This window comes from Harmonia axyridis, chromosome 5, assembly GCF_914767665.1.
Source record: "Harmonia axyridis chromosome 5, icHarAxyr1.1, whole genome shotgun sequence".
Lineage (NCBI taxonomy): Eukaryota > Metazoa > Arthropoda > Insecta > Coleoptera > Coccinellidae > Harmonia > Harmonia axyridis.
Genome location: NC_059505.1, coordinates 35,377,302 through 35,521,480, shown reverse-complemented (window position 1 = coordinate 35,521,480; position 144,179 = coordinate 35,377,302). Strand labels below are relative to the sequence as shown.

Here is a 144,179-nt window from a genome sequence, read left to right as displayed (position 1 = left end):
AGAGGAAATGAGAAAATTTGAAGAGTTCCAAATGAAAAGATTGAAGGAGTTGCAAAGGATCAAAGGGATTATATTTCGTTTGATCAGTGTTGATGACTGTCAAGATATATAAATTGAAGACCATTTTACACAGTATTTTTTTTTTTCGTCTATGTTTCACAGGGTAGTATGATAGCAATGTCTGTATTTTTTTTTAGTGGTGGTTGGTGATGCCTATTGTATTTAAGAAGTTCAGGAGTAGATCATAATTGTGTTTAATAAATTATCATATTGCAATATATAGAGATTCATTGGGATAGAAAACGTTGAACATTAAGGTGATGAAGAGGTTTTTTATTTCAGAAGTAGTTTCTAAATTGAATAGCAAATGATGGATTTCATGGAACTTTTATTGTGGTGATTTACTCGATAAAATCAATTCTGTTTTCAATCTACAATCAACGAGTTGATCAGTCAATCAAAGTTTTATGAAAGTCGTCGTTAGAATTTGAATTTGAAAAGAGCTCATATTGATGAGATTCTAAAAATTATAGGATTACTATTGAAATTTAGGAATTTATACGGAGACATTGCGATTTCTTGGCGAACGACTAATAATTTGAATCAGAATGAGATTTCATTTGAATATGCAGAGACATCTTAACATAAAAGAAAGAACTGAGCTGGAAATATATAGAATACTATTTCAAAGTAGTATTCTATTTTGAATACAGTATTCTGTAACTGTTTTGCCCCATCTAGTTGCAGCTGGCGCAGTGTTTCCGTACAGTACTCTGTAATCATCTGGTGTCGCCATCTAGAAGCAGTGCACTCATCTACTAATATCGATTTCTTTTTCGATGTGGAGAAGAATACTATTTTTATTTCAAAAAGCAGTCTACAGAAATCTTCATTCGATTTCAAAGGTAGCTTTTCTCACCCCTTTTCATCATTGGGATTCCAGACAATATATTCACACTTTGGCAATAGGTGTCAATACAGTCGGTTTTATGACTCGAAGGGGTAGTTTTCCATTATTATTCGAACTATTTCGGTCTTTAGATTATTTATGTAATGAAAATGCCTACATAAAATGAATTTGAATGATATGAATAAGTATTATTTAATTAATACTTAAAGCATTAAGGAGAAATCCTATTAAATATTTTCTGTGAGAAATTATACAGACGAAATGAACAAAAAAACAGTGCAAAATTTCTTTTATACTTTATTATTTCTATCAGATCACAAAAAAAAATCTGTTTGAGTTTATTATATACCTAATGAAGGCTGCGAGGTTTGAATCGATCTCATGTGATAAAAAATTATAGCAATTGGTACCTATGTATATGATTTGGATTTCATGGTTTTCACATTTTTTTTTATATTCGGTTAGTTGATTATTCAGTATCTTCCTTTTTAAGCTGAACAATTCATGTTTCAGATTCACGAGCTGGAGGGATTTATGCCTTATAGCAATTAAATTTGATTTTTTCCGCAATAATAATAATAATAATATCAATTATAAACCCTTTTCAAATATTACAGTTGAAGTTTCGAAATGTTTAAAATCGAATTAAAATTAAAAAGAGGTCACTGAATTATGGATAGGCTTTTTCAATATTTTACATTTTTGAATAACTAACATTTTTAAGTGAACTTATTTCATATACATATAGATTAATATATATAGGGTAAGTAAGGTAGGTACAAGTTATTGACAATGGATCTTGGGAATTCTTGCAACAAATAGATACAGAAAGATTTTTAAGTGGCGAGTTGTGAACGCCAATTTCAACGTTCAACAACATTCCAACTTTATTGTATCGGTTTATTTTTAACACTTCTAGGATGGTTAGGTCTCAATATGTAGAATTTCGAAATTATGGTTTAACGCAGTTCCTAATTTCAAAAGCCCAATTTTATTGGTCTATCAAGCGTGATGTGGGAAAAATGCCGCGAGGAATAATATTTATATCATAGCATGAGCAATACCTACATAGTTTTGATATTCAGTAATCTATGAAGAAAACGCTACTTTCCATCGCAGTTGTAGGAAAAGTATGGTGTGCAACATGTGGAAAAAGTCCTTTTCCTACAACTGCTATGAAAAGTAGCGTATTCTTCACAGCTTACCCAATTTCAAAACTATGTATTGCTCATACTGTGGGAAATATTATTTCTCTAATTCTGTGGTTATTCCGTTCATTCTTCCACATCTTGTAGAACAAAATCGTGCGAGAATATATCAGTAACGCACAGTTTTCATGGTTATATTTTATTATTCTATGTTGGTACTCCGAACTTTCCGCCACGGCTTTATCTGTCAATTCATCAATTTGCCTTAAAGAAATCAGTTCTGCCAACCAACATTTTTCAATGCAAAAATCACTAAATTATATTTATGGAAATATTTCATTAATTTCAATGAAAATGCAATGAATTAGAGAAAATAATGTATAATACTCGTACAGAAGGCTCATTCTACCACTCGTTCATTCCAAAACTCGCCACTTCGTGGCTTGTTTTTGAATTTTGAACTCGTGGAAGAATATCAATGCCTTCTGCACTTGTATTATAAATAACTATTCTCACTGCACTTTGCCCACACCTCGCTTGGTAGACCAATGGAATTGGGCTTTTGAGTCGTTTCTATGGAAGCGCAATAAATTAGTACATACTGTCCACGAAGGCCATTTTGATTTGAATCAAGTCCATTACTTGAATTATTGAAATTTGTGCAGTTCTAGGGAAAGTATAGTGTGCAACATGTGGAGGAAGTCTTTTTCTCGCTCGTGTGTTCGCGAGAAAAGTTGGACTTTCCCAACTTGTTGCACAATATACTATTCTCACTCGTGTGTTTGAGTCACTTATCTTCTAGGCTTGTGCCACAAACTTTCACAATCGTGAGAAAAGTTGTAGATACTTTCCCCATTGTTGCACAATATACTAAGTTCCGCACAAAAAACAGTTTCTTTCATAGAAACGGATCAGAATACCAGTTTCACGTCGTTTGTCGTTTGAATTTGCTGCGAGAAAGTTGACATTCTCGAACAACTTAAGATAATGTTGGTATTCAGACGATCTAAAAAAAAAGATACTAAAACAAACCTACAATCGAAGACCCCCACTGTATATCCAATATGCAAGGATCGATAGCGACCACATAAAAAACAAACTGCATATATTATATCCACCTCCCTCTATACTTCCATATCAGGCCATTCAAAACCCCAAAAAAAAAATCTCCGATTTATGCTTCAAACACAACAATTACGTACGTAAACTTTCAAAAAAGCTCTTTCGTTAATGGAAAATGGCCGGATTATTCGGCGGGCTAATGTAATTTGTTCGTCTGTACATATATATACTAGGTATTCGCGTGACTTCCGTTTTTTCAAAGGCACGTGGAGCTTTATCATTTGTGGCTTTTATCTTCACGTTAATTATTTTTATGAATCCTCGCATACTCTTCGGTATTTTCGCACTCTGGGAAGAAACAAAAACATTTTCATACACTCGCGGAGCTTATCAATTTTATTCGTATATGTGCGTTGTGTTGGGAGGGATTGAGTTTTTTTATTTTTTATTTTGTCGGATGAGGGTTTTTGCGAGTGGATAATTGTATTTTTAGCTTTCGATTATGCAGAAAGGGTTCGGTTAATTTCCTCGGATACATTGAATATTATTTAAAAATATCAGATCATTAAAACTATTTTTTCCTACAACTGCAGCTATTAAAAGTAGTGTATTCTTCATAGCTTACTCAATTTCAAAACTATGTATTGCTCATACTGTGAGAAAGATTATTTCTCACGGCACTTTGCCCACACTTTGCTTGGTAGACCAATGGAATTGAGCTTTTGAGTCGTTTCTTTGGAAACGCAATAAATTAGCACATACTTTCAACGAAGGCCATTTTGATTTGAATCAAGTCCATTACTTGAAATATTGAAATTTGTGCAGTTGTAGGAAAAGCCTATAGTGTGCAACATGTGGAGAAAGTCCTTTTCTCGCTCGTGTGTTTGCGGCACTCGCCTTTCAGGCCCGTGCCACAAACTTCCACACTCGCGAGAAAAGTTGAACTTTCCTCATTTGTTGCACAATATAGTATTCTCTATTTCAGTATCGTAATGAGTTCATTACAGCACTAAAAACAGTGCTCATTACAGCATTGTTTTAAGACATTTTTTTTCGTTTTGTGGTTGTCTACACTGACCTCCGATCCTATCAAATTTCAACACACGTTAATTATCAATATAATATAGGTAATTTGCTGATTTGCAACATTATTCGCAAGTTCTCTTAATTCTGGTGGTGTTAAATCGATTTCGTCAGGCATAATTCACGAATTTAATGCGTAATTATGAATTATTTGGAAATTCGAAACGTACGCTTCAAATTCAAATTCGATAATCATTCAATGTTCGTTACAGTTACAAAAACTACCAAGATACAATACAAAAGTCACTAGAATGTATAATCTTAATTTTTCATTGAATTTCGACAATATTTCACAAAACTTGACTGAAATAAAGAAAATATCGTCTAATACTCGTTCAGAAGGCAATTCCATCACTCATGTAGGAATGGGAGCCCATTCTCCAACTTCTTTTAGAATATATTTTTGCCCTAATTCTGTGGCTAATCCATTCATTCTGCCACAACTTTTAGAGAATATCTCAGATTCGCACAGATTTCATGGTTACATTTTATTATTATAATGTTGGTACTCTGAAATCTTCTGCCAAGATGTGTTAAATACTTGTGTATTCACTGATTATATTTCGTTTAAGACAATTCTGGGAACTCGGCTAGGCATGGGTCCCTTTTCTTCCTTAAGGTGGCGCTATACAAAGAATTGATAAATCAACGTCATCATTTCAAAATATTCATTTGGTCTGTCGAAAGTCGTTTCATGGAGGGTAGAAGGAAAGAGAATTATTTTTCCATTTCAAAAGACACCTGAATTGGTGGCGCTAGTGTAGCTAGGAAACGTCAAATAGTACTAATAGAGATCAAGTAAGAAGTAAATAATTATGTTCGCCTATTTGGGTTGGTTATACCCTCTAGCTAAACTATCGCCGCCAATTCAATTCAGTTCAATGAACATTTTCTCAATAGTTCTAACATAAGAGATTATTCTCCATATCTCTATACCCTCCATAAGTCGTTCAGCTGATTTCCATTTACCTCAAAACCATATTGGCAGAAAGACGACGTGAGCACCATAAGAAAAAATGCAGAAATCAAGTGAAAAGGGACCAATACCATCAAAGGCATCAAAATCCAAGAAGGCAGGTCCCTTAAAATTTTGAAATTTTTTCCCCAACATGAACTATCAAATTCAATTTGCTCTGTGGTAATCCTCAGAAATATCCAAATTATTATAAACATCCAGTTAGTAAGCTGTGATGAATAAATTAATTATAAGTTTTGGTACTTATTTAATACCCATTTTGTAGCGAAGATCTATAAAGATTCGATAAACTGATATAAGAATCACTAAAAAGTTCAACTATACAAGAACCTCCCCGTATCTCGAAAACAAAGCGTTTGCGGGCTAATGTTTATGTGACTTTCATTCTTAAAATTTACCAATGAATCTCTCATTTTCATTCGTAACTCCATTTTAGGAAAACCCAGTATAAGATAAGAACAATCGAAATGATAATATAAAAATATATTTTGAGTAACTTGTTTGGAAGTTCGTTATTAAAACCTATTTTTTTCACATTACGGATATGAGAAAACGTTGTTGTAAACATTTTTTTTTCTATAATCCCCCCCCCCAAGAAAAAAAAATCCAATATTGTATATTCAAATATACAAATTTGCATATTTAATCGAGAATCACTCAAACAAATATATTTCATTCAATATAATATGCGTCTCGTACATTTATAACGATCAACGTCACCTAACCATGTTGGGGGACATGTAAAAATTGCGTATACTCCCTCTATCTATGTTTATTACTATATGATCGTTATATAATTATGTGTTTCCGTAAGGAAAATTTGTTTAAATAAAAACAAAACTACTTCGTTAATTCATTACAGAATATCTGATCAAGACTTATTACAATAACAACATCTCTGTTGTTTATAACATCATCTTATCTCTAAGAATAATGGCATGATACCTCGTGATTTAAATATCAGCTATTTTGCAACTACATAAGCATTTCAATGTTTTGTGTCATTCAATGTTAAATACGTCGTGAGGTTAGAATATTAAGTAATTACATGTATAGACCATGACATGTAAGAACTGTTCTCCTTATCTAAAAACCGCACGGTCACCAATCAACTGGTGACCCCCAAGGCACGGTACTTGGCCCCGTTCACAATCCGCATAATCACCGACTTCCACAACAAAACGGCATGTCGTGATACGCCAAACCATGGTCAGAACCGAATAATCATTTCGTTTTTCCAGAATTGCCTCACCATCCCTTATCAGCCGGGGGTGGGGGGTGGCGGCAGCAGCGAGAGGGGCCCTGAAGGGTGGGGGGTAGCTACACGCGAACTGTTAATTTCAGTTGTCCGACAAAACGTTAATATCGGACCTCGGGTAGGCAGCGCCATTGGCGAGCGAGTGCTTTTAGCCTAATGAAATGATATTAAACGCACCAATCAGGAATAGCTTTAGATATAACTAGTGGACTGATTGCCGAGTTCGACCATATTTTCCGGGATCCCGGTACAACGAATCTATTAGGGAGGCTTTCAGAGCTCGTTTGCGTATTACCTATTCGTTTTAATTTGGAACATCGAGTCGATATCGTCGTACTCGGAATTTCGTATTGATATTTCTATATGGCGATTTGTATATCGAGGTTTTGGGTGGGGTGGTTTCTATGTAAGCTGTGATTTGACGTTTGTGCGCGTCGTTTTGGGGTTTTAGTTGGAGTTTTGTGAAATTTTAACCGTCGTACGTTAGACCAAACCATAAAGTATTAATTTTGAAGTCTTAACTTTGACAAGTAACTTAAAAAGTTGAGACATTTAATAAATATTTCTTGCTAATTTATTGTTCAAATTTTTTTTTCATTAAAACCCAATTTCGAACAAATTTTTCTTCTATTTAAATATGATTCTAATGCATCTGTCATTTTCTTCAAGGCCGTAACCTAAGACAGATATTGACGCTAACATGAATTAATGAAAACTGCGCATTCGCCATTTTGCAACACCAAGTTCTTTTGCGTGCTTTTTCTAGAGGAACATTTTGTTCAAATGTCTGTAATAGTTGAATTTTGCACTGCGACTTTTATAATAGTCAATTATATCAAACTATTGGGTTCAACTCAAATCAATCATGGTTAGGTTACAGGGCTATATCCATATGAATTATGTTTTCCCAATCGATTAAAAATACTGCGAAATTTGAAAATTAGGTGTAAAATAATGGAACGAATGTTCAAGAAAAATTTCGTGAGAATTATGGTGTGATAACAATTTGTTTTGTGAAATGTCGGTATTTCAGAATCTTTACGTTAGATTCCTCTAAAATTTTGTGTCTATACCTAGAGTTTATCCATCAAGTGAGTTATTCTAAATTTCAGCTTTGTAGCAATGTAGCTTCCGTATCAAAAAAAAAAAAATCAAGTTTTCTGATCTTATAACTGTCTAGACCACACGGGATATCTTTCAGAGCACAAACAGACTGATTTATTTGGAATTTTATCTTTTTTTTGCTGGGGGTTTCTAAGAAATTCCAGGATGCAAGAAGATACAAGAAGGATGGAATTTTCTTGAGATTTTCAGTTCATAATAAGAAGACTCATTTGATGTTACTGTAAATAGGTGTAAGCCTCAAAGTAATGAAAGGTGAAAATGACATATGCTCTCTCTATCTATGAAGACAGAGAGAATACGTTAGTTTCACTTTTCAGTTAGTGAATTTTTTCTCCCAACATGAGCTATCAAATTTGGCTCAGAGTAATAAACATAGATAGAGGGAGCATATGTCATTTTCAATGAGCAAATTTTGGCCCCAATATGAGCTATCAAATTTGACTTGAAGCGCGACGAAATGAAAACATATCAGTGATACAATATTTCACTCAATTCGCGAGTTTCATCACAAAGAATACACTTCTTATGTCCCATAGTGAAACAACGTTTGATATATACTCAAGATATATTGAAATAAGTACCTATCAGAAATTCAGAAAACAAACCTTCAAATGCGCCAAACGAAGTGAAACAACCGATGACACTAGGAGAACAAAAGTTGCCAATCATTGGATTTCAACAGGTAGATACAGAAAATAATAAATATTCAGGTTATTATAAGTTCGACAATGGACTAGTTTAGTGATGTTGATAATACTATATTTGACACGATAGAATTAAAATATAAAGCAAAATTGATAAATCAGTGAAAAAATTTGGAAAATTCATCAATAAATGACTGAGAAATAGATTATTTAAATTTACGTATTTTAGCGCGGAACGTCTTTGGTCTGTGACGTCACGGCACTTGCCTGTGATCGCTACACCATAATTTACGTTTAAATACTTAGCCGCGCCAAGGCTCTCGCGCCGTTTGTAGTTGTACAGTGTAGTTTTAACTCGAGTTTTGTTTTTATGTCACCATAATGGAAGAAGGCTTCGTTAAAGGACAAAGTGACAATTTGCCTAAAATAGATATATTCGCAGTGATGGAGTTTTTTTTCTTCAAATCCATCTTATGTCAGTGCTGAAATAAAAGGAGTTAAACTTTTCAAGTAAGTATCTACTTTTGAGTTTGCTTCATCATGGTTCAACTTATAACGATGATTTATTTAAAAAACGTTTCATAAACAGTTTGTAGTTGAGTACTGGTTGTTGAAGTTTATCAATGGCAAAACATATTTATGTGAGGAGTAAAAAGTAAAAAGAGAAAAAAGTAATTTATATGTATGTGTATAGTAAGTTATTTCAGCCATCGTGTAACGAACAAAACACGACACGAACGGCACAAGTGATTGTACACCAATGAATTCGTAAGCACTCTGCGAATACCAGTCGTCTAGTGTGTGACGTCACGCCACTTACACGTACTATGAAATTATTCTTCCAAGCGCAACTTCAAAGTCCCATAACTTTTTCATTTCTAGAGATATTTCAATGATTCTTCCACATTTTTGTTTCATTTTACTTAAATTTTTAGAATAAATTCTTAACAAAAAAATGAAAACTAGTCCATTAGGAAAAATATCGGATCTCATATAATCACTCAAATGACTATATTTCATTCAATATAATACACATTCCTAATGATTAAGTAAAATTGTTGATTTGAAAATAAGTATATCACAATCCGACAACGTAATCTAACTATGTTGGGGACATATGTAAAATTGCGTATACTCCCTCTATCTATGTTTATTGCTCTATGGTATAAACCTACTGCACATCGGGAAATGCCCTCTTTAGAACAACAAAAATTTTAATATTTCCTAATAGCAAACGATAAAAGTCGATGACAAATCGTATTTCCAGGAAAGCAAAAGAAAAACAACAACGATGCCAAAAGCGCATTACGCTTATTGTCCTCACGTGCCATCATTTAGTAATCGCGTCCAACAATTAAAAATATTATACCTCGGGTCAATTTCAATTAAACTAATTATCGGGCAGTTGTAAAGCAAGCATCACACGTAATCGCGCCGACCCTGTGTAATGAAAAACTGGAAAATTGCGTGTCGGCCGTGCGCGATAATCGCGCCGAGATAAAGAAGTTCCGAAGTACCCTTCGTAAAAATACCGTTTTGCGTGTTTCCAAATTGAAACCATCATCTAATTAACGCTTTATTGGAGTGGCGCTCTCTGTCTTTTTTCATTTAATTACCCACTCTGCCGGATAGAGAGGTTAATCGAAATGTTACGTTTGACGTTTCGTTTTGATAGATTCATTTTATAGTTCAGTAGTTTTTGATTGGGGGGGAGCACGCGTAGATGGCGCTGAGGAATACTTATGTGTACGGTGACTTAATGAACCACAGTGGCGACAAGCGTGGTCTCGTTTTTGATTGGCTGAGCCTAAATCTGGAAGCTTTTTGTTTACATTCTTCGGTTACCTGATTTTTGGGATTTATTCAAAATATAAGGCCCATTTTATTGAGTGGCTGGTAGTATTTTTCAGTTGAAAAGATTTGTTCTGTATACAATCAAATAAAGAGTGTTTTTTTTAAAGCTATAAAACTTCAAATTGCAATAGAACAACGATGGATTATTCGATTGACATGAATTTCATTTATCCGCAAGATAATCTTGTGGCATTACATTTTAAATATGATTTCTGGCATATGACCGCCACGGCTGGCTCGGATGTAGTCCAATCTGGACGTCCAATTTTCGATTACTTTTTCCAATATTTGTGGCCGTATATCGGCAATAAAACGGCGAATGTTGTCTTCCAAATGATCAAGGGTCTGTGGCTTATCCGCATAGACCAATGACTTTATATAGCCCCCCAGAAAGTAGTCTAGCGCTGTTAAATCACAAGATCTTGGAGGCCAATTCACAGGTCCAAAACGTGAAATTAGGCGGTCATCAAACGTGTCTTTCAATAAATTGATTGTGGCACGAGCTGTGTGACATGTTGCGCCATCTTGTTGGAACCACAGCTCCTGGACATCATTCATGGTTGTTCAATTCAGGAATAAAAAAGTTAGTAATCATGGTTCTATAACGATCACCATTGACTGTAACGTTCTGGCCATCATCTTTTTTGAAGAAGTACGGACCAATGATTCCACCAGCCCATAAAGCGCACCAGTGTAACGATGTTTCGACATACACTTGGGGATTAGCTTCACTTCAAATGCGGCAGTTCTGTTTGTTGACGTAGCCATTCAACCAGAAGTGCGCTTCATCGCTAAATAAAATAAAATGGACGTAGTGCGCGATACGTATTCCGAACATAACACAGAACCATTATTTTCGAAATAAAATGGCACTATTTGCAAGCGTTGTTCAGACGTGAGTCTATTCATGATGAATTGCCAAACCAAACTGAGAATAAATCACTTGACAGCTGTTAAATCGGTCGCTATCTCGAACAGTAATGCCAACTTAAAGTTATATATCTCGAAAAAAACACCATATCGGTACATTTTATTGGGTCCAATTGTAAAATATTGAGGAATTAAAATATGAATAATCAAGTAAAGACCAACTGACTAAAACGTCTGAAATTTCAAAATAGAGTCACCTATCAACACCTACTTAACAGTCAGTCACTTAGGCAGCATTCACCAAATTGGAATCACAATTCTCAAACACGCCGATGGTTAAATGCCCTTCCATATCCCAATCCCGACCAGCGGCGGGTTTTAACATCCCCCGAGGATCCACTATTACGAGCATTAACACCGTCTGTTGGGCACATCTGTTAATTTTTGCACCCCAACATCATTTCCCATCTACCATTATTACATGTAAGTGCGCGGACCTTCAAGCCCGGATTAAAACGTAGGGCCGGTGGGTGTAAAGAAATTTTGGGACGCCTAATTAAAATGTATACCGTGTTTTGACAAAATCAACTTTTACCCCTCCGTTGGGCAGGATGATTGAGCGAATTCTTAGTGCCTTTTGATGTTCCATCGGAGTCGTCTGTTGCGGATGGTGCTCCCATTAATTTTGGCTGTTTAAAAAATATGGGAGATAACAACGAGCGCGGGGTTGTTGCGGACGTTGACGCATAGGCACGGCAGGGCAGATGATGAAATGTTATTCTGGAAGATATGAGAGCATGAATTTTTGGAGGATTACGTGTATGGTTCTTCCACGATCTGGTTCGAAGTGAACTCAAAAACTGTGTAAATATTGTATTTCTATCTTGTGATTCCGGGAGTTCCACAAGGCAATTGTCTAGGGCTACTAATTTATTTTGATTGCACGCTCATATCATAATTGATCATAATTTTCAACGATAAGGATTATTGCATAATATTTCTCGAAAATTTGTATTAACTTTTGAAGAATTGACCGTTCTAACAGAAACTAACACATTATTTGTTGGGAGATAAAGAGCGGCTATTTTTTGTGGATGTAGACTCATAGGCACGGTCAGGCAGACGATAAAATATTATTCTGCAAGATATGAGAGCATGAATTTTTGGAGGATTACGTGTATGGTTCTTCCACGATCTGGTTGGAAGTGAACTCAAAAACTGTGTAAATATTGTATTTCTATTTTGTGACTCCGGGTGTTCCACAAGGCAATTGTCTAGGGCTACTAATTTATTTTGATTGCACGCTCATATCATAATTTGCAACGATTAGGATTATTGCATAATATTTCTCAAAAATTTTTATTAACTTTTGAACAACTGACCGTTCTAACAGAAACTAACACATTATTTGTTGGGAGATAAAGAGCGGCTATTTTTTGTGGATGTAAACTCATAGGCACGGTCGAGCAGATGATAAAATATTATCCTGCAAGATATGAGAGCATACATTTTTGAGAATTACTTGTATGTTTCTTTCACGATTTGCTTGAAAGTGAAATGAAAAAACTGTGTAAATACTGTAATTCGATTTTTTGAACCACAGAGTTTCACAAGGCAATTTTCTAGAGCCACTAATTTATTTTAATTCTACGTTCAATTCACTTTTGAATCATAATTTTCAACAGTAAGTATTTTCAAGCCTTATTGCATAATATGTTTCTAAAATCTTAATTAACTTTTGAAAAACGGGCCTTAACATAGGCGAATTGTCTATCGCTGGCACTACTTTCTCCCAACATTCGAGCAGCGTACGAATCTCGCGTTGAAAGAACTGCTCATCATTTGAAGCCATCAGCGAATCGATCAAATTTTTTACTTCTTCATAAGATCGGAAGTGCTGGTAAGTCAAGCTGTGTGCCATTGATCGAAACAAGTGATAGTTCGAGAAAGCAACGTCTGGAAAATACGGCGAGTGGGGAAGGACTTTCCATTTCCATATTTCCAAGGATGTCTTGACCACTATCGCAACATGGGGTCGTACATTGTTATGTTGTGAAATCACTTTATTTTGGCTCACGTGGTATTGCGGCCGTTTGTCTTTTAATGCTCGGCTCAAACGCATTAATTGTGTCTGATTACGATGGCCTGTGATTGTTTCAGTCCGTTTCAACAACTCAAAATACACTACGCCGCGCTGGTTCAACAGAGCATTACCTTGAAACCATGAATATTCGGTTTGACCGTCGACGTGGAAGTATGACCGGGATATCCCCATAATTTTTTGCGCTTGGGATTATCTTGATGAACCCATTTTTCGTCTCCAGTCACAATGCAAGTAGCTGTTCACCAGCAAATATACCCCGTTTAACATCTCTCGGCTTCAACTCGTACGGCACCCAATTTCCTTGTTTCTGAATCATTCCCGCGACTTTCAGACGTTTTGAAATGACTTATTGCATCATTCCCAATGATCCTGCCAATTCTTGTTGCGTTTGACACAACAATTGATCAAGTGATGCCTCCAATTCAGCATCTTCGAAACTCTTCTCGCTTCCACAGTTCTTGAAGCGTTGAAACCACTCTCAGCACGTTCTTTCTCTAATATCGGCCTCACCATCGGTATTTGAATGCATTCGATGAGCCTCAGCCGCAGATTTGTTCATATCAAATCAGAAAATTAAAAGCTCCCGCAAATGACGAGAATTTGGCTCGTAAACTGACATGTTTAATCGAGAATAACTTTATGATGTAGACACAAATCGACTAATATTTCGATGGCGTTATGCTTACAAATACTTAAGCTCATCATTATTTTATGACATCTATGATCTATTTATTTCGACTATCACTTACCGCTTAGCCATCTATTCCAAACAACTGAAGCAAAGTTGTACACCTAATAACAGAAACCAACACAACATTTATTGGTAAATCTGCATGGAGATCGATTGAAAAAGCTGTGTAGATACAGTATCTCGATTCATTGAACCAGGGAGTTCCACAAGGGACCTCTCTAGGGCCACTGATTTAGTTCAATTGCACGTTTAACTCAGTTTCATATCACAATTTACAATGGTCAAGATTGGGAAGCCTTATTTGAAGTATGTTATAACAATATGGATCTGAATTCTGTATTAATTTTTGAAGAACTGGTCATATTAACACAAACTATCAGGACATATGTTCGGAAATAACGCACTCGGTTATTGTGGATAGGCACATTAGGGCAAAAAAATAAAATGGTATTCTTTAAGATATGAAACCACTAATTTAGGAGATTAGAGTGTAAGTTCTGAAGTAGGTACCAAGTTTCTCTCACGATCTGGTTGAAAATAAACTGAAAAAAAAATTATTTTGATTCATTGAATCCGGGAGTTCCACAAGGCGATTTTCTAGGGCCACTAATTTATTCGAATAGCATGTTCAACTTATTTTCAATCACAATTTTCAACGTTATTGATTGGCGATTTGACTGTAGTCACTTATCCGTGGATTCGATTCATCTAAATCAAAATATTAAATCATTATAATGTGACCCCTCCAATATCCAATCAAATATCTGATAAAACAACAATCCTCAAAACAAGAAAATTGGTCGTCACCTAAACGGAACCCTCTAAATAACGCCAGAACAGCGGGGATATTTCCAAGGCACGTCACGCGAAAGTTTTGACATGAATTTACATAAAACAAATGACTGCGCTCGTCCATACGAAAAGTTGGCTAATATTTCAGTTTCTATATCTTCGCACCTACAAGGGAAAACATTTATTTCCCCGGGGATCGTCAGGAACAGAGTCGATATGACAACCTATCTCTTCGGATTTTTCCGTTTTTTGGAGCTAGACCTGTATCTTAATTTGAAACTGTCAATTCTGTTCGCACAAAGATAGACGACGTAGGAGAAATTGACAAATATTTAGGGGAAACACAGGTTGGTTAGTGAGATATACTGTTGTAGAAGGGCGGGTGGATTTGAAGGAGAAACCATAATGTATAATAGTTATTTATGCAATAAGAATAGAAAATTACTCCTTTTTGCCCACCCTTGCAAGTTCGTTTGTAATTTTTTTCCAATAACTTGTTTTTTCAAAATATAGAGATTTAAAGAAATTTTTTTAACGGATGGAAACAATCATTTCATTGTTTTTGTTTTGGTAGTCTCATTGACATTGTGAATATATGATTTAGACAACGCTTTGTTTGGGAAATGAGCGCTCAATAACGATGATTAAATTGAGATTCACGAAACAGAAGATGAAATACTCAAGACTTCAGTGTTTTATAAGTATACAGGGTAGGGTGTTTAGAAGGGCACTACAGGGATATCGAAAACCGTTAGAAATACAGGGTGGCTTGAATTACAAAAAAATGCGTTATTCAAGGATGAGTGTCAACAGATCTAAAATATCTCCATTGGTTCTCGAGATATCTCAAACAAACTAAAAATCGATTTTTTTTTTCTATAAAACACATTTGTTTCTGGCGAATGGCGCAACCATTATCCAATATAGATATTCTAATGGTGTCGTCAGATTTTTTATGTTTTTCATTGTTTCAGAGATACGATAGACAATTTTTTTCTTATGAATGCCATATTGGTTTTCCCTAAGAGACGATAGAGAGAAAAATAACGAATTCAACATTGTATCACACTCTACAAAAAAATCGAATCTAGGTAGGTAGATACGCAAATTTGAACTCTTAATTTTTTTCTCCAATTAGTAGGCTGGTGCCAGAATTGTCAAATAGCTTGTTACTTCGTTCAGTTATTATGTGGAACCATCACTTAATTTTAATTAATTCATGTCCTATTAATTACATTATCATGCTGACAACAACACTCTACATAGCTTACAACTGGCAATGTCCGTAGAACTTATTCTACATAATTAAAAAACAACTGTCAACAAGGTCATTTGACAATTTTGGCTCCAGCCTACTACGTAAATCATGTATCATGTTGATATAACAATGTATTTTCATAACCATTCCATTTGAAAAGTTCTGCCAGTGCATTTCCATAAATATCTAGTTTTTTTTTATTTTTTTGTTCAAGTAGTAGGCTGGAGCTAGAATTGTCAAATAACTTTCTTAGCAGTTGTTATGTGAAACCATCACTTGAGTTTTTTGAATAATGTAGAATAAGTTCTACAGACATTGCTAGTTGTACTTGTACGCTATGTAGAGTGTTGGTATCCAGCATGATTATGTAATTAATAGGACGTTACTTTCAAACAGGATTAAAGTTTTTACAAAAATTAAGTGATGGTTCGAATAACAACTGAACGGAGTAACAAATTATTTGACAATTCTGGCATCAGCCAACTACTCAAACAAAAAAAAATAAAGAGGGAGTTCAAATTTGCGTACCAAGATTCGATATTTTTGTACAGCGTGATACATTGTTGAATTCGTAATTTTTTTCTTTATCACCTCCTAAGGGGAACCAATATGGCGTTCATAAAAAAAATTACTTTTGTATCTCTGAAACAATGTAAAACAGAAAGAATCCGACGACACCATTAGAATTTCAGATAAGGGCTAAAAATCAAAAGTCATTTCCAGAAACAAATAAGTTTTACAGAAAAAAAATCTCGATTTTTAGTTTTTTCGGAATATCTCGAGAACCATTGTAGATATTTCAGATCTGTTCACACCAACACACTCATCCTTAAATAACGCAACTTTTTTTTTCATCTAATCGACTCTATATTTCTATCGGTTTTCGATTTGTTAAAAAAGTGAATCTGGTAGAAAAATTTGTGCTGTAATACAAGTTACTGATGTGAAGAATTGAAACCGTGTGCGTCGCTCAAGAACAACTGAAATGAACATTACACCGTATTTTGCATGAGGTCTTAGCTCATAAGGCTTTCTAAGTTCAGTTAGGTATAACAACAACTCAAGCCGATCGATAACCAGCAATGCGTGTCATCGCTAATTGGGGACCTTGAAATGATTTTCATCGAAAAATCATCTTCAGTGATGGGCCCATTATCACCTCTAAGGCTATGTTAATAAACAGAACTGTCGAATTTGGGGCTAAGAAAATCCGAAATTGATTGTAGAAACGCCTCTGTATCGTCAACATGTCACTCTTCAGTGCGGTTTTTGAGCTGGTGGTGTGATTAGACATTAATTATACGTAAGAAGAAATTGATGTGGACAACGTTTATGTTCAACAAGATAGCAAGCAACGACACAATAACAATATTGAAAGTATAGTTTTCTGACCCTCTTGTTTTCCGAAAATGGGATCACAAATGGCCACTGAGGTCTTGGGATTTAACACCTATAGACTTTTTCTTTGAAGCTACGTGGAAGATAAAGCCTATGTCAATGCTCCAAAATCGAATCAAACCTTGAAGATGGAATTTGTGGGGATTCTATATTGTTTATCATTACCTAAAAGACTATTGTGTATTTAAAATTTAAATGGTGAAAAATATTATCTGGGACATACTGTAGCCGTGTCGGCCATTTGGATGATACCGTTTTCCATCGTTAATGGCATACCTTTCTCTTTACAATAAAATAAACATCCATTCAAATCTCTTGACATAAAGGGTGTTTTTTTAGAGCTATAGAACTTTAAACTGCAATAAAACAACGATGGATTATTCGATTGACATGAATTTTATTTATCCGCGAGATAATCTTGTGGCATTACATTTCAAATATAATTCTGGCATATGACCGCCACGGCTGGCTCCGATGTAGTCCAATCTGGACGTCCAATTTTCGATAACTTTTTCCAACATTTGTGGCCGTATATCGGCAATAACACGGCGAATGTTGTCTTCCAAATGGTCAAGGGTTTCTGGCTTATCCGCATAGACCAATGACTTTACATAGCCCCACAGAAAGTAGTCTAGAGGTGTTGAATCACAAGATCTTGGAGACCAATTCACATGTCTAAAAACGTGAAATTAGGCGGTCACCAAACGTGTCTTTCAATAAATCGATTGTGGCACGAGCTGTGTGACATGTTGCGCCGTCTTGTTGGAACCACAGCTCCTGGACATCGTGGTTGTTCAATTCAGGAATGAAGAAGTTAGTAATCATGGCTCTATACCGATCACTATTGACTGTAACGTTCTGTCCATCATCGTTTTTGAAGAAGTACGGACCAATGATTCCACCAGCCCATAAAGTGCACCAAACAGTCAGTTTTTCTTTATGTAACGGTGTTCCGACATACACTTGAGGATTAGCTTCACTCCAAATGCGGCAGTTTTGTTTGTTGACGTAGCCATTCAACCAGAAGTGCGCTTCATCGCTAAACAAAATAAAATGGACGTAGTGCGCGATACGTATTCCGCACAGAATCATTTTTTTCGGAATAAAATTGCACTATTTGCAAGCGTTGTTCAGGCCTGAGTCTATTCATGATTCATGATGAAATGCCAAACCAAACTAAGAATAAATCACTTGACGGCTGTTGAATCGGTCGCTATCTTGAACAGTAATGCCAACTTAAAGTTATATACCTCGAAAAAAAACACCCTATATATTCGTTTTTTTTTAATATCAAAATGAAAAATTTTATTGGTTACCTTATGGTACATAGTTTTTGCGTATATCATGTAGGTTATTGATAATATGAAGGTGATATTCCATAGCGGAAAAACATATTCACAAGTATCCTCGATATTGAACCACTCCATTCATTACTGATTTTGAAGAAAAAACCTCTCTCTCAAGCATATCAATTACACAAGCGACCGAAAATATGAAAATAAACTTCATCCACTAAGAAACGCCGCCATTCAAAAAAAAAAAATAGGTTTTTTTTCCCTACAAAAGCTAACGTACAATAAATAAGCACGTATATCGGCAACCAAAACCAAGCCCGTGGACTGTATCAATTCCCAAAACACACGCTATACCATTCAAGCGTAGCTTTCAGCTGAACCATGCATGATCGACTCGCAAAGGCCTCAATGCTACCTGATTTGGCTCCTCTTGTGCAACCATCTTTCATCGTAGTGGATCATCCCATTGTTAGTCATTGTTTAGCATTGTTGCTTGTACAAACAACGACACCCCGGGGTGAAATAATCTCGCTTAAGTACATACTTCAGTTAATCTGTTGAATTTTTTAATTTCGGAGATTTGGTTTGATTGTTTGGTTATTTGTAGTGAGGGGAGAGGAGGATGTTGAAGTAGGGATTGTAGAGGTCAATAGGTGCAAAGGAGGTTTAGATTTTTGCAACAACTCATTTATTTTGTCACAGAATTATTATTATATCTTATATCCTTCACAAGTGAAGAAATTTGTTTTCATTCAATAGTCAATAGTCATACTTTGTTTCATGTTCCTTGACCGAGAAAAACTAAAACCTTAAAAATTATGTAAAGCCTTTATGAATCAGCAAATTTCGTTGAAGAATAGGTAACTAGTGGTAGTAAAACTTAGTTTTTTTTTTGTGAATAGGGATTCACAGCTTGGCTTAATTTTCGAGCTACTTGGCTTGAGTTTGACTTGCTTTCAAGTCAAGTAGTAGTTTTTCAATCTCCAGTCAAGTAGGTATTCATTTATCAAGTATTTGAATCATATCAATCTACTTGATTTTTAGCAGTTTCATTGTGTAGTGTCACATCAATAAAAAAATGATGAAATGAGAAAAAAAAAAACAAAAAAACACTTTTATTTATCAAACTTATCGAATAAAAGAACCGAAAATATCAACTTCTTTGAAATAAAAACTTCAATTAAATCACTATAAATCATAATAAAATGAAAAATAATAAAAAAATTGAATTTCTTAATATTGAGAAACCTCCAGGATTTGTTTGATTTCATAATTTTCCATCCAGGATCTCAGACACATAAGGCATCTTATAGATTTGTTGCCTAACCTATTGCGGTTGTTTGTGACTGTAAGAGCAGCTCTGGAAAATTGTCTTTCAACAAGAGCTGAAAATACTGGCGTTGATAAGAAATCCTTGGCCATTTTGGCCAAGTTTGGAAAGATATTTCTGAAACTACCGAAATCGTCCAATAGATTTTATAGAAATGTGAGAAAACTACTAATAAAGTCACACTGGCGAATGCTTCAGTCTCTCGGCGCTCGAGGAATCCCCTTATTTAGTCTAAGCGCGTACGAGATTGCAGAAATATATACTGTCAAGCTCAAGTAATTTCAAGTAGCTTGATATCAAGTCAAGCAATAAATATCTAAATTCAAGTCAAGTCAAGCTCAAGTATGTCATTTTTCACGAAGTTGATTTTCAAGTCAAGTAGTTGGTTAAAATGTCAAGCTACTTGGCTGGATGAATGATGAATCCCTAATTGTGAATAACCACACGAATTTTGTAACAGATACTTGTTTTTTTATTGTTTGAGATTAGTTATTCTTAACACCCACATGTGCAGAAAGCATTGATGTTTTCTGTTGTTCTGCAAGATATGGCAGAATGAACAGATTTGCAACAGAATTTTGAGTGAGAATCTGGAAAAGTTTGAATCTATATCTGAAACTATTTCACGATTAAAATGACATCACATCAGTACTTTCCTTTTTTTCAATAATTTGCTAGAATTTTGCACGAAGCTTGGAAGTATATTCCTACCATGTATGTATAGAGACACCTCAGGCGAATATGAAATTGAAAAAGTTTCATACAGGGTGATTTTCGGTTTTAACCGAAAACTTAGATCCATCGTAACTTTTGAAAGGTTATCGGAAATCAATTGATATCTTCATAGAATATTGTCTTCAAGTAGCGTTAGGAACTGACATTTTCAGAAATTTGAAAATCCAGGTCTGGCTCTAATGATTTTCGGTTGTTTTTGTCTTTCGCAAAAATTTCACCCTGCTGTTCTTGATGTTCACTTAAGCAGCCTCTTTACTTGATAGAAATGTGTACAATTCCTCGTGACTCACCCTGTATATAGATATCATTATCTTATTAAACTCTCACAGTTTTTTTTACATAAGTGATTCTCACGAACGGAGAATAATTTTTTTTGATTATTGTACGAAAGAATAAAAAATTCTTGCTTGCCGGGATTCTTACTTTACAATAAGACGGAACCACCCTGTACAAATCAACGTAACGGTCTCATCATCATCCCCAAGCCACGCCCCAAGTCTTGCCTTCCAAACAGCCAAATCATGAAGTGGAAAATGATCAGGATATCAAAGAGCACTGACAACTTTTATGTTGATTTAGGGTAGCAATAAAAGTCCATCCTAATTTCTCTTTTGAGATGTAACTCGAGGGGTGTAGACTTCCTTTAATAGGGTGAATTAGTTTAAGATTAGGGAACTACCCTCCTATTCAGCCTCGCTCTCCAAAGATGGCCGATTTTTGCTTTGGGGTCGCCCGTTCTTATGTCGGATCCTCTTTTCCCCAAGTTTAGGGAGCGAGGGCTGAGGCCTAATAAAGGGAAAAAGTGGAATTCGGAACCTTTGATTAGGGTATGATTACAGGCACCTTTCGAAGGATTAATTGGAACTATCTGTTAAGGGATGATTGATATTTGATCGCGTAATGATGATCTTTTTCAAGTTTTTATATCGTCGAATTCTCCGGTCCTGTTATTACCGGAAATTAGATGATTATGAGGATCGAGTTTTAACGCTGTAGGTTTGAAAAATTGGTTTCTGCTGGTAATTAGGTGAGGAATTTTACTGTCGTGGTGGTTTTTAGTTCATTGATTAATGAACCTTCGTGAGTGTTTGAAGGGAAAATATCTAGAACAGGAACTTTTCCACGTTCGATGTCTTAGTCAACTATTTTCGTCCCAGAAAAGTAATTACCTATCCTATTTATAGTATTTCAAATGTGATATTTTGATTTATGGATTTGAATCTGAATTCAAATATCAAAGTGCTTCATTACTGATCTTTGTGAGTGTCTGAAGAAACAGCCAGTACAGGAGCTTTTCCACGTTTGATCTGTCTTAGTCATCTATTTTCATACCAGAAAAGTAACTACCTATCCTATTTAGTATTTCAAATGAGATATTTCGAATTGTGGGTTTGAATCTGAATTTAAATATCGAAGTGTTTCTTAGGTACTGAATTATAACAAATTTTCTAAACGTTATATAGGGTTTTATAATAAGAATAGAGATTCACGGCTTGACTTGATATTCAAACTACTTGAAATAACTTAACTTGATTTCAAGTCAAGTCGAATTCAAGTAGTAGCTTATCAATGTCAAGTAAAATATTTATTTATCAAGAACTTGAAAAATCAATTACATAGACGTACAACTTTGCTTCCAGTATTTTTTTTTTTGAAATTTGAAGCTTTATTGTAAAGAACAGATTATACATTTATGATTCAAAGTATTGCCCATCGCTGGCCACTACTTTATCCCATCTTTCGAGCAGCGTACGAATCCCACGTTGAAGAAACTGGTCATCTTTTGAAGCAATCCACGAATCGATCAAATTTTTTACTTCTTCATAGGACCAGAAGTACTGGTCAGACAGACCGTGTGCCATTGATCGAAACAAGTGATAGTCCGAGAAAGCAACGTCTGGAAAATATGGCGGGTGGGGTAGGGCTTCCTATTTCAACGTTTCCAAGTATGTCTTGACCACTTTCGCAACATAGGGTCGAGCATTGTCATGCTGTGAAATCACTTTATCATGTCTCTTGTTGTATTGCCGCCGTTTGTCTTTCAATTCCCGTTCAAGCGCATTAATTGAATTCGATAACAATCGCCTGTGGTTGTTTCAGTCGGTTTAAACAACTCATAATATACTACGCCGAGCTGGTCCCACCAAATACTGAGCATGACCTTGGAACCGTGAATATTCGGTTTGGCCGTCGAAGTGGACGCATGATCGGGATATCCCAATGATTTTCGGCACTTGGGATTATCGTAATGAACTCATTTTTCGTCTCCAGTCACAATGCGATGCAAAAATCCCTTAGGTCTTTGCCTTGCAAGCAGCTGCTCACAAACAAACAGACGCCGTTCAATATCTCTCGGCTTCAACTCGTACGGCACCCAATTTCCTTGTTTCTGCATCATTCCCATGGCTTTCAGGAGTTTTGAAATGGTTTGTTGAGTCACTCCCAATGATCCTGCCAATTCTTGTTGGAATTAACACGATTCTTGATAAAGTAATACTTCCAATTGTACATCTTCGAAAACCTTCTCTCTTCAACCATCATGCTGGTCTTCGACGACAAAACCACCATTCTTGAAGCACTGAAACCACTTTCGGCACTTTCTTTCACTAAATGTTATTTGAGAGCACGCGATGAGCCTCAGTCGATGGAAATTAAAACCTCCCGCAACTGAAGAGAATTTGGCTCGTAAGCTGACATGTTTAATCTTATGTATTTGTCACCTAATCTATTTCGGGTTTTCGTAAGAACTGCAGCACGGGTATTCAGACAGAAATTTGTTTATTCAATAACACCAAGTCATTTCATTTGCTCAATTTACAGGAGATCTTCACAAAAAACTGAGGAGAATAATGTCAAACTCACTATATTAATTTATCCTTGAAGAAAAGACGAAAGTTGGAATTATTGTTATCTTCTTCTGTGACTTCTACTGATCATTCAATCCTTCTAGCAATACTGCACATTATTCCTGCCCCTACTCCTCTTGTCTAATATTGGCAGATCTCTAGAATGTTACTCGATGGTGTTCCTCATCAATATATCTGTTTCATTTTGAACGACACTGAAAACACCTGATCCAAGTCATCCTAAAGAATGAGGTCATCATTAATTTCTTTGATGCCCCGATACATTCTCAATTTATTTTCGAAAAGCTGACAAGATGAGTTGGATATCACACTTATGACGAAATACACTGAATAATTTGATGATATCAAGACACAGTTTGATAGGAAATAGGTTTATTTGTTCTCACAGCAGCTGATGAACCACAGAGCGCTAACGCTACTCAGTAGCACTTCCAGCTCAACCATCGATCGGCGTTATCTTCCATTATAACGGCCTCAGTATAATAAAATAACCGCCTTTCAAAATATCCGCATAAAAGTTTGTGCTGGATTTCTATCGTTCATCGGTTTGCTGAAATGGTGGTGCTTTGTGGCAAGTTTTGTGGTTGTTAACGTGACCACCAACCTCGACGGGGTCTTTTGTTCCACATTATTACGGATTACAGAGTCTGGTTAAGTTCGTCGGACAGATTTCAGCGGGAGCTTTCACGAGAATAAAAGCTCCGGTTGTTTTATTAAGTTTCTCTTTTGTTTCGTGTACAAAATGGCCAACTAGGAGGGGTGAATGTGTTGTAGTATAACGAAATCACTGAAGTTAGTGGCTCTTTTACCGACTAACTTGAAAGTATGTTACAGAAAGGACGTGGCGAACATTTTATACTCCTTCCCGGCGTCCAATTACTTTGGCGTCGTTCTGCCTTCGACAAGGCGATTGCGGACTTTTTTTTCCGCTAGGTTTTAGTTGGGTTTGTTCGCTTACTAGATACGGGTGAGGTTGGAATGGAATATTGGAATACTATTATGTCTGAAAGTCTAAAATTACCTTAAGTACCTAGAACGCAACTTATCTCAACATAATCGACATCTAATAGAAAACATATTCATTTTCACGGCTTTCACTTATTTGAAATATTATAAGACATCGATTCTTTAGAATCTGCATCCTTTTATTATTATACATATATAGTTGATATAGTCAGCATACATCTTTGAAGGCATTTTTGTTGAAATGCTGGTTTTCGGTTACTTATTGCTCTATAACACAAAAAAACTGGCCCTGGAATGTTTCCCTGGGGTATGCCTAAGTAACGAGATTTCGATTGTCATAAAATTATCTCGTCTATTGTCAATGTCCTAGGGATATCACTACTGATATTGATTATAAATATATCAGTTTCAGTCATGACAAAATAAGCAGAATCACATGGAGAATGCAAGAAACGCAGCTTGGCAGTTATAGTTGCTGAATCATCCGAAATCAGTAGCATCAAATCGAAAGAACACCTGCCAAAGAATAACAAAGAAATCAGCTTTCATTTTAGAAATTGTCAAGTTCTTGAAGTTCATGTTATCAATCAAATATAATTTGCACTAATACGAGTTAACTTTGGTATTATGTATTGGTTACTTATATATCATTAAAAGCTATAGAATTTTTTATTTGCTTCAATATTATGTGCTCCATTATTATGGGTGAAAAAGAAACATAACAGGATCATATAAATTGATGATAGAATAAAATAGTTAATATAATCAGCAAACATCTTCAATGGGTGTTTTATTGGAATGCTGGCATTTGGTAACCTATTAATGTATGAAATGAAAATAACAGGTCCTGGAACACTTCCTTGGCGTAGAACTATAATAATAATTCTCTCTTGTTTGAAACCAACTTTAGTCATCCCCAACCACAACAAGCATCTGCTTTCTAGCTACATAAGAAGTAGCTTCTCATTGGTTTCCGTAGCTTGCTTCATACCTCAAAATTAGGGATTCACGGCTTGGCTTGATATTCAAGCTACTTGACTCAAGCTCAAGTAGCTTGAGATTGACTTGAAATCAACTCAATTTCAAATCAAGTAGTAGGTTTCCAATGTTTTGTCAAGTATTTAATAAACAAACACTTGACTTGATATTGAAAAAAGTCAATCTCAAGCTAGTTGAGCTTGAGTCAAGTAGCGGAAATTATCAAGTACTCAATAAAGAAATACTTGACTTGATATCGAAAAACTACTATACTTGACTTGGAATTGAGTTGATTTCAAGTCATTTTAAAGATACTTGAGCTTGAGTCAAGTATCACTCTTGCAAAGTACTTACTATAATGACTGTAACATTATGGTCGACCCGTTTGACAATATAGTACTTAAAGCAGCTCGACATGCCCACGATGCAATGGTAATAGATCATCTATAGTAGAGAACAGCAACGAATCCAATGTTTAGTTAAGTCATACATTTTTAACAGCTTCGGGCTGTTAGCAAAGAATGAAGTTTCGATTGTCATAAAAATATTTCGTCTATTTTCAATGTCCTACGGATATTACTACTGATAATATATCAGTTTCAGCCATCACACAATTAGCAGAATGAAATGGAGAATGCAAGAGACAGCTTAGCAGTCATGGGTGCTGAATCATGAAATCAGTAAGATCAAAGCAAAAAATTCCTGCTTGTGAATACAATATAATAGTTAATATCATCAGTAAATATCTTCAATGGATTTTTGATGGAATGCTGGCATTTGGCAAGCTATTAATGTATGAAATAAAAATAACAAGTCCTGGAACACTTCCTTGGGGTACACCTATTATAATAATTTCTCTCTCGTTTGAAGTCAACCCTTTGCCACAACATCTATTCGTTTCCCATCTACATAACAAGTAACATTCTATTAGTTTCAGTAGCTTACATCATATTTCAAAATCTTTAAGAGGTAAAAAAATCATCCGATTCCAAAAGTAACCCGATACATCTTCAACAATTCCTTCTCCACTCAAGGTCCTCCAACCCACTCAAAAACGCGCCTAGGTATTGAATCTCAGCCTCGGCAAACGTTTCCACCAACCCTACGGCAAAACATATTCGTTTTCACGGCTGATCAAACTAATTTGAAATAATAAAGACATCGGTTCGTTAGCATCCCCATCATCGCGAGATCAGCTATCGCGTTACCAGAGAGGTTCAGTTGCCTGTTTACAAATCACATCAAATGAATGATAATCACGGTAACGCATTTCCTAATTAACAGGCCCTGCCGTCTGAGGGAGGGGGTTCCCCCCTTCGCTTCTGCCTCCTTCGGATGAAGTATTAGACCTGCCGTTTAATTTCTTCTTTACACTTTAACTTCTCCTTAGGCCTGATTTCGGCTTTCAAGCCAGGCCTCGTTGGCGCGATAATGCTGGTTGAGGAGTTTGGAGAGGGTAGAGATGAGATCTTGTTGGAGGAGTCTAAGATAAGATGTTTGGGAGAAATAGTATGATTTTCGAGCTACATGACTTGGCTTAACTTGAAATCAAGTAAAGCTCTAGCTAATTAGAAGTTTTTCAAGTCTAGTCAAGTATCGAGTGATTGAAAAAACAAGTCCATTCTATTGAGCTTTTTAATTCACGGCTTGACTTCAAGTATTCAAGCAACTTGACTTGGCTTAACTTGAAATTATGTAAAGTTCAAGTAGGGATTCACGGCTTGACTTGATATTCAAACTACTTGACTTCAAATCAACTCGAGTTCAAGTCAAGTAGTAGTTTTTCAATATCAAGTCAAGTTATCAAGTCAAGCCAGGAATCCCCAAGTTCAAGCCGGTATTAATTTATCAAGTACTTGAAAAAACAACTACATTCTATCAAGCTACTTGACTTGGCTTAACTTGAAAATAAGTAAAGCTCAAGCCAATTATCGGCTTTTCAATTTCAAGTCGAGTCAAGTATTTATTTATCAAGTATTTGAAAAAGAGTACATTATATCAAGCTACTTGATTCACGGCTTGACTGGATATTCAAGTTACTTGACTTGGCTCAACTTGAAACCAAGTGAAGCTCAAGCAAATTCAAAGGAAGTCAATTATTTATTTTTCAAATACCTACTTAAAAGAACAAGTAAATTCTATCAAACTGCTCGATTTACGGCTTGACTTGATATTCAAGCTACTTGATTTGGGCTTAACTTGAGTTAAGTCAAGCCAAGTTTATGTCAAGTAGCAGTTTTTCAATTTCAAGTCAAGTAACGGGTGTTTTTTTTTGAGGTATATAACTTTAAATTGGCATTCCTGTTCAAGATGGCGACCGATTTAACAGCTGTCAAGTGATTTATTCTCAGTTTGGTTTGGCAATTCATCATGAATAGACTCACGCATGCAAATACTGCAATTTTATTTCGAAAATAATGGTTCTGTGCAGAATACGTATCGCGCACTACGTCCATTTTATTTTGTTTAGCGATGAAGCGCACTTCTGGTTGAACAACGCTTGCAAATAGTGCAATTTCATTTCGAAAATAATGGTTCTGTGTGGAATACGTATCGCGCACTACGTCTATTAGCGATGAAGCACATTTTTGGTTGAATGGCTACGTCAACAAACAAAACTGCCGCATTTGGAGTGAAGCTAATCCTCAAGTGTATGTCGAAACACCGTTACATCCAGAAAAACTGACTGTTTGGTGCGCTTTATGGGCTGGTGGAATCATTGGTCCGTACTTCTTCAAAAACGATGATGGCCAGAACGTTACAGTCAATGGTGATCGATATAGAGCCATGATTACTAACTTTTTCATTCCTGAATTGAACAACCATGATGTGCAGGAGCTGTGGTTCCAACAACATGTCACACAGCTCGTGCCACAATCGATTTCTTGAAAGACACGTTTGGTGAACGCCTAATTTCTCATTTTGGACCTGTAAATTGGCCTCCAAGATCTTGTGATTTAACACAGCTAGACTATTTTCTGTGGGGCTATGTAAAGTCATTGGTCTATGCGGATAACCCATGAACCTTTGACCATTTGGAAGACAACATTCACCGTGTTATTGCCGATATATGGCCACAAATGTTGGAAAAAGTCATCGGAAATTGGACGTCCAGATTGGACTACATCCGAGCCAGCCGCGGCGGTCATATGCCAGAAATCATATTTAAAATGTAATGCCACAAGCTTATCTTGCAGATAAATAAAATTCATGTCAATCGAATAATCCATCGTTGTTTTATTGCAATTTAAAGTTCTATAGCTCTAAAAAAAACACCCTTTATATATGATTCCACGCGCTTGATGTCAAATTTGATAGCTCATGTTGGGGACAAAATTTGCTTACTGAAAAAGACATATGCTCCCTCTATCTATGTTTATTACTCTGAGTTAGCAATAAACAGTTTTTCGCTTGAAACAAAATTTTCATATTCAGCCTCTCAAAGGAGCCAGGAACCGATCCCATCTCTACGTTGGGAAGAGTGTCGGCGTTTCAGAATGGGTTGGGAGGGGTGGGGGGGTTGAGCAGGGCGAGAGGGATAATCTAGTAGCGGCAACTCCGGTAATTACGGCGACATAAACAGTGTTTAAGAGAGAAGCTACATTAATTCATTAATTAAAATGCTCAGAGCTAAGTCTCTGAAACCCGACTACATAAAATGAAACAAAGTAATATACTCGGTTGGAACATTCCCTTTTCAACCGCCACAAAGGCCTCCCCCTCGATTCCAACTTGGCGGAGATTTTCCAGTGGCATTTTTAATGGGGACTGCCATTCGATTCAATTTTTTTTATTCGTCTCTTTATTAACTGTATGAGCGGTGGACGGGTATGTTCGGTTTGGTATGGTTTTGGTGATTTGGGATGGTGTAGGCGTGTTGGGATGACTTGCCGGCCCGTTTTGACCATTTTCTTTTTTTTGAGGAAAATATTTTGAAAGGATTGAAACCACGTATAGTTAACTTAACATGATTTGGGAAGGTGATTCGTCGAGTCTTTTGCTAGAAATTCTTTTATAATGATAGTCTTTAAGATTGTGCTTTGTATAATGAGCGCATTATTTTAACAGAAATCTGCTTTTTTTCGATGAAGTGTATTTATCAAAGATAATGACCACTTATATGTTTTTTTTTTCAATGCACCAGCGCAGTTTGAGAGGGGAGAATTTGGGACTGTAGCAGTACCCTCCCCAAAGATATCAACAATTCAGAAAAAAATTGTCAATGGAAAGACCATTATGTCTCTTATGGATTTTTGTTGCTTGATTGTGGATTTATTGCTCCAGTCGGCAACAAGATTTCCTTGGAGGTTGGTTCTAAAAGATAACCATAAAAATATCGAATTTCATTGCCATCACCAATTAGGTAGAAGTTCAGTAGTTGAACAGCGTAATACTAAAAATATTATCATTTATTTGTATTGAGTATCATGATTGAACATTTCCTACAAACATACTTCTTAAAGCCGATGAAGTAACCGAAGAATGCTGGGATTGCCATGTCAAAAAAATATGCAATTGTGCTTCTCGGAAAAGGTTTCCAATCAATAGAAACTTCTTGCTTCAAAATCTTCGATTGAGTAACAGATATCTCAAATATCAATCTGTGTTATCATCAGTTACGAATTTGATTGTTTGGAGTAATGACTCTTTGATTAATTTCAAAGAATATTTGAAACCATTTCCATAAAGTTGGTCTCAAAAACGGGCTCCATGTATGGGACCACACGAGTTAACGCAAAGAAACCTCAAGAATCGAATTTGACTGGTGATAAAAGTGGATCACTCACGACAACGTCAAGCGAAAACGGTCGTGGACGAAACGAGGTGAGCCAGCTGTGAGTTTGGTGGCTCCCTTGTACAAATTTACTTCCGCCAGAATAAATGGCTGTAGCGGTGGTTGGTAGTTGAAATAAATAGATCGTAGAAGTCAAACAATAAGCTAAGGTATTCGTAAACATAACGCAATCGAAATATTATTCGATTTGTGTCTGCATCATAAAGTTATTCACGATTTAACATGTCAGCTTACGAGCCAAATTCTTGCCATTTGCGGGAGGTTTCAATTTTCTGCTGAGGCTCATCGAATGCTCTCAAACACCTATGGAGAGGCCGCTATTAGTGAAAGAACGTGCCGAGAGTGGTTTCAACGCTTCAAGAACAGTGATTTTGACGTCAAATACCAGCATGGCGGTGGAAGAGATAAGGTTTTCGAAGATGCAGAATTGGAGGCATTACTTGATCAAGACTCGTGTCAAACGCAACAAGAATTGGCAGGATCATTGGGAGTGACGCAAATAGCTATTGCAAAACGCCTGAAAGTCATGAGAATGATTCAAAAACAAGGAAATTGAGTGCCGTATGAGTTGAAACCGAGAGATGTTGAACGGCGTTTGTTTGCTGGTGGACATCTGCTTGCAAGACAAAGACGGAAAAGATTTCTGCATAGCATTGTGACTAGAGACGATAAATGGGTTCATAACGATAATCCCAAGTGCAGAAAATCATGGGGATATCCCGACCATGCTTCCACGTCAACGGCCAAACCGTATTTCCACGGTTCCAAGGTCATGCTTAGTATTTGGTGGGACCAGAAGTTGATCTTTCCATCAATGGCACACGGCCTGGGTGACCAGCACTCAGGTCTTATGAAGAAGTAAAAAATTGTATCGATTCGTGGATCGCTTCAAAAGATGACCATTTTTTTCGATGCGAGAAAGTAGAGGCCAGCGATGAACAATACTTTGAATCATAAATGTTCAACCAATTTTTTATAATGAAGCTCCGAATTCAGGAAAAAACAGCGGATGCAAAGTTGTACGCCTATGTATATAATTTTTTCCTGATACTATAATCATATTGTAAAATGATAGATGAAGAATAATAGATGTAATATGTTCTGTAACTGGGTAGGTATACAGGGTGTTTCCTAAACATGCGGCAAAAATTCAGGGGGCTGTTCCTTGGACTATTTTAAGCATGTTTTGTCCTTGGATGATTTTTGAAAAACCTCTTTGTTTCGAAGATACAGGGCGAAAAACATTTTTCATATTTTTAAAATTAATAATAGTTTAAATGAAAATGCGTACCGCACTGTGTTTACTAAGTAGGTACAATTTATTTTTAAATTTGTTTAACAACATTCCAATTACTAAAAACGGCCAGTTTTTTGACTGAAAATTGATAAGTGCAGATGGTAAAGGAATACAGATCATTGCTGGGTGTAACTCAATAAGAAATGATCCTGGTATTTTTGAAAGGGTTCGGCAGTCAATGAGGAGAAGATTGGATGCTTGTATGCTGGCTAGAGGTGGTCATTTTCAACAGTTTTTGTAGGTTGAGTTGAATTTTCATGTAATTTTTCATAATAAAATGTTATTATCTGAAATTTTGTTTCCCCTATATCTTCGAAACAAATAGGTTTTTCAAAAATCATCAAAGGACAAAATTTTCTTAGAATAGTCCAAGGAACAACCTCCTGAATTTTTGCCGCATGTTTAGGAAACACCCTGTATATCTGTAGAAAATAAAGAAACTTTAATATTCGTTATTATCATTGAAAATAATGGATTTCTTCTTATTATTATTATTATATTATTATTAAAAGGAGAAAATAATGAGCCATAGAAAACTTTGTAGTATTATAATTACTCAATGATTAATTTGACGTAATCATTCCGTACACGTTCAAACGTACGTAACAGTCGACTCGAAGCCGCTAAACAATTTTTAACTCATAATTACGCGGGCCCGGCGTACAGCGTTCATTTTCAAATGGCCGCCGCCTGAAACTTCCACATTCAGCTAAATAGCACTTACGGAACGTACGGAGGCAAGGTAGAGCTGGTTAATTACCACACAGCTTTGCCATCCAAACAAAGAACGATGTGCCCGCCGCACGGTGATAATTGCGAAATCATGTCATGTGACCACTCGTAGAGCTCCCCCGGCTAAATTCAAACTATTATTGCCCCCCAGGTCCTGCGAAACGGCGGCGGTGGCGGCGAATGAAATGGAAATTCGACCCCCCTCCCCCGTCACTGGGTTGCCTCCCCTCCACTAGCGCCACCTACCCCACACCCTGCGGATGTGCTATCTTATTCCGGCCAACTTCGATTATGTCAGATTAGTTTGGAGTGAAACAAAGTTGTGTGGGGGAATCCACGATATCGTGAACTCTTGAACAAGGTGAGGAGTGGGGGAGTTGGGAGGCGAATGATAGCAAATGGTTGAGAGGGGTGTAGACTAGCCAAAAGTGTAGGTACATGAATTCAATGAAAAAGTTTATTGTATTGATGAATTCAGTCATGATTTCTCAACCGCTGAACAGAAACATTAATGGCTTGATATATGATGGCTAATACATTTTTTTGATTCCAAAAAAACTACCTCCTCTAGTCCGCAACCTCCGAATCACCAGTCCACGGAAGAAAGGTAAAGAGAATCGTGATAGTTTGTAAGGGACACTACATTTATTTCTGGAGAACCAATATGCGGTAGGAGCTTTCAACTTCCTCGGTAGCTCAGTTGGTGCATGCGCTGGACTAGTGATTCGGAGGTTGCGGGTTCGAGTCCCGCCCGAGGAGGTACTTTTTTTCCGAATTTACTTTTTTCTCGTTAATATCAGGCTTCAAAGGACGCGTGTCAAAATTTTGGAACATAGAGTTGAGTCTGAATGGAGATATTGAAGTTTGATTGACGCTACATTCGTTTGAAAAAATGATGAAAATGAGTTTCATGTATTGATAACATGGAAAAAATACTGTGCAAGCAAAGCAATGGCTTAATTAGTGTTATGCAGACTCTGCTCCATCGAAAACATCGGTTGAAAGATGCCCTAGCAAAAAAAAATTGTCTGTAACGAAGAAGTGACCACCGTTGTCGACGTTGAAGCTTATTTCGAAAGCAAAGGCGAATCTTCGTACAGAAAAGGTATTAAAAAGTTAAAAGCGTTGGAGTAGATAAATCACTCTTGAAAGTGAATTCTCCGAAAAAATAAAGTCGAAATTCAACAAAAAAATGTGTTTATACTGGTTAGGCTCAATACTTATCGAGTGAAGTCCTAGATACTCTTAAGTTCCCTACCTCACTTGTAGGCGAAACTCAAAATGAAAAACCGATAAGAGCACTGCAAAATAACTCAGGATTTTCTAGTTCATATCTTATGTTACAGGTATTAGTATATCCAAAGTCACTTGGAGGAAGCCAGAATATTTCGATTATACAAGGGTTGTCCCAGTTTCCAGAAATTCCTTTGGAACTAGTGAATTTATTGCCTAACAATACTTCAAAATAAACGCTGATTTTTAGCGGATCGCGAAATCCACTTAAAAAGGACATCTGTTCAAGCGTTTTTATGGACTAGTTCAAGTGACTTTGGATTTACTTTACCAATCTCTATTCTTGAGAAAAAAATTCACCAATGTCGTCTGCCATTTCCCTTGTGGACCATCTGGGGTTCTTTGTGAGGTTGAAGCTCAGAATTTTCAGATATTTCAGAGGTCGAATCTGTGAGACCTCTCTGAATCTTAGATCTTTTAAGAGTTAGGAGAAACGGTTGTTTTGCGTGTTGGCTCTATTTCTGTGTATTATAGCTATTTGACTTGGTTTGACTTGAAATCAAGTCAAATAGTAGTTTTTCAAGTATTGGAAGAATAAATAACAAGCGTTCATTTAAATTCTTGGTCAAGAGAGCTGTGGAGAAATTAGAGTTGATTTTCTGTGAGTGTAAGTAGCGTTTAGTTTGTACCATATTCTTCCCAGATTCGAAGTATTTAAACAAATTTTAGTGATATGGTACAAGCTGAGCGCTACTCACACTCACAGAAAATAAACTCGAATTTCTCTACAACACTCTTGACCACGAATATAAATGAACGCTCGTTATTTATTTATCCAATACTTGAAAAATCAAAAATTTAAGCTACTTGATTTTAGCAGTTTATTATGTAGTGTGCATATCAACAAGAAAATAATGAAATGAGGAGGAAACTTGAAAAAAATACTTTTATTTATTAAACTTATTGTATAAAAGAACCGAAAATATCAACTATTTTAGAATGGAAACATAAATGAAATTACTTCAAAACATAACAAAGTATACAAAAATTATGTTTCCCAATACCTACATATTGCAAAACCTACAAGCACTATTTACATCATTTTCTATCCAGGATCTAGACCTAGCATCTAATAGTAAAGGTGTTTTACCTTGTCTATTGCGGTGTTTTGTAACAGTCAGAGCTGCTCTAGAAAATTTTGTTTCAACAGGAGCTGAACATGCTGGCATTGATTAAAAATCTTTGGACATTTTAGCCGAGTTTGTAAAAATGTTTTCTTGCAATATAATAGAACTGTCAGCACCTGGTTCAGTCAGGAATGTGTCTATTTCATAACACCAAGCTATTTCATTATTCGTAGTAGGTTAAAATATCAAGCTACTCGACTTGATGAATTCCTCTTTGGTGTGTATCAAAAAATTTCACATTCTAAAGAAAAATCATTGAGTGAAGTAATAAATTACAGCAAAATTCCATATGTGAAATTTCGGAAAAAATAACATTCTAACTTGAACAACTGCGCAAAAGCTTGCATACATCGCTTCATTCTTGACGTGACGCGTCCTTCAATGTGTGGACATCGCCTAAGCGAGCGTCAACCTCAAATTGTGCAAATTCGAAAGACATCTAATAACCTTAAACACATCCCCCTGCCCAATTCACCTCATAAAATGAACCAACGGCACCCAGTAACCGCCAAGACGAATAATATTTTGACATCGTCGTTCAGGAAATCTCTCATCCCGATATCCAAATCCCTTTATATGATGTGTCTGAAATCCCTCGATTCCCCGGGGATAATCACGGCAGCAGAGCGTCAGTAGTTATAGTTAATAGGACCCTCCTCTGTATTTACTGCCTCTTCCTCTTCTTCCTGCAGGAATTATCGTCCCTCACTACAACACACACTGGCTGACATAAAAAGGCACGTAATAGACCCTTGTGATGTGCGTTTTATGGCGGTCTCTTAGGTCTTCCATAAATAATAGATATATGGCTAATAGGGTTTCTTACGGGAGGGGAGGTTAATTTTGGACGACGCAGATTGAATTCGGACCTTGATATTGATTTTTTTTGCGATCGGAGTAGGTTTGGTGGTGGACTGATTCGTTTAGTGTCTATTGGATTTTTGTGTATGGTGTTAGGGGGTTTCTGAGCGTTTCTTCATTTCTGACTGGATGCTGTTAAGTTCGGTTATGGTCTTAAACGATAAGGTTCGATTTGCTTAACACGAATCTTTTGTTGAATTCAGTTCGCTTATACCGGCCGTAAACACGATAGCTACCGAGCTAATATCATGACCAACTCGTTCACCGGATCTCAATCCGTTAGATTTTCATTTATGGGGACATGAGAAGCAGCTTGTGTATCATGTTGAAATCAGATCACTTCACGAATTACTTAATACAAATACAAGATGCAGCAAATCAAATTAGAAACGACACAAATATGATTCACCGAGTAACAGAATATTCAGTTCGTCAATATGAGGCTTGCGTTCAAGACAAAGGCAACGTTTAGAATAATTTTTATTGTTTAATGTTGAGGAAAATTGATACAATGTCTGAAGTTTGAACATATACCAACTGACAAAGGAACTGCAACACCCAGAAGGAGCTGTTTGAATTAAAAACATTTTTTGTGAGACATAGGTAATATAATATATAATATAATATATAATATAGTAAGAGTAAATGATGAAATGTGTAAAAAAACGAAGGCTTCAAAATTTTTCAAAATAAATTTGTTGATAATGTTTTTGTCCACCGCGATTGTCTATACACTCCCCAACACCTCTCGGCATTGATGCAATAAGATGGTGTATTTCTTTTTGAGGGATACTATCCCAAGCTACCTGTACTTCATGTCTGAGAGTCGTCAAAGTCCAAGGGGGCTGGGGTAAATTTCCAAGCCTTCTACCCATGATGTCCCAAAAATGCTCTATTGGACAAAGATCGAGGGATCTGGGCGGCCATGGTAAAAGATTCACATGGGTCGCTTCGAAAAAGTTTGAACTAACTCTGGCAAAATGAGCTCAGGCATTATCTTGCTGAAATATTTGGTTCTCGAGCCGGTTAAGGTGAGGGAGAACATATGGCCTCACTACTTCTTGAAGGTAATGCAGCGCTGTTATGTTACCTCGAATGAAGACTAAAGGTGACCTACTTACATGTGCGATAGCACCCCATACCATAACGCCTACTGTCCGGTGTACATGACGCTCAACATCAAATTGAGGTTCACTTCTTCCCCGACGTCGTCCAACCTTTCTTCAGCTATCATGTGCATTCAAGAAGAATCGAGATGCATCATAAAAGACGACTATGCCATTTCCACATTCCAAGTTGACGTTCTCTGCAACAATGTAATCGTTGCCGGCGATGCTCAAACGTCAGAGGTAACAAAGATGTGGTCGATAATGCTGCAGTCCAAAAGACCTTATTCGGCGGTAAACCGTTCTGACAGTAACAGGATGGCCTTGTTCTCCTAACCACTCATCAGCCAAGAATCGAGTTGTCGAAAATTAGTCTCTAATGGCCATAAGTCTTAGACGTGGATCTTTATCTTCATTTGCGCCCCTTCGACGTCCGGTGCCTACTCTTCTTCGATTTTGGTCATTATCAAACCAAGCTTGACAACATCTCATAACAGTAGTTGGAGTTCTGTTCGTACGGTCAACGATTTGTCGAAATGACAACCCCGTCTCCAGTAGACCAATAATTTGATCTCTTTCAAATTTAATTAGCTGTCAATAAATTCGAGCTCTAGGCATTTCAACAACAACTAAACATCGATTTTGGATCTCCTCGAACAGCTGTTTTTTTGTAAAATTCAAAAAAACAGCAAAAGACGACTACAATATCTAAGTAACAAAAACTGTTTACATAAAAAACCTTAACGATTTTTTCTCCAAATTCAATCATTTACTCCTTGCGTTACTATCTATGTTTTATAAAAACAAAATTGAAAATTTAAGCAGCTCCTCCTGGGTGATTTTTTTTTATGTCAGTATATATTTTTTTGAAATCTTGTACCTTCTAAAAAAACCGAATTCGACTCATGTTCTTAGGAAAAAAATTATTGTTATGAGTGCAGCTATCATCTGTCGAAGTTTGTCATAGAGATTGCAAAACAACCTATATATACATTGGAAATGTCACAATTAAAAAAAACAAGTGTATCTGAACAGTATATTCCACCCCACATCCACAACTTTCTCCTAAAACCACCTCTCCCACATAATTTTCCTCTTTATATTCCACAATCAGCGCTCCAACATCGCTATACGCCTCTTCAGATCATCCGAAATTATATACAGCATACGTCCTATCGACATAATGGCAACCGCAGGGCCAACGTCCCGATTCGAAATCACCGAACTCCGCCATAATGATACTTGAAGCGCTATTTTCGCGTCCATTAGAGAAGACCGACACCCATATTGACTTAATCTGACCACAAAGACCGAAAATTACGTCGAAAACGCGCTTATTGTGAGCAACCATTAGCCATCACAAAAGGTAAGCTCGTTATTTGTAAAAGCCCGTGTATATAATACAATTTATATACAAACGCACGGTCGCCCGAATCACGTTATATTAGGCACGTGTTAGCGCCAATTAGGATGGGCATGCCGTCTAGATGGGGTGCGTTCTGCTGGGTGGATTTGGCAGGGCCGTATTTACGATTTTTTTTGTCGAATAGTGAAACTGTTTGGTTTCTGCTCAGAATAATAAACATAGATAGAGGGAGCATATGCCATTTTCAGTAAGTAAATTTTGTCCCCAACATGAATTATCAAATTTGATATGAAGCGCGCGGAAATGATAACATATCAGTGATACGATATTCCACCCACTTTTCACAAGAACGCACTTCTTATGTCTCATAGTGAATCAATGGTTCATATTAACTCAAACTATATTGAAATGAATACCTAAATATATCAGAAATTCAGAAAACAAACTTCAAGTGCGCCAAACTACGTGAAAGAAGGGATGACACTAGGAGAGCAAAAGTTGCCAAATCTTGGATTTCAGCAGGTAGATACAGACAATAATGAATATTCTGCTTATTATAAATTCGACAATTAGGAAAAATATTGGATTTCAAATATTCAAATTTGCATATGTAATAGGGAATCACTCGAATAAATATATTTCATTCAATATAATATACATTCATAACGATATATGTAGTAAAATTGTGGATTTGAAAATATATCATAATCCGACAACGTAATCTAACCATGTTGGGGACATGTAAAAATTAAGGATACTCCTTCTATCTATGTTTATTACTCTATGGTTTACTGTGAGAAAAATATTGGAACAATTTACTTTTATTCTTCAGTTGAACGACTGGGAAATCAATTATATCAATTAAAACAATAGAAATTACAATATATTCGGGAAATTATATATATTATTCACATGACATTTAAACCGAATCATAGCACAAAACATCACGGTTTGTAAGAAACCAAAAACACAATCAATTAGTCTTGTTGTGTTTTGGAGTGAGATCACCATTTCTGTAACAAAAAGTACAGAGTTTCATTGAAAAATTTCTCTACATCTGACAGATTCAAGTTATTCTAACACTATACATTTTTGTGCTGAAAATGCGAAACAAAAAATTGACAATTGAAATATAAAATGACAAAAACATCAAAAGTATCATAAAAAATTGCTAAAAATTATTTTTTTCAGCCAATAATCACTAGAGGCAAATCTGAAGAATAAACTAGTATTAGTGGTCAAGCAGTTGAAAGTGCAATTCTTTCAATTTGACTTTGGTTTGTGACAAGGAGACTATCCTTGCTGAAAGAAAAGTTTTTCTTTTGGATTTGTGGACTTCTTCTCTCAATTTTTGCACTAAATCAATCCAATAACATTGTTTAAGATTTACTGCTGATGCTTTTACCTTTGTCAAGATTGCCAATGATACTTACGCCATAACTTTGACAGGTGATGTTTGAGATTTGGGTTGCCTTAACGGCTTACACCAACTGGTTTCCACTCAGCTGATGCCCTGTTTGACTCAGGAGGATAGTGATGAAACCATGTTTCATCCACTGGTCATATATCGACGCAAAGATGCTTTTTATTTTGCTTGAACATCTTCAAACAGCGTTGTTGCTTTTGATCATCGGTGCAGAGCAAACGCGGCACCAGATTCAAGCAAAGCTTTCTCAAGGAGGTCATCGATGCTGTTAATGAAACCGATGGCATCCTTAGGAGCCTTGGCTATTACTACGTGAGTATCCAGAACTGACTTTCCTATGTGAATGGTTCTTAGGCCAGTCAGCTCCAGGCATTTGCACATTATGGCTGGTTTTAGAGTCACGCTGACAGGCCAATATGTATGATTACTTATGAAGCGTTTTAAAATAACGCCGACGGCTCAGCGCTGATCACCGTCAGCGCTGAGGCATCGAGCGCGTACGCGCTACCGAGCTCAGTTATCGTTACTGGTGTTACGTAAAACGCACGCGCTGACGGGGACAGTCAACGCAACAATGAATCGCGATATTGATACTGGTCGTGTGATTGAAGTTGTGGTTGGGAATGACTGTACCTCACGACGTTCTGCGTGACTCTGAAACGAGTTGCTAGTTGCTACGCGCTGAGAGCTACGCGCGTAGGCTTCAGCGCTGACGGTCAGCGTGATGCTAAAACCAGCCTATGTGTTCGGCTGTTTCTACTTACTTTCCACAGAGCCTGCAGATCTCATCTGCTGACTTACCCATGACATGAGGTACAAAAGGTATTTTCACCCACAGTGTCCTGTCAGCAGTTACCACCATTACCCGAAGCTCAGCTCCTGGTAGCTTCAGGAGCTTTCTGGTATAGGTCGGTGAAAGCACCACAAATTTCTTTGCTTGAGAAAGACCCAGGGTATTTCCTATTGTCCCTTTTCCATTGTTGGAACGCTGTCTTGTATTGGTATTTTCCAAGCCCACAGAAGGGCTCAGGACCAACAGTTGTCAATCTTGATGCTCATTTCGGAAGTTCATCGGCTTTTTTATGTCCTTCAATACCACAATATCTACCACTATCTAACGCAACTTCTATTGACGATCGTTCAAAATCATTTCATGAACTTTTTTGATGTCTTCTGAAACAGCTGCCGATTTCGGGCGACTAGAGCGATCAGCATCTTCGGTGATTCTTGGACCCGGTTTAAAGCCATCATACCACCTTTCAAACTCTGTTGTCGACAGAACAGAGACTGAATAACACTTATCGAAGTCATTGCTTTCTTGCACAATATTTTTTCGCATCAAAAACAGGACCAAGACTCATTGGGAGACTTTTGGTAGGGAAATAAGCCAGAAGCCGGCTCTGTCCAAGGTGTTGCCTCAAGTCCAGCCGTAAGTGGTATTGTAATATGCTACCGATACGTCCCAACGTAGCCCCCGTTGTTATAACGTATAATATACTCCATCTCTAAGCCCTCTTCACATTTTACTCTCTTAATTGTTATTGTTTGAGTCGAACATGGGAACTGATTTCATTATAAGGATACATATTCCTTTCAAACGGGAACGTTTTTAGCTTGAACTTCTCGCTATTGTGTCGACGAAAATTTTCGAGAGATATTATTTAGTATGATGAACCCAATCCCCCCCCCCCTCCCCTACCTTTTTCACTTTGTTGAGTATGCAAAAATATGAAAGGAATAATGTGTTCATCGCGGGAAGAATTTGTTTTGACAAGTTGAGCTCATGTTGTTTTGTCATGATGAATTAGATTGTAGCATCGAATTAAGTTCACGTATCTGTTTCGCGCTGTCGTATTTTAGGTTATACTGAAAGGTTTTGAGTGATATGATGACTGAGGGTTTTAGTTAGTTCGTTAATTCTGATGTGAATCTCAATTGTCAGAGATTCTCTCTTTCAAAATGTTGGCGGTGGTTAAAAAATAGATTCGAGGTGTATTGTCTTTACTTGGCTTGAGCTTGATTTGATTTCAAGTCAAAATTGACTGCTGGGGCTGATAGTTCATAGCCGAGCATAAAAAGGCTAGGAATTCAGCCAATCTACTTTGCTGCCGAGTGAAACATATCATGTTTTCTTCGATTGTTTATAATGATACCTATATGTAGGATAATGTATTCGCAAATCATTACAATTCCCACAATCTTTTCATTTTTTCTATATTGATGAATTAAAACGAAATTTGATAGAAATCGCAATTGTTGGAATGGTTGGTTGCTATGAAAATGTATGTCCATAATGATTACCTACAGTTTGACAACTTATGAAATATCTTACAGTATTTTGGAAAAATATCAGATATATTCATATTATAGACAGTGATAGCGACTTAAAAGTACTTACAGTATCAGAAATAAGGAAAGAGGCAAAAAGTACTGATTGTCAGAAAATGTCGAATGTGTTATTCATATTGAGAATAATTCTTTTGCTGCCTAGACATGAAAATGGTTATTTTGTTGCCTAGGCAGGAAAAGTAATACTTTGCTGATTGATATGTCTTCAAACTTATTATTTGCTGTCAATCGGAGAAAAACAAAATTTCGAACAGCCATATTTACGGAGCTCCTAGTTGAAATTTGTTTATTAACGAACTTGATCGAGTTCTGAATTTTCCCTAAAAATATCAAATTTCTAGGCCTTTTTGAGACTTATCATGTCTGTAGCTACTCAAATTTCAAAAATTACAAACAGATCGATATGAGATCACACTCCCAGAAATAGAGTCGATATCTGGGAATTAATATATTCAATTCAATTCTATTCCGATTTTAATTTTTTTCAAATTGAATTATACATTATCATAACATTTAAATATTGCTGCTAAAATGAATGATCAATCACATTAGTTTAGGGGGCTAGGCTTGATTTACTGTCTGCCATGTAACTGATTCTTAGAGTAATTAACATTGATAGAGGAAGCATATGTCATTTTCAGTAAACAAAATTTGTCCCCAATATGAACTATCAAATTTGACATGAAGCGCGCGGAAATTTAAACATATTACTGATACGATATTTCACTCAATTCGCGAGTTTCTCCACAAAGAACGCACTTCTTATGTCCCATAGTGAATCAACGTTTTGTATCAACTCAAAATATATTGAGATGAATATCTACTATATCAGAAAGTCAAAAAAAAAACGATGTGAAACAACGGATGACACTAGGAGAGCAATAGTTGCCAAACCTTGGATTTCGCCAGGTAGATACAGAAACTAATGAGTATTCTGCTTATTATAAATTCGAAAATTAGGAAAAATATCGAATTGCAAATATTCAAATTCGCATATTTAATCGGGACTCACCCAAATAAATATATTTCATTCAATATAATATACATTTATAATGATATAGTAAAATTGTGTTTTTGAAAATATATCACAATCTGACAACGTAATCTAACCATGACGGGGACATGTAAAAATTGCGTATTCTCCCTCTATCTATGTTTATTATACTCTATGAACTGATCAGAGAAACTCTAAACTGAATGTACAATTCAAATATTGCACGTGACTTCTAGATAAAACGTAAAACCCGAACATTAATGAAAAAAACCATCCCGCATCAGCCCTCTTTGTTTCGAAAAATTCTCCCGGCAACAGAAAAGAGTCCAACCGTCGACTTTCCCGTCCGAGAAAAAAAAACACAAAAATCAATCATTTAATTGGGCAATCTGGCCCGAAGCCCCAGGCCCGAAGTTACGATATAATAACTTAGATATATAAACGCTAACCAAGCAGGCATCGCATACCCGACGCTCTATTGTTTGCCAACAAAAGACGACGCCAGTCTCTCTGCTCTGTTCCGGCTTTGATTGGATAACTGTCTTTTGTTCTATTTCGTGAGGGATTACTTACGCCAGCTAGATTCTTTTTCCGGACGAGTTGACGACGCTCCTGACATTCGATATCGACCAGGAGAATTATCCATTTATGTTCTCTCGCCTTGGTTAAGAGAGTGGAGTCGAATGCCGAAGGTATGGCGAATGTATCGTGATGCTAGAAGAAGAAGAAATGCAGTTTGGTCGCTTTACGATTTGTCCTGAAGATGACGTCGTTACGAAACGCTATAACGGATGTACGGTGAAGAGGGGAGGATTCTTCCAGTCACACCACTAGAATCGTATGATTCTTACAGTATAAATATGGAATATTTGTATAACACCTAAGTTCATTTTGAATAAACTCTATTCTCTATGTAACGGGTGTTTTTTTCGAGGTATATAACTTTAAATTGGCATTAATGTTCAAGATGGCGACCGATTTAACAGCTGTTAAGTGATTTATTCTCAGTTTGATTTGGTAATTCATCATGAATAGACTCACGCCTAAACAACTCTTGCAAATAGAGCAATTTTATTTCTAAAATAATGGTTCTATGCGGAATACGTATCGCGCACTATGTCCATTGTATTTTGTTTAGCGATGAAGCGCACTTCTGGTTGAATGACTACGTCAACAAACAAAACTGCCGCATTTGGAGTGAGGTAATCCTCAAGTGTATGTCGAGACACAGTTACATCCAGAAAAACTGACTGTTTGGTGCGCTTTATGAACTGGTAGAATCATTGGTCCTTACTTCTTCAAAAACGAGAATGGCCAGAACGTTACAGTCAATACAGTCAATGGTGATCGGTATAGAGCCATGATTACTAACTTTTTCATTCCTGAATTGAACAACCATGATGTCCAGGAGCTGTGGTTCCAACAAGACGGCGCAACATGTCACACAGCTCGTGCCACAATCGATTTATTGAAAGACACGTTTGGTGGACGCCTAATTTCACGTTTTGGACCTGTGAATTGGCCTCCAAGATCTTGTGATTTAACACCGCTAGACTACTTTCTGTGGGGCTATGTAAAGGCATTGGTCTATGCAGATAAGCCACAAACCCTTGACCATTTGGAAGACAACATTCGCCGTGTTATTGCCGATATACGGCCACAAATGTTGGAAAAAGTCATCGAAAATTGAACGTCCAGATTGGACTACATCCGAGCCAGCCGTGGCGGTCATATGCCAGAAATCATATTTAAAATGTAATGCCACAAGATTATCTTGCGGATAAATTAAATTCATGTCAATTGAATTGTCCATCGTTGTTTTATTGCAATTTAAAGTTCTATAGCTCTAAATAAAACACCCTTTACGTTGCGCCATTTCGGTAAACGCCAGTCTTAGTGGTGTTCAGCCCATTGCAGACGGGTATAGCTCTATGTCCAGGTGATAGCGAAAGTAGTCTTATAGGTCTTCTTGCCCTTAAATTTGAGGAATGCAACCGTCCTCTTATGGTACTGGTTGAGACTACCCGTCTATATGTCCTCAAAAAATGACTTCGAAGGGCTGTTACAGATACAGTTCGATTCCTTCGAGTGAAATTTGCTATATTATGGTCTTCCCTTGCAAATGATACTCTGGGTCGACCAAGATTTGGTCTTCGAGCAACGTTGCCAGTTTCCAGGAAAAAGGCTACTATGAGTCTTGTTGAAGTCCGAAGTATTCAAACTTTGGGCAATCTGGTGGTTTGACAAAGCTTCTTGATGTAGGGCTACTATTCTTGTCCGTCCAAACTGGGAAATTGGATGTCACGGCATTTTCCACGGAATATTCTCAATATTACAACTCCAGTTATTCGCCGAAAACTGATTAACTTCGAATACGCCTGTATTCTCCCGAACAAGAAGCAGTTTTTGCTTGTTTATTATTTTAATTTTAGTGACAAGATATTCAACACACAAAAAATTGTCATTCAACAAATTGAAAGTTGATAGGGAGGACCATGACTTTTGACGATGTGTGTATGTGTTGTAAATGGTTCAAGATGGAGTTGCTATAGACTCAGTTCTAACAATATTCCACAGCATCACCCCAAAAACTAAATCACATAAATTCCCAGTATACACCCCAAAGGCCATGAAAAATTGAGTTCCAATATCCCCATCAATACCACGAGGAAGAGCAACAGAATCAGTCACCGATCTTCCATCATGAATATAATCATCATAAATTCATCACATTTACGTCACAAAGCCCCCGCGTCGTAGGCGGTTCACCGGAAGGCAGACCAAACATACGCGCATAAAGCTATATAAAGTATAAAGCTACAAAGGAAATAAGCACATTTCAATGTAAAAACCCTTAGCGGGATCGGCCATGACAGCGCAAATCTCCTAAGCCGCTGGGTTTGGGGAAGAAAGACTGCTAATAGAGCTTTTCGGGCTTTCACCGACGCGTCGGAACCCAATTCATGATCCAATAACAAAAGACAACGATATTACCGGACCACTCGGACAGGGTTTGATCCCTCCCTTCCCTTACTTTCTGGAATCGAGATGGGAGCCGACGACGTCGCGACGTTTCCTTCAGACGCTCGATTTGAGGGATAGGGGAATCGAGGTACAGGCTGGTTGGGGAGACATTTCAGTGGGGAAGCTTTGAGTAAGGTTCATGCACTAGCGGCATCTGCTGATTTCATCTCGAAAGTATTACCTCTTCATTCAAGTTGCTCGATTAAGTGCTGGGCTTTTTCCTTCACAAAGTGAAATTGTTGGATATAGGGTAAAAAATTAACAGTGATGTGGTCATGGGATACATTCACAATGCATACACACAACATAACCCCCTCTACTAACTCTTCAAAGAGGTCTCACAGACGTCCAGCGGAGTCGGGAGAGAAAACATAAGAGAGTGTTTGTGGACAAAATTCATTGTTGGACCTCTGATTAACAAATCTTCACTAGCATCATTTGTTGATTTCAACTCGAAGGTGCTACAGTAGATGTTTAGGTTGAGTGGTAAAAACTTTTCGAGAGCTTCATCTCCAGCTGGATTACTGAAGGGATCCAAGGAGTGCATAGTGCATTGTTTTGTCAAGAAGAGAGATTGATACATGAACAATATGTTCTACAACATTATAGGTTATGATTTCAAGCCATGCTCAAGTCAAGTAGTAGATTTTCGAAGTCAAGTCAAGTATTTATTTATCAAGTACTTGCATCACAGAAAACCATTTCACTTGATTTTCTCTATTTATTGTATATTCATGTCATTAGTCCCTCATATAAATCGATAGTTTAATTTCAGGGAGTACTTTTTGTTTAATTCATGTATCTGTAAACTTTGATGATGAATATATGTTATTATTATTATTATAATCATATCAAACTACTTGATTTTAAGAAGTTTCATTATGTATTGTCACATCAATAAAAAAAAATTATGAAATGAGAAGGAACCTTGCAAAAAAACACTTTTATTTTCAGACTTATTGTATGAAAAAACCGAAAATATCAACTTTTGAAATAGAAACATTCATTAAATTACTATAAATCATAACAAAAGAAAAAATAATAAGAAAATTAAGTTTATTAATATTGAGAAACCTCCAGACTTTGTTTGATTTCATAATTTTTCCTGCAGGATCTAAGTCACATGAGGCATCTTATAGATGTGTCGTCTAACCTATTGCGGGTTTTGTAACTGTAAAAGCAGCTCTGGAAAATTGTCTTTCAACAGGAGCTGAAGATGCTGGCGTCGATAAAAAATCTATGGCCATTTGGTCCAGGTTTGGAAAGATATTTCTGAAACTACCAAAATCTACCAATCGATTTCATAAAAATGTGAGAAAACTACTAATAAAGTCACACTGGCGAATGCTTCAGTCTCTCGGCGCACGAGGAATCCCTTATTTAGTCTGAGCGCGCACGAGATTGCAGAAATATATGCCGTGCGACGCGTGCATATCATGCTCAAGTCAAGTCAAGCTCAAGTATGTAATTTTTCACGAGGTTGATTCTCAAGTTAAGTAGTTGGTTAAAAGATTAAGCTACTTGGCTTGATGAATCCCTACTTGGTAGGCAACTATAGAGGATCTGAAACTCTGATCAATGAGTCTCGATACTAACCAATAAACTCTATTTGCCAGCACAGTTACCTTCTAAATTGATATACATATGTACTCCAACTCTTTTTTTACTTTTCAGTAGCTTTTCTGTGAAAAGATTCATCCTTGCTTTCAAAATGAGTTTCAACCTCGGCAATCACTTGTTCTTTAGAGTCAAATTTTTACTTTGGAGCATATTTTCGAGATCTGCAGCGTTTGTATCATGGAACCATTAAACCAATGTTTGGTTAATTCTTCGATCAGTTGTAATTTGTATCAATAATGTAAGGCCTACATCTAATGAAGAAAGTTCTTCTATCCAACGAATATATCATCAACAAACAACGAACAAACAACATCAATTTTAGAATCAAGATATTTATGAACAGGGTTACATATTATCAATGAATAGGGGTACACTTTAAGCAATGGAATTTGATGGAAAAGTACATTGTATCAATGAAATCAAGTTGATGATTGCCATTCTTTCAATTACCTACATCTTTTTTATTTCAATCTACCTTCTCTATAGAAATTTCAAGACGTGGATGGCTAACGAGGGCAATTGTTCATAAAACAAAGTATAAAAGGATAAGGACAGTCCCTCACAGAGAAATGCTAACCGTAGTTCGGCCCTCATCAGTACGGTGAAAAAGTGTTAGGATGAGCTACACTTGAGAGAAACAACAAACGAACAGAGTTATCAACAGAAGCCAGCCGTCCATTTGTGGTTTCCGCAGGAAGACCCAAAGTTTATTGGGCAACAACAAACTTCACCACGTGGGAAGCTATAGCTAGCTGCGAGACATCTGAATCCAGGAATAATAACATGTGAAAGGACTAACGAGGGCAATTTTTCATAAAACGAAGTATAAAAGATTATGACAGTCCCTCACAGAGAAATGCTAACAGTAGACACGTGTTTCGGGCTTTTGGCCCTCATCAGTACGGTGAAAAAGTGTTAGGATGAGCAACACTTGAAAGAAACAACAAACAAACAGAGTCCACAACAGAAGCCAGCAGTCCATTTGTGGTTTCAGCACATAAGGCTAGACTAAAAGTTTGATGTTTTTTCCTCGGACTATCCAAAGACCCATCCTGAAAAGGATGGAAAATCGAACCCAGAATTTCCTCTAAATTTCGGCAATCCACGAGAACCCCCCAAACTTCCTCCAATTATCCCCTCCACCGCAGAGAACACAGCCCAAATCTCCATCATAATAAGAATCCACAAAAAACCTTTGTATACACCCAAACGGGCATGCTCGATCCACAAAAACAACGCGATAGTGTACACAAAACAAATTCGGAAATAATTGCTCCAACTTTGGCCTGAATGAAAGGCAGTATTGCCTACCAATCACTGATAACTGGAGGTCCCCGGTGTAAAAATAAAGAACCATCGAAAACAAAAGCGCTTCCTCGACCGCCTATCGGCCAAAACGAACGTTGGCTCTCCCCTAATAAAAGGAAAGAATGAATCGAGCTTGGTCTACTCTCCCGGCAGCAGAATCGAAACACTAACAAATGAAACTCGAAAAATAAGAGGAAGTGAATATCGATTGAAAAAAGACAACAATGTGGGTAAAATGGGGTGCGATTGTTGGCCGTGATTGTCGTTTACCCCATCCGGGCTGGCTTTGATGTCGCTTTTTAATCAGTCTTGAATATATCGAAGCGCTGCTTTGACATTTGACCAAGTAATCCGTCTTTTGTGACTCTAACAGACCCACTTCGGATTATGTTGCTCTCCCATCCGGGCTTGATAGTGAGGCTGCCATTCTTTTCTGGATACTCTCTCATCAGATATACGATAATTACCGAGAAATAATAAATCCGAGTCGGCATCGCCAGGGAATCGCGGTGGAGATCAAAAGGATCGTGATGGCGATGCCCAGGAATTGGTTTTCTCGTTTATGCTGGATGTCGACATGAAGTTTCATTATTGAGGACGAAAAAGTATTCAGGCAAATCATAATAGGTTAGGTCAGGTTTGGTTAGTTTATAAATTAGGGATTCACGTCTTGACTTGATTTTCAAGCTACTTGACTGGAGCTTGACTCGAAATCAACTCAAGTTCAAGTGAAGTAGTAGTTTTTCAATGTAATTGATTTCAAGCCAAGCTCTAATCAAGTACCATGAATATCAAGTCAAGAAGGTTGTAGGGATTCATCAAGCCCATTAACTTGACATTTCAACAAACTGCTTGACTTGAAAATCAAGCTCGTGAAAAATTACTTGACTTGATTTTAGATATTTATTTCATTGTTTGGCTTGATATCAAACTACTTGATATTACTTGAGCTTGATATGCACGTGTCGGGCGGCATATATTTCTGCAATCTCGTGCGCGCTTAGACTGAACAAGGGGATTCCTAGAGCGCCGAGAGACTGAAGCATTCGCCAGTGTGACTTTATTTGTAGTTTTCTCACAGTTCTATGAAATCTATTGGTAGATTTTGGTAGTTTCAGAAGTATATTTCCAAACTTGCCCAAAATGACTAAGGATTTTTTATCAATGCCAGCATCTTCAGCTCCTGTTGAAAGACAATTTTCCAGAGCTGCTCTTACAGTCACAAAAACCTGCAATAGGTTAGGCGACAAATCTTCTGATGCCTCATATGTCCTAGATCCTGGATGGAAAATCATGAAATCGAACAAAGCCTGGAGGTTTCTTAATATTAAGAAACTTTTTTTATTATTTTTCATTTTGTTATGATTTATTGTTATTTAATTTATATTTCTATCTCAAAAAGGTTGATATTTTCGGTTCTTTCAAGTATTAAGTCTAATGAATAGTTTTTTTTTTGCAAGTTTCCTTCTCATTTCATCACTTTTTTCAATGATGTGACACCACACAATAAAACTGCTAAAAATCAAGTAGCTTGATATGATTCAAGTACTTGATACATAAGTTCTTAACTTGACTTGACATTGAAAAACTACTACTTGACTTAAAATCAAGTCAAGCTCAAGCTAAGTAGCTGGAAAATCAAGCCAAGGAGTTTGAATGTCAAGTCAAGCCGTGAATCCCTATTCTGAATCTTCATCAAACTCATCAGAAGAACTACTGTACGTTTTGATTATTGTGAACATATTATTATTCTAAATACCAGTGGCCTACCAAAGAAAAGTTCTGGGGGAAAGAAGTGGGCACTGTTTCCGAAAAAATGTCACTCTGTAGATTTGCATTCAAAATTAGCATTATCACATTATGAAAACTTTCAATTGGTTTTTGGAATTCACGGCTTGGCTTGATATTCAAGATACTTGACTCAAGCTCAAGCCAAGTAGCCTGAGCTTGACTTGAAATCAACTCAAGTTCAAGTCAAGTACTATAATAGTTTTTAATGTTAAGTCATGGTACTTAATAAATTAATACTTGACTTAACGTTGAAAACTCAAATTTGGCACAGAAATTCTAATTAGGGTTTCACAGCTTGGCTCGATATTCCAGCTGCTTGACTCAAGCTCAAGCCAATTAGCTTGAGCTTGACTTGAAATCAACTCAAGTTCAAGTCAAATAGTGGTTTTCAATGTTAAGTCAAGTATTAATTTATTAAGTACCATGACTTAACATTAAAAACTACTACTTGACTTGAACTTGAGTTGATTTCAAGTCAAGCTCAAGCTACTTGGCTTGACCTTGAGTCAAGCAGCTGGAATATCGAGCCAAGCTGTGAAACCCTAATTAGAATTTCTGTGCCAAATTTGAGTTCAATATCTTGTAAAGGGAAAGTGCTATGCTAATAAAACTTGAAAAATAATCAAAGTGCACCTCGAAAACAAAGCGTTTACGGGCCCATGTTATAGGACTTTTTTTCTTAAAATGATGTTCCGAGGAATCTGCCATTTGGTTTGAACCTTCATTTAGAAACACCCTTTATGATCAGACGACTGAAATCTGCAGTAATTCTAATGGTTCCATAGATAAACACAAAACCAAACCGACACATGTCGCTGTTTCGGCCCGACTGCATCAAGTAATAGAGGCAACATTACAAATTTCCCATGAAAGCAATCAAAATATGAATGTACAAGAATAACACAAAACGGCAGATGCTGGGAAACAAGGCACCAATATATAATATCTACCTCGGCCATCCAGTCTCTGCCGATCCAACAAAACCAAGACTAACAAAGGCACGCCGAAGACAGACAGTACAAATTCGACCTAACCAACCAAGAAGATTTCGCTTGTTCTATTGGAAGCGGGTAATTTTGATCTGCTACGTTTATTCCACGCAAGTGAACAAAAATTACGGAAAACATGAAACGATTCTTCGGCTAACGAGATACGAGAACGTCCCACATAGTTTTTAACTTTAAAATCTCAGGTAATGGATAACTGCATCTTTAGGATTATACAGATTATGGCAAATGCTTATTTTGCGGCAGGTTGAACATGTTAAAATGGCGCCATTGGGTTCAGACTGTCTATGAATTTGATCGGCATCGTGAGAATCGAATGTAAATGGGAGATTTTTCAGTGAGATGCACCAATTATTTTATTATTACTCTTTTTCGAAAAATATTGTATTTATTATGAAAATACACTCTTTGGGAATTCATTCCTTCAAAATTATGCCATCCAAATGTCTAAGTTCATGTTCACGACACTCATTCAATCTAATACTAAAATTCCTGATGACGGCTTGACAAATAAGCTCCGTGATGACTCTCATTTGATGGCGAGTATTTTGGTTCAGGTGCATTGATTTATTAACGTAAACTTTAGACTCAATGAAACGACAAAGGTTGATCTCCATTGGCGTCAAATCAAGACATCGGAAAGCCCAATGAAACTCACCTCTTCTGGAGATAAATTTAACCTCCGAATGGCATCTTGGGGTTTCTATTCTTGCGCCAATTGAATATCATATAGGTGTAGCTTTAGATCTTTGTGCAAATTGCGGTGTAGCGATGATCTATGCACATTCAAAAGCACTACTGAGTAAATATTCACAGAGCTAGTGACAGAAACTGAATCTCTCTCTTCTGATATGACAGAAATGTGAGATGTTCCATGCTCCTCTTTACTGTATATTACTCCACCATAATATTTTGGATCGTAATTGGTGCTGTTGTCAATTATTTTTTCGTATATATTCCTAACATGAGCACCATTCGTCAGATTGTTTATGAGCTGCAAAGAACGCATCGATAAATTAGAAAACGAAAAACTCGAAATAGAATCTTCAAATAGAGCTTTCTCCAAAATTATTATTTCCAATGATGACACAGGCGAAGACAAAGAAAAAAAAACTGATTTTGATGTACTGATTTCAGACTTTCTATCAGAATTTTTCTGTCAGTTCTAGTTTTTGAGATACATTTCAATTAATACTAGTCAAAACTCAAGAAATGAATCTATCTTTAAAGGCCAAAATCAGAATATAATTTTGCAAATATGTATATACCTCGAAGTATTCCTGAATCAATATTTTTATACTGGGTTAACCTGCTCTGCTCAATTTCATGCTCTAAATTACTTATTTCATTTTGAGAACTGCCTTTCATCCCCACTAATTTTAAAATCAGGAGGTCGAGCAATTTGTGTTGTTTCGAAAATGATAGATCGGGATCATCACGAACTAAAGATTCTCTGCTTGACTTGATATACATGCTAATTGACTTGGCTCGACTGGAAATCAAGTCAAGTTCGAGTCGAGTGGTAGTTTTTCAATGACGAGTCAAGTCAAGTATTTATTTAACAAGTACTTGAAAAACTGTAACTCCGGAACCATTAGCCGGATTCGTTATCGTTTTAACAAGCTGAACTATCGCATAGAGATCCGCAGCTTGACTTGATATTCTATCAACTTGACTTGGCTTGACTTGAAATCAAGTTCAAGTCAAGTAGTAGATTTTCAATGTTGAGTATTTATTAATCAAGTACCTACTTGAGAAATCTAGTACATTCTATTGAGCTACTTGATTTTCCAGCAGTTTTCTTGCACACATCAATGAAAAAATCATGAAATGAGAGGGAACCTTTGCAAAAAAACACTTTTATCTACTCCTATTGAATTATATATTCATTATTCAACTGCTTTTGAGCAATTAATAGCATCTATTAACAAACAGCGTGAGTTATAATAACTCACTACTATAACTCACTATAATAAATCGGAAAAGAAGGATCTGTGCTTCTATACTTCTCTGCTTCTATTCGATTGGCCGAAAGGGAACATTGTTATTGGGGGGGGAAGAATGTCCGAGGGAATGTCACTTTAATAATTTTGACGTTTTCAAATTAAGTTGATATCTAATTATTGTGAATTTTTTGCTGAAAACGATTAATTCAGACAGTGAAGATGATATATTATATATACATCACCAAAAGAGAAATAGCTAATGTTACCATACAGAATTACTCGCCCGAAAAAAATATAAAGGAGAAATTTTCAAGATATGTGTAGCAGCAAGCAGTAAGTCATCGTTTACGGGGAACTATTAAGGTTGTATTTTTTTCTTAGTATTTATTGATATAGTCGTAGATAAAGTATAGTATTCAACTTGCGGTAATGGTCATAACTCACATGATGAATTACAACTTCATCTGCGTGAGTTATGACCTACATTACCGCTCGTTGAATAATATACTATTATTTATGAGACTCATCATTCTCCAATTGAAAAATATCAATAAAAGATAAAAGTTCTGACTCAATTCTTACTTACTCCTCATTGTCAATGGTAACCCATGCTACATCTGTAAGAAGTGCTTACTTCGATCAAACCAATGTCGTAACAGACTACTTTCTTTATCAGTAGTGGAAAAAAAAAATTTTTAAACATGGAATTTGACGCGAACAAAGCGGGGTAGAAGCTAGTCCAATCAAAAAGCGTAAGTCCTTCGGCCAATCTTGCAGGGTACGCTGATGAATGCGGACGCTGAAATCTTGATTCGAGAGATATCTTTTCAAGTTCCCGTCAACTTACCGACTGCGGCGACATCAAAAGTGAAATTAACGGAATCGCCGTCCGTTTTGGATCTTTGATCATCCCCCGAATGCCGGCCAAAACCGGATGGAAATGAGATTTCCTCCTTACGCCGGAGATATTTACTGACAAATTACCTAGATTAGCGATCCCAAGGAGAGCGGGGTGCCCCCCCAAGAGATGTTGGAATTAAAATGATTAAGTTTTATATTTCGAGACAGCTTTATGCGCCAGACTCGAGATATACCGGTAATTATCTTCGAGTTCCATCGAAAACCGACCCTGTTTTGGATTTTGGGGGATTATCGGAGCTTCTCAGTCGATTCAGACACGAAAAGCCTTTCAAAAAGCATTCAACGGGGTTTGTTTAACCTCTCATGCTTTTGTCTGCGTTATTTCTGAAGAGGTGTTTATGATTTTACGTCGCAATGTTTCGGTTTTTCGACATTCTTAATTTTGCGCTCGATAACTTTCGAAAGAAAAGATCTGGATGTTTTAAATTTTCGGGATCTTTGAGGTTTATATGCGACGGTAGGGATTCATCAAGCCAAGTAGCTTGACATTTCATCCAACTACTTGACTTGAAAAGCAAGTTCTTGAAAAATTACATATTTGAGCTTGACTTGACTTGATTTCAGATATTTATTACTTGTTTTTTTTTTTTATTTCATAATGTATTCAAACTTATTATTGGCTGAAGGACTCAGGTCGATGTCCACAAATACATTTATTATTATTATTATTATATGAGCTTAATATGCACGCGTCGAACAGCTCGGGAAGCTCGTGCGCGCAGGCATAGGGGGGAATATTATAGTAGTTTTCTTTCGTTCGTTAGTTTTTTTTCGAAAATTTCAGATTTTTAACTATAATTTCTGAAGTAATGTATAATAATCGCTCAACTGCAAACATTTTCGTGATCTTAATAGTCGAATCAATAAATAATATGATATTTAATGGATTCGGTCCTTACTTGGCGGAAATTCATTATAAATAAAATAAAACGAAGTAATTTCCACTATGTTATTTAATTTTTAGCAACAATTGTTTCGCCACACTGTGGCTTCATCAGGCTACATTTCTGAACTGTTCAGATCAGTTCAGAAATGTAGCCTGATGAAGCCACAGTGTGGCGAAACAATTGTTGCTTACAATTAAATAACATAGTGGAAATTACTTCGTTTTATTTTATTTATAAATAATATGATACAATATTCCCATGAAGAAACTTTTATTTCTTTTCAATTTCCTAAGAAAATTTTACGAAAATTTTTCAACAAAATCTCTCACCGATTCTTCGTAGAGCTTTGAGGAAATTTGAACTTGTAATTTGGAAAAAAAATTGAATTTTCCTCCAAAAATCGTTATATCTCCTTGAATTATTCGTCACAGACCCCTCAAATAAAAACGTTTTTCAAACATCAAGTTCAGAGTGAGGTTTCAAAGGCGTAGGTGAGTTTGATATTGATCTTCTAAGTTTTAGAAATCTCCTGTTAATCGAGCTAATAAAATTCCTTGGCGTTACGAAATAGGCAAATTCCTGATCGAACCTAGTGCTGATAGTTTTGAATATATTTTAGTAAGGTGGAAGAGGCACGAAAACTTTTTTCCAGAGCTACTCTGTACAAAAACCCCAATAGATTAGGCGACAAATCTATAAGATGCCTCATGTGTCTTAGACCCTGAAAGGAAAATTATTGAGAACGAAAGGAAATGTTGAACGGGTCAATAGGTCTGTTCGTGATGATCCCGACTTCTACATTCGAAACTGTACAGGTGGTTTGAATGTGTTTAGATCATCGAGTTTCTGTTTCCTGAACTGCAGAAATCCAATGTGTCTCTGCCACGAGTTATCAAATTCATCAGTAGAGGAATTCCATTGGCCACCGCAGTCTTGGTTTGAAGCCTATGGACTTTTACATGTGGGATTTCCTTTGATATAAAATTCACGTTAGTAAACCAACTTCCTTGAATAACTTAAAACAAAAAATTTTCCATGAAATAGGAGCCATCGCAGACCATACTAGCCAAGCTTTCATCAGGAGTTTTCGTGTTAGATTGAATTGTGGTCACTCTGTTTGCTCGAGAGATGGCGTTATGGGTGTCGCATCACACTTTACTTTGGCCCCGGCGGATTTATAGAAGTCGCCGCGTTGCAGCAGACTCACCTCTCCACGATGGTGTATCTTAGGCAGACATCTCTGGATTGCCTAACTGAAGAGTCCACCAGCGATCTCTGGACTAAACATCGTAATCCCTACGTAACTTTGTAAATAAAATGAGCAGAGCACTGAGGGATAGGAAGAGAAACACAGTCATTGGAAAAGAATGCCAAATCTAGGACATTGTCAAATGGGGAAGAGCACGACGACGATGTTGGAACAACCATATCAATAGAATGTACACAGGAAGAATAGCAGAATGCCCAAAACACTGGAAATACTTCTGGGTTTCTACATCCATTGAAGTGGAATGTTTAAGTCAAAGCCTTAACATAAGATGAAAAAGAAGAAGAGAAGAACACTGAAATGGTGTTAGGAGTTTTTGTGTGTTGACCTAAATTCTACAAAGACACAAAATTTAGCGATAGCCTACCTAACTTCACATTCTTTAAAAATTTTAAGCCTTTTCATCTTTTTTTTTTCGAAAGTTATCGTATTTTCCGATGAATGAAAGAATCAGGTAGGTATATGACATAAGTAGATCCGATTCATCATTCGAAAAGTTGCATGAGGCCATTTTTGACCAATTGTATCAAAACTGTAGGTCCTGTTATCCTGAACACCAGCGCAAAAAACGAGAAAACGGCTATTTCAGAAACCAACGTAAACATCGGCCCACTCTGCGTTGAAACCTTAATTAGTTTTCTCACTTCCCTCGTTCAACTTCGAACTTGACAATTTGACGATCTGTCGTAAAGTCGTTTAGATATTCAGCCGACATCGCGGTAGGCAAATAATCAAAACTTGTAATTTCCCAGAAGAAATCAAGTTTATATGGAAATCTGTACAGTGTATACACGAAATGTCGGTGAACACAACGTGACCTGCATGAGCTAATCGAATGAAAACACTCTTTCGGGGAGATGTTTATCTGTCTCATTACGAGGTGACATTATATGTAATGTTTAAATTATAACTTTCGGAGCTCGACGAACAGCATTTTAAATGAATATGAATTTTAATATTGATGGTTTTTTTCTTCTGCAGTTGAGGAATTTTGATCTCTCGCAAAATCTCAACTGAAACGATCATATTTATGGTTTTTCTAGTAGGATATTTCCTATCAACTTAATTAGTTGCGGCATTCGTGATTCAAACCTAGGTTACCTAAAAAAATTTTTTTTTTCTAGATTTTTCCGTTTGAGAGTCATCGTAATTCGTGCTTACAGAACGACTGGAGAGACCAGTGTCTTTTCCCTCTTAATAATCAGTATATCTTACTCGTCTTTACTTATACTATCTCCATAAAATTCTGCTACATATTATCTTCTTCATTATATGTATAATATTATTAAGCCAATTGAAAAGTCCCCGCTCTGATGCACAGATGGCGGTGATAGCATTAAATCCATTTGATTTTTAGTTAGTACCAACCTTCAAACGATACGTGTCAAAATTTGACAGCAGTCTGACCATTAGTTTATGAGATATTGCGTTGTGAGTTTAGCTACTTTTGTTATTTGAAAAAAGATGGAAAAAAAAGAATTCCGTGTGCTGATGAAATATTGCTTTTTGAAGGGAAAAAATACGGCTGAAGCAACATCTTGGCTTGATGAAAAGTTTCCGGGGTCTACACCAGGAAAATCAACCATCATTGATTGGTATGCTAAGTTTAAACGTGGTGAAATGAGCACCGAAGACGGCGAACGCAGTAGACGCCCAAAAGAGGTTCTCGCCGACGAAAAAATCAAAAAAGTTCACAAAATAATTTTGAATGACCGTAAAGTGGAGTTGATCGAGATAACAGACATTGTGAAGATATCATCTGAAGGAGTACATCATATCATTCACGAATATTTGTACATGAGAAAGCTTTTTGCAAAATGGGTGCCACGCGAGATCACAATCAATCAAAAGTAACAAAGTGTTAATGATTCTGAGCAGTGTTTGAAGCTGTTTAAGTGCAATAAACCTGAATTTTTGCGCCGATATGTGAGAATGGATGAAACATGACTCCATTTTTTCACTCCGGAGTCCTATCGACAGTCAGCTGAGTTGACTGAACACGATGAATCGAATCCAAAGCGAGGAAAACAAAACAGTCAGCTGGCAAGGTTATGGCATCATTATTCTGGGATGCGCTAGGTATAATATTCATTGATTACCTCCAAAAAGGCCAGACCTTCAACATCGATTATTATATAGCGTTATCGGTTCGTTTAAAGATGGAATCGTTTAAAAACGGCCCCATTCGAAAAAGAAGGTGCTGTGTTTGATTGTCTCAGTCTTTACTTGTCGGAAATTCATCTTGATGATTAAAAAGTAAAATAACTTATTTCCGCTTTATATATTTATTTTCACAACAATTGTTTCGTCATGATAACATGACTTCGTCAGGTGAGTCAGTTACCATGCTCACCTGACGAAGTCATGTTATCATGTTAAAGCGGAAATAAGTTATTTTACTTTTTAATCATTAAAAAGGTGCTGTTTTATGAAGGCAATGCGCCGTGTCACAAATCAATGAAAACAATAGCAAAATTGCATGAATTGGGATTCGAATTGCTTCTGCATCCACCGTATTCGTCAGATCTGCCCCCCAGCGATTTTTTACTGTTCTCAGAACCCAAAAGAATGCTCGCTGGAAAGAAATGCAGCGCCAATGAAGAATTAATCGCCGAAACTGAGGCTTATTTTAAAGCGAAAGACAAATCGTACTACAAAAATGGTATCGAAAAGTTGAAAGATCGCTATAATCGCTGTATCGCCCTCGAAGGCAACTATGTTGAATATTAAAATCGAATTTTGCCAAAAAAATGTGTTTTACTATGGTAGACCGGGAACTTTTCAATTAGCCTATTATAACCAATAACAAAATTTTGATTCCACCAGATCGGTATTTCGAAGATTTGAATAAAAATTTCGTACAACTATATCTTTGAAACCACTGGATAGATTTTGACAACTGAAGACATTTGAGCCAGATGCTAGACACATCTGTATCGAAAAAAAAATCGCAAAATTATAGAGAATTCCCCTATTACACAAATATGCACCGTCTAAGCTCCTAAACTGTTGAGAGTTAGTATTCACACTTGAAAGAAGCCACATAAACGTTGACAATTCGAGTATTTAGTCCCATCATCGATCCCTTTCAAGTACAATATAGGGGGGCTTTGCGTTCCGATATGTAAAATGGAAACGGTATTTTACACCTCAACGATAATCCCTTGTAAATGTTGACAAACACTAAGGAACAGAGTAGACCTGAAACGTCGCATTGAAAGTGTGAACTTGGAGTCTCAATAAGGGTTGGTACACACTACACGAAACCCCCATCAGAGTCAAAAATTGTGTGAAGATGAGGTTATGTTCTGTTTCTTCAGTTTGAGTCATAGAGTAATAAACATAGATAGAGGGAGTATACGCAATTTTACATGTCCCAACATGGTTAGATTACGTTGTGGGATTTTGATATATTTTCATATCCACGATTTTACTATATCGTTATGAATGTAGATTATATTGAATGAAATATATTTATTTCATTCCCGATTAAATATGCAGATTTGAATATTTGGAATCTGATATTTCTTCTAATTGTCGAATCTTTAATAAGCAGAATATTTATTATTTTCTGTATCTACCTGCTGAAATACAAGGTTTGGCAACTTTTGCTCTCCCAGTGTCATCGGTTGTTTCTCGTCGTTTGGCGCGCGTTTCTGAATTTCTGATATATTTAGGTATTTATTTCAATGAATTTTGAGTTAGTATGAAACATTGATTCACTATGGGACATAAGAAGTCCGTTCTTTGTGGAGAAACTCGCGAATTGAGTGAAATATAGTATCACTGATATATGTTTTCATTTACGCGCGCTTCTTGTCAAAGTTTTTAGTTCATGTTGGGGACAAAATTTGCTTACTGATAATAGCATATGCTCCCTCTACCTATGTTTATCACTCTGAGGAGTGGACTAATACTACATTTTTCTTTGACTAGTATCAAAACTTGAATGAGAAATCATTCAAGGAATTTTTCATTTTGGTTTGAATCAAAGATCTTTTGAAAGTTATAAATATGTAAAAACTTGAGAGGATGAGGGGAAATTGATGTCAATAAAATGATACTTCCTCAAAAACGGAAGTAGAGTGAGTCTTTTAGTCCACTGTATAAAAACATAGAGCCAACTAAATTCAGTTTATTTCATCATCTTTATTGAATATAATATTTACTTCAATATTGTACCCACCGCTAAAAGTGAATAGAAATGTGAGTGAATCAGTTGCACTATTTGCTATACTCATACACTCCGGTAATACCTTTTTCCTTTGTGCTTTCTGTACAGATGCACCTCTGAAAAAATATTCATTTAATTCCTTTGGTGTATAATTTTATATTTCATACTTGACTCCACCTAAGAATCCTAAGATTGATGTCTGTATACAATATATTCATATACTTTTAAATTTTTGGTTAATTACTCAAATATATTATCTTTGGTTGAGTTATCTCTATATGATTGTTGGCTATGAGATATTGTGACCATTAAAATATTTTATGATGGTAAAAGAGCTCGTTATTCCATAGATCGGTAATAGTTGTCTATACAATATCCAAGTGTGTATATACGTTAAATATACAGTTATATGAAGATCTAAGTGTCTTATTATAAAAACAATCATCTCTAGGGTGACGATCAAACTACGCAAAATAAATTGAAAGAATATCTTGAAACAATCTCAAAAGAAAATACCATGAAATATACTGGAGGAAGACCTTCGGTGTATCCCCTCCTTTAGTTCCACTCTATAATAATTCCAAGGCACTTAAGGTGCTATAAGAGCCTATAAGATCCAGATTAAAGGTATAACAGTTAAGTACCTACTTCAGTTTAACGCGAATTCAATGGCTGAAAGCCATAGAAATGTTGTGCAGCTTATTATGCTCGGGCATCCAACGATTTGTATCTTTTTGTGGACGACCTTGTCCTCTTTCCAACAGATTCTTGAGGTTGTGGTATTGTGAATAGGAAGTTGAATGCTAATTTTTGGATTAGTGGGATACATTCGCTGAGAATTGAAGTTTAAAGGCTTCATTAAGGAAACATGAAGATTTTGAATTTTTTTTTTAAATCATAATATAGTAGTTCATTAGAAGTGTGGCGATACTGAATGCTTGCCAACTTCAGACTATTCACAAACATTGATTTTCACTTAACGCAACACACTTTGTGTTGTCGAAGTTGAACGTATGATCTTCTGGAGTTCTGCAAGGGCAGATGCATTTTTCAGTATTTCTGGTATTCTGGGTGATTGATATAAATGAAAATTTATTCTCAAAAACACACTAAATATGTACACATGGAGTATATGTATATGGAGAACACGTCAACAACCAATACAATTCAATTTAACTCAACCTGAATATTATAACATAGGTACTAACTATAGAGTAATAAACATAGATAGAGGGAGTATACACAATTTTTACACGTCCCCAATATGGTTAGATTACGTTGTCGGATTGTGATACATTTTCAAATCCACAATTTTACTCTTTCGTTATGAGAGTATATTATATTATATTGAATGAAATATATTTATTTGAGTGATTCCCGATTGCATATGCAAATTTGAATATTTGTAATCCGATATTCTTCCAAATTGTGGAATTAATTATAAGCAGAATATTTATAATTTTCTGTATCTACCTGCTGAAAAGCAAGGTTTGGCAACTTTTGCTCTCCTAGTGTCATCGGTTGTTTCACTTCGTTTGGCGCGCTGGAAGTTTGTTTTCTGAATTTCTGATTTATTTAGGTATTCATTTCAATATATTTTGAGTTAATATGAAACATTGATTCAATATAGGAAATAAGAAGTGCGTTTTTTGTGGAGAAACTTGCGAATTGATTGAAATATAGTATTACTGATATGTTTTTATTTCCTCGTGCTTCATGTCAAATTTGATGGTTCATGTTGGGGACAAAATTTGCTTACTGAAAATGACATATGCTTACTACTCTATACTTACTCTATCTATGTTTATTACTCTGAGGTACCAACAAAGGAGTAATTAATCTGTAGATCTCACGTTGCAAGGAATTCTTGAACAGTATAGGATATATCAGAAGTATATTCTCAGTGGTAACCTGTTTAAACCCGTTCAACTTCAACTTGGTAAACAAATATTTTAATCTTCGACTTTGTTACTTTATTACATATATATATTACGTAGTAGTAGTAACTTATATTATTTTGTTCGTTTTTTTTAGACTTGATAAAGCCTAAATATATAGAGCAAAGGTTGGCGTAGTTGGTCCTCATCCTGTAATTTGAATTTCATCATACCTACTTCATATAGGTAAATATGAAAAAGCATTCAAAAGCTCCTGATTTCAAGTAAGTCCTTTCCACATTTTTCTATCGCAGTACCTAACTGACTACAGCACCTACTTTTTTTTTCATTTCAAGAAGAATTCGTCAACTGAAATTGATGCTAGAAAGAGATGAATTGAATAGAAATGCAGCACTTTGTGCCTGATGCAGTTTGAGCAAAAACAAATCGAGTCTTGGTTCGAACATTACAAACGAAGCCGTTCAGAGTGAAGTGGATATTTGAGGCCCAGCTTAAATAGAGGCCACTTGATTCACTCAGAAACCTTTCTGGCCGAAGAGTTCAATAAGAACGCGGTCTAATTAATAGCAAACCTGGCTGACCCTCATCAATTGGGTTCAATCAGTGGTAATTGACGAAGACCACTAGCAAAGGTATAAACCAACCATTTTATCGACCTCCACTTGCATTATATCATCACCCTTAGTGTACACGTAATGGAAGAGAAGCTTGCCGGTCAGAAATCTCCACTAAAACATTAAACCAGCCTCTGATAGCTTCATTAGCTAGTTGAAGATCACGCTTGGAAAGGAATTCAGGCATTTCGTGGGATGATCGATTGGAACTTGATGTTTGAAAGCGGATCACCGCTTCATCTGTGCCTGGTTGGGTCTTTTGTGACTATGCAGAAAGACTGAATCCATTGGGAATGGGAATTTTATCGTGGAATCAACTATTATGATTTTTATCGTATGGGTAGTATTTTCAATAATAATAATAACTTTTATCTACTCCTATTGAACTATATATTTATTATTCAACTGCTTTTGATCAATTAATAGTCTCTATTAACAAACAGCGTGAGTTATAATAACTCACTACTATAACTCAGATCAGATGGATCTGTGCTTCTTTACTTCTGTGCTTCCATTCGATTGGCCGAAAGGAAACATTTCATTATTGTTATTGAGCGGAAGAATGTCACTTTGATCACTTTGACGTTTATAGGTAAGTTTTGGAGTTTGTCAATGAAGTTTTTTCTCTATTATTGTATTTTAGTATTTATTGTAATAGTCGTATATAAAGTATAGTATTCAACTCAAGGTAATGATGGTCATAACTCATAACAGCACTCGCATGCGGCTCGTGCTGCAAACTTCATCTGCGTGAGTTATGACCTACATTACCGCTCGTTGAATAATATACTATTATTCACCAGAAATCATCATTAAAATTAACAATGGAATTGGGAAATTTCAAGGAAAAAAAATACAAAGAGAAAATTCATAACAATGAATATGTTAAGTTTAACTTATTCCTGACAAAAATCAAAAATAGTGTAGGGTTCAAGCTGTACCTATCAAAAGTTCGTGAATCTCCCTGTGAAATTTTTTAAATTTGTCAATCTCTCTTATGGGTCTTGGTAGTGTATTTTTCAATTTGATACACATATAAGTACAAGTTTTTTCGGTGGAAGAGAGATCATGATGAGGATAAATGAAGTAATCATTCCTTTCATAAATGAACGGGTCTTTCCGAACACAAATTGTAATCATTTGATTATATAGAGGGCAAGTAAAGTTAGTATGTATTTTTTTTCAATACACCTCTACAAGTCTCTCTAAATTTCATCTTGAATATACCTTATGACTGTATATTTTTCAAACTTTCCGTCCCTTTTAAGTTATTGCGTTAATTTCTGTGGGCTATTTCCCCAGAACATAACGCAATAACTTAAAAGGGACGGAAAGTTCGAAAAATATACAGTCATAAGAAATTCAATAGTGAAATCAGTTCCTAGTACTCGCAATGTTCTTCAGTTTTCCTTGAATATCCTTGTTGTTTCCTTGAATATCTTTGTTGAATCCTTGAATATCTTTGTTGAAATTCAAATCACAGTGTTGGGCTCACTGAAATTAGGCGACCAATTTGGATTTATTCAAAGTTTCGTGTAAATATACTGACAAAGAACTGCAACACCCAGAATGAGCTGTTTAAATTTTAAACTTTTTGTGGTGAAACATAGATAGTATAGCAAGTAGTAAATGATTGAAATTCGAGAAACAAATCGTGAAGGTTTGTTCATGTAAACAATTTTTGTTACTCAAATATTGTAGTCGTTTTTTGAAAATTTTTTGAATTTTACAACAAACAACCAGCTGTTCGAGGTGATCCAAAGTCGCTGTTTAGTTGTTGTTAAAATGCCTAGAGCACGTGTACTGAATTTATCTAAGCTAAGTGAATTTGAAATAGCTCGAATTATTGGTCTACAAGAGGCGGGGTTGTCATTACGAGAAATCGCTGACCGTACGAACAGAAATCCAACAACTGTTATGAGATGTTGTCAAGCGTGGTTTGATAATGCCCAAAATCGAAGTAGAAGAAGAGAGTAGGAGAAGAAGAGTAGGCACCGGATGTCGAAGGGGCACAAATGAAGTTCAAGATCGACGTCCAAGACTTATGGCCATTATAGACCGATTTACGACAACTCGATCTTTGGCTGATGAGCGGTTAGGAGAACAAGGCCATCCTGTTACTGTCCGAACGGTTTACCGACGGAACACCCATTTTGTGTTACCTCTGACGGTTGAGCATCGCCGGCAACGATTACAGAGATCGTCAACATTGGAATGTGGAATGGCATCAGGTCGTCTTTTCTGATGAATCTCGATTCTCCTTGGGTGATGGCCGAAGAAGAGTTAGACGACATCGGTGAGAAAGACGTGAACCTCAGTTTGATGTTGAGCGTCATGTGCACCGTAGGCGTTATGGTATGGGGTACTTATTGCACATGCAAGTAGGCCACCTTTAGTCTTTTTTCGAGGTAACATGACAGCGGTAGGTTACTTTCAAGAAATAGTGGAGCCATATGTTCTCCCTTACCTTAACCTGCTCGAGAATCCAATATTTCAGCAAGATAATGCCCGACCTCATGTTGCTAGAGTTAGTTTAAACTTTTTCGAACCGACCCATGTGAATATTTTGCCATGGCCGCCCAGATCCCCTGATCTTTCGCCCATAGAGCATGTTTCGGACATCATGGGTAGAATGCCTGGAAATTTACCCCAGCTCCCACAGACTTTGGCGGCTCCGAGACATGAAGTACAGGGAGCTTGGGATAGTATCCCTCATGAAGAAATAGACCATCTTATTGCATCAATACCGAGACGTCTTGAGGAGTGTATAGATAATAGAGGTGCACAAATTCATTATTAACAGACAAACACATTTTACCAAGAACAAATTTAAACAGCTCCTTCTGGGTGTTGCAAGCTACAGAAGAAGCAAACACAATCAGTATAGGTCGAAGTAGGTATCTAGTACTTATAAAGTAAAAAGTAAAAAAGTCGAAAAAAGTTAATTTGTTTTGGTACAACAAATATTGGAAATCAACACTAACACTTTATTAAATGGTAAATGGATAGTATCTGAAAAATATAATATCTATATATGTATATCTATCCGAAGAAAGAGCGCTCAAAAACCGAAATATCGCCTTTGTATTAAAACAACGCGACGCATCAATGCGTTATTGAGATCTTAATTCACCCATCCTAAGCTGAGATTCCTGAGATAATAACTGGTCTCCGACTTCCTCAAATCGCCAAAATCTCCTCACACCGTATGTTCAGTAGATCTGACCTTATTCTCGAATATCGTTGATTCTAGGTAGCCAGCAGAATTGCCCTACTTAGAATAGAAGCTGTGTCCCTTAATCGTTTAAGCCATTCCTAACAATAGACAGTTGTTGGCAAGCCAAGCGTTCATAAGAGATCGTTAGTTAGCAAAACACATCCATTGTCACCTTTTGTGTCGACAATAAGACCCTTAAGTACGTTTCTGCGGACTTGCCGACACTTCCTAAGCACTTTTGTGGCGAAAAGGAGGATTGCTGAATTATAAAAGATCTCTTGACATAATGGGTCGCGTGAGTTTTAGACCGTTACCGAGCAATTTGTCAGATGGTGAGGAAAGATAGGGATATTATGCAGTATTTGGGACTTACTGTTGAAGCTGCCAATTACCTAAAGTAGTGCAAAATTTCTGTGAAAGATCATCCGGATCACTTCATTTGGGTTCAGTGTGTTGGGTGGGGATTCTGCGTAAAATACAACGATCTGGCAATAATGCATGAAATGAGTATTTACGGTATTAGAATGAAAATAAAAATTTTATTACAACTTATAAGAGAGTTCTGAGTTTCCACTAGGATAATTTGAGCTTGATATACATAAACTGTAAGAGCAGCTCTGGAAAATTGTCTTTCAACAGGAGCTGATCTTCAGCTCCTGTTGATGCTGGCGTGGATAAAAAATCCATAGCCATTTTGGCCAAGTTTGAAAGATATTTCTGAAACCAATAGATTTCATATAAATGTGAAAAAGCGCGCACGAGATTGCAGAAATATATACGGTGCGACGCGTACATATCAAGCTCAAGTAATATCAAGTAGCTTGATATCAAGTCAAGCAATAAATATCTAAAATCAAGTCAAGCCAAGTGTGTAATTTTTCACGAGCTTGAGTAGTTGGTTGAAATGTCAAGCTACTTCTCTTGATGAATCCCTAGTCTTCACGGACACATGAATGAGCGAAAGCTCAAAAGCTCCTTGAGCCTAGTGTTCTTCTCGAATTTCTATTCGAGAATTCATTGAAAAGCATTGTAAAATATTTTCTTTATATTTCAGTATCGGAATGAGTTCATTACGTAAAAAAAAACTCATTACAGAATTGTTTTCACTGTTTTCAATTATATTTTTCATTTTGTGGTTGTCTATACTGACTTCCGATCCTATCAAATTTCAACATACGATTGCTAATTTAATATAATTTGAATATAATGAAATGATTTGCAACATTAGTCGCAATTTCTTTTAATTCTGGTGGTGTTGAATCGATTTCGTCAGACATAATTTACGAATTCAATGCGTTATTATAAATCTTTTCAAAATTTGAAACGTAAGATTCAATTTCAAAGTCCGTGGTCTGTCAATTTTCGTAACAGTCACGCCAACTGCCAAGGTACAATACAGAAGGCACTAGGATGTATTGTCTGAAATTTTCATTGAATTTCGACACTATTCCACAAAACTTTACTGAAATAGAGGTAATATCGTCTAATACAACGAGTATTAGACGATTTTAATTTTAATTTTAACACTCATGCGTTCGAAAACTCGCTCTTTCGACGTTCGTTTTCGAAATTCGTATTTTTGTTGGAATAGAAGCCCATTCTGCAACTTTAGAATATACTCTTGTAGTTCTTCTTTCCTTATAGCATGAAAATATTTCGAATTCCATGTCCATGTTAATCACCCCAGCTGTTAGATGTGTATGTAGTTGTACTTTTCCCGAATGATATAGTCAAAAAGCCATTAACTTCAACTTGAAAAATGTTAAACACACAGTTGTGTTCAATGAGGATTAATCTGAACACAGATCTCCCAATTGAATATTCGGTGAACTGATTAAAATCTCACTGAAGAAAATACACCTGTTCTCATTGATATAAAACGATATCTTTAATATACTCGTATATTATTATTCATGATCTGATTTCCAAGTCTGATTTCCGTTGGTATATTCTTTGAACATAGCAGGACATTTAACTTCCAATGGTTTGTATAGATTGTTCGATGATAAATTGAGGTTGTTTATGTTGATCGTTTATTTTAATTAGTTTTTTATGAGATTGAAATTGTATTTTATATCGTTATACAATTCCAGGCGATACTCAATTATTATAGAGTTATGAGATTTCGACTACAATGTCAAAAAAGGACCGGAAATTGGACAATGTAACAAAATAAATACTTCTAATAAAATTATGAAGGCGTTCACCAGAATTTAAAAATTCCGGATTTCATAGACGTGGTCTAGTGGGTTTTTCACCTGACGTTTTGCCTACTAAAACGCCTGGTATCTTTAAAGGTCATATCAATAAAAAAATGATGAAATGAGAAGAAACCTTGCAAAAAACACTTTTATTCATTGAACTTATTGTATAAAAGAACCGAAAATATCATCTTTTTTGAAATAGAAACATGAATTAAATCACTATAAATCATAAATGAATCAAGAATAATGAAAAAAATAGAGTTTCTCAATATTGAGACACCTCCAGGCTTTGTTTGATTTTATAAATTTCCATTCAGGATCTAAGACACATGAGGCATCTTAAAGATTTGTCGCCTAACCTATTGCAGGCGGGCTTTTGTAACTGTAAGAGCCGCTCTGGAAAAAAATTGTCTTTCAACAGGAGCTGAAGATGCTGGCGTTGATAGAAAATCCTTGTCCATTTTGGCCAAGTTTGGAAAGATATTTTTGAAACTACCGAAATCTACCAATAGATTTCATGGAAATGTGAGAAAACTACTAATAAAGTCACACTGGCAAATGCTTCAGTGTCTCGGCGTTCGAGGAATCCCCCTTATTTAGTCTAAGCGACGAGATTGCAGAAATATATGCCGTGCGACACGTGCATATCAAGCTCAAGTAATATCAAGTAGCTTGATATCAACTCAAGCAATAAATATTTAAAATCAAGTCAAGTCAAGCTCAAATATGTATTTTTTCACGAATTTGAATTTCAAGTAATGTAGTTGGTTAAAATGTCAAGCAACTTGGCTTGAAGAATCCGTATTGACAACTTATGAAGTGTTTTATTTCCATTTAATTTTGCTGCCTAAGCAAGAAAATCCTTCACTTTATTGCCCAGACAAAAAAAGTAATACTATGCTGGTCGATATGTGTCTGCTAAATTAATATTTGCTGTCAATTGGTAAAAATAGTTATTGGTTTTACTAGGCAGCGAAGTAGTAGATTAACTCCCATAACAAGTCTTAATTCATGGGTATCATCGGTTTATTCCTATTACATGAGAGAAAACTTAATTACTTTTGATTTGTATTTATTTTACTGAGAATGAATCATTTATTATTATTATTATTAACTGCCGCGGCTGATAGTTCAGGAATTCAGCTAAGGTAGTCAATCTACTTTGCTGCCGAGTTAAACATATAATTTTTTTTTCGATTGTTTATAATGATATATGTTAGACATTGTATTTGCAAATTAATACAATTCCCACAATCTTTTTATTTTTCTTATAGTGATAAAACGGAATTTGAAAGAAGTCGCAGTTGTTGAAATGGTTGTTGGTATATGGAAATGTATATGTGCATAATAATTATAGTTCGACAACTAATGAAATTTCTGGCAGTTCTTTGGAAAAAATCGGTATATTTGTATTATAGACAGTGAAAGTGACTTAGGAGAGTTAACTCCTCTAGAAATAAGGGAGGTGGTAAAAAATATTGAGTTACATTTGTTGCTAAGAATGTCTCAGATGAAATATATGGATTATTGCATGAAAAAACTACGAACACTTAATCGGAGTATGTATTTTTCTTTACTTGCTTATTTTGCTGTATCATCTAAAACAATGAAGAGTTCTACACCTTGTCTATATATTCCATGTTGTTAAAAGAATTATGTAATAATTGGTAATTAATGTTTTTGTCAAAAAATGTCAAAAGTTAAATTCCCATTAAGAATGACCAATTTGCTGCCTAGGCAGGAAAAGTAATACTTTGCTGATCGATATATTTCCGCAAAATTAATATTTACTCTCAATCGGAAAAAATATATTGTGTTAGTCGAGATTCCAGCGTTACATAGAAACAGAATTAATATGACATAATCATAGATTAATATTCCGAAACGTACAACAACCCCATAGAATCCGTATATTCGCGTAATAGGAAACATATGCACGAATGCAATCGAATCATGTAACTACTTCGCCCAAAAGTCCGCCTATAATCCAACAAATTCATCCCCGATATCGAAGCCAACCAGAAAATCATCCACATTTATCATCAAATGCCGGTTATACGTAGCGCCGATCATTTTGCGTCCGTATATACTACAAAGATGTCAAATATGCCCTCATAAAGCTGCACAAATATCGACTTGAAAACCTCGGTTACGATTGGAGGGTGGTAATAGACTGTCAAGTGGTTGCCGACCGGACACTCCCATTGGATATGACGCGGTGGAGGGGGCAATTATCAACTCCTCGAGGGGGAAAAGTATTTGATGGAACGCGATTTCATACTCGTTTGAAATTTACAAGGCCCGTTTCTGTGTGAGATGGAATTTCGAGAAGAGGGGTTGGTTGCAGATCTATATGGGAGTTTTTGAGGTGATTTTGTAGAGGAATAATTCGTTTTTGGGTATGGGATTGGTGATTTTTCTTCTGTAATTCTTCGATTATTGATGTCGCAATGTAGAAATGAAAAAATTATTGATGTAAATTTGGGAGTCATTTGGAGCTTGTTCAAATCCGTAATTAAGTTTTTTATTTCGTATCAAATCGTAGTATCAACTATTGGGGTTCAATTTTCAACAATTACTTGATGCCAGTAGATGTTATAAATCCTCGTTGAATTGTAGATTTGTATACAACATTTTTGGAGCTCAACCTTTTTGACTCCATTGATGATCTAAAGCTCAGCATTTTTGGAAAAATGTGGTATCAGCACGATGGTGTACCACCAATCAGGAAAGGAAGACAAGTAGCTGCTTGGTTAAATGGGAATTTTCCGAATAAATGGACTAATGGCATGGTCACTTCGTTAACAGGATCCCTTAGATTCTTATTTTTGGGTACATATGAAGCAGCTTGTCTATCTATCATGATGAAATCACATACTATAAACTATTACTTGATATTATTCAAGATGTACAAACCAAATGAGTAATGAAATCTTCAATTCTATGTGAGGCTTGTGCTCAAGTCGCAAGTAGATATATTTCGAACAATTTTATTTTTATTGTTGAGGAAGGTTGATACAATTTTGAACATATTTTTGTCTTTAACAAGAAAATCTTTTATTTTCAAATTCTTGTGACTTCTGAATGAAAACGTATAGGACCCATGTTTTCAGGAAAAAAAATGAAGAATGAGTGTAGCTATCATCTGTCAAAGTTTCTCTTAGAGCCTGTAGAAGTTAGAACACCCTATACATCGGAAACAAATCATGGAAGAAGAATATTTTGCATTCAATTTAGTCTATTTCTAATAGGATCAACCTCTCTGTAGAAATTTACTATGTTTTGAAATTATATTCTGATTGAAACAAAGCATTCCGTTCTTAGAAAAATACTGTGTGGATCAGAGAGAGAGAGAGAGAATGAAATATTTATTTAGATGCTACGGGATCTGTAGCCATTTAGCACCTTTTCAAATTCTTATTTTATCGTTTGGCGAAAAATACAATCAACTGAAGTGCACCTATAACAAAATAAATAGATGCAAACCTTAACAAATATGAGCTAAATATAACATAAATGAATGTGAACATAGGTATGTGATCAAATTTTACAGTAAAACAGTTAAATCAATATATGTAATTATAAATTAACATATAATTTATAAGTACCAGATGGGCCGAAAGTAATCAAATACATATAAATATTGTACAAATGTAAACTCACACCAATAAAAATAATATATTAATATTTCCAAAGTTAGAGAGTCTAGATTTTCCGATCTACAACATGTTCCTAAATTAAAGTTACAAACGAAAACATGAGAAAGCATAGTGTTACTAGGAGTATTATAACCGTTACATTTCTATTCAAACACCCTTCATAATGTTGACGAGACGAAAAATACATTTTTGTTATAAGATTCTCCTCATGTCTTTGTTGGTTTTGATTATAGGAAAAATTAGTGTTTTGCAATTTTATAATAGTCAATAAATAAGTAGTTTAAATCAATTCGAATTCATACAATTCGAACTATTTCATACGATCATCTCATAAAAAGGGATTTTGGGAACAGAAAACTAACTATGAAAGAGGTGTTTTGATATACCGCGACACCGCGTACAAAAAAAAACATTATGTTAAGGATATATAACCTTTGTACTCTTGTATTCTAGTTTAATTTCTTTGAAAATTTTTTGATATTTCTAAAAACCAATTAAATTTTGTCATTTTGTCATATGGAGGAACAATTTCACCCAATCATGTCAACATTACACTGAATATTTCCCTTCTGTCAAAAATTCTATGTATTTGGAGAACAATTATCGAAAATTACAGCGATAATTGCATTCAGTGCATTATCAATCACTATGACAACACGATTAAGTTTGACAACTAATTCCAAATAAATTACAAAACGTCACGTTTTGTCAACGTGTATGTTCGAAGTAAAACAAAGTATAAATACGCTGAATAGGAAAAATTCTCAGAAATACAACGTAGAGTCACAAATTAATATAATTGGGGAATATTTATGGATTTTTGCATCGAACGAGAATACCTATTAATTGAACGAACATAAGAGCTCAGAAGAATTGACGTTGTTACTAAAAGATTTGGCGGTCAATATAAGAAAGAAAGACGGGACTGAATATAAAGAAGCAACGGTGAAGACAATGTGGAAAGTTTTGTGCAATCTCTTGCAAAAAAGTACTTCAATGACCATAACATTATGATTGACCCCTTTAACAATGTACTATCCAAATCAGCCCGAGATGCTGACGATGCACTGGGTAGGTATAGATCATCTTTCGTAGAGAACAGTAACGAATCTAATGTTTAGTTAAATTTTAATAAAATCATAAATTTTTTTATCAAAAAATTTTCCTCCGAATATTCCTCGGGCATTGACAAATGCCTCATAATTTTATGACAAATTTTTCAAGCTCATCACTTGGTAACAGCCCAGAACCGAAGGCTTCGGGCTGTTACCAAGTAACAAGCTTTCGATTGTCATAAAATGATTTCGTCTATTATCAATGTCCTTGGGATATTACTACTGATTATATCTCAAAAATGTCAAAATACTCCTACTGTAATAAAGCGTATCTATTATAATAAAGCGCCTTCAAAAATATTCACTTTTTCTGCCACAATTTTGAAAAACTGCTTCTATGATTATCGTATAAGAACAGCTTAATACACCCAATTGCTTAACTCGTGTGCACAGTTTTCGACCTTTTATTAATAAGTTTGATGGTCAAATCAAACAGAACCCATTTAACAACATCACCGATACAGAAAAACTTAAATGGATCCTATCGAAAAACCGTCGCTGCAAACAGTCCAAACAGCCTGTACAAACCGGAACCCCCGACTTTATTACATCCCCGAAACCGAATCCAACCAAACGACCATCAAGACGACACTCTCAAAGGCGCCAACTTCCAAAGACGTAAACAAAGAATACACATAAGAAGCAAAGAAAATCTCAACGGCCAGGTAAGCGAAAATAACAGAGACGCAAAACAGCCGTAGGACTCGCATAGAACACGGTCGAGACCAGTTCCACTCAACCCAGCACAGTTAAAGGGGTAGTTCGGAGAGAGTGCAACGCATGCAGGGGAGTTCGAGTGGGAGCGAGAGCGGGCTCAGGTACGAGCCTTAGGGGTGTGATCGCCGTCGGAGGGGTGTGTCCTCGGGAAGGCCGCCCCTCTCGGGCTTCTAACCCCCGCTAAGTGTATTAGAAAACCAGTATTTGACCAAATAGCTTATCAAGTGGAAGCGTTTTTTGGGCAGTGAGAGCGCGATCTGTTTTGTGATGAAAGCCGCGGTTTGAACTGAGACTAAGATGAGTTCGCCGGTTAGGGAGATTGAGGTTAACGTGGTTTCCAGTCCGGAGTCCAGCAGGAACGCTAGCCCGGAACCGGACAATTTCCGGTTGATCAACCAGCTGGCCACGTCGAACATCACGTGTTTTCCGGTGATCAAAAGTGGCGAGAAGACTGATGATAAGGATGGTGTGAAGCAGAAGGGGTCCAGTGGGTCCACGAATTTCTCGATTAGCAGTATCTTGTCGAGGACGGAGCCGGCGTTGAAGAAGAATGGTTTTTTTCCGGGTGTTGAGAGGAGTTTGGCGGCGGATGCCGATGGGAGTATGTTGTCAAGGTAGGTTTGGAGAGAGTTCTCTTGGTGGTAATTTGATGTTTTAAAGTCTGATGTAAGTTTAAGTTTGACGTGAAAACTTCTTAGTAAGCAAAAATTGAATGAATATGACCTGGACCATAACCGCTGTTAAATTTTTCTTCTTAACATTGGTTTCCGTATTGACGCTCATAACTCACTCTTGAAATTCTTGGCGAAATTTTATCCTCGTTTTAAACTATTCAAAAAATATTATTCTCTTTTAACGCTTTACTCCTTGCAAATTTGTCCTAAATATTCAAATGGGTGGGTTCACAGGTTTTTGTGATATGAACTATAACTGACTATATACACTGTGTCCGTAAAGTATGGAACAAATTCATTTTTAGTTAAACAGACCATTTTAAGGAATAATCCTGAAACACGTCGATTTTTATTATCAATTTACCGTATTTCAAAATAATAATCTTATATACAGGGTGAATTACTTTCGAGTAATGACGTCACGGTCATTTTTTTCAAAAGGAATTCGCCCATTTTGTCTCAATTTTCCGATTACTCTAGCTGAGCTGATTCCAAAAATGTATTACATGTTACATGTTGATTCCAATTGTTACAGATAGAAGAAAAATACATTAGTTTTGTGTGTGCTCATAAAGTAACGCGTAACATTCTTTATCAGTTGAATTAACAATATTATCAAAAATACTTATTGTTTAGCTGCAATTGGTTTGAATTTAACACCCTGTACTCTGTGGTTTGTTATATTTTTAGATCAATAAAAATGAGCTGTTTCCAAACATGTTTGGTGTTTGTGGTCTAACAGACAGAATATGAAAGAAATTATTTCTTATTTTTATACATTTGTATTAATCTAAAAATGTAACAAACTACACGGTGTTACATTCAAACCAATTGCCGCTAGATAATCAGTATTTTTGATAATATTATTTCTTAAAATGGTCTGTTTAGCTAAAAATGAATTTGTTTCATACCTACTTAACGGACATAAAGGAATAAATATTAATGTTTCTTTAAATTCCATAAATAAATGAAAAATTCGCGTTGAAGAAAGAGGAACAAAATGTAAAAAAATGCATTTTTGCCTGTACATTCTGGTTTTCTTAACTGCTACACTGATTTTATTTGGGTTCTCATAGTTAGGTTGGGTAAAACTAGAAGCAACATTCATTTGAGTAATTGAAATCAAATAGAAGTGAAAAAATTTATCATTCAATAGAGATAGTTTATTCGCAGAGATTCAATAATAAAAGTAAAAGAAATTGATTAAACAAACTTAAGTCTTTGAAATTTCAATTTGAATGTATTATAATACATAATAGGTAGGCGAACTTTTATTTGACCGATCTCACCTATAACTCTTTTTTTATGTAGAGTTTAATCATTTCGAAACCGCAATTATCATCATTCAACTGAACGAATTATTTTTTCTTCAATATTGAAAGAATTTTTGAAATGAATATTGAGATAGATCTATGGTTTGCATTAAAACATAATAATTGAATAAATTTTTCACTAATGTAGCAATTTTTGATTAAAACAAACCTGTATGTGCATTTTATTATATCCCAAAATTGACCAAACGAAAAATTTTGAATTTTATGTTGGAAATCACATTTTTCTCAAACCGTCGGATACAGACTGTGCATGACTTCACCTAGTATAAAAGTGTCAAAAAATCGATACTAAATCTCTAATAAATTTCCTATGAAATACTCAAAAACGAAACCATGAATAAGAAAAATTGCTATTCGTCATCTATGATCAGTGATTACGTCACTTCACAATTTTCTGCAGATTTTGAAGGTTTTTTAACGCTAGGTTACCGTATAAAGCGCTATAGGTATCATAACGTAACAAAGTCTATTTTTCGAATTTTGAGCTGAAAATAGTTCCAAACGATTAGGTTTGACTCACTGTTGAAGAATCCGCCTTCAATTTTTGATTCTGTACGTACATCCGATAACGGGGAGTCCCAGAAACTTCCAGGGTTGGTTCGAATTTAGAATGCAGAGGTTGAGTTCGTTAATGGGCAATATCCAAAGAGGGACATAGAAAAACAGATTAAAGCCTCATTGTATTTGTAGGTACTCTGTTTTGTATTATAGTGAAACAACCAAAACGATCACTGGTTGTTGATTAGTTATCTTGGCTATGGCTTCAGACCTTTTTTCGTATATTAATTTATAACTATTAGATAAGGATAGATGCGAATTCTATCCTTAGACGCTCATTCACCATCATAAAACGTGCTTCTAACTTTTCAATACCTTTTCTGTAGAATTATTCTTCTTTGCTGAATAATTCTACAGAATTCTTCTTCATTAGAACCAAATTTTTTCCCTTGATAAATAACTCTGAGGGCTCATAGTTCTTATCGATTTGTGACGACAAGCTTCATCTTAGGGAAAGAGAATTCTTTCCTTTTACATTTTAGGACATGTTTTCTTGATTTCTGGACTCCAATAACCTTATGTAATAGCTTTACCGTTGTCAAAAAGTCATTGAACAAGATATCATGAACGTCTCAAAAAACGATGCCATTTTGGTCGCTTTGAACAAATTTTCGCCGACTGTTTCCCACTCAACAGACTCTTTCTTTGATTCAAGTGTAGTGATGAGTCTCTGTCACATCGATGCCACAAATCCTGTTTATTTTGCTGGAGCAGTTCCAAACAACGTTTGGAATAGACGAAGCTTTGTTGCTTTTTCATCAGCGATGAGCAAGTGAGGCAACCATTTCGAGCAAGGCTCTTTCTTACGGACAAATATCCACGCAAAATAGTGAACACACTGACTTTTGATAGCTTCAACTCCACCGCTATCTCACGCAACTCTAATTTACGATCGCTCAAAGTCTTTTCGTGGGATTTTTTGTTATGGTCTGAAAAAACTGCCGAATTTGGGCGATCAAAGCATTCAGCATCGTTGGTGATTCTTCAACCACGCATACCACTTTTTAACCGTTGTTTTAGAACCCTTTTTATGCCATTGAGGAGATTGCCTGTTTCTTCAATGAAAAAACACGAAATTTTTTATTCAGTTTTCAAAAAACCACAAATTCAAATTTTCATTGTTATCATTCAGCACAGACGTCTGGCCAGGTGAGCAACAGCCAAGCTAACCAAGATATGGAAAGACTCCTTTATAACAATAAACACCAAATTATGCCTAGTGCGAGCACTCATTTTGCTGACGCCACTTATACTGCGGAAATTGGACAATCAAAAAGTTGGACTCAAAACGCATAATGGCGTTTGGATAGTGGGTATACCGAAGAATGTTGTGCATTTCTTGGACATCACACCGCACTAATGTGTCAATACTAATAGAACTCATCATCACCACTAGGCTTACCACAATCACAACTAGAAGAAGGGAAGGTATGGAGATATTCGTGGTGGGGGGTAAAGTCGAAGGAAGAAGACCACGTGGAAAATCACCATTGCGATGGTCGGATCAAATGAAGCAATTGACCGATTACTCTCTTTCTGAAGCAGCACAACAAGCGCAAAAGAGAGAAGAATGGAAAGAAAACTATGAATCGAGTAGCATAGCGTCACCACTTCTTTGCGAAGAATCATGGACAGAGGAGGGCGTTATCATTCTGAATTTCATTGAATTGAAAGTTTGAACTCTCCAGTTCTTGAACACTTCTTCAGGTTTTTATACTCTGAACTCAAAAATGTTCGCACTGTTTTGCTCGAGTGCCGGTCACTGATGTTAATATAATATCCACTCTGGCTTAATCAGGTTACATTCCACTCAAAATGTAACTTGAAGAGTTGACGAAACAACTGTCGCAAACATTAAAATATTGGTGGAAATAACTTGGAAGGATAAATTGTATATATGATAATCCACACCGAATAAAAGAAAAACAGACCAAGAATACCCCCTGCGTTACTCCACGTCTACAAAAAACGTGGAATACCAACGAAACGCGTATAGCATTCATAAAGTACACACATCGCCACAAGTAAACCAAACGGCCGACAACAACAACAATAATTCCAAAATTTATACAATTTCTATTTACCCCGCCAGCGATATTACCGGAATTGCGGATAATTTTAGAACCAGCGGCTCTCTCTGATGACTAGATTCGGCCGAAAATTTAAATCGCGCCCGTTTAAAATTAAACCGCTGCGCAAAAATGACTCTGCTCGTTATATAATTCATTATCAATTAATTCCCAATTAGGGACCGTATTGTGAATAATCGCGCGCAGCTGGGGCAAAAACGGCGCAAAGCGCGCGCGATGCAGTTTTCCGATTTTCCGGCGTGGAAAACGCCCGGTCGGAAATAACGCGTAATCCGAAACCGGAAACCGGATATGATCGCAACGCGACTATAAACCTGTTTCAATCAGCCGAATTCGATATTATTCTGGCTGATTGGAATGAATGGGCGCTGCTGCAGGTGTATAGTGGGCGCTGGTTTTTTTTTCGTTCGTTAGATTTTTGTTTGTCGAAGGGGGTTCGGAAAAAATTTGATTTTGGATTAGGTATAAAAAATTGGTAATAGGTTAGTGTTCCAGTTATCGCATTAAATTGGTAAAAACAAGGGTGAAATACTGACGTCAAGTTTTGAGCTCTTTCTCTTAATTAAAAATTTTGGATACCATATAACTAGTATATAGATCACAGTTTGCTATATAATTTTTTTTTGCAAATGCTCTACTTTCTGAGATACGAAATTTAATCATTGCCCCCAATTTTATAAAAGAGAACAGTGATACGCCACTGGGATATTTCGAATTGAAATCATTTTTGAATTCCTTATTCAGTAAGTGATGAAAAAATCGGTCATGACTTTGTTAGTAGGAAGCGGCGTTTTAAGTCAAAAATAACACATCTCAACATTAAAACATTATCAAGAACTGACTTAAACGAAAAATGTATATGAAAATACGAGTTTGGATGTTTTATTTTCAATATAAGAAAAAGGATGAGAGATGTTTTTCATGAAGTGAAATATCTCAGTGGCGTATGATGTTTTCTTCAAACCAAAAGAGATCATTAGGTACTCGTATGCGTGCCAAATAAAATGTTAATCAATGCTCAGTTACTACCTCTTGAAACTAGAGATTCACAGCTTGACTTGATACTCAAGCTACTTGACTTGGCTCGACTTGAAATCAAGTCAAGTAGTAAGTTTTCTTTGTTAAGTCAAGTCAAATATTTATTTATCAAGTACTTGAAAAATCAGGTATATTCTATCAAACTACATAATTTTCAGCGAAACCTTGAAAAAACTTTTATTTATTAAACTTTTTGTATACAACCACTAAAAATATCAACTATTTTAAAATGGAAACAGAAATAAAATCACTATAAAATATAAAAAAATATAGTTTCTTAATATTGAGAAACGTACGCACTATTTTGATTAAATCAATTTCCATTCTCGATAGATATTCATCAAACGCCTTCTAGCTTGACATTTTAACCAACTACTTGACTTGAAAATCAAGCTTATGAAAAATGACTTGAGCTCGACTTGATATTAGATATTTATTGCTTGACTTGATATCAAGCTACTTGAAATTACTTGAGCTTGCACGCGTCGCACTACATATATTTCTGCAATATCGTGCGCGCTTTGACTAAATAAGGAGATTCCTCGAATGCCGAGAGACTGAAGCATCCGCCAGTGTGACTTCATTAGTATTTTTCTCACATTTCTATGAAATCTATTGGCGGAATTCGGTAGTTTCAGAAATAACTTTCCAAACTTGGCCAAAATGGCCAAGGATTTTTTATCAACGTCAGCAATTTTTTTATGTCTATAGTAAATAAACCTTATATTATCTTCAACTCCTATTCAAAGACAGACATTTTTCCAGAGCTGCTCTTACAGTTACAAAAACCCGCAATAGGTTCGGCGACAAATCTATAAGATTCCTCATGTGTCTTAGATCCTGAATGGAAAATTATAAAATCAAACAAAGCCTGGAGGTTTCTCAATATTAAGAAACTTTATTTTTTATTTTGTTGTGATTCATAGTGATTTAATTTATGTTTCTATTTTTAAAAAATTGATATTTTCGGTTTTTTTATACAATAACTTCAATGAATAAAAGTGTTTTTTGCAGGGTTCCTTCTCATTTGATCATTTTTTCATTGATGTGACACTACAATATAAAACTGCTAATAATCGAGCAGCTTGATAGGATTCAAGTACTTGATAAATAAATACTTGACTGGACTGGAAATTCTCAAAACATTGAAATTCATCTTAATATATACTGATAATGATTTAATAATGATATCATGAATTAGTAATTAATGGAATATTAGAAACTGAAAATTTATCCATTGCCTTCAATATTATGTCTTCCATAATTCTAAACAAAGTAGGAAAATAAGAGAATCATTATGATGGATAGGAGCTCAAGTAGCTTAAGCTTGACTTGAAATCAACTCAAGTTCAAGTCAAGATCAAGTTTTTCAATGTTAAGTCAAGTACTTAGAAAATAAATGCTTGACTCGACATTAAAAAACTACTACTTGACTTGAACTTGAGTTGATTTCAAGTCAAGCCCAAGCTACTTGAGCTTGAGCCAAGTACCTTGAATATCAAGCCAAGCCGTGAATCCCTAATGATGGATGATACTACTTCATCCTAAGTACTGAACATGTATCATAAACTATTAAATTAAATTTGTCATTTTCACAAGAAAAAATATACGCAGTTTGAACCGTACCTACAATGGTATTGCTAGACCATTCAGTTTTAAAAGACTAGAACTAAAAAAACTCAATATTGCTAATAATAAAACAAGACCATCTTCAAATTCCACACACCCCTGGAAGCCCCTGATACGCCATCTCGGATTTCCGGAAAATCCTCCACAACAACCCAATTTTCCGTTTTCAAGTGGGGCGTAAAGGGAAGTATGCACAAGTTTGTTCAAAACCGGAAGGAATATCAGGCCACACTTAAAGAGGGGGTAAGCTTCTTAGGGAATTTGCCGATGGAGGCAGAGTCTCCTTCCACTATCCGGTCGCCATATTTCATCTCTCTTAAAGGTAGGAAACACTTAACTCGATGCAAATTTAATGGCAGATAGACTTAAGCTCCCCTGATTGCCCCCAGAGAGGGGACTTTATATCGATTTACGGCACCTCCTTCTTAATTTTTAAATGCGCTACGAAAATTTACTGCTCCAGCTCCCCGAAGTGCTCGGATGAAATCTTCGAGCTGCTCCAATTTTACGACGGTAGTCCGAAGTGCGCTTTCCTAAATTGAAACCCAATTGGAGATGAAGTGATGGAAGATAGAGCTGAATTATTCAGCGGTTAATCGATATCTTCAGGTAGCGTTGTTGTATTTTGTTGACGGAGGGATAAAACGCTGAAAGAAATTTTTGCGAGCTTGTTTTTTTAAAAGTTAAACCCTAGTCGTAATATTTCATGAATGCCCAGCTACCACACTTCAGCTGACAACAAATCTTGAGCAACAGAGAAATTTGAACTTAAACTCTAGTGGCTCGTCGCTTGAGCTCAGGGAAAATTGCGGATTTAATAAAATTGTAATCATTGAAATTATCGAAATATAATATCGAACTTAGTTAGATGTCAATATTTCAAATAACGTTATCACCATGAATTGACTTTTACTCAAAAGTGACAATACTCAAAAGTAGTTTTCTGTATAGATATTCAACAGAATTCAAATGTATTTCCAAGATATTTCGTTTGACTACTTACTTACTTATGTTTGATATATCGGAATAATTCACCTCATCAGAAGATGTATTATGATTTCAACTTTGTGTTCTTTTGTTGTTGATTTAAAACTTTTTGATGATATACCCACCGTTCATGCTTCAGATAAGATAAGAAGATAGATTTGCTATATTCTATCCAAGTTTGATGTACTAACTATTTAATCATGGAATATTGTGAGTAGGGATTCACAGCTTGGCTTTTTTCAAGCTACTTGGCTTGATTGATTGATTTCAAGTCAAGCTCAAGTCAAGTAATAGTTTTTCAATCTCAAGTCAAGTCGAGTATTTATTCATCAAGTACTTGAATCATATCAAGCTACTTGATTTTTAGTAGTTTAATTGTGTAATGTCACATCAATGAAAAAATGATGAAATGAGAAGGAACCTTGCAAAAAACACTTTTTTTTTATTGAACTTATTGTATAAAATAACCGAAAATATCAACTTTTTGGAATAAAAACATAAATTAAATCACTTAAAAACTTATAAAAAACGAAAGTTTCTTGATATTGAGAAATCTCCAAGCTTTGTTTGATTTCTAAGATCTAAGATCTAAGACACATGAGAAGTATCTTATATATTTGTCGCCTAACCTATTGCGGGTTTTTGTAACTGTGAGAGCAGCTCTGGAAAATTGTTTTTCAACAGAGACTGAAGATGCTGAGGTTGATGAAAAATCCTTGGCCATTTTGGACAAGTTTGGAAAGAAATTCCTGAAACTACCAAAATATACCAATAGATTCCATAGAAATGTGAAACAATCACGAATAAAGTCACACTGGCGATAGCTTCTGTCTTTCGGCGATCGAGGAATATCCTTATTTAGTCTAAGCGCGCACGAGATTGCAGAAATATATGCCGTGCGACGCGTGCATATCAAGCTCAAGTAATATCAAGTAGCTTGATATCAAGTCAAACAATAAATATCTAAAATCAAGTTCAGTCAAGCTCAAGTATGTAATTTTTCACGAGCTTAATTTTCAAGTCAAGTAGTTGGTTAAAATGTCAAGTTACTTGGCTTAATGAATCTCTAATTGTGACGCGTTTGATGATCCTTTTTTTTTATTTGGTTGACAGTTTAGTATAAAAAGATAGTGGCACATTCGCAGAATAGTTTGTGAAGCTTTTCTCATTGTACCAAGAACGCACATTCCTAGCGTTAACTTTCAAGGTTTTAAACAATTATGTTGAATTGATGAGTTCTTATTCTATAGACTAAATTCACATCTTTCTTTTTCAGATTGGGCCTTATGTCACATTTTGGCGCCTTGGCCGCAGCTAGTAGTAGATATGCTGCTCTTTGTGGAAATCCAACAGACCCAAGGACGTTACCTTGGTACTGGGGAAGGCTTCCATCACATATACAGGAGAAATGTAGTTCTAACGGTGAGTTGATTCAAGATTAATAGATTATTTCGATATTTCGTCAAACATCAACCTGAATAGAGAAAGTGAAGAGGAAGTTTTTTATTTGTCAATAACTTCAAGGGGATACACACAAATTATTGTCCAACGGCGTTAAATAATCTCTTATAGATGGAATATTTCCTTTATTTCCAGAATTATGATTGCAGTTATGATGCAGATAGCGAAAAAAAGCGTTGTAAAGATGTGATCCTAGGTACACAGATGGCAGAGCCAGTAACACCTCTCTTTTGTCGTTATAACTAAGCTTCAAATGAAAAGTGCCAAAATTTCCGAACATAGAAATGAGTCTCTATCGCAGATATTGGAGGTTAAGTGACGCTACATTTGTTGTTGTTTGAAAAAAGGATGAATAAGTTTCCTGTATTGATGAAACATTGTTTTCAAGGAAAATAAATACTGTACTAGACAAGTATTAATGGCTTTATGAGTCTTATTCATACTCTGCTCCATAGACTACAAAAGTTCAAAGGTATACTTACTTAAAACCGGGTCGTACACTAACGATGCTGAACGTTCAGGTTGCCCGAATTAGGAAGTTGTTTCCTGATAATCTCCAAGAAATGGTTTTTAGCAATCTTAAATTGAGGACAGTGTGTTATCAGAAGACAGTGTGTTCACTTATTTGTTTTAACAAAGCGAAATATTTGAAACAGTCATTTTCAGTAAGAAGGAATTTGGGACAACCTGTACAATTTCATTTATTGTAAACGCCCACTCTGTATGAAATTTTTATTGTATACATCATTTTGACAACATTTGTAATAACGGTCACTCCTCTTAATATTACTCTATGCATTTCAAAAACTGGTCATAGCAAAGCTAATACTGTTTGAGAATATAATTGTATAGGTACTCGAACTAAGAGTAATGACCAAAAATTGGAAAATTTCACGGGCGAAATTTTCAATTTAAAGGTGAATTATGAACAAAACAAATTTTATTTTGAATTATGCTTGACCCACCCCGTATCTAACAACAATTTTCATTAAAACACAGTCTAAAATTATAACCTTATGGGTAAGCGACAAGTATTTATCGCGCAAAAGTGTCTCATTCAAGATGGGTGGACCCATAGAGTAAAAAACATAGATAAAGGAAGTATATGCAATTTTTACATGTCCCCAACATGGTTAGATTACGTTGTCGGATTGAGATATATTTTCAAATCCACAATTTTACTATATCGTTATGAATTTATATTATATCGAATGAAATATATTTATTTGGGTGATTCCCGATTAAATATGCAAATTTGAATATTTGGAATCCGATATTTTTCCTAATTGTCGAATTTATAATAAGCAGAATATTTATTATTCACTGCATCTACCTGCTGAAATCCAAGGTTTGGCAATTTTTGCTCTCCTAGTGTCTTCAGTTGTTTCACGTCGTTTGCTGCGCTTGAATTTTGTTTTCTGAATTTCTGATATATTGAGGTATTTATATCAATATATTTTGAGTTGATATGAAACGTTGATTCACTATGGGACATAAGAAGTGCGTTCTTTGTAGAGAAAATCGCGAATTGAGTGATATATCGTAACACTGATATCTTTTCATTTCCGCGCGCTTCTTGTCAAATTTGATAATTCATGTTGGGGACGAAATTTGCTCACTGAAAATTACATAAGCTTCCTCTATCTATGTTTATTACTCTGAGGGTGGACCTATAGACTTTCTTGTTCAGGGCGTATTCTACACAATACGAAAAATCCAGAAAAATCAACCAGGGCAATTTTCCCATTAGGCTGATATCCATTCCAGAATTGGTCGGAAACTTCAAGGCTCATATGACCAAAACTAAAAAATATTCAACGAAATTCTCTACCGATACTAAATCCTTAAAATTCCTAATGCGATAACAGGAACCATTTCGGCAATAATCGTGTAAATGGAGAAGTCACGGGGCTTCGAATGATACTCGGAAAAGTCGCGAATAATCAAGAAAATCAGGTAAAGGCGATTACGCCTCGGGCTTACTTTTATTGTTCGGGAAATTTTCAATTTCTAGCAGCTGTCAAGAGTGGATTGGAACCGTTCAATCCGCATTTGTGGGGCTACGTCTATTAGACTGAAACATAGTCTAAGGTTTCAGAAACCATTTCAATTTTAAGTTGTTTAAATACCCTTCAAATGTATACTCTAAATCCGCCGCCAGTGGCGTGGGTTGATTCGGCTTTACGGACATTCCGAATTGTTATCTTCGCCAGAGCGTTTTGCATCAAAGTGTTTGCTATGTTTAGCCGATCTAGAGATGAGAGAGACATAACATATTTGATTCCACTATGCGTCTGTTCCTAACGTAAACAAATATGGTGATATTTGTTGTATGTTCTGGTGAGTCTATGATTGGTTTAGATTCACGATGGATTCGGATTTCAACTTTGCCTTTGTGAAAAATTAGAGAATTAGGGAAGTTGAATATGTTCCGGAAATTCTGACAATTCCAGAAACTAGAGAATTGACATTATGATTGCCGTAATCTGATGTTCATATATTTGGTGTAATGAGAAGAAATTCATTATTTTTTCAATAGGTTGCTTTAGTTATCTCTATCTCGGCTTGTATAAGTCCGAGCTAGATGGCTTCAGAAAGATGAGATTTCGTACTATGAAAACTTTTCTGACAGTGTTGTGATTAGTACACTTAGTTTAGTTAGCGCGCGTCAAAGATAGACACCAGCAAAGAGAAAATATACTATATTCCACAGTTTTTCTTCGATAAAGGCAAAATAGCAAGCCAGGCAGCTGAAAATATAAATAGTGTTTATGGTCCTTATAGTGTTATATCCAATAACGCGCAATTTTAGTTTCGTCAATTCCTTTCCGGTAATTTCGATGTCAACATGCACTGGAATGTTAATTGTCAAAAATGTCGATGAAATATTGGACATGTCATAATCATGTCGAGTTCACCGTCATGTAAGCACTATTTTGATTACCCAAAAGCTGAAGATCGCACAAGAAACCATTTGGAACTATTTTCATGAGGCTGGTTTCAAGAAGGAGCTCGATGTATGGGTACCAAGAGTTAACGCAAAAACAACTCATGGACCGAACTTCCTTCTGCGAACCGCTGGTGAATCGCAACAAAATCGACTCATTTTTGAAGTGTGTAGTGACTTAGGACAACGTCAAGCGAAAACGGTCGTCTTAAAAACGCGGTGAGCTGGCGGAAACGGTGGCCAAGCTAGGATTGGTTGCAAGCAAGGTTTTGCGGTGTATTTAGCGGGATTGGCAGGGAATTATCTACTAGCTACTTCCCTACCTCACAACTTTTATGGTACCACATTAGTTAACGCAAAAATCTCATGAACAGAATTTCCATCTACGCTGCGGAATCGCAACAAAATCGACTCATTTTCGAAAATGTTGGGGACTGGTGATGATAAGTGGATCGCTTACGACAACGTCAAGCGAAAACGGTCATAATTGGAACCCGGTGAGCTTCCGGAAATGGTTGCCCAGCTAGGATTGACGGCCAGGAAGGTTTTGTTGTGTGTTTGGTGGGATTGGCAGGGAATTATCTACTATGAGCTGCTTTCTTATGGCACAAATGTCAACTCGGAACTGTAATGTCAACAATTGTACCGTCTGAAGGAATGAATCGCCCAGAAGCGGCCAGCTTTGGCCAATAGGAGAGGAATTCTGTTCCATCAAGACAACGCCAGGCCACTCACATGGAAAGTGACTCTTCAGAAGCTCTTGGAGTTTGGTTGGGAGGTTCTTATGCGTCCTCCTTATAAGTCTGGACCTGGCACTAAGTGATAACCATCTGTTCCTGTCCATGACGAACAGTTTTGCTAGAGAAAACTTCGCATCAACAGAGGCTTCTGAAAATCCACTGTCTCAAATTTTTGCCAATAGGGACTAGGGCTTTCATGAGAGAGGCAAAATGGAATTCCTTTTCAAAATGCAACAAGTTATTGAACGAAACAACATATATTTGACCTAAATCGGATCATTCCAACTATGGTAATTCCAGCCTTGTTTTTCATGCAATAAATAATGGATTTCGTCAAAACAATTTCATAATTTCTATACTTTGTTGAAGCCTGTACGTTTGCATAATCACATGGCATTACCTACTGAATACAAAAGACATAAGAAATGTAAAAAATAATATATATTGTTGCCAAAAAGACAATTTTAAAATATGTCATTCCTATTGGAAAACCCTATGAAAATCCATCTCAATTCAATTTGTGATGACTTACTTTTCCTGAAAAATTAATGTTCATTCGTTGAAGAAAAGCTCTCGTGCTTCAACATATGGAAAATGCGTTTCTGGAGAAAGTGTTAGTAAAATAAATCATAGATCTCTTGAAAATTTTCCTTCTCCGGAAAACCCCGCTTGCCTACGCCCCTGAACCACTCCGCTTTCCCCCATTGAAGCGAAGAAGCTTTCGGGCCGCTATTTTAGACCTGCCAACGAAGAGGATTATCTTTCGAAATGAAAGAAATTGGAACTTCAACATAAATGGGGTTGTTGCGTTAGCAATCGGTCGATAACTATCGTTTCAACTATTTTTTCGTTTCGGGTAATTGAAAACCACTGACCGCACAATTTAATGAGTTCGGTCCCCACCCACCAGCTGTCAGGAGGATTAAATCGTACGTAAGAAGATCAAGATAAAAAATTTTATGGTGCAATTGGGAAGAATTACTTCGGCGGTAATTTCGGTGTAGTCAGTTTATCTTGGGATTAATTTCGCTGGTAATTGCAACAAAAGAAGTATTTTTTTTTATTGAAATGTGTTCTTCATTAGTCTGGCTTCACAAGATAATGTTAAAACTGAGAAATGCAGCCTTACCATGGAATAAGCTTTTTTTTTATCATAGAGTAATAAACATAGATAGAGGAAGTATTATGCAATTTTTACATGTCCCAAACATGGTTAGATTACGTTGTCGGATTGTGATATATTTTCAAATCCACAATTTTACTACATCGTTATGAGTGTATATTATATTGAATGAAATATATTTATTTGAGTGATTCCCGACTAAATATGCAAATCTGAATATTTGGAATCCGATATTTTTCATAATTGTCGAATTTATAATAAGCCGAATATTCATTATTTTCTATATCTACCTGCTGAAATCCAAGGATTGGCAACTTTTGCTCTCCTAGTTTCATCGGTTGTTTTACGTCGTTTGGCGCGCTTGAAGTTTGTTTTCTGAATTTCTGATATATTCAGGTATTCATCTCAATATATTTTGGCTTAATATGGAACGTTGATTCACTAGCAGACATAAGAAGTGCGTTCTTTGTGGAGAAACTCGCGAATTGAGTGAAATATCGTATCACTGATATGTTTTCATTTCCGCGCGCCTAATGTCAAATTTGATAGTTCATGTTAGAGACAAAATTTGCTTACTGAAAATGACATATGCGCCTTCTATCTATGTTTATTACTCTGAGATTTTGATAAACAATGTGCTGAGAAAGTGTGGATTGGAAAGTTGAGGTTAAAGAACTTTTTTCAGTCACTTAGTTGGCACAACTATCCTCTCTTTTCCTATAGATTTTGAGCGTTGGTTCCCATACAGCGCTCATATGAAGAACCTACTTGAAATTTTGCATTGCAACTGAAAATTTTTATTGAACTGAAAATTTGTGTTACGTGGAACCTTCTTCGAGAAAAATCAGTGCCTAGAAATAGTTCAGCATTCAAAAGCGACAGAGACGTTGTTGATTTCGTTTTAAGAATCAATTCATACCTTTTTTAATAATTGTCAAAATGCAAAGGTATTCAAAAACATGCTAGAACGAACAAATTTCAACCTCAGTTGGCCCGAGGATATCTGATCTTTATTTTATGCGGCATTAGGAAAAGCAAATACCTAGAAAAAAAATTGTACGAAAAAAGCTCATGGATTTTACACCAAGAAAACGAATTACCGATTCTAACAAAAAATTCTTTATCCCTTTCAAAGCGAGCAATAATAAATTTGAATCTCAACTTTGTTTTTCTAATTATATAACTCATATTTTGATGAACCAATAGAATCCACAACTTCCTCATAGTTACATTGACAAGTGGATATACCCTTGACGACGTGGTATAATCGTTTTGATATTTTGCCTCCTGCCATATTGGGTTTTCCATAGTAACATTCTTGGACATTCGCTAAAAAAACTAAATTTAACTCAGTGAAATGTCATTGAATTATCAAAATGCAGTGCTTTGGTTATAGTTATTGAAATTGCTCTCGTGATGTTTCGCGAACTACGTCTCGTGAATCGATGTATAATCGAATATTGACTATAGCTCTAGTGATATTATAACTGATGTTTTCAAACTAATATTTTGATCGTGATGCGATTCTGAATTTGTATATGGAATAATAATTTTGAGCTCCATTCAAAATTCCATATTGACTGCTTTAACAAAATCAGAGGTAATTTGCAAAGAATTTCGAAAAAAATAGACGATATTTTGTTGGATTGTAACCCCTCTTTCAGATTAACTAATCGACAAAAATGACATTTTAATAAATAATGCTTCATATATTTACCTACATACAGTTATGTGGTATCGAAGGGCCAAATAAATGCATATGTGAACTAACACTAAGTTCCTGAGGATTAGTCAGATCTATTTCATAATCCTGTCTACACTTATCACTATATTCAGGCCAGTGTGAACAAACAAACATTCCAGAGTTACTCATAGGAAATGGCAATACTTTTTCTGTTGAAACAAAATGACTATTCCTCATCACTTCATGAGAAACTCTCCTATCCATTGAAAAACTCATACATCAACCTAATTCTTCAGCAAAGTTCTCTTATAATCGACCTTATTTTGGTTTCAGGTGGATCTATCAATGACGAACAAACCCCACCCACTTCACCAAGACGAGAAGAAGACAACAACGGAAGAAATAACACAGAAACAAGCAGGTCACCTAGAGCATCAACTCCTTCAGACAACCACAGGTCACCCCCCTCTAGTCCACATCAAAACGTGATGCCAACTCCTCACCCAGCCTTCCTAGACCAGAGTTATGTAAATATGAGATCCAAAAGCCCCTACAGAGAAACCGATAACATGACCATAGACGAGGAGATGGAAGAAGAAGAAAGTGACTACGATAACGACAAAGATAAAAAAGTTCAAAACTCTAGTCTCAGCCCTGGAGGCTCCATGGCCAACAAAAGGAAGAAGAAGACGCGTACAGTCTTCTCCAGGTCGCAAGTGTTTCAACTGGAATCAACGTTCGATATGAAGAGGTATCTTTCGTCATCAGAGAGAGCAGGATTGGCTGCTAGTTTACACCTAACAGAGACCCAGGTGAAGATCTGGTTCCAAAACAGGAGAAACAAGTGGAAGAGGCAGCTAGCTGCTGAGTTGGAAGCTGCAAACATGGCGCATGCAGCTCAGAGACTAGTCAGAGTTCCAATTTTATACCATGAGTCAGCCAATTCGTCTATCAGGCATCCTTTCGACCAAACGCATCCCTTATCATTGCATCACCCTCTGGACCCTTCTAGGGAAGGTGGTAGCTCTGGAGCAACTTCAGTTGGCAGTACTGGAGGCTATCCCAGTTCTCTTTACTACCACCACCAAGCAGTGGCAGCTGCAGTTCACAATTTACCTTCTAGTCCAGTCAGACCACCGATGTCAGGTCTGGTTTGAAGATTTTCAGTGTAAGTTCTCGGGTTTTGTGCAAAATGGGCTTTCGTGTTGTACATCTCAGGATTTATTGGTGAATTCTAGAAACGAAGAAGCCCCAATGCTTCGTTTACCTATGAAAAAACTTGGACGTGCAAAGCATAGACACGGATTTTGTAAATAGTGCATATTTGTATTTATATATTTATTTTAATTGTACGTAGTAAATTGTAAATAGAGGCATAATTTTCGAATGCTACCGCAGTTACCTTCAAGCCAAAAACTAACTTAAGTATCTATGTTCGTTGTAATTAGTAGCAGACTGTTGTTGTTACGGTAAATAAATGGTATTTGATGAAATATGATCACTGTTATTCACTTCCTACCAACTACTGAAGTAATTTTTCAGCGATAGCTCATCATTTCGTTACAAAGTCTGTATTTTTGAATCTTGAGCAGAGAATGATCCCAAACTCACAGATGCAGAATTACCAAGATTCCAACAGATTCGATTGGGTTGAAGTTTTACATGAATATAAGAAATAATCATTTCAAACTTCGTGTGGAATTTCATATGAATGTAGAATCTATAGTTGGAATTGACGCATGGGCAACGAGCTTTCAAAAGCACTTCACGTCAATTTCCCTATGTTTTCAACTTGATAAGTGGAAATTAATAGAAAATTAGTATTTGTAGACGCTGAAGACTATAGGCTTTTCTTTACTTTTCTTTATGTACAAAATCATCAAGAATATAAAAGATCAAACCAAAATCTCGACTTAAGTATACAAAAAAATAAATAGTTCCGATGTCATAACAAATATATACATTTCACTACATTCAATCAATTTGTTCATTTCTTGCAAGTTTTTCCTCCGGACTTAGTTTAACTATTTTTTCACTTTCATTCCATAGCTCTTCACATACAATTTCGTTGTCGAGATGTCTTGGCTTTGGGAAGGGTGAACATCTAAAGTAAGTGAGACCACCTTCAATATCTGTGCTTGCAGCAACGTGTAAGATGCCTTCTGCTGCTATTCTGGGTTCCTAAAAAACGAAAGAAATCATATTGACATATGTTCAGATGTATACTCCTGGGAATATCGGGAGAATACGGAAAATGAATTTTCTGAAACAAAACATTCTTTGTTGGGCGAAAAATTAACAGTGATGCTTTGCCTGAGGTGCTATAGGAAACAATGAAAAAGTCTACATAGTACATTAACATTTAACAATGATCCATGACCATTCCAAGGCAATCAGCATTGTCTGTGGAATTAACCGTAAATTGATAATAATAGTTTTGAGCTCGAATAACAATTTGCCTATGACAAGAATGACTGTGTCGATGTTTAATTTAATTTAATTAAGTTAATTCAGGTTAAACACGCTTACGTTTTTAACACTGAATGACCATAATACCAATACAATTAAGTTTAATTTAACTACAACTGCAAAATCGAACCACAAAGTGAAGAAACTGGTTTTCGTAACTCATATTAGGCCAATTGAAAAGTCCCCAGTCTGATGCACACATGGCGGTGTATATGATTTTTAGTTAATACCAACCTTTAAACGATACGTGTCAAAATTTGACAGCAGTCCGACCAAGAGTTTCTAAGATATTGCGTTGTGAGTGTAGCTACTTTTGTTATTTGAAAAATGATGAAAAAAAAAAGGATTTCGTGTGTTGATCAAATATTGCTTCTTGAATGGAAAAAATACAGTTGAAGCAAAATCTTGGCTGGATGAAGAGTTTCCGGGGTTTGCACCAGGAAAATCAACCATCATTGATTAGTATGCTAAGTTTAAATATGGTGAAATGAGCACCGAAGACGGCCAACTCAGTGGACGCCCAAAAGAGGCTGCCACCGACGAAAAAATAAAAAAAGTTCACAAAATAATTTTGAATGACAGTAAAGTGAAGTTGATCGAAATAGCAGACATCGTGAAGATATCATCTGAACGTGTACATCATATCATTCACGAATATTCATGAGAAAACTGTGTGCAAAATGGGTGCCCCACGAGCTTACAATCGATCAAAAGCAACAACGTGTTAATGATTCTGAGCAGTGTTTGAAGCTGTTTAAGTGCAATAAAACTGAATTTTTGCGACGATATGTGACAATAGATGAAACATGGCTTCATCATTACACTCCGGAGTCCAATCGACAGTCAGCTGAGTGGACTGCACACGATGAACCGAATCCAAAGCAAGAAAAAACAACAGTCAGCTGGCAAGGTTATGGCATAAGTATTCTGAGATGCGCAAGTAGTAGTAAATTAATTTTTTTTTTAAGATTGTGTTTGGTTTTACGGACCTTGTCGTCTCAAGTATGAAAATATACAGGTTCTTCATACTGATACATACTACAGTATAATATTCATTGATTACCTCCAAAAGGGCCAGATCATCAACAGAGATTATTATATAGCGTTATTGGATCGTTTAAAGGATGAAATCGTTGAAAAAAAGTTAAAGAAAAAAGGTGCGGTTTCATCAAGACAATGCGCCGTGTCACAAATCAATGAAAACAAAGGCAAATTCGCATGAATTTTGCTTCGAATTGGTTCTGCATCCACCGTATTCGTCAGATATGGCCCTCAGCGACTTTTTCCTGTTTTCAGACTTCAAAATAATGCTCGCTAGAAAGAAATTCAGCGCCAATGAACAAGTAATCGCCGAAACTGCCTATTTTGAAGCGACAGACAAATCGTTCTACAAAAATAGTATCGAAAAGTTGAAAGATCACTATAATCGCTGTATGGCCCTCGGAGGCAACTATGTTGAATAATATAATCGAATTATTCCAAAAATATGTGTTTTACTATAGTAGACCGAGGACTTTTCAAATGGCCCGTTAGTTATGAGAAGAATCTACTCACCCTTGAAATCACAACATTTCCTATCCGGAAGATTGTCCTGATGAGTGACTTTCCACCCTCTGCTCCTTCAAGAGTGTCGAATATTGGTGTACGAACTAGTCCCGGATCAATAGAATTGACTTTGATTCCATATTTCGTCAGTTTTCTGTTCATTTTTTCGGCAAACAATACGTTACACGCCTTAGAATTGGCATAGCTCATTACTAGGCTTTTAAAAGAAGGGTTTTTCGAAGCATGTAGTGCCTCTACACTCAAATTGTGTAATATTGATATACCTGATATTATGAACATGATTCTGCCACCAACATCTGATGCCTTCAAGAGATCTATAAAAAAAATCATTTTAGGTCATTTCTATCACGAAATACTCGAAAAAATAAGCTAGTTTATTAAACCGTTGATGATTTTAAAGCTATCTTTGTTTATAAAGTGGTCTCCAATAAAAGGTTTCATTTTGATATTTGAAGAAAGCGAGTATATTGTGAGAGGAATCAATGAATGTTTATTTCATTGTAAAGAGAAAGATATGCTGTTAACAATGGAAAAGAATATCAGTCATTGATCTGATATCCCTTCTATCGGGTGTTTTTTTTTTCGAGGTATATAACTTTATGTTGGCATTACTGTTCAAGATGGCGACCGATTTAACAGCTGTCAGGTGATTTATTCTCAGTTTGGTTTGGCAATTCATCATGAATAGAATCACGCCTGAAAACCGCTTGCATTTAGTGCAATTTCATTTCGAAAATAATAGTTCTGTGCGGGATACGTATCGCGCACTACGTCCATTTTATTTTGTTTAGCGATGAAGCTCACTGCTGGTTAAATGGCTACGTCAACAAACAAAACTGCCGCATTTGGAGTAAAGCTAATCCTCAAATGTATGTCGAAACACCGTTACATCCAGAAAAACTGACTGTTTGGTGCGCTTTATGGGCTGGTGGAATCATAGGTCCGTACTTCTTCAAAAACGATGATGGCCAGAACGTTACAGTCAATGGTGATCGGTATAGAGAGATTACTAACTTTTTCATTCCTGAATTTAACAACCATGATGTCCAGGAGCTGTGGTTCCAACAAGACGGCGCAATATGTCACACAGCTAGTGTCACAATCGATTTATTGAAAGACACGTTTGGTGACCGCCTAATTCCACGTTTTGGACCTGTGAATTGGCCTCCAAGATCTTGTGATTTAACACCGCTAGACTACTTTCTGTGGGGCTATGCAAAGTCATTGGTCTATGCGGATGAGCCAGTAAGCCACAAACCCTTGACCATTTGGAAGACAACATTCGCCGTGTTATTGCCGATATACGGCCACAAATGTTGGAAAAAGTCATCGAAAATTGGACGTCCAGATTGGACTACATCCGAGCCAGCCGTGGTGGTCATATGCCAGAAATCATATTCAAAATGTAATGCCAGAAGATTATCTTGCGGATAAATGAAATTCATGTCAATCGAATAATCCATCGTTGTTTTATTACAATTTAAAGTTCTATAGCTCTAAAAAAAACATCCTTTATGAAACTTTCCATGGCCTATTCGCACATTTGTAGCTGTATGTCCTCTTTAACTTTACGAATTCCATCTTTAAGATCTTGATCCGATTGTGGATCTTTGGCAAAGACCTTATCTTTCACGTGGATCATCATCTCGGTGGAAACTTCTACTTTTAGATAAGTTACTCTTCCAAAAAGGAACTCATCAGTATAAAATTTTCTTTCCAATAATACACACAGGTGTCCCGAAACTATGATGCCAAATTAAAACAGAAGATTCGTCCTGAAAATGAATAAGACTAATATTTTTTTTCTCAAATGTCGTTCGTTGCAGAGATTCGGGGTGTTGAATATGAGAAAAAGAGACCTTGATGCCCTTCTGGTACGCCACTGGTGGCAACTGAAAATGTGATTTTTTTTTTCTAAATGAAGCATCTATTGAACACAAAGATTCTTTTAAATTTAATTGAAAGATTTCGAAAATTCTGCTAGTTATGAATAAGAATTACTTTCAAATTTTCGTGTTCAACACCTTGTACCTGTGCAACGAACGACATACTAGAAAAGAAATATTAGGAAAGTCTTATTCTTTAATCAAGACAAATTTTCTGTTCAATTTGATACCATAGTTTTGGGAGAACTATAAATCTTCAGAAATTTTAACTTTGAAACTATTAGGAGTGTATAATATGGTAAAAAAATATACATATTTTCAATATGAAACTAAGGTAACATATTAATTCTCTAGAAGTTTTCAAATCATATTTTCTTACCTATCAAGAGGTGTGTCAGCAAAAAGTGTCCAAAAAAATTGGTCTGCATCACTATATCGAGACCATCATCACTGGTCATATTTTGACTGTAGCCGATACCAGCATTGTTGATCAAAATATCTATTTTTGTCTCCTCGTTTTTTATCTCTTCCGCAAATTTTCTTACTGATGTGAATCGACTAAGGTCCAAATATTTCACTGTTATATTTGGATTGTTTGTTTGTTTTATTATTTCATCTCTTTCTTTCTCAGCTTTTCTCCTACATGCTATAATGACTCTGCAACCTCTGGAAGCCAACAACATCGATGTTGCATAACCAATACCTGTAATAAAAATTATTTCATTAGTTTCGGTTCATGTGGAATAACTCGCATATAAACTATCTAGAACTAGGACTTTACGGAATGCAGTATTAAGTATCCCCTACAAGGCTCAGTTTCATGACTATGACATAAAATCCAGGAGGAATAATTAATTTGAAATTCAATTCCTTGATTTTAGCTTTTGAAATACATTGATCGTGTTGGAATTCCGATGGATGAATGTATGGCAGAAAAAAATTGTATTCCATGTGATATAGAGACAAATAATAAATCGTTATATTAATTTGCTGTATTTTTCGAAGCATGCAAGTATTACCTGAGTTTCCACCAGTGATAATAGCTGTTTTTCCACTCAAACAAATAGCACTTTTCGATATTCCCCCTCTCCAATTTCTGCAGAGCCACCTTATGCTCCATTCAAATAAATAAATGAGGATGCTGATGATAGTCCAAATGTTTTCGATGAGCTTCTTTAGTACATCCATCATTTTCTAGATATGTAATAGATGCAAACCAAAAATTAATGGGGACAATAATTGAATACATATATAAGATCAGGCTTGGAATTTTACATTGAATTTAACTACAAATTTTTCTCCTTAAATGAAACATTTTTTCATTTACCATTTTGCCAGATTCGACTTGGGTAAAAAGTTATAAGCATTTAATTGTTTTACATTAGGCTAATGCACTCCTGTCTTGAATTTGTGAAATTCGTGATACAGAAAACAGTTCTGCCAACCGACATTGTGCATTGCAAAAATAATTAAACGATATTTATGGATATATGTATTTCATTGATTCAAATAAAAATTCGGTGTGCTAGTCGTACAGAAGGTTCATTCTTACCTATCAAGAGGTGTGTCAGCAAAAAGTGTCCAAAAAAATTGGTCTGCATCACTATATCGAGACCATCATTCATTTAAAAACGAGTTTTTGAATAACGTGGAAACTATTAGGTGTGGGAAAAAATTATAATTGAATCATAAAAAACTTTACACTGAAATTAATTGCTTCATGAATTGACATGTTGAAGAAACAAAGGAAAGACTTTTTTTTGGAACTTCAAAAACTGCATTTTTTAAACCTGTGACGAATCTGAGAAAATTGTAAATGAAAAAAAGTATTATGGTTTATGACAGAAATCTATGGTTAAATTTAATGGCCAACTTTTCGACTACTCACCCCGTATATTACTTGAATAATTACAAAAAAAAGCGTTTTGTTGGTTATATTCTTGACTTGCACTTCTAAACGAGATGATTATCCCAACAAGTTTGTGTAGCAATTATTGAATAGATATTGTAGATAGGATTTCCAGCAAAAAAGTTTTTCTGCGAATAAAATCAAAGCTAACAGAACCTAACCTTATAGTTATTGAACAATGATATCTATTCACATTATAGGCCTTATTGTATTAGTTGGAACTCTGTCAGAATTTCATTTACACTAAAAACAAATGTTAAACAATCACGTGCATTCAATTGGCAACAAGAAATTCAATACATAATATCATTTCTACTGTACGAATTCAATAATAAATATCAGTTCTTTGTTTTCAAGTTTATGGACTATAAAACAATTCCTTTGAATATACTCATTCACTGGAAATATTATGAATGGCAGTTTCGATTTTCAATTTCATCAGTAAAATGTGTTTTTGAGTGCTATTTGCGCAATGTGTCTCCCACCCAAGGTTTATAAAATGTAACTGTAACAACTTATCATACCTTCAAACCTCTTTTTTTATACTGAGTAACGAAAAATATAAAGAAAAAGAAAGAAATCTGAAGCTTTATATAGCCCAAGAAAAAACTTATTGTCAATAAAACACAACCTAAAAATTTACTGAAGTCAAATTCAACATGTAAACTTTTTCAGAGGAGATATCAATCAACCGAATCCATAAAAAGACAATTTCCTCTTGAATTCAATATTTGAATCAAAAATTTGATCAAATTCCGAAAAAAATCAGCTAAAATTACCTCAATATTGACAGAACAAAATTAACACCTTATTTGCAATGTATCTTCAAGGAAACTAAAAAACAATGTCATAATACATTGTATTTTCATTGGGAATTTGAAACATGATGTTTCAATTAAAGGGGAGTATAATTTGTTGATGAACAATTTCCAATCAATCGTCTTAATTAATCAATATGTACCTTATTATTCATTAACTTGGAACTGAATTAATTTATCCAATGTCGAGTGGGCTGCTCATAAAATTCAGGGTTAAAAAATACTGGCAAATGCAACTGGCAACTCTATTGGAACTCTATGCAAGTTCATGCGTTGTATTGGCGATAAGAACTGATTTGCTTTAAGTTGGATCATATTGATTATTCTTCAGAAGAAATTTTTTCATTTATGCTTATCAATGAAAAGGCAATATTCAAATATAGGAGAGATTTAAAATATTCATATCTTGGGTTATAATTTTAAAGTAAAATTTATATTTATTCAATAAGGTACATATCTGAAAACTGATTCCATTCCTTGTTTGCAAAAATACAAGAAACTTAAATATGTGTTTCAAAGTTATCATAAGTTATTGAGATATTTTTCAGACAGCTCTGATAATATAATAAATAATCCATTAGGTACTATACTACACTCACCTTCAACACGTAATTGTATAAATATATTATATGTGTGTTTTGCATTTACAAGCACTCTATTTTTAAGGATAAATGATACAGGATAAAATTTGATTACCGTAATTAGAATATTTTCTTTTTGACAGAAGTAACTAAATTGCTCCCAATAAATAATTAGAAATTACGTACATATTGCTTAGTCAAAATAATATCAAAGTAGACAAATTCAATAGAATATTGGTGTAATTTATTCACACGATCAACAAGAAATTGGAATTGGAAGCTTGGAATATACACTGTTACCGTAAAGTATGGAACAATTTCATTTTTAGCTATTTTGAAATAATAATCTAATATACAGGGTGAATTACTTTCGAGTAATGACGTCATCGTCATTTTTTTTTAATGGAACACCCCCGTTTTGTCTCAATTTTCCAATTACTCTAGCTGAGCTGATTCCAAAAATGTATCACATGTTGATTCCAATTGGTAAGGGTGGACAAAAATACAATACTTTTGTGTGTGCTCATAAAGTAACGCGTAACATTCTTAATTAGTTAAATTAACAATATTATCAAAAATACTTATTGTCTAGCGGCAGTTGGTTTGGATGTAACACCCTGTAGTTTGTTACATTTTTAGATTAATAACTTATTACATTACATTGCAAAACGGCAGAAGCAAAAACCTTATACACTGTGTCCTTAAAGTATGGAACAAATTCATTTTTAGCTAAACAGACCTTTTTAAGAAATAATCCTGAAACACGTCGATTTTTTATTTTAATTTACCGTATTTTAAAATAATAATCTAATATACAGGGTGAATTACTTTAGAGTTATGACGTCACCGTCGTTTTTTTTTTAAATTGAACACCCCCATATTTTTTCAATTTTCGGATTACTCTAGCTGAGCTGATTTCAAAAATGTATCCCATAATGATTCCAATTGGTACAGGGTGGACAAAATACAATAGTTTTGTGTGTGCTCATAAAGTAACGTGTAACATTCTTTATTAGTTGAATTAACAATATTATTAAAAATCCTTATTGCCTAGCAGCAATTGCTTTGAATGTAACACCCTGTAGTTTGTTACAGTGATTAATAAAAATGAGCTGTTTCTAAACATGTTTGGTACTTGTGGTCTAGCAGACAGAATATGAAAGAAATTATTTCTTATCAATTTAAAAGAAACATAGTCATCTAGTTCTTTGTGAAGTGTCATTATTTGTTAAATTTGTTTATTGTCGCTAGGCAATAAGTATTTTTGATAATATTGTTAATTTAACTAATAAAGAATGTTAAGCATTACTTTATGAGCACACACAAAACTATTGTATTTTTGTCCACCCTGTACCAATTGGAATCAACATGTGATATATTTTTGGAATCAGCTCAGCTAGAGTAATCCGAAAATTGAGTGTTCTATTAAAAAAAAAAGACAGTGACGTCATTACTCGAAAGTAATTCACCCTATATATTAGATTATTATTTTAAAATACGGTTAACTAAATTAAAAAATCGACGTGTTTCAGGATTATTTCTTAAAATGCTTCTGTTTAGCTAAAACTGAATTTGTTCCATACTTTACGGACACAGTGTATATTATTGTCACAATTTTCATAGAAGTGTATTTACTATTGGTTCAAATTAAGTTTAGCATTCATTTGAATATTATCTGGAAAAGGAAAATCGACAAAAGATGCATATTTGTAGTTTCAATATCTTTTATTCATGTAAAAATAATGAAACTACATATGGAAATTTTGTTATCGGAAGGCATAATATATACCTACATAAGTAACCAGTTCAATGTTTTCTGTTTCTAGTCAAAGTTTCTCATCAGGTCGTAACCCAACTAATTTTTCTGTTTCCTTCCAGATATCTTCCATTAAAATTTTGTTATCGAGGTTCCTTGGCTTGTGGAAGGGTTTACATCGGAAGTAAAGGTCTCCCCCTTTAACATCTTCACTAGTTAGGACATGAAGAATTGATTCAGCAGCTATTCTAGGGTCCTATAATTTGAAAAAAAATAACACAGTTGTTTCTGTTGATACTATAGGGATCAATCAAGTATAAATATCATTCAAAGTGCTGTGAAGCTGTTTAAGAGGAATAAGCAAGATTTTTTGCGTCGATATGTTACAGTGGATGAAACATGAATTTATATCTACATTTCAGAGTCAAAGTCAGCGTCAGTTGAGTAGAAAACAGTCGGTGAAGGCCTTACAAAGCGTACAAAACCTCAAACATCATGGCAAAGTATTGAAAAGTTAGAGCAGCGTTGGAGTGCCTTTATCACTCTTGAAAATGTTGATATTAACGAATGATGTAGGATTTTTAACAAAATATGTGTTTTTCTTATTTGGCTTGGACTTATTGACACTTTGAAGTGTTATATACGCGCTCCAAAAAAAAAAAAAATTACCCTCTACAATGTCTGGCGAAGGGTTACTACTATACAAAGTTTTTTCAAATTGATATAGCATCTTATTAAATTCGTTCTTGTAGAAGTTCAAGTAAAAATAAATTTCAGGTTTTATACTTATGTAATTCGTGATCTAAATTTTTGGTAGCCTTTTCTACTTGACTCTGAATAGGTGACCTAATAATCGAACTAACGCGTTGCGTTGCATACCTTGGCTTTAGCCACACTGGACCTTAAGAGTACCTATATCTCACCATTCTCACCTTATACAGAAATATTCCTAATGGATGAAACAAAAACCTTAGAAGAGTGGCTTCTGTATCGGATCCTTTCAAAAAGGTATCGAAAATTGGAGTATTGACTGACCCTGGATCAACAACAGTGGTTACGATTCCAAATTTTTCCAATTTCTTATGCATTTGTTCGGCAACCGCTATGTTGCATGCCTTAGAATGGACGTAACTGCTAACGTGGCATCCCAAAACTTGGTTTTTCCATGGATGTAAACGTTCTACGGTCAAATTGTTTATGAACGCCGCAGTTGAGCTCAAGAAAACGATTCTTGCTCCTTCTGATGCCTTCAAGAGATCTGTATAGAAAGAAAGTGTTTATTATTGACACATAAATCAATACAACTTTTTTGGGTCATCATTGTACGAAGCGATGGAGTTGATGTAAACCAAAAAACTTTATTTCAAGGTATGTCAAAAGCTCGCTATCTAATTAAGATTGACTATCTATTCGAACTGACTTAAAAACAACACTCGGTAATTATAATATTGTCTTATCTCTAATAGAACATGTAGTGTGATCGTAGGCATCACCTGTAAAATAGCTGATATAGCAAAAATTTATTGTATCTGAACAAAGGCTTGAAATTACGTTTTTTAATTACAATGGGGCTAATAATTTGTTCATAATGTTAAGTATATAATAACAAATGGAGATTCGAAAATACGTCGTAAGATTAAAATGAGACCATATTATGTGTTTATATATACATATAAACAAGCAAAATCACATCAAGGTTCTTCCAAAAAAGGAAGCCATTTCATTTCAGACTGTCATCTTGGCGAATCTTATTTGAAATAAAGAAATATTATTATTATTGAGATTTTGAGCTGATAGCATTATTAGTCCGGATAGAAAACACGTCAGATTAGAAGTTCAAGGGAAAATCTCATCAAAAGACATTATTATAACCCACTAATTTTCAGTGGTTTAATGAAGATTTGCTACTTGTGTTAGTCCTCACCTATGAGCAGATGTGTCAACAGAAAATGTCCAAAATAATTGCACTGCATCACAGGATCAAGGCCATCATCAGTTGTCTTATCCTCAGTGTAGCCAATACCTGCATTGTTGACCAAATAGTCTATCTTCGACTCCTCGGTTTTGATCTCTTCAGCAAACTTTCGAACCGATGCAAATCGGTTCAAGTCTAAATATTTGATCTCAATGTTGGGATTGTTTGTACGTTTTATTATTTCATCCCTTTCTTTCACAGCGTTCCTTCTACATGCTATGATGACTCTGCAACCTCTGGAAGCTAATAACATCGATGTTGCATATCCAATACCTGTAATTCACAAGTAGGTGATACATAACTCTATTAGTTAAATTGTTTCTTCATTTCATTTAAAATTACCCTAATATGAGGTAATTTGGAAGTTCTAACCTTGAATCTCAAATAAGATGTGTTACTAATTGGAAACAAGATCAAACGTTAGCTGAAAACTTTTTTGTATTGAAAATTCAGTTGTTATCTATGAAACTCCACTAAGAGGCCAAAATACTCTCCAGAAAAGGAGCACTAGCTCCTTTCATTGCCCTGGAACCTGTGGTGTAGGCAAAGGTACATGCAAAGAAAGACTTTCAGGAGAAGGAAATAACCGAAAGAGAAACACTCTAGAGGAATCTTCCTGGGTTGGATCATTCCAAAAAGTTTCTACGAAACTTTGACACTTCGAGATCTAAGCAAGAACTGCACCTCCTGACTGGATTCCTCACAGAACATTGTCGCCTTAGGAAACACCTCATGAGAATGGGTCTGGCAGAAAATGATGAAAGCAGATTCTGTGGGGAGGACGAGAAAACTCCGGATCACCTGGTGAGGGAATGCCTCGCCATCACTAGCCAACACAAAATCTGCTTTGGACAAGAAACTTATAGAAGTTAGGAAGTAGCCTCTTTGAAGCCATCCCAGAGTTCATAGAACTCTGGAATGGAAAGATGAGCTGTAGATCACGTTAAGGCCAGAATAGCTCTGAGACCATTAGGTCGCGGTGAAACGGAACCTCCCCTATAAAATTGAATCTAATCTACAACTATATACATCAGCATTTTATATATCACTTGTTGCTTTGTTGACTGCATAACCGTATTCATACAGAAAATGTGATATTATGGAATATTGAAGGAAGGCGCTAGTAAAGGGTGACAAAACTTCAAAATTTGAAAATATTGGGTCGATTAGTTAAAGAGTTATTGAACTGTGAAATTTCACTAATAAGATGAATATCACCCTGTATATCCAAAACGCAGGCTCTCATGCGATTCAAAACCTCTCGATACGAGTCCTCCATGATGACCTCCATTCATGGTATCCGTTTGTCGCATTCTTCGCGGGACACCCTGTATATCTCATGCTCTACTGGTCCAATGTTGATGACTTTTGATAGGTATATTGGGATTTGGTTCCAAGGAAATTTCAGCTCTTTCTCTTTGTGAAAAATGTGAAATATTTCTCGATTTCATAATAATTTGTTTGGTATCTACCTATTTACACTGAAGGTTGTTTAAGAAATTTCATTTTTCATTTATGTCGCGCATTTTGCGTACTAATTAGGAAATTTACCATAACTAGCAGTAAACCATTGTTACGTAATGATGAAAAATGAAATCACAGCCAGTAAGAGGTGAACGAACACATAGATGTTGAATGTTTCATCACAATGCTTCTATGAACAATATTCAAGATGCAATTCACATGACCATATGTCGCTGGGTCAATAGAAATATATGCAGTCTTAGATGAAAGTTGTTTGGCCTTTTTTCATGATGAATGTGCATTCGTTCTCACCGATTAAATAAAACAACTTGTAGAAATTGCACTCTTATTGTGAAGGGAAAAAATATGAACGACCGACATTAATCTACATATTTTACAAGTTTCACAGGTTTTGACAATTGAAAAAATTACCTGAATTTCCACCTGTTACAATAGCTGTTTTTCCATTTAAACAAAGAAGACTGTTTGATATTTCTTCCTTGGAATTTCTGTATAGACACTGAACAAATTTTATAAATAAATAAATGTATAAACTGATTTTTTTCCAAATGAAATCCATGTAGCTTGCCATAGTTTCCCTAAAAAATTCTTGTTGAATTGAATAAGGTCATATCAATATCCCAAAAACTGTGACACCAAGAAAAAATTATTACACCACTGAATTATTAGTAAAAATAAACATGTGTGGTGTAAGTCTTCCAATATATTCTAAAATAATCGATATTATGGGAGACTGGGAAGGGTTGATACATTTTTTACAAAATTTTTAATAAAAATTTTGTGTTTAACATTTACCAATCCCTTTTTGTCCGAGTAAAATTTAAGGACTTCGCTCAAACGTTCAGGAATATTTAATAACTGAAGACGGAAATTTCAACCTTGATTATGAGTTCTTGAAATTGTCGGTGCAAAAAAGGTTTGATACAAAAAAAATAAGGTACAAGCAATAAGAAGAAATCAATTTTTTATTATCATAACACTACCTAATTCCTTCATAATTCGCAAGTAAATATTTTTATTATTCTACTGACACTTGCACAGGCTGAATGGCACTCTATTTCATGATGAAGATGGCGATCCAGCTTGCTTCTATTGCAATTCATTATTTTCCGCGTTCATGGGAAAATTGATCTTTTTCATTTTCGTCCTCTGGATCCAAGTCATCAAACACACATTTTTTTGTTTTTGCATTTCTGTTTGAAACTTGAGGTGAGATTTACTGTATCAAATCTCCCTAGAAGACGAATTAAGAAAATACACTGCTCAACAATTGATAGGGATCACTTACTTGTTCTAAATTTATTTCTGAAATATTCGCTCCAAGGTTATAAATTTAGTCAGATATCAGAGTATTTTCAGTTGATAATATGGTTCACCTGAGAAAAAAATGAAAAAATGGAAAGTTGGAGAGAAAAAAAGACTTTATTAGGATTACTCAAAATTCTGTGTTTGAATAACATAAAAATTTTATGATGAAACCACAAAAAGGCTGAAGTTTCTGTTAAGCTAGTACCTAGTTGGTCCCCCACGAGCTCGTCTCAAGCATTCTACCCTACGAGGCATACTTTCGATCAAACGATTTATAAAATTTTGGGGCAAATTCGTCCAAATATCCCGTAAAGCGTTAGAAAGGTCCTCCAGGTTATTGATCGGTTATTCTAAGGTTGACAATTGTCTAGACATCTCAGACCAGACATGTTCGATGCAATTCATGTCTGGAGAGCGAGCTGGCCAGTCCATCCTATCAATAGCATGAGTTTCTAGCGCTTCATTAACCAGACAACTACGGTGTGGACGGGCATTATCGTCAATTGAAATGAAATTATCGCTCACGGCAGCCGCAAACGGAACAATTATGGGTTCAATAATCATATCGTGATATCTCTGGATGGTCATGGTGGTGTTCTGCAGAACAACCAACTCTGTGCGTTGGTTCAAACAAATGCCTCCCCATACACATATAGAACCTCCGCCAAAAGCTGTTGTGGGTACCATAAACTGTTCTGCATACCTTCGACCTCTTTCCCTCCAAGCAAGAATACGTCCATCGGAGTTGACCAAACGAAATCTAGACTCATCCGTAAATAAACATCGGCTCCAATCTTCAAGTGTCCAATTGCGGTGCTCCTCAGCCCATTGCCGTCGATGAACCGGGTGTTCCCTATTCAAACGGGGATGTTGTACCCTCCTACGTGCTCTCTACGAACATGTAGTCGTCGTCTTACAGTCTGGTTCGAAATTAGAACTCCTGTTGCAACTCTCAGTGATCTATTGAGCCGCGACGCCGGGTAAGTGGGATTTCTCCTAGCATTGAGGATAAAAAGACGATCTTGGGCAGCTGTTGTACTGCGCTGTCGACCTCCCCCATCAACATAAGCTACTGAGTCGTTTTGGATGAACCTATTCCAAGCCCGACTCACGACACTGCGAAACATTCAACCGCCGGGACACTTCTCGCTGGGACAAACCTTCCTGTATCCACCGTATGATTTGGTCCAGTTGCACAGGAGCCAAACGTCTTCTCGGCATGACTGATAAGCTGATATTGTTCTCATTTCTTCAATTATTGTCACCTTATGTGTTTGAACGAGAGAAAAAACAGATTTAATAACAAATACCACATTGCTTTTCACTCCACCTGTAACAGCCTACAGATAATAATCGATTTTGTGAACAAGAGCCGATGAAGTGAGGAAGACTCTGATCTAATCAACTCAAAACATCTTACTTTTTCCTTAGAGAACATATAATGTACAGATATTCACGAGATAACTTGAAAAAAATACAAATGAAGAGAAGTTCGTAAGTGATCCCTAGCAATTGTTGATCAGTGTATAAGACGTGAACATATTATGATATTCGAGTGAAAATCTGTACTACTGGCTACTATGTACAATGGAAATGAGCGTCAAGAATGAAGTAATGAATTTCGTTAGTTTTTGTTGATAAAGAGATAAAGCCTTGCGTTTGTTATGCAAATTCTTACTTCGAATATGTAGAAAACACACTTTAAACTCTTGTAGGTGACGCGATCGTTGCTAGATTTCAACAGACACTGTTTCCACATTTATAGAGGCACTGCACGTTTTTCTTTGAAGAACCAAGGCGGGAAATTTGAACGTGTATCAACCCTCCCCTTCTATCAACCCTCCCCAGTCTCTCCTACCCTGGACTTTTACAGAGAACGGAAGATACGATTTTATTGAAAATTTGGTTTTTTGGGTGAAAATCATTTCTCTATCGATCTGAAATATTTTTAGCGCTGTAGAGTTGCTGCTTATATTAAAAAGTACTAAAAACATCGATATTTCAAATAGAACACCCTGTGTATTATTACTTTTTTTATTTTGCCGCCTGATTATTTTTGTATTAACTTCCCTGTCCCTATCTCTAGTGGTTTTCGAGTATTGATTGTTTTACTTTTTTTTGCGCAGAACATAGCCTCAATAAAACATTCATTATTTGGTACTAGGAATCCTAGAAAGCTGAAATTTCGAGTATGGATTACCATCAATATCCCGTGTATCAATTACGTGTAATAAATACGTCCTTGATCAAACAGGGTTGTTCAAAATCACAAGCTTCAACGAGACATACTAAAATGATAAAAAGTGCGTTTTTCAATTGAAATGATCTACATATCATAAGATGTAGATTTGTATGTGAGTCGATTTATGCAAAAATATAAAACGTCCTAACTTTAACACATCATCAAGAAATATTTCAAAAGAGATAGTTTATTGTAGAAAAAAAAATTACGCTTTAAGATGTTTCATTCTTTTGCATAAAATAGGCGCCCCATACAAAAAAAGATGAGCGATTTGTTGTAAAAAAAAAAAAACAAAAGACCATTACACGTATACAAGCTAAAGAAGAAGATAAAATTCTTAATTGCATATCGATCAATGCGCAATAAGTTTATCTTGAAACCAACCAAATTTAATTTCAATATTTCGACCGGTTTCATAGCAATAAATAGGCAGTTTTTAAGAAAAATTTCAACACCCTGTATCTCGAAATATGAATCATTTGCGAACATAAGTTCTGTAGAAAACTGGCATTATTTTTCCATGCAAAATCTCCCCCTGAACTTAGCGATGTTCATTCATTAACACCCTGTATAGAATTACATATAATATCCGGAGCAAATCTGTTTACAGTATCTTTTATTTAATCAAAAGTTGAACCGCATCTCTGATCATAAATCCAAATTTAGAATATTTTTATTATCATATTTGCCATTTGCACTTACAATTTTTCAATTATATGTTTACAGTTTTCAATTAATTACTTACGTGAGGTAATTATCAACAATTTCAATCCAAGATCACTCGAGATAAAAATCTAACCGGCAACTTTCTTATAGATTTCAACTGATTCTCTTCAATTCTTGCTACTATTATAATTTCGATGAATTTGAAGTAGAGGGGAACCTCACCTCATTACAGCAGAACATATAAATGAATAACCTCGTAGGTCATCGTTATTAAACCAAATCTCAACTACTTCCTTGTTGTATTCAAAATAATTAATTTCCATTTATCAAACTTGCTAGAAAGACACAAAACTTTGCTTTTACTGGTTAAGTAGTTTACTGGAATATATCATTGAAATAGTTGAAAAATCAGAAACATCGTGCATAATTGTCGGGCTTATCGAAAGCATCTGGACAGGTAAGGTGAACCCAAACAACGTCAATCAAGTCCCAGCCTGACATAAAGGTGAAGATTGTTTTCTTAGAGCTATAGAACTTTAAATTACAAGAAAACAACGATGGATTATTCGATTGAAATGAATTTCATTTATCCGCAAGATAATCTTGTGGCATTACATTTTAAATATGATTTCTGGCATATGACCGCCACGACTGGCTCGGATGTAGTCCAATCTGGACGTCCAATTTTCGATGACTTTTTCCAACATTTGTGGCCGTATATCGGCAATAACACGGCGAATGTTGTCTTCCAAATGGTCAAGGGTTTGTGGCCTATCCGCATAGATCAATGACTTTACATAGCCCCAAAGAAAGTAATCTAGCGGTGTTAAATCACAAGATCTTGGAGGCCAATTCACAGGTCCAAAACGTGAAATTAGGCGGTCACCAAACGTGTCTTTCAATAAATCGATTGTGGTACGAGCTGTGTGACATGTTGCGCCGTCTTGTTGGAACCACAGCTCTTGGACATCATGGTTGTTCCATTCAGGAATGAAAAAGTTAGTAATCATGGCTATATACCGATCACCATTGACTGTAACGTTCTGGCCATCATCGTTTTTGAAGAAGTACGGACCAATGATTCCACCAGCCCATAAAGCGCACCAAACAGTCAGTTTTTCTGGATGTAACGGTGTTTCGACTAACACTTTAGGATTCGCTTCACTCCAAATGCAGCAGTTTTGTTTGTTGACGTAGCCATTCAACCAGAAGTGCGCTTCATCGCTATATAAAATAAAATGGACGTAGTGTGCGATGCGTATTCCGCACAGAACCATTATTTTCGAAATGAAATTGCACTATTTGCAAGCGTTGTTCAGGCACGAGTCTATTCATGATGAATTGCCAAACCAAACTGAGAATAAATCACTCGAGAGCTGTTGAATCGGTCCCATCTTGAACAGTAATACAAACTTAAAGTTATATACCTCGAAAAAAGCACCCGTTAGTACAGCCACTGCAATACCAATTAGAGCTAAGTATGGACCGAGATATTGTAGGTAGGTGACACTTCTGTTTTTGTTGTTTTGAAAAATGGATAAAAACGAGTTTTATGTATCGAAAAAATTGGTAAGTGTTAATCAGACTCTGCTCTATCGACAACAATAGTTTAAAGGTGATGTGCTGGCTTTAAATATAGTTGAAGAACCACTGACGATCAGCTGTCAAAGTAATAACACGTTTTTTGGGGCAAGCAAGGCCTATTCTTTATTGACAATCATGGCAGAGGTAAAATCATGAACTGTAATTATTGCATATCGATTAGAAATTAAGAAAAATTCTCTTTCACCAAGACAACGCTTGTGGTCACAAATCTATAATCACCATGTTCGAATTGAACGATCATCAATCAATCAATCAATCATTTATTTAACAATGCATCGCAGAACAAAAGTCAATACTCAATAGTCAACTCTACATGTTAAAATTACTGTGATGAAAAAGTCAATAATAAATTGTACTAATAAATTTCTACTATAAAAATACGAATTATACTTCCAGTTGCCTGATCACCCAGCTTGTTCTCCAGATCTGACCCCTAGTAATCATTGACTTCTTGCAGATCTCCAAATAATGCTGCATGGAAAGAAATTTGGTTCTAATGAAGAAGTGATTGCCGAAGTCGGTTCGGTAAGCCTTCCGGGAACTGCGACCATGTAGATCTTTTGTTCTCTACCCTACTCATTCTCATTCATAGAAACCCAAGGAGGTCATCAATGACGTTAATAAAACTGACAACCTCCTTAGAGGTCTTGGCCGTTACCTCTCTGGTATCCAGGACCGGATAATCCATCTGAATTGTTCTTAGGACAGCTAGCTCTAGACACTTGCATACCATGTGTTCAGCTGTTTCTGCTTCTGATACACAGAGCCTGCAAATCTCATCTACTGATTTCCCCATACGGTACAAATGATGTTTGTACCGGCAGTGTCCCGTCAGCAGTCCCACCATCTTCCGAAGCTCGGCTCGTGTCAGCTTCAAGAGCTTTTTGGCGTAGGTAGGTGAAATCGTCACGAATTTCTTTGCCTGAACAAGTCTAGGAGTGTTAATCGAGTGGATTATCCTGTTGTTCAACTCCCATAGCTAGATTGCTGTTTTATATTGGTCTTTTTCTAGCCCACAGAAAGGCTCAGGTCCAGAAGTTGTTAACCTTAATGCACTTTTTGCAAGTTCATCAGCTTTTTCATTTCCTTCAACCCCACAGTGCCCTGGTACCCATAGTACAGTCACCTTATTGCCTCTGGTCAGTTGCTTTATGGTGTTACGGCACTCTTAAGTCAGCAGAGACCCCTGGCAACATGATTCCGGGAGGAAAGGAATAGAGAAGCAGTGAATTAAATACTTATATCAGTACGTCAATTCTCAGTCTTCAAAGTGATAAATTGGATTCCAATTCAATCTTGTGGTATCAATTCATATCGATATAATTATTAATTATTATTTTTCTCATGAAAGCTTGAGGGGTAACGGGTTTTCTATATAATTTTTCCACATTCTAAAATAAAAAAAATGAGAATTTCACGGATACCTCTTCTTTATCGAATAAACTTTCACTTTTTGAGGAAAATCGGATTTCTAAGGAATTCAACGAAAGCATAAAATTTAGTACGAAAATCAATCACTTGTCCGAATTCCATCATTGCCATGAAAGAATTTTTCGAGCAAAAAATATAGGAAATAAAATTTCAAAAATTTATTCTGCTAAAACTTAACTACGTATTAAAAACGTGAATTGCTATGATTACACTGACTACAATATTTTTACCGAAAAGTCCTGGTTATAAAGTTCCGAGTAATAAATGTTTGATGATATTATTTTTCACATAATCATACTTTCTGGGTTACCAAAGTTCCAACCTTCAAAGTGGAGGATCTTGGTTCAAATTAACCTTGAACTCATCTTTTCATCACTTCTAGTAACCTTTTTTTTCAATATGATGAAATGATTTTACGAGGAAAATATGAACCATAGATTAAAATTCGCAGTGTTTTTCAGTGTGAAACAATAAAGTGAAAAAAACGATCAAATATCCTTCAATAAAGGATACCATACCTTACAAGCCTTTATCAATTTAGAAGAAAAACTTTGCTACGCATGACTTAGGTTGACTCATTTTTAGAGCTAAAAATTTGAGATTATATCAATAATGGTTAAAAAACTTCTTATTTCTCGTACAAATATACCTTGCTTTCCGATGTCACATTAAAGGAAATCAACATCAACAAAGAAAATTACATGGTAATGGGTAGCCTTGTAACAAATATGTAAATTATTATTGACAATAATAAATCCTCAACTAATCTGAATTAGTGAACTTTATTACCTACATGTAAAATATAAGTTACCGAACTTGTTTTCCTTGAATTTCCTGAATTCACCTTGATGAATAGCATTATTTTTTCTATGAATAATTCAATAATAAGCCGAAAGATCCTCGACATCATAGAATATCTTTAATAAAAAACCTATAAATAAATGTCACCCCTACGACTAAACGACCCTACGAAATAAAACAATTCAATAAAATAAAGCACGTACACGAGCTTTTAAGCGCTCGTTCATTCATGTGCCATTGGAAACTGCAGAACCGTATATACAGGATGAGTCTTTGACTTGTACATATAATTCAACCGAAGATTCCTGAGGTCAAGAGAAACACATTTTTCCTTTAGCATTTTTCGGATTCGGCTCTTTTGAAAATATATACAGGCTGTTCAAAATCCATGAAAAATTGAATTTTTAGTTAAAACTCGGAAATGGAATGGAACCGAAGAGAATGAGTATAGTTTTCATTGATGTGATGAATTTTTTCTAAACATAAAATTCCGTCAAAGTCCGGTCAACTCCAAAAAGCCCGCTATACTAAGAGAGAAAGACAATAGAATCAGAATAGTAAATTCTAGAACAAGTTGCAGAATGCGCTCCTATTCCAACACGAATGCGAAATTCGATAACGAGCGAAGAAGGAGCGAGTTTCCGAACGCAAGAGTGTTGGAATTGCCTTCTGCAACGAGTATTAGACGATATTTTCTCTAATTCTGTGGTTATTCCGTTCATTCTTCCACATCTTGTAGAACAAAATCGTGCGAGAATATATCAGAAACGCAAAGTTTTCATGGTTATATTTTATTATTCTATGTTGGTACTCCGAACTTTCCGCCACGGCTTTATCTGTCAATTCATCAATTTGCCTTAAAGAAATCAGTTCTGCCAACCAACATTTTTCAATGCAAAAATCACTAAAATATATTTATGGAAATATTTCATTAATTTCAATAAAAATGCGACGAATTAGAGAAAATAATGTATAATACTCGTACAGAAGGCTCATTCTACCACTCGTTCATTCGAAAACTCGCCACTTCGTGGCTCGTTTTCGAATTTTGAACTCGTGGAAGAATATCAATGCCTTCTGCACTTGTATTATAAATAACTATTCTCTATTTCAGTCAAGTTTTGAGAAATATTGTCGAAATACAATGAAAAATTAAGATTTTATGTCTTAGTGACTTTTGTATTGTATCTTGGCAGTTGGTGTGACTGTTGTGAAAATTGTCAGATTACGGAATTTGAATGTAAATCGTACGTTTCGAATTCTGAAATAATTTACAAATACGCATTAAATTCGTGAATTATGTCTGACGAAATCGATTTAACACAACCAGAATCAAGAGAAATTGCGAATGATGTTGCGAATCATTTCACTATATCCAAATTATATTATCTTGATAATTAATGTGTGTTGAATTTTGATAGGATTGGAAGTCATAGATAGACAACCACAAAACGAAAAATATAACTGAAAACAATGATGTAATGAGTTCATTACAGCACTGAAATAGAGAAAAAATAGTAAAGGAAAAAAGTGTTTCATTCGACCCCATCAATCTTCGGTTGAAAGATTCACCCTGTATTATAGGTGTAGTTTCAAAGTAATATAAATAAAATTATGTCATTGTTGACTGTTTACTTATCAAGATGGAGAGTTCTGATGATCAGATCCTCTTAAAATTCGATTTGAACATTCGAATAGTTATTTTTCTTATACTGGATGGAAGAAGACGAAAATTAAAGATTTCCTTGATGATTTTAAGAAAGAAAGTTTCATAAACGTGGGTTCGCAAACGATTTGTTATCGATTTATAGGGAGTTAAAATTTGATTTTCTCCTCATACCAACTGCACTTCACAAGATATTCAAATAACATAAGCATTTTTAGACACATTTTTCAAGTTTGATATTTTTGTGTCCGCTCTTTTCCTCCAGAACTCTGTTTGGTGAAACTCTGGAAGTTTAAAAAAATTGAAAAGAACCTTTGATCTATATATCTTAATAAAAATCATGTTTCGTTAACTTGACGATATGCATTCATAAAAATTGAAATATCCTCTGCTCCAATGGATTTGAACAGAATACATATTACTCATCATTGAGATTTCAACCAGCGAATTTTTTTATATTTATTCTCATTATAGGAGATGGCACTCTATTCTTCAAATATTATGATTCGAACATCTTTTTTTCTTCTAATATTTAAAAGGAAGGCATCAATGAAACTCATCCAACGTTTTCAAATTCAAGTCACAAACACACACAACTAAAATCTCTCATTATCGAAAGAAATATATACAAATTGAGCGAAATGTTTTGTGTTCACAGCTTCTCTTCGGGTTGTAGTCCAACTATTCGTTCAGTTTTATTCCAAATATCTTCACAGAATCCTATGTTATCGCAGTTTCTAGGCTTATGAAATGGTTTGCATCGGAAGATATTGAGGCCACCTTCTATAGTCTTACTCGATATAGCGTGTAGGATAGATTCTGCTGCCATTCTTGAATCCTAAAAATCAAGGATAATACAGTAATATAATTCTTCAATGTTCAAATTTTAAATATAAGCATTTTTTGACTATAATAAAATTGAATTAAATCGAAATTTAAAATTTGTGGATGTAGTAATCAACTAGTAAGAGTTTGTATGCCCAATGGGTAAGGGATGTTGATGTCACTGTTTCAAGACATGTTTTCAGATATAAATAAATAAAGAAGCATGTGAAATGATACCAAAGGCATTATAAGACAAATAACACATCAACAATGATATACCTACGTTGTTGTTATATTTTATGTTATACTTTCAGAACAGAGGCTTTCAAGTGTACACTGTCAGCTTGGTACTCTTAATGCATATCTTCATAGTATAACAATATTTTAAAGTTATCGAAGAAAATGAAACCGTTTTTATGAAAACTAAAAAATAGTGTAATAAATTTCAAGATAGCTTAGATACGTAGCAGAAATTGAAATTGGAGGTATAAAGATAAAATGAAACATGAAGATCCATATGAATAAGAAGGTAGAGAAATTGTGCAAAGAACATATCATCAGATTCAGAAACTGAGATAAAGTTCAAGTAATAGAAGAATTGAATAAAATTTCTCTAATACAAGAATGCGTAGAGGTCCAAATCCAATGAAAGTTGTTCAAGTTTTCAACCAATTGGAGTTTCGCTTAGAACCTATCAATCTGAATAGAACTCACCGTAGAAAAAATATTCGTCAATATCCCAAAGAATCTCCTAAAGAAAGCTTCTTCTGCCCCTGGTTCCTCATAGACGTCAAAAATAGGTGTTTGGACTAAACCTGGATCGACTGAAAAAACTTTAATTCCAAATTTTTCCAATTTTTTGTTCATCTCTTGAGCAGCCATTGTGTTCAATGCCTTAGAATTGGCATAACTCAATATACGACTTCCAAAATACAATTTTTTCCACGGTTTTAAACCGGAAAAACACAAGCAGTTGAGGTATGCTAGAAATGAATTCAAGAAAACAATTCTTGCACCATCGGATTTCTTCAAGAGATCTGTATAGAAAAAAAAACAGTAATTTTGCTAAAAGTAATCTAATGGTAAAGAAATATACATAGATATTCTTCATATAATATATGAGAAAAGGTACTGAACAAGAATGAGGGTCTGAGGGCCTTTAATAACGTTTCAAAGTGGAAAATTGATCAGATCACCAGTGAATGACTTATGAACTTCTCTTCATCCATACAAAAAGTTAAGGAAATTCAGAAATTTTGTGACCGTTTCAAAAGTTGTCAATTGTTTTTCGCCAAATGTTTATTTACGAGAAATTGAATATTTACTCTCTTGGATCTGAATGGTTTGCTCCTCGTTTGATAACTTTTTCAGTTCCAGGCTAGTTCTTGTCGTTTGTGTTTCTAAGATTTTTGGATCTGTTATTGTTTCAGTTACTTTCTTGACAATCAATTTTCAATCACACTCTGAAAATTTGTTCTGCAGCAATGCCTAGACATAAACTTAGTGGGAATGAAACCAATAAGTCTATTCTATTGGTATGATCGATGCGTATACATTTGAGAGCAATACAAAAATATTATTAACTTTAAATAAGAAAGCATATGTAAATGAAATCTCGGTATTAGCAGAGGAAATGTAAACGGAGCATCATACATAATACATTTCAACGTATGATACAAGAGTATCTACAGATGTAGTGATTGGTTTGTGTATTTGTGCACTGAATAAGCTGACATATTTATATTGAAGGGCCTCCTCTCCATTCAAACCAAATCCTTTCATCTTTCCTGCTGACGACAATATAAAAAAAATAATAATATCAATCTGAAACAAGAAAAAGTACCAGAAATGAGTAATAAATATAAGAGTTTCCATTATATTGATTTGAAGTAAGTGACCCATTCTGAAAATATAATCTGAAACTGAATATGTAGCTCAGAAACCACCATGACATTTATAAATTGGACAAGTATTAACCAAATGGTCAATGATTTCAATTTCTTTCAATAGAATACAATTTGAGGAGCATACTATTGCAACGAACATGGCTAGTCTTAAGTGGATTTAAATTATGTCGAATTATACCAGGAGAATTGAAACCTGGAACTTTCTCTAGAGGATCAACGATTAGACCTTTTTGAAGACATTACAAGAACTACATTCGGAAGGCCAAATTTCCTAGTCACTTTCATTAGATTGAAGGAAAGCATTAATCTTAAGGTTTGCGTGACTTTAATCTGGCAGTTCTAGTACCTAGGAGGTAAGATACAATTGGAAATAAGTTCGGGTAGAAATTAAATTTATCCCAAGATTTCTTGACTGCAACTTGTCTATGAATATGAGGCGGAAGTAAATGTGATAGCACTGTTGACCTATTAGGAGTTATGTTTCGAATTTCTTTCAATTTAGTAAAATCGTAGTTTGCTGGCTGGTTCATCGAAATCGAAAACGTGACAAAGACAGATAAGTGGACGCTCAAGTTCTACCACTACTCCAGAAGGTTTATGACTGGGTCATCTACTCGTAGAGATCCTTTGAGTACTTGTCGGATCATGCAACAGCTTCTTTTGAACGTAACTTGTGTTTTGGTTTCAATTGAAATAGTTCGTCGAAGGCATCGAGGCGTTAGTCCACATTCTCAAAGACTGTTGAGATGGATATCACTAACTCAAAATCATATGCGACTTTATTTGGAATGGGCCAATGAGCTCGTGAATTGGAACGATCAATGAAGGTCAGCATTGTTCATAAATGAATCGAGATATGGACGGTTTTCGAATAGTCTTCTGATGAAGATCAGTTTAGGTATCAGTCTGTTTGGGGAGGCAATTTTTCGATAGAAAATTACAGAACTGTTGCTGCTTGATGCTACCTTCAATGTGCAAATATACATAGAGTGAGTGAGTCAATATTATTCCTTTGTTTCATGGTGCTATTGAGCCTCATTTTAAGACGATAATGTGCTACACCATCGTGCGAAAATTGTCGATGAAGCTCTGGAAATCTATGCTATTTGGCAGTTTTCCGTCTCCTTGGTCACCAGACCTCAATTCCATTGAACACGCTTGGGACCAGCTACAAAGAGCTTTGGATACTCATCAACTATCTCCGCACACACTTCAAGAACTCAGACGGCTTTTACAACAACTTTGGTGAGAACTTGATCAAGGTAGTAGCCTTGATCAATTTGAATAATCTGATCCAAAGTATGCAAAGGCGTTTTTAGGATGTGGTCGATATTCGATGAGGCTTCTTTACTGAACTTTATTTTTGAATTTTTTTATTTCGATTAATTTTGTACAACAAATACTGAAATTCAAAATTGACCTAAAACTGTAGAACGAATAAAAAAATGGTCGGAAAAAATGAGTTAGACAATTGTGTAAACATTTAGATTGCTCATATTCAAAAGTACCCAGAATTTCTTAGTTACCTCACCTATCAGCAGATGTGTGAGCAAGAAATGTCCAAAATTATTGGTCTGCAAGATAATGTCTTGACCATCATCACTTGTCCTATTCTGATCAACGTGACCAACACCTGCATTGTTGATCAGAAAGTCTATCTTTGGCTCCTCTGCTTTAATCTCTTCTGCAAATTTTCGAACTGATGCGAATTTACTCAAATCCAAATGTTTTATTATTACATTAGGATTGTTTGTCTGTTTCATTATTTCATCCCTTTCTTTCACAGCGTTCCTCCTACATGCTATGATGACTCTGCACCCTCTGGAAGCTAGCAAGAGGGATGTTGTGTAACCAATACCTGCAACCAATAAATATACAAGTTTGAGTGACTTCACTGTTTCACCCCGAACGCCGGCCCTGATTGTTGATTTCCAATTTTTGGTAGTAAAACATAAAAAGTATGACACAAGTTTTAATCACTATCATGTACTGTACTCTACGGTTGAAAAAACTATGAAGCCTAAAGTAAGTAATTTTTTCAATGAAATGAGTCAGTGCAAACTTTTTTCGCTTATTCAGAATGACTCGAATGAGTAGTATCAATTATTATCTACTCATGACCATTTCTTTCAAGTAATTTTGAATGTAATGCTTCAATAAAAATAATCAGATTGCAATTAAGGAATCGAACAGTTCCCCTGATCGTTTGATATAGCAAAGGATTAATGATATTTGCTAGAACCTACTTCCATTAAAAAACAAGGTATTCGAACAAAAAAGAAAGGTACCTACATGTTTTAACCATTAAAAAATCGTTCATTATACATCACCTGAATTTCCGCCAGTTATGATGGCAGTTTTTCCATTCAAACAAGCAAAAGTGTTAGATATTCCTGGCTTTGAATTCATACGTATCCAAGCAACTAATATTTTCAAGCCGGTGAAAATGATGCAAAGTATTGTCCAAGGGATCTTAATGATCTTCTCAAAATCAGCCATAATTAAGCTATAAAATGGGTAGGAAAATAATTAGGTACTTTCGAAAGTAATTAAATACAAATATTTACGATGTTGGAAATTGAAACCAATAATTATTTTGTGAGCCAACTTTAACTGAATAACTGAAATCTTGTTGATTTGATATTTTTATTTCCAAGGCCACTTCATTTTGAAGTAAGTGCTTGAAAAGTAAAAAGATTTCCTATCTTCAATACTGATTAGCTAATTCAAAAAAAATTCTTTTTTTTTATATTATCGAAATATCTGTGTGTTTATTTCATTAACTCCCTGTATTACTCTGGGTTGAACCCTTTCTTAACCTCTCAATATAGTAGTGTAATGTGGGTATGGAAAGATTAGAGTATCTCCAAAATTTGAAATACAAAACTTCGAGTTATCGGATTATAGGAAATACGAGTAATATTGAATCTTCATGTTCTTCTTCATTTAAAACAATCTGATCGATCAGTAAGAAAAGGGCCGGCATTGAAAATGTGATTGAACAAAATGTTTTTAATAAAATGGACGTACATTTTGAATCGTATACATTTCTAGACACACAAATGAGATATTGAATGTTGACAATTTTTGGATGCATTATTGAAAGAATTGCTTTGTGCTTTGCCCTTTGCTAGAAAATGGAAGATATGCGAAAGTGGAATCACAGCCATCTCAATGTAGAGGGTGTTTTTTTAGAGCTACAGAACTTTAAATTGCAATAAAACAACGAGGGATTTTTCAATTGACATGAATTTTATTAATCCGCAAGATAATCTTGTGGAATTACATTTTAAATATGATTTCTGGCATATGACCGATACGGCTGGCTCGGATGTAGTCCAATCTGGACGTCCAATTTTCGATGACTTTTTCCAACATTTGTGGCCGTATATCGGCAATAACACGGCGAATGTTGTCTTCCAAATGGTCAAGGGTTTGTGGCTTATCCGCATAGACCAATGACTTTACATAGCCCTACAGAAAGTAGTGTAGCGGTGTTAAATCACAAGATCTTGGAGGCCAATTCACAGGTCCAAAACGTGAAATTAGGCGGTCACCAAACGTGTCTTTCAATAAATCGATTGTGGCACGAGCTGTGTGACATGTTGCGCCGTCTTGTTTGAACCACAGCTCGTGGACATAATGGTTGTTCAATTCAGAAAAGAAAAAGTTAGTAATCATGGCTCTATACCGATCACCATTGACTGTTACGTTCTGGCCATCATCGTTTTTGAAGAAGTTCGGACCAATGATTCCACCAGCCCATAAAGCGCACCAAACAGTCAGTTTTTCTGGATGTACCGGTGTTTCGACATACACTTGAAGATTAGCTTCACTCCAAATGCGGCAGTTTTGTTTGTTGACTTAGCTATTCAACCAGAAGTGCGCTTCATCGCTAAACAAAATAAAATGGGCGTAGTGCGCGATACGTATTCCGCACAGAACCATTATTCAGGCGTTAGTCTATTCACGATAAATTGCCAAACCATACTGAGAATAAATCACTTGACAGCTGTTAAATCGGTCGCCATCTTGAACAGAAATGCCAACTTAAACGTATATACCTCGAAAAAAAACACCCGTTATTATAACTTATTATAACAATTAAAATGTAAATATAACTCCGAAATTTTGTCATTTAGGTTAAGAAAACTCCCATGAAAAATATTCGGAATTTCCTAAGGACTTCAATAGACAAAAACTAAATCTAATACAGTAATACACAGGTTGTTTGGGGATGCTGTGGGAAGGTCCTGTCAACTTATCCAACATAAGGATCCTGTGCTTACTTGAGGAGGGCCGAAGAACCTCAACATTTTCGAACTTTTTTTAGTTTGTTGCTCATAACTTCTAACCTAATGAGTTTTCTACCAGAACGTTCAATTTTAAAGTTGTAGAGCATTAAATTCTCTACAATTTTGTATTCACAAACTCTTTCGTAAACCCAGTATTAATGTAGATACATTCGATCAAAATAATACTCCAGTAGACAAAGCAAAAAAGAGTTGGATCTGTTAGGGCGACAGTTTGGTTAGCGACGTCCCTGCTTCTACAGGTTGTTCGGGGGTGTTGTGGGATGACTCTGTCAAGTTATCCAACACGAGGACCCTGTGCTAACTTGAGGAGGGTCGAAGAACCTCAACATTTCCGGACTTTTTTCGATTTTTTGCTTAAAACATTCAACTTGCCTAGTTTTCGACCAGAACGATACAATGTTGTAGATAATTGAATTCCCTATAATTCAGTTTCCAGAAAATTTCACCTAAATCTTTTCTCAATCGAGATACAGCCAATCAAAATTAGAGGAATTTTCTCAACATGTCAAAAATTGGCAAAAAACAAAGGTTTTGATCGTCTAACTAACAATTACCAGCAGTTCTATGGTAATTATAAAAAACCTATATTGATGTGAAGAGTAGATATTTCAATGTTATAGTGGCATATTATCACCGTACTGTAAATTCCTATTAACCCATAAATAATATCAACCCTCAATAATCAAATCAACTAGCTGAAATCAATAAATAATAACCAAGAATTAATGGAAACTAATGATTGTATATAACCGAAAAAAGTCTGAAAATGTTGGGGTTCTTCAGCCATCCTCAAGTTAGCACAGGATGTTCGTTTTGGATAACTCGACAGTCATTCCACAATCTGTAGAAGTTTTATTAATTTCGCAATTTTTTTCCAGCAGAACCAACTTTTTTTTGCTTTGTCCACTGGACTATAATTTTGATCGGCTGTATCTCAATTGATATTAGGTTTACGAAAAAGTTTGTGAGTACAAAATTGTAGAGGATTTAATGCTCTTCAACTCTAAAAATGAACGTTTTCATCGAAAACTACTTAGTTCGGAGGTTATGAGCAAAAAACTGAAAAAAGTCCGGAAATGTTGAGGTTCTTCGACCCTCGTCAAGTTAGCACAGGGTTTTCGTGTTGGATCACTTGACAGAGTCATCCCACAACACCCCCGAACAACCTGTAGAAGCAGGGACGTCGCTAGCCAAACTGCCGCCATAACAGCTTACTTTGCAGAATGATAAAAATTAATATTGGATAATCGGGGTCCAGGGCAAAAATATTTTGTACTAAGCAAAAGAGCGAGGAGGGGGGAAGAACTTTTTTTCTTAAATCAGTGAGAAAAACTAAGCAATACTTTTTTATAAAAAGTATCACTGGAATGAAAAAATGTATCTTAGATAAGTGTAATTATTTTTTATGGATTCAAATTTTAATCCAATAGATTATTTAGGATGAGTGAAATGCAATAAACAATAAACGTGCTCAACTGAATTCTAATGAATAAATGATAAAATATATGAATTGAATTCAAGTTTCAGATTCTTCTGCTGTGTTATGACTACATATAATGCTCGAACATTACTGAATTAGATAAAAAAAAATTAAAAGTGAAATTCGTTTACATAAGAAAAAAATATTTAATTCGTTCTTCCAGTAATCCAGATTACCCAGAAAAAGTAGATAATGCCGCCCTCCATTATTTGCTGCCCCTCTAGAGTAGGCCCTGCAATTTCATGTTCCTAGCTCAGTTGCGATTTCAGAAAAAGCTTGAAAATTTGTTTTTTTTTTGTATGAGATTATCGAGTAAAACAATCGGATGATGCGGATGAATGATTTAATTCGAATGCGCCCATTCTCAACATTAGATAATTTGATATGAAAAATGAAGAAAATTATAAAATAACGGAATGTGGTATGAAACAATGAAACTTCTTATATTTCTTAGGAAGGATCAGTTGGAAGTGGTGAAATGGAATTGTTTTCTTATATTTTGCATTCTATTCTGAGGAATCAACATTCTGATTAGAGAATTGAAAAGAAGATAATCCAGAAGCCCAAGTGGCAATACAATTCGGCAAGATAAAGGGAACGCCGACAAGCCTGATGGGTGCATATGTTTTTTTTTTGGCGTCAATAACTCGTAAACAGCACTATGAGAGGATCACGCCAAATCTGGATATTTATGAGTAGGTATTATGTATAATGCGGCACCTGTGATGATTTTTTATGTTAATTAAATTTGTCGGTATTCCTTCCTGTTGTTGCTGACTAAATTAAATCTCATTTGGTACTTCGAATGGCTACAAATGTAATTTTTGTTGATCAAGCTTGAAATGCCGCCCTTGAAATTTGCCTCCCTACGCGACCGCCTACCCTGCCTACTCCCTAGCGACGGCCCTGTGTAAAAGTTTCATTAAGTTCGGAATTTTTTTCAGCAGACCCACCCTTTTTGTATTTTTTCTACTGGACTATAAAGGCTACAACTGGAAAATATATTTCAGGATGAACTCTTCATGATTTTCAATGTAACATATCCTCCTAAAATCTCTTGGATAAATTGCTTGCTTATGAAATAAAATATGTTAGATTTTAGCTCAAATTAAAATTAAATCGAACCCTCTATACATTCGTGGCTTAATATCACATCTCACATTAATTAAGTCATTAATTCTTGGCACTTACCCCCTGAAGTAGATAAAGAATATCCCTTAAACTTAATCACTCTTCACACCAAACTATCAGTCCATTCGATAGACCTCACAATGAAATTCCAATGCAATAGTCACGTTTCTGACAATTTCCATTGAATGATGATTGGCTGTGCCTAAAGAATGAACTGCAGTGGTATCAAATTAACCTTTGGATTAGTGTTAATATGATAAATCCATTATCTATACTTCGTTCGGAATCGAAAGTAAATAATAACACCTTTTCGCCTTTTAGTGTTGTCTAATAGGAGTAAAATCGTTAAAACCAATTTTTTATTTTATAGCACATTAGTCTTTATTTTTCTGGAATCTACCCTGATGCTGATGGGCATATACCACACAAGTCAGAATGAATATTGAAGAGATGGTAAGTATCCTCTCGTTTTTAAAAACACCTCTACAGCTCTCAGTCGGTCTCACATTGAATAAAACTCTGAGTGCTTTTTTTTGCTGCAGAAGAACTCTCTGGGCCTCTCTAGACTGTCCCCAGAGAATGATACCTAAGGCGGCCGGTGCATGAAATGCTGAGTAGTAAGTTAACTTCGCCACTTCTATTGTGGAAATTTCTTTCATTCTCTTTATCATGAAAATGGCACTTGACAGCTTCTTTCATAAGAGATGGATATGATTCGACCATATTCTTTTGTTTGCTTTCGATTTGTGAACAAGATGGTTTGTGTCTTCTCAGGATTCATCAGAAGACCGTTCACCGAAAACCAGTATCCAGCGCTCTCTTCACTCTGACGAGCCAGCCTCTGCAATATGTTTTCATTTCTTGAGATGTTGAGAAATGCAGTATCTTTACCATAACTGCAAATTTTTCCAGCTGCTATATTTTCAGACAGATCATTCATGAATATGATAAACAACAGGGGGTCCAAAATTGAACCCTGTGGAACTCCAGCTTCAAGTTTTTTCTGACTAGATGATTTTTCATTCCACTTCACGACCTGATATCTGTCCTTCAAATAAGAGGAGAACGGATCATGTACCTTTCCTCTAACACCATAAAAATTCAGTTTATTCAAAAGGACTTCATGGCAAACTGTATCAAATGCCCTACTTAGATCAACGCAAGTCATTTCCACATCACTACCGCTGTTATATGCTTCGGTTATAGTCTCAAGCACATCAATCATAGCTGTGATAGTTGATTTATTCTGCCGATAGCCATGTTGAGTATTATTTAGAAGAGAATTTCGTTCTAGAAAGTTCAGCAGCCGATTTTTCAAGGCCATCTCAAAAAGTTTCGAAATTGTGGGCAAGACAGATATTGGCCTATAGCTAGAACACATTCGGATGTCACCTTTTTTAAAAACAGGTGTAATAAGTGCCAACTTAAGCTCACTTGGAAAAATGCCCTGATCAATGCAATCATTGAAGACCCTACTCAAAGGCTCTTCAATGTAGGGTACAATTCTTTTTAACAAAGAGGTGGACATGCCATAAATATCCTTGGAATCTTAATTTTTTAAATTATCTGCAAGTTTCAATATTTCATCTTCGGTGACAGGAAACACATACAATGATTCAGAAACATGCAACTTACTGTTGTTCAGTAGATCCAGCGATGCTCGAGGTGACGGTCTAGCCTGACTATGTGCAGCAGCAATGAAATGGCTACCGAAACAATCCGCCGTGAGATCAGTCTCCTCTGATGAAGTGGATATGTCTCCTTTCTTTCTTGATTCCTGATTGATGATCTTCCACATCGCTTGTATTTTATTGGCCCCTCTGTTTATTTTTTCAGCATTTTTTTCTTTTATCGATTGAACAATACTTTCCTTCAATAATTTTTTCAGTCTAGCGTAAAGTCTTGCACTAGCCTCGTCTTTTTTCACCCTAGCAATCGCGTGTGCAGCATCAACTTTGTTCTTCAACAATTCGATATGTTTACTGCTCTTCACATTTTCCTTCTGTTTTATTTCAATTTTCTCCCCAGGGAAGCAGTATCCAAATATTTCAACCAACCTATCATGGAAATTTTTAAATTGTACCTCAGCATTTTCAGCATACAGTCTGCTCCAGTTTTCAGCTTTTAAATGTTTTATAAATTGATTAGAATTCTTTTCGTTAATTTTCCTTATAAATTTAAATCTTCTTCTTCCAGTTATTGTATGGGATAGTGGAATCTTTACAATCTGTGCGTGATCATCTGATAGATGTGGTTCGTAGGTTATGTTGCGGAGAGTATCCTGGCATATATTTGTAACTACATTATCAATGCATGTGTCCGTGTATGTACCCTGGCGAGATGATTCATGGAATGTATAGTCCAAGTTGTATGAATAAAAGAGTTCAAGTAACTCGTCTCTTAATTTCGATGGCTTTGCGAAATCAATATTGAAGTCTCCTGAATCCTGATATCACTATTTTATCATTCCTGTATGTATCATAGCATCTCTCGAGCAGATCATTCAATACCGCCATAAATACCACCGGATCAGCCGATGGTGGTCTATATAACGAGACAGCAACAAGGTTATATTTTTTAATTCTTACCGCTGCGAGTTCAATTACTCTCTCAACAGATAGATTACGTAGCTCATCGAGCCCTACACCTGATAAATCCTTTTTTTATGATGACTGCAGCACCCCCATGCCGTGACGTTTCTCTGCAGTAGGCGTTTACTACTTTGTAATTATTTAAATTTATTTTTTGGAGAATATCATATGATAACCAGTGTTCCGTCAGGCTAGCTATATCAACTTGTCGTTCATTCAGAAAGTTGCTAAACATATCTATTTTATTTGCTAGGGACTGGATGTTCAGGTTTGACAAAGTAAGGTAATTTATTTTACCTTTCTGGGGTTTCAGAGACTGGATTTTTTCGAAAAAATGTAAATCGACGAATAGTCACCCCACTTGGCCAATTCTCACTATTATAAAGTTCATCTTTCAAGTCCATATCCCCTCCTATTTTGAAGGCCATGCTATGTGCCCCATTTCGAGTTTGCATTGCTTCGACAATAAAGGATCGTCCAGGAAAAATGAGTTTCAGGTGACTTTTTATTTCTTCTTCGGAAGTTTTTAATTTCACCTTCCCAAGGTGAATCCATACCTTCGGTTTAACACCAACAAAACTGTTTTCGTTATTAATTGTTCGCGTGCCCTTTATGATTTTTTCTCGATGAATTCTTGTTTTTCTTTTTTGTTCAGAGTGTAAACCCTGCTTCAAAATATCGCTATATTTATTTAAAACGTTACATGCAGATTTGTTGTTATTTGTTTTCACTTGCGTGTGAAGAAGTTGTTGACCCCTACAGCTGTTTTCCGGCGTTGACACCTTTACCTTATCAGTTTCAAATTCACCATCTGATCGAACTGAGATTGGAATATTCCTTTAACGTTGTTGTTATTTCTCGTTTTTTTTTGTTATTGTGATTTGGCTCCAATATACCTCGACATACCTCATTATTGTTGTCTTTCTCTAGCACATTTAGTTTGAATATAAGTAACTTGTTCTTGTCTTCCATCTCTGATATTAATTTTTTCAGAAGTGAATTTTCATTTATGAGCTTTTCGTTTAAGGTAAAAGGTTATTAAGTTATATATTTCATTTTTTCATATCAAACTTTTGATTGTTGCTATAAGTGGGAATTCTGGATGTTTCCTCTTAGTCTTAGATGTTCTCCTTCTGTCTTCCTGGTATTGGGAAATCACTTCATCCAACTGAAGTAACCTATTAAGGAATCCCTTATTCAGTCTGTTCATTCTTATCTCAATAGGTTCTATTCTGGTATCAAGATAAAGTAGACTGTTTGAAGGATTATGAAGTGGATTTCTAGGATGTCTCATTCGGGTTATGGTTCTCAATGCGGTCCTTTCTGCTACTGTGAGATTTTTAATTGCTGGAGGCTTGCAGTTGGAAAACACTGGGTGTGCGTATTCTAATAAAGGTCTACAGATTGTTTTATATATTATTGATGCACTTTTGATGTTAATGCCTTGCTTTCTGTAAACTAATTTGGAAAAATATTTGGCTCTTGATATGGTTAGTCTCTTCATCAACTTGGCGTGTAGGTTGAAGTTCAATTTATTATCAATGTTCATTCTAAGGTTTTTGATTGCAGGTACAGGTTTTATGCTTTTTCGATTGATCTTTATAGTTGGCGATGGAGGAGAGATTTTGTGGTCGAAAATTATAAACTGCGACTTGTCTGGATTCATCTTCATTCTCCACTTCCTGAACCAGTTGGAGAGTTCATCAAGGAGTTCTTGAAGCTTCTGTATGCAAGTTTTTAATGTTTTTGCATGGGATACCAGAGTTGTGTCGTCTGCAAATTGCAAAATGTAAAGGGAATTCTTGTTTTCTCGGATGATAATAATATTAACAACTAGTTTAGTTAACAATGCAGCCCGTAACTGAAAAATTCATCCGTGGAATTTTTAAATTTTACTCTTAGTTTGAGTACACTATTATAATGTTGAACAGCATTGGCTTTTCTGTGACCAGTTTTTGAAATACACAAGGAAATATATCAAGAGGGGCGTTGTCAAGAAGTAAGAGACACGTTGACGATCGAAAACCATCAAGAATCATTGTAAAATGCACATTTTCAATGAAAAATAATAAAAAAGTGAAAAATACGAGGGGGCGTTAAAGTAAAGAATTACCAACGACTTTCATTTTGAATAATGTTTGACTCACCCCGTAGCTAACAATAATTTTTATTAAAAACCAGTCTGAACTTATTACCTTATGAATAAACCATATTTGTCCTGCAAAAGTGTTTCATTCAAGATTTTTTACTACGAGAAATTTTACTTCAAAGAAATGATATTTTTTATTTTCGACCCCTGTCTCGAAAACTAGTCATAGGATTGAGTTGGTCCCATAGACTTCCTTGTTCAGTTTCAGAAGGAAAAATGCAGAAAAATTAACAATGATGATGACAATTTTGCTATTAGGCTGCTGCCTGTTCCTTCTTTGTGGAAAATACGATGAAAAAGATGAACCGAGATGAAGTGTGAGTCTTTCCATGATAATTTGTCAATGCTTACTGAACAGAAATGTCGAAACAATATGGTTTCTACTTTCTGTCAAATCACAGTTATCCCTATATAAAGTTCTATCACTCTAAATGAAACACCCGGTATTTACGGAACCCCTAGTTAACTCCATATCTAAGTGAACGGCAGGACAAACCTACCTATCTAGATTTTTGATTCGTAAAATAAAAATAAAATATGGAAATATGGATATTTAGGTTTTCAATTGAAAATAAATATATCTGAACTTTCCTCAACTGTTTTTATGAGCAAGTTACATAAGCGTACAATTATGCTTCCGCCATTTTTTTTTCCGAAATTCGAGGCTTTAATGTGAAAAACTGGTACTACACTCATGATTCAAAGTATCGTCCATCGCTGGCCACTACTTTCTCCCATCTTTCGCGCAGCGTATGAATCCCGCGTTGAAAAAACTGGTCATCTTTTAAAGCGATCCACGAATCGGTCCAATTTTCTTCTTCATAAGATCGGAAGTGCTGATCAGCCAGGCCGTGTGCCATTAATCGAAACAAGTGATAGTCCGAGAGAGCAACGTCTCGAGAATATAGCGGGTGGGGTAGGACATTCCCGTTTCCATGTATGTCTTGACCACTTTCGCAACATGGGGTCGAGCATTGTCATGATGTAAAATCACTTTATCATATCTCTCATTGTATTGCTGCAGTTTGTTTTTCAATGCTCGGCTCAAACGCATCAATTGCGATTGATTATGATCGCCTGTGATTGTTTCAATCAGTTTTAGCAACTCATAATACACTACGATGAGCTCGTCCCATCAAATACTGAGCATGACCTTGGAACCGTGAATATTCGGTTAGGCCGTAGTCTTGGAAGCATAACCAAGATATCCCCATCCGAGCTTGGGATCATCATAATGAACCCATTTTTTTATTTTTTTATTACCTAAATGTAAAATATAAGTTACCGAACTAGTTTTCCTTGAATTTCCTGAATTCACCTTGATGAATAGCATTATTTTTTCTATGAATAATTCAATAATAAGCCGAAAGATCCTCGACATCATAGAATATCTTCAATAAAAAACCTATAAATAAATGTCACCCCTACGACTACACGACCCTACGAAATAAAACAATTCAATAAAATAAAGCACGTACACAACCTTTTGAGCGTTCGTTCATTCATGTGCCATTGGAAACTACAGAACCGTATATACAGGATGAGTCTTTGACTTGTACATATAATTCAACCGAAGATTCCTGAGGTCAAGAGAAACACATTTTTCCTTTAACATTTTTCGGTTTCGACTCTTTTGAGAAAATATACAGGCTGTTCAAAATCCATGAAAAATTGAATTTTTAGTTAAAACTCGGAAATGGAATGGAACCGAAGAGAATGAGTATAGTTTTCATTGATGTGATGAATTTTTTCTAAACATAAAATTCCGTCAAAGTCCGGTCAACTCCAAAAAGCCCGCTATACTAAGAGAGAAAGAAAATAGAATCAGAATAGTATATTCTAAAACAAGTTGCAGAATGCGCTCCTATTCCAACACGAATTCGAAATCCGATAACGAGCGACGAAGGAGCGAGTTTTCGAACGCAAGAGTGTTGGAATTGCCTTCTGCAATGAGTATTAGACAATATTTTCTCTATTTCAGTCAAGTTTTGTGAAATATTGTCGAAATACAATGAAAAATTCAGATTTTATGTCCTAGTGACTTTTGTATTGTATCTTGGCAGTTGGTGTGACTGTTGTGGAAATTGACAGATTACGGAATTTGAATGTAAATTGTACGTGAATCGTACGAATTTTGAAATAATTTACAAATACGCATTAAATTCGTGAATTATGTCTGACGAAATCGATTTAACACAACCAGAATCAAGAGAAATTGTGAATAATGTTGCAAATCATTTCACTATATCCAAATTATATTATCTTGACAATTGACGTGTGTTTAATTTTGATAGGATTGGAAGTCATAGATAGACACAAAACGAAAAATATAACTGAAAAAATGCTGTAATGAGTTCATTACAGCACTCTTTTTAGAACTGTAATGAACTCATCACGATAGTGAAATAGAAAAAAAATAGTAAAGGAAAAAAGTGTTTCATTTGACCCCATCAATCTTTGGTTGAAAGATTCACCCTGTATATGTGTAGTTTAAAAGTAATATAAATAAAATCATGTCATTGTTGACTGTTTACTTATCAAGATGGAGAGTTCTGATGATCAGATCCTCTTAAAATTTGATTTGAACATTCGAATAGTTATTTTTCTTATACTGGATGGAAGAAGACGAAAATTAAAGATTTCCTTGATGATTTTAAGAAAGAAAGTTTCATAAACGTGGGTTCGCAAACGATTTGTTATCGATTTATAGGGAGTTAAAATTTGATTTTCTCCTCATACCACCTGCACTTCACAAGATATTTAAATAACATAAGCATTTTTAGATACATTTTTCAAGTTTGATATTTTTGTGTCCGCTTTTTTCCTCCAGAAGTCTGTTTGGTGAAACTCTGGAAGTTAAAAAAAATTTAAAAGACCCTTTGATCTATAGTGACAAACTTCTTGGTGTCTTCTATTTGTTGTATCTGCTACTTTCATCTTAATCAGTTCTCTATTGTTCTGATGATGGGGTCATCAAATTTTGCAGCACGCTAGAAAAGTGCTATTCTTTATCAACTGGAAAATATCAACATATTCGGATCTGTTATGATTGAAATATCGAGTTTTTCTATATTATTCTTGTTTAGTTCTGGTAATAATAGGTTTTTGCGGGAAAAATCGACAATTTTAATTAATAAAAATCATGTTTCGTTAACGATATGCATTCATAAAAATTGAAATAACCTCTGCTCCAATGGATTTGAACAGAATACATATTACTCATCATTGAGATTTCAACCAGCGAATTTTTTTATATTTATTCTCATTATAGGAGATGGCACTCTATTCTTCAAATATTATGATTCGAACATCTTTTTTTCTTCTAATATTTGAAAGGAAGGCATCAATGAAACTCATCCAACGTTTTCAAATTCAAGTCACAAACACACACAACTAAAATCTCTCATTATCGAAAGAAATATATACAAATTGAGCGAAATGTTTTGTGTTCACAGCTTCTCTTCGGGTTGTAGTCCAACTATTCGTTCAGTTTTATTCCAAATATCTTCACAGAATCCTATGTTATCGCAGTTTCTAGGCTTATGAAATGGTTTGCATCGGAAGATATTAAGGCCACCTTCTATAGTCTTACTCGATATAGCGTGAAGGATAGATTCTGCTGCCAGTCTTGAATCCTAAAAATCAAGGATAATACAGTAATATAATTCTTCAATGTTCAAATTTTAAATTTAAGCATTTTTTCACTATAATAAAATTGAATTAAATCGAAATACAAAATTTGTGGATGTAGTAATCAACTGGTATGGCATAAGAGTTTGTATGCCCAATGGGTAAGGGATGTTGATGTTACTGTTTCAAGACATGTATTCAGATATAAATAGATAAAGAAGCATGTGAAATGATACCAAAGGCATTATAAGACAAATAACACATCAACAATGATATACCTACGTTGTTGTTATATTTTATGTTATACTTTCAGAACAGAGGCTTTCCAGTGTACACTGTCAGCTTGGTACTCTTAATGCATATCTTCATAGTATAACAATATTTTGAAGTTATCGAAGAAAATGAAACAGTTTTTATGAAAACTAAAGAATAGTGTGATAAATTTCAAGATAGCTTAGATACATAGCAGAAATTGAAATTGGAGGTATAAAGATAAAATGAAACATGAAGATCCATATGAATAAAAAGGTAGAGAAATTGTGCAAAGAACATATCATCAGATTCAGAAACTGAGAGGAAAGTTCAAATAATAGAAGAATTGAATAAAATTTCTCTAATACAAGAATGCGTAGATGTCCAAATCCAATGGAAGTTGTTCAAGTTTTCAACCAATTGGAGTTTCGCTTGGAACCTATCAAACTGAATAGAACTCACCGTAGAAAAAATATTTGTCAATATCCCAAATAATCTCCTAAAGAAAGCTTCTTCTGCCCCTGGTACATCAAGGCTGTCAAAAATAGGTGTTTGGACTACACCTGGATCGATTGAAAAAACTTTGATTCCAAATTTTTCCAATTTTTTGTTCATCTCTTGAGCAGCCATTGTGTTCAATGCCTTAGAATTGGCATAGACCAATAAACGACTTCCAAAATACACTTTTTTCCACGGTTTTAAACCGGAAAAACTCAAGCAGTTGAAGTATGCTAGAAATGAGGTCAAGAAAACAATTCTTGCACCATCGGATTTCTTCAAGAGATCTGTATAGAAAAAAAAAACATTAATTTTGCTAAAAAAAATCTCATGGTAAAGAAATATACATAGATATTCTTCATATAATATATGAGAAAAGGTACTGAACAAGAATGAGGGTCTGAGGGCCTTTAATAACGTTTCAAAGTGGAAAATTGATCAGATCACCAGTGGATGAATTATGAACTTCTCTTCATTCATACAGAAAGTTAAGGAAAATCAGAAATTTTGTGACTGTTTCAAAAGTTGTCAATTGTTTTTCGCCAAATGTTTATTTACGAGAAATTGAATATTTACTCTCTTGGATCTGAATGGTTTGCTCCTCCTTTGATAACTTTTTCAGTTCCAGGCTAGTTCTTGTCGTTTGTGTTTCTAAGATTTTTGGATCTGTTATTGTTTCAGTTACTTTCTTGACAATCAATTTTCAATCACACTCTGAAAATTTGTTCTGCAGCAATGCAATGCCTAGACATAAACTTAGTGGGAATGAAACCAATAAGTCTATTCTCTTGGTATGATCGATGCGTATACATTTGAGAGCAATACAAAAATATTATTAACTCTAAATAAGAAAGCATATGTAAATGAAATCTCAGTATTAGCAGAGGAAATGTAAACGTAAATGTAAAATAATACATTTCAACGTATGATACAAGAGTATCTACAGATGAAAACCTCAGCAAGAACTGTCTCCCCGTATAGATGTAGTGATTGGTTTGTGTATTTGTGCACTGAATAAGCTGACATATTTATATTGAAGGGCCTCCTCTTCATTCAAACCAAATCCTTTCATCTTTCCTCCTGACGACAATATAAAAAAAATAATAATATCAATCTGAAATAAGAAAAAGTACCAGAAAGGAGTAATAAATATAAGTTTCCATTATATTGATTTGAAGTAAGCGACCCATTCTGAAAATATAATCTGAAACTGAATGGGTAGCTTAGAAACCACCATGACATTTATAAATTGGACAAGTATTAACCAAATGGTCAATGATTTCAATTTCTTTCAATAGAATACCATTTGAAGAGCATACTATTGCAACGAACATGGCTAGTCTTAAGTGGATTTAAAATACGTCGAATTATACCAGGAGAATTGAAACCTGGAACTTTCTCTAGAGGATCAACGATTAGACCTTTTTGAAGACATTACAAGAACTACATTCGGAAGGCCAAAATTTCCTAGTCACTTTCATTAGATTGAAGGAAAGCATTCATGGGCGCCCGCAGGGGGGGGCCAGGGGGGGCCATGGCCCCCCCTGAGATTTTGTATGCCTCATTTTTCAGCACAACTCCCTCAATATTACTTTCTCAATCCAAAGGGCAAGGAAAAAAGGAAAGTGATGGATTCACAACAATTTTCCGATTTTGAATGGAATTACTTTACATATATGTAATCCATAATCGGCAGAGGTATTTTTTGAATTGAGCACTTTTTGGGGAAGAAAAATCATGGAATCGAACGCACTCCATGCGTGTCAATTTTTTCATAACTTCATCTTATATATGCTCTCATATTGTCTTTAATATATGAAAGTAAGAAAAAAGTGTTGGAGAAAATAGAAAAAAAAATAACTGATTATAACAACAATAGTTTTTTGCGGAACTCACGATATGCCTATACGAGAGAGAAACCAAACTCTGGCAATTTTAGTGATCTTTCGAAATTCGGAGTAGACGCTGATGACAAAGAGTTAGAGATCCATTTATTCAACGCAGCTGGTAACTCGAAATATACTTCTCACAAAATTCAAACTGAGATCATTTCAATAGCTGGGCATGTAATAATATTGTAGAAGAAGCAAATTCTTCGAAATATTTCAATGTAATGGATGACGAGTCTGCTGATATTTCTGGACATGAGCAGTTATCTATTGGAATACGATATGTACAAGAGCAAAATGAAAATTTTACAGTGAATAATGAAGAGTTTCTTGAATTCGTACAATTGAACAAATTGAATGCTGATTGCATAGCTGCTTCAATCCTTGAGTTTATAGAAAAATTTGGTTTGAATTTGGACAAACTTGTAGCACAAGGTTATGATGGATGCTCAACAATGGCTGGTGGAATTCACGGGGTTCAAAAGATCATAAGACAAAAGAAGAAGAAAGTAATTTATTTCCATTGTGCCTCCCATAGGTTGAATTTAGTAATAAATGACATCTGTAAAATTACTGAAATTCGTAATATCATTGGCACCGTTAAGGACATTATAGTCTTTTCTCGAGAGAGTACTTTAAGAAGAAATCTGATTCCAAATATTCCTTTGTTTTGTGAAACTTGTTGGTCAGCTGAATATGAATCTTTGCGAGTTTTCTCTGAAAACTACATTCAAAACTCTTCCTGCTATAAAATCTGGAGAAATTTCAATGAATTCTTCAACAACAAAAGGAGCTGCTCAGTTATGGGCTGCAATAAACTCTTTCACTTTTGTGGTTTGTTTGACGGTAGCAAGTAAATATTGAAACCAATAGCAAATACACTACAAGGTGTTCCTATTAATTTTGTGGATGTTCACCTTGATATGAATATAATTATTGAAATATGTGGAAAACATCGCTCCGATGATGTATGCTTCACAGAAATTTTTCCAAAGCATCATCTATTGCTCAGTCTCGATATAGAGATTGGAAAACCACGAATTTGCGGTAGACAAATGTACAGATCTAATTATGAAGCAGATTCAGCTGAAGATCACTTCAAATAATCTATATTCATTCCATATTTAGATCATTTGATTTCTGCCCTTGAAACGAAATTCTCGAAAGAACATGTAATGCTTTTTTCTTTGTTCAATTTTCTGCCAAAGAATTCAAAATTACTAGATATTGAATCTTTTTTTTAATTCTACACAGCCCTGCCCCCTCTTATGAATATAGAAATAGAAAAAACGGAATACTGATGTCGCCTACGACAATAATGGACGCCTTATCGTTTTTCAATAATTTTCATTTTGCCCCCCCTGAGAAAAATTTCTGCGGGCGCCCATGAAAGCATTAATGTTAAGGTTTGCGTGATTTTAATCTGGCAGTTCTAGTATCTGGGAGGTAAGATACAATTGGAAATAAGTTCGGGTAGAAATTAAATTTATGCCAAGATTTCTTGACTGCAACTTGTCTATGAATATGAGGCGGAAGTAAATGTGATAGCACTGTTGACCTATTAGGAGTTATGTTTCGAATTTCTTTCAATTTAGTGAAAACGTAGTTTGCTGGCTGGTTCATCGAAATCGAAAAACTGAAAACGTGACAAAGACAGATAAGTGGACGCTCAAGTTCTACCACTACTCCAGAAGGTTTCTGACTGGGTCATCTACTCGTAGAGATCCTTTGAGTACTTGTCGAATCATGCAACAGCTTCTTTTGGACGTAACTTGTGTTTTGGTTTCAATTGAAACAGTTCGTCGAAAGCATCGAGGCGTTAGTCCACATTCTCAAAGACTGTTGAGATGGATGTCACTAACTCAAAATCATATGCGACTTTATTTGGGATGGGCCAATGAGCTCGTGAATTCAAACGATCAATGAAGGTCAGCATTGTTCATAAATTAATCGAGATATGGACGGTTTTCGGATAGTCCTCTGATGTAGATCAGTTTAGGTATTAGTCTGTTTGGGGAGGCAATTTTTCGATAGAAAATTACAGAACTGTTGCTGCTTGATGCTACCATGAATGCGCAAATTTACATAGAGTGAGTGTGTCAATATTATTCCTTTGTTTCATGGTGCTATTGAGCCTCATTTTAAGACGATAATGTGCTACACCAACGTGCGAAAATTGGCGATGAAGCTCTGGAAATCCATGCTTTTTGGCTGTTTGCCTGTCTCCTTGGTCACCAGACCTCAATTCCATTGAACACGCTTGGGACCAGCTACAAAGAGCTTTGGATACTCATCAACTATCTCCGCACACACTTCAAGAACTCAGACGGCTTTTACAACAACTTTGGTGAGAACTTGATCAAGGTAGTAGCCTTGATCAATTTGAATAATCTGATCCAAAGTATGCAAAGGCGTTTTCAGGATGTGGTCGATATTCTATGAGGCTTCTTTACTGAACTTTATTTTTAAATTTTTTTATTTTGATTAATTTTGTACAACAAATACTGAAATTTAAAATTGGCCTAAAACTGTAAAACGTATAAAAAAATGGTCGGAAAAAATGAGTTAGACAATTGTGTAAACATTAAGATTACTTATATTCAAAAGTACCCAGAATTTCTTAGTTACCTCACCTATCAGCAGATGTGTGAGCAAGAAATGTCCAAAACTATTGGTCTGCAAGATAATGTCTTGACCATCATCACTTGTCCTATTCTGATGAACGTGACCAACACCTGCATTGTTGATCAGAAAGTCTATCTTTGGCTCCTCTGCTTTAATCTCTTCTGCAAATTTTCGAACTGATGCGAATTTACTCAAATCCAAATGTTTTATTATTACATTAGGATTGTTTGTCTGTTTCATTATTTCATCCCTTTCTTTCACAGCGTTCCTTCTACATGCTATGATGACTCTGCAGCCTCTGGAAGCTAGCAAGAGGGATGTTGTGTAACCAATACCTGCAACCAATAAATATACAAGTTTGAGTGACTTCACTGTTTCACCCCGAACGCCGGCCCTGATTGTTAATTTCCAATTTTTGGTTGTAAAACATAAAAGGTATGACACAAGTTTTAATCACTATCATGTACTGTACTCTACGGTTGAAAAAACTATGAAGCCTAAAGTAAGTAATTTTTTCAATGAAATAAGTCGGTGCAAACTTTTTTCGCTTATTCAGAATGACTCGAATGAGTAGTATCAATTATTATCTACTCATGACTATTTCTTTCAAGTAATTTTGAATTTAATGCTTTTATAAAAATAATCAAATTTCAATAAAGGAATCGAACAGTTCCACTGATCTTTCGATATAGCAAATGATTAATGATAATTACTAGAACCTACTTCCATTAAAAAAACAAGTAAAAAAAGTTTGAAGAGATATTCGAACAAAAAACAAAGGTATACCTACATGTTTCAACTTTAACAAATCGTTCATTATACATCACCTGAATTTCCACCAGTTATGATGGCAGTTTTTCCATTTAAACAAGCAAAAGTGTTAGATATTCCTGGCTTTGAATTCATACGTTTCCAAGCAACAATTTTTTTTAGTTCGGTGAAAATGATGCAAAGTATTGTCCAAGGGATCTTAATGATCTTCTCAAAATCAGCCATAATTAAGCTATAAAATGGGTAGGAAAATAATTAGGTACTTTCGAAAGTAATTAAATACAAATATTTACGATGTTGGAAATTGAAACCAATAATTATTTTGTGAGCCAACTTTAACTCAATAACTGAAATCTTGTTGATTTGATATTGTTATTTCCAAGGCCACTTCATTTTGAAGTAAGTGCTTGAAAAGTAAAAAGATTTCCTATCTTCAATACTGATTAGCTAATTCAAAAAAAATTCTTTTTTTTTATAATATCGAAATATCTGTGTGTTTATTTCATTAACTCCCCGCATTACTCTAGGTTGAACCCTTTCTTAACCTCTCGATATAGTATCTAGTGTAATGTGAGTATGGAAAGATTTGAGTATCTCCAAAAATTCTTTATGTTCTTCTTCATTTGAAACATTCTGATCGATCAGTAAGAAAATAGCCAGCATTGAAAATGTGATTGAACAAAATGTTTTTGATACAATGGACGTACATTTTGAATCGTATGCATTTCATGACACACAAATGAGATATTGAATGTTGACAATTTTTGTGTGTATCATTGAAAGAATTGCTTTGTGCTTTGCCTTTGCTATAAAATGGAAGATATGCCAAAGTGGAATCACAGCCATCTGAATGTAAAGGGTGTTGTTTTATTGCTATAGAACTTTAAAATGTAATAACACAACGATGGATTATTCGATTGACATGAATTTTATTAATCCGCAAGATAATCTTGTGGCATTACATTTCAAATATGATTTCTGGCATAGTCCAATCTCGACGTCCCACCATTTTCGATGACTTGTTCCAACATTTGTGGCCGTATATCGGCCATAACACGGCGAATGTTGTCTTCCAAATGGTCAAGGGTTTGTGGTTTATCCGCATAGACCAATGACTTTACATAGCCCCACAGAAAGTAGTCTATAGGTGTTAAATCACAAGATCTTGGAGGCCAATTCACAGGTCCAAAACGTGAAATTAGGCGGTCACCAAACGTGTTTTTCAATAAATCGATTGTGGCACGAGCTGTGTGACATGTTGCGCCGTCTTGTTGGAAACACAGCTCGTGGACATCATGGTTGTTCAATTCAGGAATGAAAAAGTTAGTAATCATGGCTCTATACCGATCACCATTGACTGTAACGTTCTGGCCATCATCGTTTTTGAACAAGTACGGACCAATGATTCCACCAGCCCATAAAGCGCACCAAACAGTCAGTTTTTCTGGATGTAACGGTGTTTCGACATACACTTGAGGATTAGCTTCGCTCGAAATGCGGCAGTTTTGTTTGTTAACGTAGCCATTCAACCACAAGTGCGCTTCATCGCTAAACAAAATAAAATGGACGTAGTGCGAGATAAGTATTCCGCACAGAACCATTATTTTCGAAATAAAATTGTTATATACCTCGAAATAAAACACCCGTTATTATAACTTATTGAATAACTTATTATTACAATGTAAATGTAAATATAACTCCGAAATTTTGGCATTTAGGTTAAGAAAACTCTCATGAAAAATATTCCGAATTTCCTAAGGACTTCAAAAGACAAAAACTATATCTTTTGCAGTAACATTCTAGGTCTAATGTCAAGAATTGTCACCATGGCAGCATGACTTTTCCGCCATATTTCAGGGATTGAAAATGTTTCCTAGAGTTCAAGTTCAATAAATAAGAAGATATGATACCCCATTCTCGATCTCTTTTTCTGAGAAACTAACAAGGTTAGTATTCATTTTTGGCCACCTTCTTTTGTTTTCGCGTTGTAAGCGAAAATTGTAAAAATGGCGATATCAAAAAATATTTATATCTCCGCTAATACTGATGATAGAGCTCTGAAATTAAAACATCTCCCCTGGTTTAAAAGTTGTAGTGCTAAAACATCGAAATTTGCCCACCCTGTACATTTCACGTGGAAAAAATTCCAAACTTAATTAAACTTCCACAGGTGGTTTGGGGATGCTGTGGGATGATCCTGTCAACTTATCCAACATAAGGATCCTGTGCTAGTTTGAGGAGGGCCGAAAAACCTCAACATTTTCGGACAAAACGATACAATGTTGTAGATAATTGAATTCCCCATAATTCAGTTTCCAGAAAATTTCATCTAAATATTTTCTCAATCGAGATGCAGCCAATCAAAATTAGAGAAATTTTCTCAAAATGTCAAAAATTGGTAAAAAACTAAGGTTTTGATCTTCTAACTAACAATTACCAGCAGTTCTATGGTAATTATAGTGATTTCTCATCAAAACCAACAAGAGGCTTCGACCAAAAGCCTATGTTTATGTGAAGAGTAGATATTTCAATGTTATAGTGGCATATTTTCACCGTACTGTAAATTCCTATTAACCCATAAATAATATCAACCCTCAATAATCAAATCAACTAGCTGAAATCAATAAATAATAACCAAGAATTAATGGAAACTAATGATTGTATATAACCGAAAAAAGTCTGAAAATGTTGGGGTTCTTCAGCCATCCTCGAGTTAGCACAGGATCTTCGTTTTGGATAACTCGACAGTCCTTCCACAACACCCCCGAACAATCTGTAGAAGTTTTATTAATTTCGCAATTTTTTCCAGCAGAACCAACTTTTTTTTGCTTTGTCTATATTATATAATTTATATATTTACTATAATTTTGATCGGCTGTATCTCAATTGATATTAGGTTTACGAAAAAGTTTGTGAGTACAAAATTTTAGAGGATTTAATGCTCTTCAACTTTAAAAATGAACGTTTTCATCGAAAACACTTAGTTCGGAGGTTATGAGCAAAAACTGAAAAAAGTCCGGAAATGTTGAGGTTCTTCGACCCTCCTCAAGTTAGCACAGGGTTTTCCTGTTGGATCACTTGACAGAGTCATCCCACAACATCCCCGAACAACCTGTAGAAGCAGGGACGTCGCTAGCCAAACTGCCGCCCTAACAGCTTACTTTGCAGAATGATAAAAATTAATATTGGATAATCGGGGTTCAGGGCAACAATATTTTGTACTGAGCAAAAGAGCGAGAGGGGGGGAGGAACTTTTTTTTTAAATCAGTGAGAAAAACTGAGGAATACTTTTTTATAGAAAGTATCACTGGAATGAAAAAATGTATTTTAGATAAGTGTAATTATTTTTTATTGATTCAAATTTTAATCCAATAGATTATTTAGGATAAGTGAAATGCAATAAACAATAAACGTGCTCAACTGAATTCTAATGAATAAATGATAAAATATATGAATTGAATTCAAGTTTCAGATTCTTCTGCTGTGTTTTGACTACATATAATGCTCGAATATTAGTGAATTAGATAAAAAAAATCAAAAGTGAAATTCGTTTACATAAGAAAAAAATATTCAATTCGTTCTTCCAGTTATCCAGATTTCCCAGAAAAAGTAGATAATGCCGCCCTCCATTATTTGCTGCCCCTCTAGAGTGCACCCTGCAATTTCATGTTCCTAGCTCCGTTTCGATTTCAGAAAAAGCTTGTAAATTTGTTTTTTTTTTGTATGAGATTATCGAGTAAAACAATCGGATGATGCGGATGAATGATTTAATTCGAATGCGCCCATTCTCAACATTAGATAATTTGATATGAAAAATGAAGAAAATTATAAAATAACGGAATGTGGTATGAAATAATGAAACTTCTTATATTTCTTAAAAAGGATCTGTTGAAAGTGATGAAATGGAATTGTTTTCTTATATTTTGCATTCTATTCTGAGGAATCAACATTCTGATTAGAGAATTGAAAAGAAGATAATCCAGAAGCCCAAGTGGCAATACAATTCGGCAAGGTAAAGGGAACGCCGACAAGCCTGATGGGTGCATATGTTTTTTTTTTGGCGTCAATAACTCTTGAACAGCACTATTAGAGGATCACGCCAATTCTGGATGGATATTTATGAGTAGGTATTAAGTATAATGCAACACCTTTGATGATTTTTAATGTTAATTAAATTTTTTAATATTCCTTCCTGTTGTTGCTGACTAAATTGAATCTCATTTGGTACTTCGAATGGCTACAAATGTAATTTTTGTTGATCAAGCTTGAAATTCCGCCCTTGAATTTTGCCGCCCTACGCGACCGCCTACCCTGCCTACTCCCTAGCGACGGCCCTGTGTAGAAGTTTCATTAAGTTCGGAATTTTTTCCAGCAGACCCACCCTTTTTGTATTTGTCTACTTGACTATAAAGGCTACAACTGGAAAATATATTTCAGGATGAACTCTTCATGATTTTCAATGTAACATATCCTCTTAAAATCTCTTGCATAAATTGCTTGCTAATGAAATAAAATATGGTAGATTTTAGCTCAAATTAAAATTAAATCGAACCCTCTATACATTTGTGGATTAATATCACACCCTACATAAATTAAGTCATAAATTCTTGGCACTTACCCCCTGAAGTGTATAAAGAATATCCCTTAAACTTAATCACTCTTCACACCAAACTATCAGTCCAATCGATAGACCTCACAATGAAATTGCAATGCAATAGTCACGTTTCTGACAAGTTCCATTGAATGATGATTGGCTGTGCCTAAAGAATGAACTGCAGTGGTATCAAATTAACCTTTGAATTAGTATTACTATGATAATTCCATTATACTCCGTTCGAAATCAAAAGTTAAAAATAATAACAGCTTTTCGCCTTTTAGTGTTGTCTAATGGGAGTGTAATCGTTAAAACCAATTGTTTATTTTATAGCACATCAGTCTTTATTTTGCATTGACAAATAAGTTACATTATGAAGGTTTTTCCGATGATAGGAATGATTTGAAATGGTTATAATGGCAGCACTGTGCATTATTTTTTGACATTTCTTATGTCATTTGTGTACAGTAGGTTATGTCATTCAATCATGGAAATAAACATGCTTCAACAACCTTTAGATATTGTTAAATAATAATAATAAATGATCTCATTCCTACAAGATCAATACAGATAATTTTACAAAGAAAAAAATAACCTCGAAAATTCAATGTGAGAATAGGCGGAGTCAAGTAATGCACCTAAGTACATCTCCTGTTCAGCTCAACCTAAATCGTAATAATAATAATAATATCAGTACTTTATTGCATATGCAATTGGTCATCGACCAAGGGTCCTTCAGCCTGTATTTTAACAATTTCTGATACATTGAATTTGAATCAATACAAACCATACAATGTTATGTATTTTTGAAATCAGGAAAAATTAAGCTTTTAAAAAATGGCACAGAAATCTAGTGTTCCATTCAAAAAAATATAACTTTGGGTCATAGCTCCGTAATGAAAAACCCTTTTGAAAAGACGAGCACGCCACTGGATTCTACGTAAAAAAGTGCCTCTATAATGTTTTAATTTCAGAGCTCTATTATCAGTATTAGCGGAGATATAAATGTTTTATCGATATCGCCATTTTTCCA

At 35.5% G+C, this 144,179-nt stretch overlaps 3 protein-coding genes across 5 annotated transcripts; 1 reads left to right on the top strand and 2 right to left on the bottom strand.

Moving 5' to 3' along the window:
* The first annotated feature begins 74,280 nt into the window (after window positions 1–74,280).
* Window positions 74,281–91,782, top strand: LOC123680179 (homeobox protein Hmx). The gene is made up of 3 exons (XM_045617955.1): window positions 74,281–74,673; window positions 83,646–83,791; window positions 90,658–91,782. The coding sequence occupies exons 1-3, from the start codon at window positions 74,357–74,359 to the stop codon at window positions 91,479–91,481; spliced, it is 1,287 nt and encodes a 428-aa protein (XP_045473911.1). The 5' UTR covers window positions 74,281–74,356; the 3' UTR covers window positions 91,482–91,782.
* Window positions 91,783–92,145: 363 nt separating this feature from the next.
* On the bottom strand, window positions 92,146–109,381 carry LOC123680931. The gene is made up of 9 exons (XM_045619054.1): window positions 109,208–109,381; window positions 105,181–105,347; window positions 103,234–103,557; window positions 102,242–102,567; window positions 101,383–101,565; window positions 97,265–97,439; window positions 96,625–96,948; window positions 94,348–94,673; window positions 92,146–92,505 (listed from the first exon to the last, which is right to left on the bottom strand). Exons 1-9 carry the CDS (start codon window positions 109,306–109,308, stop codon window positions 92,299–92,301), a joined length of 2,133 nt encoding a protein of 710 aa, XP_045475010.1. The 5' UTR covers window positions 109,309–109,381; the 3' UTR covers window positions 92,146–92,298.
* A 5,552-nt stretch (window positions 109,382–114,933) lies between these two features.
* Window positions 114,934–143,328, bottom strand: LOC123680060 (retinol dehydrogenase 12-like). 3 transcript variants are annotated; one of them, XM_045617722.1, is made up of 5 exons: window positions 143,171–143,322; window positions 119,551–119,726; window positions 118,752–119,078; window positions 116,028–116,350; window positions 114,934–115,326 (listed from the first exon to the last, which is right to left on the bottom strand). In XM_045617722.1, the coding sequence occupies exons 2-5, from the start codon at window positions 119,717–119,719 to the stop codon at window positions 115,141–115,143; spliced, it is 1,005 nt and encodes a 334-aa protein (XP_045473678.1). In that variant the 5' UTR covers window positions 119,720–119,726; window positions 143,171–143,322; the 3' UTR covers window positions 114,934–115,140. The 3 variants fall into 3 exon arrangements, with proteins under 3 accessions (XP_045473678.1, XP_045473675.1, XP_045473674.1); XM_045617719.1 differs by lacking the exon at window positions 143,171–143,322 and adding an exon at window positions 124,208–124,358; XM_045617718.1 differs by lacking the exons at window positions 114,934–115,326; window positions 116,028–116,350; window positions 118,752–119,078; window positions 119,551–119,726 and adding exons at window positions 132,247–132,522; window positions 133,232–133,554; window positions 137,790–138,116; window positions 138,609–138,784 and having other exon boundaries at window positions 143,171–143,328.
* Between the last annotated feature and the right edge of the window lie 851 nt (window positions 143,329–144,179).

Bases quoted from the DNA above. Each gene is read 5' to 3' on its own strand.
- LOC123680060 (XM_045617718.1), bottom strand. From the start codon at position 138,777: ATGGCTGATTTTGAGAAGATCATTAAGATCCCTTGGACAATACTTTGC. The intron at 138,117-138,608 runs GTGATGTATAAT...TATTGGTTGCAG, and splicing joins CATAACTGGTGGAAATTCAG to GTATTGGTTACACAACATCC. The intron at 133,555-137,789 runs GTGAGGTAACTA...TTTTCTATACAG, and splicing joins GCTCACACATCTGCTGATAG to ATCTCTTGAAGAAATCCGAT.
- LOC123680931 (XM_045619054.1), bottom strand. From the start codon at position 109,308: ATGGAAATTAATTATTTTGAATACAACAAGGAAGTAGTTGAGATTTGG. The intron at 101,566-102,241 runs GTGAGAATGGTG...TTCAAATTATAG, and splicing joins TAGGAATATTTCTGTATAAG to GACCCTAGAATAGCTGCTGA. The intron at 94,674-96,624 runs GTAAGAAAATAT...TTTTTTTTATAG, and splicing joins GCTGACACACCTCTTGATAG to ATCTCTTGAAGGCATCAGAT.
- LOC123680179 (XM_045617955.1), top strand. From the start codon at position 74,357: ATGAGTTCGCCGGTTAGGGAGATTGAGGTTAACGTGGTTTCCAGTCCG. The intron at 74,674-83,645 runs GTAGGTTTGGAG...TTTCTTTTTCAG, and splicing joins GATGGGAGTATGTTGTCAAG to ATTGGGCCTTATGTCACATT. The intron at 83,792-90,657 runs GTGAGTTGATTC...TTTTGGTTTCAG, and splicing joins GGAGAAATGTAGTTCTAACG to GTGGATCTATCAATGACGAA.